Source organism: Ipomoea triloba, chromosome 6, assembly GCF_003576645.1.
Source record: "Ipomoea triloba cultivar NCNSP0323 chromosome 6, ASM357664v1".
NCBI classification, from domain to species: domain Eukaryota; kingdom Viridiplantae; phylum Streptophyta; class Magnoliopsida; order Solanales; family Convolvulaceae; genus Ipomoea; species Ipomoea triloba.
In genome coordinates this window covers 26,050,752-26,187,363 of record NC_044921.1, presented here as the reverse complement: position 1 = coordinate 26,187,363, position 136,612 = coordinate 26,050,752, and the positions used below count along the sequence as shown (strand labels likewise).

General features: G+C 36.1%; 18 protein-coding genes, 1 long non-coding RNA gene and 1 pseudogene across 34 annotated transcripts; 11 read left to right on the top strand and 9 right to left on the bottom strand.

Moving 5' to 3' along the window:
* Positions 1-3,200: 3,200 nt before the first annotated feature.
* LOC116022369 lies at positions 3,201-6,853 on the bottom strand. 3 transcript variants are annotated; one of them, XM_031263069.1, is made up of 4 exons: positions 6,628-6,853; positions 6,198-6,268; positions 5,217-5,358; positions 3,201-5,039 (listed from the first exon to the last, which is right to left on the bottom strand). In XM_031263069.1, the coding sequence occupies exons 3-4, from the start codon at positions 5,350-5,352 to the stop codon at positions 3,589-3,591; spliced, it is 1,587 nt and encodes a 528-aa protein (XP_031118929.1). In that variant the 5' UTR covers positions 5,353-5,358; positions 6,198-6,268; positions 6,628-6,853; the 3' UTR covers positions 3,201-3,588. The 3 variants fall into 3 exon arrangements, with proteins under 3 accessions (XP_031118929.1, XP_031118928.1, XP_031118931.1); XM_031263068.1 differs by having other exon boundaries at positions 6,198-6,853; XM_031263071.1 differs by lacking the exon at positions 6,198-6,268.
* Positions 6,854-8,556: 1,703 nt separating this feature from the next.
* LOC116022328 (diacylglycerol kinase 1) lies at positions 8,557-13,923 on the bottom strand. The gene is made up of 8 exons (XM_031262981.1): positions 13,734-13,923; positions 12,076-13,420; positions 11,332-11,698; positions 10,458-10,534; positions 9,753-9,872; positions 9,394-9,558; positions 9,125-9,262; positions 8,557-8,960 (listed from the first exon to the last, which is right to left on the bottom strand). The coding sequence occupies exons 2-8, from the start codon at positions 13,264-13,266 to the stop codon at positions 8,811-8,813; spliced, it is 2,208 nt and encodes a 735-aa protein (XP_031118841.1). The 5' UTR covers positions 13,267-13,420; positions 13,734-13,923; the 3' UTR covers positions 8,557-8,810.
* A 2,932-nt stretch (positions 13,924-16,855) lies between these two features.
* On the top strand, positions 16,856-19,278 carry LOC116022027 (biotin carboxyl carrier protein of acetyl-CoA carboxylase 2, chloroplastic-like). Its single transcript, XM_031262575.1, has 7 exons — positions 16,856-17,220; positions 17,323-17,355; positions 17,484-17,623; positions 17,719-18,031; positions 18,490-18,561; positions 18,797-18,862; positions 18,968-19,278. The coding sequence occupies exons 1-7, from the start codon at positions 17,092-17,094 to the stop codon at positions 18,989-18,991; spliced, it is 777 nt and encodes a 258-aa protein (XP_031118435.1). The 5' UTR covers positions 16,856-17,091; the 3' UTR covers positions 18,992-19,278.
* Positions 19,279-19,455: 177 nt separating this feature from the next.
* On the bottom strand, positions 19,456-21,262 carry LOC116022028. The gene is made up of 3 exons (XR_004099126.1): positions 21,148-21,262; positions 20,031-20,134; positions 19,456-19,949 (listed from the first exon to the last, which is right to left on the bottom strand). It is a non-coding gene; the product is annotated as an uncharacterized LOC116022028 (long non-coding RNA).
* LOC116022026 lies at positions 21,185-24,267 on the top strand. Its single transcript, XM_031262574.1, has 9 exons — positions 21,185-21,309; positions 21,485-21,756; positions 22,005-22,089; positions 22,211-22,252; positions 22,978-23,146; positions 23,225-23,277; positions 23,361-23,576; positions 23,866-23,912; positions 24,042-24,267. Exons 2-9 carry the CDS (start codon positions 21,506-21,508, stop codon positions 24,097-24,099), a joined length of 921 nt encoding a protein of 306 aa, XP_031118434.1. The 5' UTR covers positions 21,185-21,309; positions 21,485-21,505; the 3' UTR covers positions 24,100-24,267.
* Positions 24,268-24,474: 207 nt separating this feature from the next.
* LOC116022025 lies at positions 24,475-36,370 on the bottom strand. 5 transcript variants are annotated; one of them, XM_031262568.1, is made up of 10 exons: positions 36,228-36,370; positions 33,425-33,811; positions 32,139-33,074; positions 28,438-29,804; positions 28,213-28,358; positions 26,072-27,934; positions 25,884-25,938; positions 25,549-25,799; positions 25,351-25,458; positions 24,475-25,101 (listed from the first exon to the last, which is right to left on the bottom strand). In XM_031262568.1, the coding sequence occupies exons 2-10, from the start codon at positions 33,618-33,620 to the stop codon at positions 24,879-24,881; spliced, it is 5,145 nt and encodes a 1,714-aa protein (XP_031118428.1). In that variant the 5' UTR covers positions 33,621-33,811; positions 36,228-36,370; the 3' UTR covers positions 24,475-24,878. The 5 variants fall into 5 exon arrangements, with proteins under 5 accessions (XP_031118428.1, XP_031118432.1, XP_031118431.1 ...); XM_031262572.1 differs by having other exon boundaries at positions 32,139-33,071; XM_031262571.1 differs by lacking the exon at positions 36,228-36,370 and adding an exon at positions 35,289-35,617.
* Positions 36,371-39,734: 3,364 nt separating this feature from the next.
* Positions 39,735-41,617, top strand: LOC116023744 (annotated as a pseudogene).
* A 13,378-nt stretch (positions 41,618-54,995) lies between these two features.
* Positions 54,996-56,974, top strand: LOC116023096. Of its 2 annotated transcripts, none has more exons than XM_031264065.1 (4): positions 54,996-55,144; positions 55,945-56,300; positions 56,391-56,444; positions 56,622-56,974. In XM_031264065.1, exons 2-4 carry the CDS (start codon positions 55,964-55,966, stop codon positions 56,630-56,632), a joined length of 402 nt encoding a protein of 133 aa, XP_031119925.1. In that variant the 5' UTR covers positions 54,996-55,144; positions 55,945-55,963; the 3' UTR covers positions 56,633-56,974. The 2 variants fall into 2 exon arrangements, with proteins under 2 accessions (XP_031119925.1, XP_031119924.1); XM_031264064.1 differs by having other exon boundaries at positions 56,391-56,575; positions 56,724-56,974.
* Positions 56,975-67,266: 10,292 nt separating this feature from the next.
* LOC116023093 (DExH-box ATP-dependent RNA helicase DExH12-like) lies at positions 67,267-70,717 on the top strand. Of its 3 annotated transcripts, XM_031264062.1 has the most exons (3): positions 67,890-67,907; positions 67,994-68,090; positions 68,189-70,717. In XM_031264062.1, the coding sequence occupies exon 3, from the start codon at positions 68,269-68,271 to the stop codon at positions 70,453-70,455; it is 2,187 nt and encodes a 728-aa protein (XP_031119922.1). In that variant the 5' UTR covers positions 67,890-67,907; positions 67,994-68,090; positions 68,189-68,268; the 3' UTR covers positions 70,456-70,717. The 3 variants fall into 3 exon arrangements, with proteins under 3 accessions (XP_031119920.1, XP_031119921.1, XP_031119922.1); XM_031264060.1 differs by adding an exon at positions 67,267-67,355 and having other exon boundaries at positions 67,718-70,717; XM_031264061.1 differs by having other exon boundaries at positions 67,765-67,907; positions 67,994-70,717.
* A 656-nt stretch (positions 70,718-71,373) lies between these two features.
* On the top strand, positions 71,374-75,662 carry LOC116023094 (chaperone protein ClpB1). Its single transcript, XM_031264063.1, has 7 exons — positions 71,374-71,509; positions 71,899-73,074; positions 73,260-73,441; positions 73,534-74,165; positions 74,259-74,538; positions 74,656-74,853; positions 75,034-75,662. The coding sequence occupies exons 2-7, from the start codon at positions 71,922-71,924 to the stop codon at positions 75,322-75,324; spliced, it is 2,736 nt and encodes a 911-aa protein (XP_031119923.1). The 5' UTR covers positions 71,374-71,509; positions 71,899-71,921; the 3' UTR covers positions 75,325-75,662.
* A 602-nt stretch (positions 75,663-76,264) lies between these two features.
* On the top strand, positions 76,265-79,953 carry LOC116022635 (PLASMODESMATA CALLOSE-BINDING PROTEIN 2). Of its 2 annotated transcripts, none has more exons than XM_031263409.1 (5): positions 76,265-76,533; positions 76,811-77,047; positions 77,185-77,218; positions 79,297-79,589; positions 79,676-79,953. In XM_031263409.1, exons 1-4 carry the CDS (start codon positions 76,482-76,484, stop codon positions 79,571-79,573), a joined length of 600 nt encoding a protein of 199 aa, XP_031119269.1. In that variant the 5' UTR covers positions 76,265-76,481; the 3' UTR covers positions 79,574-79,589; positions 79,676-79,953. The 2 variants fall into 2 exon arrangements, with proteins under 2 accessions (XP_031119269.1, XP_031119268.1); XM_031263408.1 differs by having other exon boundaries at positions 76,266-76,533; positions 79,697-79,953.
* A 201-nt stretch (positions 79,954-80,154) lies between these two features.
* LOC116022634 (mitochondrial substrate carrier family protein E) lies at positions 80,155-83,374 on the bottom strand. Its single transcript, XM_031263407.1, has 9 exons — positions 83,191-83,374; positions 82,904-83,019; positions 82,734-82,791; positions 82,476-82,625; positions 82,127-82,337; positions 81,908-81,953; positions 81,150-81,270; positions 80,964-81,036; positions 80,155-80,583 (listed from the first exon to the last, which is right to left on the bottom strand). Exons 1-9 carry the CDS (start codon positions 83,273-83,275, stop codon positions 80,349-80,351), a joined length of 1,095 nt encoding a protein of 364 aa, XP_031119267.1. The 5' UTR covers positions 83,276-83,374; the 3' UTR covers positions 80,155-80,348.
* Positions 83,375-85,320: 1,946 nt separating this feature from the next.
* LOC116023164 (ATP synthase subunit gamma, mitochondrial-like) lies at positions 85,321-88,946 on the top strand. Its single transcript, XM_031264144.1, has 9 exons — positions 85,321-85,513; positions 85,925-85,968; positions 86,069-86,221; positions 86,569-86,682; positions 86,798-86,925; positions 87,332-87,454; positions 87,572-87,691; positions 87,863-87,984; positions 88,646-88,946. The coding sequence occupies exons 1-9, from the start codon at positions 85,410-85,412 to the stop codon at positions 88,713-88,715; spliced, it is 978 nt and encodes a 325-aa protein (XP_031120004.1). The 5' UTR covers positions 85,321-85,409; the 3' UTR covers positions 88,716-88,946.
* A 1,422-nt stretch (positions 88,947-90,368) lies between these two features.
* Positions 90,369-93,984, top strand: LOC116023775. 2 transcript variants are annotated; one of them, XM_031264784.1, is made up of 5 exons: positions 90,369-90,573; positions 90,666-90,798; positions 91,030-92,221; positions 92,557-92,981; positions 93,120-93,984. In XM_031264784.1, the coding sequence occupies exons 3-5, from the start codon at positions 91,348-91,350 to the stop codon at positions 93,780-93,782; spliced, it is 1,962 nt and encodes a 653-aa protein (XP_031120644.1). In that variant the 5' UTR covers positions 90,369-90,573; positions 90,666-90,798; positions 91,030-91,347; the 3' UTR covers positions 93,783-93,984. The 2 variants fall into 2 exon arrangements, with proteins under 2 accessions (XP_031120644.1, XP_031120645.1); XM_031264785.1 differs by having other exon boundaries at positions 90,369-90,798; positions 91,001-92,221.
* A 515-nt stretch (positions 93,985-94,499) lies between these two features.
* LOC116023812 lies at positions 94,500-96,524 on the top strand. 3 transcript variants are annotated; one of them, XM_031264829.1, is made up of 3 exons: positions 94,500-94,634; positions 95,130-95,878; positions 96,085-96,524. In XM_031264829.1, the coding sequence occupies exons 2-3, from the start codon at positions 95,487-95,489 to the stop codon at positions 96,095-96,097; spliced, it is 405 nt and encodes a 134-aa protein (XP_031120689.1). In that variant the 5' UTR covers positions 94,500-94,634; positions 95,130-95,486; the 3' UTR covers positions 96,098-96,524. The 3 variants fall into 3 exon arrangements, with proteins under 3 accessions (XP_031120689.1, XP_031120687.1, XP_031120688.1); XM_031264827.1 differs by having other exon boundaries at positions 96,077-96,524; XM_031264828.1 differs by having other exon boundaries at positions 96,018-96,524.
* A 496-nt stretch (positions 96,525-97,020) lies between these two features.
* On the top strand, positions 97,021-100,393 carry LOC116022945 (replication protein A 70 kDa DNA-binding subunit B). Its single transcript, XM_031263863.1, has 12 exons — positions 97,021-97,232; positions 97,553-97,699; positions 97,800-97,955; positions 98,103-98,280; positions 98,373-98,643; positions 98,735-98,837; positions 98,922-99,046; positions 99,132-99,210; positions 99,294-99,438; positions 99,612-99,772; positions 99,865-99,985; positions 100,064-100,393. Exons 1-12 carry the CDS (start codon positions 97,105-97,107, stop codon positions 100,262-100,264), a joined length of 1,815 nt encoding a protein of 604 aa, XP_031119723.1. The 5' UTR covers positions 97,021-97,104; the 3' UTR covers positions 100,265-100,393.
* A 51-nt stretch (positions 100,394-100,444) lies between these two features.
* On the bottom strand, positions 100,445-104,285 carry LOC116022061 (glycerophosphodiester phosphodiesterase GDPD6-like). The gene is made up of 8 exons (XM_031262613.1): positions 104,046-104,285; positions 102,163-102,341; positions 101,851-102,034; positions 101,687-101,761; positions 101,448-101,557; positions 101,130-101,348; positions 100,885-101,040; positions 100,445-100,806 (listed from the first exon to the last, which is right to left on the bottom strand). Exons 1-8 carry the CDS (start codon positions 104,059-104,061, stop codon positions 100,567-100,569), a joined length of 1,179 nt encoding a protein of 392 aa, XP_031118473.1. The 5' UTR covers positions 104,062-104,285; the 3' UTR covers positions 100,445-100,566.
* A 223-nt stretch (positions 104,286-104,508) lies between these two features.
* LOC116022919 (psbQ-like protein 3, chloroplastic) lies at positions 104,509-105,233 on the bottom strand. Its single transcript, XM_031263832.1, has one exon. The coding sequence runs from the start codon at positions 105,189-105,191 to the stop codon at positions 104,619-104,621; it is 573 nt and encodes a 190-aa protein (XP_031119692.1). The 5' UTR covers positions 105,192-105,233; the 3' UTR covers positions 104,509-104,618.
* A 392-nt stretch (positions 105,234-105,625) lies between these two features.
* LOC116022403 (protein LONGIFOLIA 1-like) lies at positions 105,626-110,252 on the bottom strand. 3 transcript variants are annotated; one of them, XM_031263132.1, is made up of 5 exons: positions 109,896-110,252; positions 109,079-109,728; positions 108,840-108,910; positions 106,776-108,738; positions 105,626-106,618 (listed from the first exon to the last, which is right to left on the bottom strand). In XM_031263132.1, exons 2-5 carry the CDS (start codon positions 109,218-109,220, stop codon positions 105,822-105,824), a joined length of 2,973 nt encoding a protein of 990 aa, XP_031118992.1. In that variant the 5' UTR covers positions 109,221-109,728; positions 109,896-110,252; the 3' UTR covers positions 105,626-105,821. The 3 variants fall into 3 exon arrangements, with proteins under 3 accessions (XP_031118992.1, XP_031118991.1, XP_031118993.1); XM_031263131.1 differs by having other exon boundaries at positions 109,079-109,690; XM_031263133.1 differs by having other exon boundaries at positions 109,079-109,353.
* A 1,452-nt stretch (positions 110,253-111,704) lies between these two features.
* On the bottom strand, positions 111,705-115,346 carry LOC116022796 (RHOMBOID-like protein 12, mitochondrial). Its single transcript, XM_031263676.1, has 8 exons — positions 114,912-115,346; positions 113,518-113,638; positions 113,305-113,424; positions 112,978-113,088; positions 112,754-112,804; positions 112,455-112,559; positions 112,319-112,360; positions 111,705-111,971 (listed from the first exon to the last, which is right to left on the bottom strand). Exons 1-8 carry the CDS (start codon positions 115,241-115,243, stop codon positions 111,876-111,878), a joined length of 978 nt encoding a protein of 325 aa, XP_031119536.1. The 5' UTR covers positions 115,244-115,346; the 3' UTR covers positions 111,705-111,875.
* Between the last annotated feature and the right edge of the window lie 21,266 nt (positions 115,347-136,612).

The following is a 136,612-nucleotide window of genomic DNA, read 5'->3' as shown; positions in this document are numbered from 1 at the left end:
AAAAAAAAAAAAAAAAAAAAAAAAAAAAAAAAAAAAAAAAAAAAGAACAAGCCTGGCCTATAACTAGGAACTTAGTCAATTTTACTGTCACTGAAAATGACTCTACCTTTGTGCATGATTTAGTTTAATTTAGTCATTAAGAAAGTGCTAATTGTTAACTAATAAATTAATTAATAAAGATTTCAAAAAGAAGATGTTTTTGATGAAACTGTGCGACAAGACACTAAACAGATGTTTATTTAAAGTTAATTATACTAACGTGATGTGTTAACAACGTTAATCCGTCGCACATTCAACGTACCCAAACTCCAATAATGATTAATGTGTATATCCAATGCATCAAAAAAGAAGCAGTAAATCATATGCATTATCAAGTCCAACTTTGTATGGTGCTATTATTCCACTAAGTGTTGTTGCATTGTATGGTTTTCTAGTCAATGTCACATTCACACTCTTGCATATATATGATTCGTGAAAAAATAATGTGGGTTAACTCGACTGAGAGTGAGACCAAAGTTCAAATAAAAATTTAGAATTTTAAACTTGACAATGATTTTGGCCAAAATGTCACAAGTTTAATTCTTACCAACATTCTCTCGATTAAGCCCGCTGCATAAAGTCTTAGCATTATTCTAGTACAGTTTACCTATTATGTGTGGTTTGCAAGCTATTATCCAGTACACACGATTGGGTAGTGGCTAATGGCTACGTACGCTTCTCTCGTCACCCAAAATGATACCAAAAATAAATTAATTCACACCATATTGATTAGTGTAGCTAAACTAGTTTAGCATTTAAATTAATTCCAAAAGCTAAAAGTTTGAGGATAAATTGTTGGTGTTTTGGTGAGAGAGTTGGTCAACCACTCTTTTAAGCTAAGGTGTCATACAAAACAATTGGTATCAAGTTCATATCCCATGATTGATCGTGCATTTAGAATAATTTGACCAAAAAGTTTAGCATTTTCTAATACACCCTAATTCTGAATTGAAGGGCACTCGCCTATCTTAAAGTTTTAGTGAAAAATATGTAAATTACAATATATGTCTCAATAATAATGTAAAATTTTAAAAGCGCTTGTACATTGGTAATACACAGCTATTAACTATTTTTATATTGATTAACTAGTTGATTGAGTTATAAACTGCAACAATCAAAATTCCAACTCATGGTGCATTCATTTTCAATGTTATTTATCTGTCCAAAATCTTGTGATTGAGTGATAAAAGAAAATTCCTACTCATGATGCATTCATTTTCAATGTTATTTATCTGTCCAAAATCTTGTGATTGAGTGATAAAAGAAATCCGCAGTCATTATCTAACGGTGTACATTAAGTAAATATCGCTCTTATATAATGATACTATACGGAGTAGTATTATTCTATCTTTATTTAAGTCCATTACCAGGTGAAGTATAGCATTTTTCTTGCTTCTTTATTTTGTCCTTTTTTTGTGTCACATAAAAGATGATTCTCTCTTTTGTTATCACAGTACAAACCCATTCTCTCTTTATTATAAATCTACATGACGAAAAAAAATATTATTGAATGAGTAAATTTGTATACTTTTTTTGCTCAACCACAGATTTTCTCAGCTAAAGTAGTACACTATAACCCAATCTTAGTGACAAAACATTCTCTCATGAGTTTTAAGATAGATGCATTTTTAGGGTTAAATTTAAATCCAAAATCTTGAATTAAGTTGAAAAAAAATCACGCTATCTCATCCACACTCCCATGATCTAAATTTGTATAGTTTGAGTGACTCATAATTAGACCACTTTGTGCTGCATCTATCTAACAGCAAACATATATGATTGCAGAATTAGAACATAAGTAAAGATTCATTTATTATTTATAATTAGAACCTCAAATTTGTAATCAATGTGATTACTATTTTGTCTGGGTGGTTAGGAGCTCCTTATTCATGCTGGAATCCATATTAATTTAGATTACATTAGAAGACTCCATCCTCACTCCTCTATAGCACCCCACAAACCACACCGAAAAAGTAAATAACATTAAACAGACATTGTGCAACGTGTTTCACCGAAAGGGTGCTGTCAAGAATCAAACTCGTGACCATCGAGATAGAAGAATCATGTTCTATTCACTTGGTCATCTTTTTTGGACAGATTAAATAATTTTTCGCATACACATCGTGTTTAGTCGCATTAAAAGGCATTGTGCAACGTGCTTCACTGAAAGGGTGCTGTCAAGAATCAAACTCGTGACCATCGAGATAGAAGAATCATGTTCCGCTCACTTGGTCATCCCTTTTAATTAAACAGATCAGATTGAGTAATTTTTCGCATACGACCCATCGTGTCTAGTTTCTAAAGTAGTAGAGTGTAGATGTTTTTGTGGGAGGAAAGACCAAATCTGAAGCAACCTCATATCCAAGTAGTAGATGTGCCCTTTTGATTAGCATAATATATGGGAAGAAAGTAGAAAAGATCCACCCTGTTTTTATGCAAAGACTGATCATGAAGTCTGCCTGCTGCAGTGTTACTTTATATACAGTTATAATGCTGCATGTGTTCACCGGCCATGCTTAGGGAATACTCAAAAAGAGTCAATGAAATCAAGGTCACCAAAAATACCTAAAGAAAATCATTATAAAAAAATTTTAAAAAGAAAATTCCAGATGGGTGTGGGACCTTCCTCACCATGTCTTTTGGGTATTGGATGGATCAGTTTATTAATTTAGTACCCTAAAAAAAATTCATGTTGAAAATAGATTGGATCTCACTCACAGAAGCAACTCTATTAAAAATGTATTTAGACCTCATTGAGAAACAGTTTTAAAAATGTATCCGTATCTTGAGGATGGGTTTATTCGAATCAAACCCTATTCAACCGGGGTATCATTTCCTTCATAGAGAGCTAAAAGATGTACTAGAGCTCTCCTATACATACACATGGAAACTCTTGCCTTTTAGTTAGCCAAAAAGATCCCCATGCTTAGTATGTGGCATGTGGATGGTGGTGGCTAGTAAATTGGTGCACAAGTTGGTTTGAATTGGTTAGAAAGAAATAATATATTAATATATGTTATGTGTTAGTTCATCAAAGATGATAGTGAGGGTATTCTTGTGATGGGGGGAAGATCATACATTTTTTTATTCAATTCTTATTGAAAATATCAATTGCATAGTTACATAAAGTTAAAGATTAGGCAAAAGAGACCAGAAATTGATGAGTATACAGAAGAAACAAAAAGAACATAGATTGAAAATTCTTTGAACTTTTCGTTTTCTTTTTTTCATGTTTTCTGGCGATAATGCTCAATTGAGTCACATTGCTTTTATGTATATACATACATATATAAAAACCTAGGAGGGGATCCTACCACCTTCAACTCCCTACAGCAAACAGACAACCTGGTGTTTAAGGAGGAGCAAAACAGATGGCTAGTATACAACTTGAAAAATGTCATTGCCCATCTTGGAGAACATCATATCTTACATCCAGGATAAACAAAATCCATATTTCACCACTTTGGATGTGGCAAAAATTGGAAACTAACCTAGACAAAAAACGTAATCTCCAGGTCGATTCGCTTTGCAGGAATCAAGATTGAAAAACTAGCTTGACCCATGGCCATCTCCTCTACTCGAGTAATTCCAGTCCTTGTCCCCGAATACTTCTTCAATCATAGTGCAAGTGGGCAACAAGTCAACTTTGCTTTTAGGGCAGCTAAAGAACCCGACATCCCATTCCTTGCCACTACAGGGCTCCAACACAAAATCATGACCACTGTCACTGCCCATACCCACAAAGCTTCGTGACCAATCTTTACCAATATCAGACTTCACATGTGGTGCTTTTGGAGTAACAGTAGTACAATTGCCATTTTCATCACCAAAACCATTTGGAAAATCTCTGTCCTCGTTCCTTGCTGTTGGTTCAGAACTGCACTTCTCAAATGCCTTATCAGCGCATCCTACTGATTCATAATTGACAACCTTATTTGTCTCATTGCTAATATCCTTGTATTCTTCCCAGACAGGGAGCCCGATGTCATCATACCTGTAGATCTCATTGCGGCCATAATCATCAAGATAAACAGGTGATTCAACAACCGAGTCTTCATCTTCGTCAGTCATTTTAGCTTCATCACCGGAAGACTCCTCGGGTGCTTGCCATTCATCATTGTCACTATCAACATTCAAGGGGTCAAACCTATTCTGCTCGGCTCGCCTTCTCAACATGAAGACATTGAAGTAGTAACTCACTATTTGCTTCATAGTCCGAGAAGGAAACTCAACGCTGAGATGGTTCCAGAAGTTCTTACCCACTGATGCGGGGTTTGAAAAGACAATGTCATGGAACAATTCCTGTTCTTCTTCACTCCACCTTAATGCCACTACCTCACCAATATCATAAAAACCCAGCTTGACAAAGGTCTCCTCCCCAAGTACTGTTTTAAGTTTTTCTCTTGCTTCAAAAACATGTTGCCGAGTGCATCTAATGGAACCTGCATCTTCACAAAGACAATCACCACTTCCACTCCCAGATCCAACACTCTCATCATTGTATCCAGCAGATTCCAGTTTGGGCATGGGAATGATAGAGGTCCCAGCAAGTCTATCATCATCATTAAGATGGCCATTGCTATCCGACTCCAAAGCTTGGGAAGTAATATCTGCTTTACATGTTTCCTCTGAATAACAGGTTTTCTTCTTCTCATGTCCAACAAAATCTGGTAAATCTGCCTGGTAATCAGGACCAATAGGAACCAACTTTCGAGGAGGACTTCTCATAAGAGAAGAATATATCAGTTTTGAGCGAGAAACATTCCTAAATGATGGAAGGTCAAGATTGTAATGCTCAGGCGACACTAAAATGTGATAAGGACCCTCTGACTTAACATCTTCTTCACTGGTGCTGCTAGTGGCCCAGGACGAATTCGAAGCAGAACCAGGAATGCCTGGCTCTATGTCTCTCTCAGAGCTACGAACATCAGCAGCACATGCACTATCAAATTTCTCCTCACGTGTGAATTGGCTTTTCAGTGGAGTGTCCTCACCTTCACCTACCAAATATTAGCACCCATATTTAGTATATATCATACAAGAATACAATAAGAAACTGTTCATGTTAACAACATTTCTAGCAAGTAAAGAACATTAGAGAATAGTAGCTTAGACCTATTCAATCAACAAAACATTAGATTGAATTTCTTATAGAAGTTAAAGAATCCTTCATTCACCTGATGAGTGAGACTTCAAAGCTATTGGTTCCTGAGAAACCCCCAAAGAATCTAGCTGATCACTAGGCTCTACATGCCTAGGTTGCTTGGATGAAAGCTCCTGCAACTCCTGGTCAAATGGCCGTTTTTGCACCATGATTATCTGCAAAGGGAAATTTAAACAGGGGTTTAAGCAACAGAACAAAGTGCAGGGAGCTTAAAGGGCACAAGTTTTTAATATTTACATATGTGCAAGAAATAAAAACCACATTCAAACTTGACATTGAAATAACAGGATCAGAAAGGCTAATTTAAATATTTACATATGTGCAAGAAAATAAAAAAACCTTGCAACATAACTCACTGTCTTTCAAATGCTAAAAGACTAAGAACAAAGTAGTTGTGTGGTTCATAGGATCAATATGCTAATGGTAGTACAATGCTGACATTCACCTCCCATCACATCTTTCATTGACTTTATGCTAAGAGCCTAAGACTACACAGTGCATGCTACCAACAGAGAATTCCATAACGAAGCTCAATTGTACATTAGTAGCTAGGCTTGTTCTTAGTTCTGATAGATTCCAACTAAGCTCAAAAGATAAGGGAAAAGAATATTTGAAGTTAGCATATGCTCCAAATTTATTAGAGTACATACTAGACTAGAGTTTTTAAGCATTGGGATAAATGTCTTGAGTACATTTACTTTTCATCTTCAGAAAAGACAAACTAATACTTGATTGAAGACAGGTGGGTCCAGAAAACTGAAACAGAGTGAAGTATTTCAATTAAAAATGGTCCATAAAACAGTTTTATTTTTTGACTGAAAGTTTACTTACAGATGAGCCACTGTAATTAGCTTTATCTCAGAAATATGTGAATAACGAACTATATGCTTCCCAAATTTACAAAAACAATAGGAAGAGAAGATGATTAAAGATTCAGTTTAATACGCCAAATGATCAGAAATCAAAAAATAAAAATAAAATAAAAATCGGATACCTCAAATTGGAGGCGTCTTCTTCAAATTGAAGAGCAGATCTTTCAATCAGAGCTAATCTCAATGGATTAACCTAAGAAAATTAATTAAAACTAAATTTTTTTTCTTGGAAAAATAGATTAACAAAAAAAACCTAACCCTAGATCCCCAAATTGAAAATCACAAATTAAAATCAAAAAACACAAACTTTAAAACGCAATCGAACTTAATTTTATAGATCTGACGAATTCCTGGTAAAATACAGCGATTGAAACGAAAATCCCCAAATTCCCAAAAGAAATTTTACCGGAAAAAAAAATCGAATCTTGTCTTCTTAAAAACAACAAAAAAGAAAGATCCCCAGCTTCCCAGGCAGTAAATTTATGGTATATACAAAAACGAGCACCGAATTAAACAGATCTGGTTGAAAAAGATGATATTTGAAACCCTAACCTCAAAATCGAAGATCTCAACGACCAGAGGCGAGAAAGATATAGATCGAAAGAGAATAAAGAGAATTGAAAAAATGGAATGGTAATTCGATGATGGATAGAAGAAATCAATCTCGAATCGAAAGAGAAAAAACGGGTTAAAAAAGGGGGGAAATTTGGGATGTTGACGAAGAAAAAGGGTAAAGCTAGGGTTAGCCGATATGTGAAATCGGCGCGTTCTAAAATATTAACGTGAAAGGGATTTTGGTCGAAAATGGATCCTTAGTTACAGGTAATTACACCAACTGCCCTTTTCAGCCTATTGTGATTTGTGAAAATCGGGTTGACCCACATATATCCAAAATTATAATACGGAGCAGTAAATTTGTGGGTCAAATCAGAATTTTTGGATTAGGAAATTTAGGATGGTCCATAATTGAGATTTGCGTTGATTTCCATTCGATTAAACTTTAAAATATATAGTAGGAAAGGATTTAGAGTTTTTGTTTTTAGAGGAAATCCACTCCTGATAATTAGAAGAGAACAGGATTTTCCGAGCAATTAAGTGGACCACCAAGTTCGCAGATCGTTTAACAAATATAAAATTAATACAGAAGTTCATAGCTAATTTCCTAGTGTCCTCAAGGACTAAATCAAAAGAGGAGTCACAATTAAATTTTTTGAGTTCTTGAATAACCAACCAAGCATTCGATTCGACTTGGATAGAGTCTATCCCCAATTTCTTCAGTCACTTCAGTGCTTCTCTAACAAAAACTGTTCCAGTCTGCTTTGGTTGGTATAAACCACTCCATCTCTCTCTTTAACTGTTACAAATCTCACTTATGAGTCTTTCACGATAAATCACATACTTGTAGTTCTGGAAACCTTGTCATTTAATGCTATTTATAGGAAGTGGGTTTGACATGCTAGACTTTTGCGGTAACTTTGCGTCAATGTTATGATCACTTGTAACAAAGTGAGCTTGACAAGTTGACATGGTACACTTTAGTGATGGAGATGAGTAGTCGGCAGATCAATAGCGCAATGACAGTCCTTATGGTGAGCTATCTCACCAACTAGTTAGGCATAGGTGAATCTGCTCAATCCAATTCAAGGTGAGTGGATGCAACCACAAGTCTATTATGAGTATTATCTCGACCACTGCTAGTAAATTCAACAACTAAGTACACCTAGTTTTATGAGTTTATTATTTGAGTTATTAATTGTGTTGTCTTATAATCCCATCATTCTTACTATTTCAAATAATGTAATGCCTTATAAGAATAAAATATAATTTTAAAGCCATTTATCAATGTTATGGTACATCTAAAAATCCTGAAACCAAATTAGTTAGTCCCACGTTGTAGCCATATTAGTTTATTCCCCCGTTAACGGCATTGGCAATGCGAATCAACTTTGGAAAAAACGTTACATCTCATCCTAAGCGCTCACTTCATATTCCTATTTTGTTCAAACAAACATTGGCAAGAATGGCGACTACTGCCACTGCTCCGGCGAGTATTCTCAGCCCGACCCTGAAACATAGCCCCCGGCATCGCAGCAGCCTCTACGACTCTTATGAACTCCAAGCCATAACCAAACAACTCAATCGCGCTATTAATGGCTCGCCATCTCCTACTGTCAGAAACCCTGCATATCAAGCTTTATTCTGTATCCATAAAGATTTCGCGAAAGCTCCGAAGGGAATCTCTAACACAAAATTTAGTATTGAAGCAAGTAATAAGAATGAGAAAGTGAGAGCATGCCTAATCAGGAGCTTGTGGAGCAGGTTCAGAAAGAGCATGGTGAAGAGCAAGTGAAGATTTCCAAGCTGTGGAAAGACCTGTCAGTTATATGAAGTAACAGAGAGCAATAAGAATAGCACCACAAAAATATATTTGTATTCTTGAAGGTCCAAATAGAGATGGACAAACTTCCTCAAATTGTACTGTGCAAGTTAATAGAACCTCAACTCAATTTCATAAGATTTTTGGGACAAAATTTACATTTTAGTAGTACCGCAACAAAATTTTCCTTTACACACCAACCTTGTCCAGTTCATGTACAGACAAGTTCTCCCACATATTTTTTGTGCACACAAATTATGACACAAAAGCACACAAGAAATTTCTGGGCAAGCTATAACTCAACAGTAACTAACACAAGATCTAAACCCAAAAGTATAAGTGTGGTATAAGAAAACATCTAGGACAGTCGAAGTGCCATTTCTTGAAGAAGTGCTCTCTTCTGTGATGCATTAATCACTTGACTAGATTCAGCACTCTCGAGTACATCAGCAATTATGGCAGCAGCGTGACCAAGTGGCTCCTCTGCTGCTCTCTTTAGCATGAAGGCCTGTAGAGCAATTGAGAAAATTAATATTATGCTTGGTTCAAATTAAGCATGATCTGAACAGCAGGGAAATAGAGGCAGCCTACACCATGCTTTATTAAGCAATAAATATCAAGTCATATTATAGAGTGGGCAGACGGAGAAGGGAATAGTGACTAGTGAGATACCTGTCCATGGTGTGTTATGGTCAATGTGCAGGGTGGTTGATACCAAGGCTCTCCATCTATTTGGACAGGAAAGGCAGCAAAAAGTTGGATTTTGATGGATTGACCCTGAGCAAGCCTCCTAGCTTTAGATAGCCCTACCTTTATAGTGAAACAAATATAAAAGGTCATCAACATTTCAGCTCAAAAAGCTATTGATAACCGATTTAATAATCACTACAGTAATATATTACTCCACACTTCATAAACATGGAACTAACACCAAAAAATACCTGAAGCTTCCCAAGATGCCATGTCCCTGAAATGCTGACAACTTCTAGTATCTTATCATGCATGGATTGAGGATCCAAATTATCGTAGCTTTCATCCTCATTCTGCCACAGGTCCACACCTCCCATATAACTGCCAATATTAGCTACAAGAACACCCTCTGCATCCTGATAACAATAGATATGTCACGACAGAATTCAAATTATTAAAGGGAAACATTAGATCAAGAATTATACACACTCTGGAAAAAGAATGTTGATAACTAATTAAGCCTATCATTAGTAGAGAAACACCAAATCAGGTAACTCTAGTCATAAGCAACTTTACATGCATGATGCATCTTCCATAGTTCTATACAAACCTCAGGAACCTCAATTTCAACACCATCCACTTCCACTCGGACTTGCCAAGGAAAATCTGCAAAAGTCCTATCCATGATACTTCTGGCACCTTCTCTAGCATAAAGAACTTTGTTCATGAACTGCAATAGTATTAATTAAAGTTTCAGACCATAAAGTGTGCCTAAGGAAATAAGTATTAACTATATATTTACATGATCCCAACAAATGTGCACATGAATTAATAACTACAACAACATGAAAGAGGAGACATGTTATAAGGATCCGATGTTGCTGACTTAAAGCAGTAGCCATTAGGCAGCCAACTTACCTATAAATGCCCAAAATTAATATTAACAACTTAGAAAGAATACATTAGAAACAATAATATAAATCTATTGTGTCAAATTACCTTTTTGGTAAGTATTGTATCACATTATTTTACGGAATACCCTCAGGATCTATAATGATTGATTATGGATACTCATTCAAACACATAAATTCTCTCTTCTCATGCATAGTTTTACACAAAAGGTTTATGCTTTTAGGCTATATCCTTTAAGCTTGAATTGAATCCTAAAAATTAGGCATTACATTCAGAATAATAATAATAATAATAATAATAATAATAATAATGTGATAATATGCTAAAAAGTTCCAAAAACCTCCCCTCCTGGTCCACACACACACCCCAAAGCACTCCAATGGAAAAGTAATGATTAAATTACCTGATTGTAGAACTTTTCTGGGTTCTCCTCCCTCAGATTATGTATTTCCAATGCAACTTTCGCATCACATCCAACCCCTGCATAGCAATAGCCCAGACTTCAGAGACAAAGATCTTAGCTGTATTATTATGCACATAGCACACAAGCTGCAAACATACAATTCAACAAAAAATTCCCAAATGCCAAAAATATTAAGTTATGAATTAGAATCAAATGAGAGAGCTCAAGAATATAGGGACAAAAATAGGTCACTTAAATAATACTGCAAATACATCTTTCAAATAATAATAATATTGCAAATACAGATGCTTCTTAAACATTGAAGTTAGTCATTACCTCCTATACCGCCTCTTTTTTCCTTTTTGGCATAGCTCACTTTCCCAAATTCAACAAAGGTCCTTTTAGGTCTATTATGAGACAATTTTGAATATTATATTCTGGTTGTCAAACAGAAGCACATTAAGATCGTGTCTTTCCATATATGACAATCTCAAATGTGTCCTAACTTTTGAGTTTGTGCACGTGAACGCTTGTCCTTTATATCATCACACATTATAACACATCTCCCAGTATTATTCTATTTCATAAAAATATTGAGTAGTGGCAATAAACATGGAATTTGTTCTGTCTCAAGTAGAGAACTGTTAAAGTAATTGAGAAGTCAAAGAGTAATGGGAACACAAGTAATAATCATTAATCACTAATTACTATATACAGAATCCAGTCACCTAAAATAATCTTTACCACAGATTAGTTATCTAGTCAAATAAAAGCGCTATATCATTTTATAACTGTAGCTATTGATGTACTTAAAGCATCTACTTATTTTATACTCCGTACATGTTTCCATGGTCAAGATAATCAGTCAACATACCAAGGTAATTGTTCATGAATTTAGGTGGTTCAAGCTGCTTTCCTTGTTGATATGAAACAGAGACTTTCCATCGATCAAGGACAGTGACTGCAGCTTGTTCTATGTCATTAAGAAGTGTGCAAAGGCCTCCTTCTCTCTCAACTGAGCCCAAACCACGACCCCAAGAAAGAACTCGAGCCAAATCATTTCCTGTCCCAGCAGGAAGTATGGCCACTGGTGGGGGTGAAACAAAGTTTTGCTTGTCTATGGCATTTAAAACCCAGCCCACTGTACCATCACCTCCACATACTAGTATTCTGAAGTGGGGTACCTTTCTGAACAAAAAGAGGCCAGCTTCGGGTCCCTGTGCTGAACTCAACTCAAATACCTAACAAGGAGCAGTTGTGCAATATGTTTGGCAATGTCAGATTAACTGGTAGATAAGTTCTTAAGCAGCTCAAAGATAGAAACTCAATCTACACATAAATTAATGTTTCATGATAATTAAAAATGGATGGTTCACATAGGACACCAAAATGATCATTCACAAAGAAGAAATTTTAAGACAAATTCATGTGCTGCAATGGAAAATCCAAAAGTGAGAAGGTATTTTTTATATCAACTAGAATAAAAGTGCAGTATAGACGTATAGTCACAGCAGTATATTATTGAATAAATTCTATTTGTATGTCATTGACACCTCTGTTGGTGAGCGTATCTATTGCATTATCTGCAGCATATATAAAGGAAATGATCTGATCTGACCTGCACGGGATTTAGAAGGATGTTTAATCGTCGCCTAAGTGAACTTCCTCGTTGAGCTCCACTTTTCTTGTTAATGAAAACTAGCAGAGGTCTAACATCAGAAGGCAATTCAGTCACCTCATATTTCTGTCTCATCCCTATAGATTGAGCCTCGTCCTTTTGATTAATAGAGGAACTTTTCTTTAAACTAGCCTTGGTTTCTAGCTTCTTAACATCACCATCCTGCTCCTTGTCAACGCTCTCTGAATGTATACCACCGTTACAGTTCTCATCCATTATATGGGAGCCATTTACTGCTTGACTACTATCAGCAGTGCTTTCAGTAGAAGGATCATCAACAGCATTCGCATTTCCTGTTTCTGCAGAAACCTCATTTCTGTGTTTCTCATGTCCATGTTTGTATTTTTTGCTTTGGCTTCTAATAGTAGCACGAACAGAGGATGCAAACTCATTGGCTCCATGAGTAATAGAGCTAAGTAATCCACCAGAAGAAGTTCGACGCAATTCTTTAACATAAAGTGGTGACAGAATAAGCCTTCTGAAAGGGCCCAAGTCACAAATATCGCCTATCTCATTACACATACTACTATGGCAATCAACATGAACCAAACGCTGACACCATAAGCAGCACCAAATAGGGGATCCACCAAGGAAAGATCCACTGCATGGCTCTTCACAGTAGCTGCAGAAAGAAGTCTCATCTGGTAGATCAGCTACCTCTGTCCACCGAACTGCCCACTGATGCACCACATGCTTAAATCCAACCATAGAAACACACTTGCAATCCTTGTGAGCAGCTGACGAGCAACTCAGGTGAGCTGCTGCACCACATACGCTGCATCTATTAAAAACACCCTCCAAAGGACCAAGCGTTTGTGAGGGAGAAATAGACTTTAAGCATACGAAACAGTTTAGACTTTTCCCTCGAGAAACATCATCCAGATCCCAATTGTGTGGAGCAGCAGGAACTTTGTGTCTTGCTTTCGGATGTTTCTTCGACCTAGCAATGGCTTTCATCCAACCCAAGTTTATATTCCTTCTCCATTGAAAAGCAGTGTAAAAAATAGTCAAAATCCCTATTAACCCCGCAACCACACAAGACAGAATGAAAACCCGAGATTCTGCCATTTCTGAGTGATTCTTAACAATCCAACTCGGAAACAGAAAATCAGGTTCCCGGAAATCTTCCATCTCTCTAGACTCCTATACTCTTCACATTCTGTAATCAAAAGCAACAGCAACTGAACTGAAAAATTCTTTGCAGCCTCATTACTACACACACCATCCTACTCCTAAACCTCCGAGCTGACGGAGAACTCGGGGGAGACAATTACCCCCAAATTACCTGCAAAACACACAATAATCATCTCACTAAGCCAATGACAGAATGGAGATCAGGTTCCACCAGAACTATAACCTCATCCCCCTAACAAAATTTTAATCCATTCTTATTAATCATGAAAACACAACGAACAAGGAAATTCCGCAGCAAAAGCATATCACTCCAAGGCAAGAAAAACACACAAAAAGCAAAAGCAAAAGCAAAAGCAAAAACAGAAATAAATAATGAGATTGAGATCATTAATTGATGTGATCATCCACGATCATGCTAAATGCAAACATGAATCAATGGAAAGAGTATCGAGAAAGCAGCTCACGAAGGATCTAGATAGTGTGTCGGTAGCGAACCCTAGCAGAGAGAGGGCGCGAAATCGGAATCGGAACAAAAGAAGAGCGAAAAGGGGAGAGGAATATATATACTCCGTATATATATATATATTATTTGATGAATATTGAGACACTAAAATGGGAATAGAAAATCTATGAAAATTGGTTGAAAGCTGAAATTCAATCAATTACAGAGATTCTTGAGATTCTATTTATTGAATGAGCTTCTACAGAGGGACACAGCGTCCGGAGATTCTCAGAACGGCACGTGGCAGGCAGATGGAGCGACAGGGTGTCATCGTGTGGGTCCCAACATAAGAAAAGAGTATTCTAGTATTCAATATTTCACTATTATGAGATTAATTATGATTTCATTGAAAATGATCTAACATATTACCAACTCAAATAAAAATTGATCTTAATTGTATTAAAAATCTACTTATCAACTACTCTAAATTGATAAGTTCATTATAAGATTCTCATGTTTTTCTTCAATCTTCAAGTTGTAAGTCTACATGTACTTTTCCATTTCTTTTTTTATTATTTGAAGCTTTGGATCTTTTTTTATGAATTGCTCTTTATTGGAGTAGGATTCATCAATTCTCACCACAGTAAAAAGTCTAGATATTATAGTTAAATGGTAGTTGAATGTCAAACGAGCTTATTGCTCTCCCTACCAACAAATCATGGTTCCACCCTTGTTCACAACCATATGTTAATACAATTATACTCCGTAATATGAAATTGAAGATGATGATTAGAGAACAATTGGCTTGATTTGATTTTATCAGTTTGAGTCGATTAATTATGAATAGCCTAAACTGATTTACTTCATCTTAAAAATACAATGTCAGCTTCACTCATAACACGCATTTAAATACTGAGTATGGTTAATTTTGTAAATCAAATAAAATGATTGGGTTTACGCAAGTGAGGTCCTATTTCGGGACCCATAGAGTACCGTTTCGTCGTCGGGAAGGAACTGGAAATGGGCATTTGGCGTTGATCGACATGACGGGAAATTATTTCGGGAGCCATATGGTGGGGTTCGGTTTTACTTTTGTCAACCATATTGAGTTATTGACGACGTGCGGGACATACGATGTTAACACGGTTTTGATCGACATGGTTTCCTCAGTACACTTCTTTTTTTTCTTTTTTTTGTTCTTTTATTCCCCCTGGTACAACACATCATATTTTTTTAGTTTAATAAAGTTTACGGTGTTGGAAATAAAACTTTACAAATAGACTTGTCGGTAATAAAAATGACTTTAGGTCTCTAAACTCAATCAAACCCACTGCACGTTAACATTATGTCACAAATGTCATTTTCAGTGTGTTTAGGAATCTCCGATTTTTTTAATTATATATATGGATTAAGAATCAAATTTCTAAAGAAGGTTAAGATGAGATTCAAAGATTTTAAACCCTAACTATTTTTAAATTCCTTTCAAATTTTAATTTGTTGGTGAAAAGTAGTTGTAACTAATGATTCAAATTAATTATAACGTTACCGATATATATGAGATGATTCAAGTGCGAAGGGTCTTCAAAGTGAAAAATGTGTGAGATATGAGTAGGGTTGTTAACGAACCGAACATAAACGAACGGAGGTTGTTCGTGTTCGTTTGTTAAGGATTTTGGAGTGTTCGCGTTCGTGTTCGTTTGTTAAGGTTTTTGAAAATCTTGTTCGTGTTCGTTTGTTAAACGTTTGTTAGTGTTCGTTAACGTTCGCGAACGTGTTCATTAATATTAACAAGCACGTTCACAAACATATTCATTTACGTTCATGAACACGTTAGTGAACACTTAATAACCAAACACCTGCACATGTTCATGAGCACAATTTGTTCGTGAACAATAAATAATCTACGTTCACGAACAATTATCAAAGAAACAACACAACTACAAAATATATATATATGTTTGTGATCATGTTCACGAACACTATTAAACAAACACTTAACGATCTTGTTCGCGAACATTACTAAACGAACACAAACGAGCTTGTTCACGAACACTACTAAACGAACACAAACGAGCTTGTTCGCGAACACTTAGCAAACGAGCTTATCATTGTTCAGACTCTGTTCGTTTATTAACCGAGCTCCAAATTTTGTTCGTTTACCTTAACAAATGAACATAAACGAACGCTTACCGAGCTCGAACACGAGTAGTTTGTCGAAAGCTCTGTTCGCTAACACCCCTAGATATGAGACATTGATCTAGATTATATTAACAATTCAAAATGAAAGAAATTAAAAAAAAAAAAAAAAAAAACTTCTTAGCAACATGGATGCGAATGATCTTGTTACAAACTAGTATTAATGTTAAGAAAGTCAATCGATTTAAAATGTTTAAAAAAGGCAATACAATTTAGTAAACGTTAATATGCTCTTACAATAGCATAAATACTTTAAAAAAAAAAAAAAAAAAAACTAGATTGAACTTCTAACAGGTCCTCTTCCATAGAAAAACATGGTGGAAACATATAGGGCCGTTCATTTAGTTAATAACGTAATCAAATAATGATTTAATTGTTAATTGAGTCGAATTTCATATTTTTGATTTAATCAAACACGATATTTTTAAATTTTGGTTGATTTACATTTTTTTGAATCAAATTAACCAATAATTAAAATTTTTAAAAATCAATAATGGTTAACTGAACTAAAATATTGCAATTAAAGAAATGATTAATTGAAATTTGCTAATTTTGTCAATTACCGACTTTCAGCGAATTATGCACACCCTTAACTATATAAACCCAATTGTTCATATTGAATCATTGGAAACCATCACAAGTATAACTTACCTATATTTGAACAAAAAATGTCATGTTGTCCAAACCAACCTAGCTAGTAGGTCATTTTTAAATATCTTATCGGCCAACAAATCAGAGACCACCAACTAAATGTATACTCATTAATGAAGCCTCCATTACTAATCACGTCGTCATACATTTGCAATTCGAACTAAATTCAAATTAGTCGTTGATGATAAGATTTTTGGTTCTATATTTGGAAAATAAAAAATATAGTAAATGAGTGTCCATCTTCAAACCGGAAGTACCTGTCAATCCGAGTTGTAGAGGCAAGCCCTACGCAGTACGAAGTGTCGCATCTACTTTTTCACACTAACGACGCAGCAATCTTAAAACACATCGTCCCCTTTCTTCGTAAGTATCGCCTCCTCAACCTCGGTTAGGTGCTTCGTTCTATATTACTCTGCCATTTTCTCATCAGTTTCACCGCCGCTTCTCCTCTACAAATCCCTCCGCTCCGCACCTCCACAATTCCTGCCTCACTTCTTGGATTTGGGTTTTTCGGTGTTTTTTTGCCTCTCTCAATGGCTTCTTTCACCGTCCCTTCTCCCAAAACCTCCGCTTTCTTGAGTGGCGCCCAGACCCGCCAGCTTCTTCCGCCCCAGAACTCCGTTTCTTTCCGATCTGGGCCGAGATCCGGGCCCGCATTGCAGGTTTGCTTCCATTTCTCTTCGGAATATTCGAGATATGAATATAAATGTGGTAAAGATTTGATTTTTTTTTTTAAATCTTCTTTCTTAATTCTTATCGCCCAGGGTGGTTTTAAGGTGCGTGCGCAGATCAGTGAGGTAAATTGAGCTTCTTTTTTTGTTCATTAAAAGCAATTGATCCAGAGTGTAGATGTTTGTGTGATTTATGGTTAAAAACATTTCTTTAGGGCTGGGATTTTTTAATGTCGATTGTTTCAAATATTAAGGTTGCTGCCATTGAGAAATCGGCGAATTCTAAGCCAGTTGTAGAGAAAAAGACTGATGAAGAAATTCCCAAAGCTGAGAAGACTATCCCAGATGCTTCCTCAATTTCAGCATTCATGTCTCAAGCAGCCCAGCTTGTTGAGTGAGCACAGTTTCATATTCAGATGAATACTTCTCAGCTTGTTTGGTGGTTTGTTTTATTTAATTTAATTTAATTTTTGTCAAATATATGATTAGGCTTGTGGATTCAAGAGACATTGTTGAGTTGCAGCTAAAGCAGAATGGCTGTGAAATCGTTATAAGGAAGAAGGAAGCGTTGCAGCAAAACGTTGCACCTGCTCCCATTATTATGCAACAGCCCGCCATCCCGCAGGCCTATGCTCAGCCCCAGCTGCCTCCTCCTGCTGCTGCTCCCGCTCCAGCTCCTGCTAAAGCAGTGCCTGCCCTTCCAGCCCCTTCGAAGCCAGCTTCATCTCATCCTCCATTTAAGTGTCCCATGGCGGGAACATTTTACCGCTCCCCTGCCCCAGGGGCACCGGCTTTTGTGAAGGTACATGATTAAGGTTGCTTTCATTTTATATTTGATTCGACCATGTTGTGTTCTGTTGCTCGTTTGCAACTGTGTATGCTTATTTACTCATCCATTCGGTAGCTTTTAATTAAGTATCCAAGTAAAGCAGAAGATGGAGAGCTAGATAAAGTTCTATGCATTAAATTAGACAGATTAAGTAATTACAACCTCTGCAGAGGGTTATAGATAAAGTTCTATGCATTAAATTAGACAGATAAAGTTCTATGTATTGTACTTTCAGTTATAATAACCGTAAGAGATTCCGTGCTAATATAGACAGATTAAGTAATTACAACCTCTGCAGAGGGTTACTTTGCGTCTTGGCTAGGTTCTATAGTCGGTCCCCCCCTCCCCCCTCCCCTCTTACCGGACTTTTCCTTATACTTTCTAGTTTCTATTTTCGTATTGTCATGTCAATTATATTTGTGTTTTCCCAGGTAGGAGACAAAGTCCAAAAAGGGCAAGTACTTTGCATCATTGAGGCAATGAAACTGATGAATGAAATTGAGGTGGGTTCCTTGCTCAATGATTCACTTATGTGGGGTTCAATCACATTTTATGTTTTCTTGACAAATGTGGAATGCCATAATCCAGAACATTAATATGTTGAAAAGTAACGTTAATACTTGTTAATTTGTATTGTTAAGATCTTATAATCTACATGACCATAGGTCAATTGTATTGTTTTGATAAATGCTTAGAGGTTGCAAATGATCGTATTTTTTTTAAAACACAATTTATCAGGCTGATCAATCTGGGACTATAGTCGAGATAGTAGCTGAAGATGGCAAGCCTGTCAGTGTGGACACAGTATGTCTCTATCTTTCTTTCAGACACGTTTTGCATGCCTTCTATCTCTATTTCAGTTCATTTGTGCCGCTGTGTATATATATAACTTCTAATTCCTCCTTGCAGCCCTTGTTTGTCATTGCGCCCTGAAGAACAGAGTGAATGCTTCTGATAGGATCATAGTTGGGAGGCGCACCACGAGTTGTTCCAAAGTAGTGCAGCTGTACTATCATCGTATTTATAAATTGTATTTGATTATTTTGGTATTACAAATTTTGGAACAGATCAAGTGATATAAAGATTGTGGATTATTCTCTTCTGTTTTTTACTTGTATGATTATCCCTCTGTTGAAGTTATATGTTTAATGAACAGTGAAGATTCATGTATGTGTGCTATTCCTTTGGGAAACCAATCACAAAATATGCTTATACTACTATCCATTTTGCTTCCTTGTCTTTCGAGTTTCGATATCTACACTCTGTGGCACTACCAAACTACACCATAAACGCTAGCTCATGAGTGTAGATTTGCTCATGTGGAACACATAAGGGTGAGTCTACACTTGTGAGCTAGCTTGTCTAAAGTGATACATTTCAGTTTGCTAGGAAATCAATAGTTAAGCAAGAAAACACATTAAAACTAATGTTGAAGACATCACTTTGTACCAACTCAATTGTTTGTTCAAGATTTCATTTTACAAAGTTAACTCAAGATGCTAAAAACATTTGAGCTGAAGTAAAAACAGTTCCCAAAGAAGAGATTTTACCTTTTATTAGCTTTAGTGGATATCCAATTTTTGGCCAAAAGAGTAAGGGCTCCAACTCCAGTAGCCATCCAGACTCCAAAGAAGAACGAGGGCATGTGGACGACTGATTTTCCTTTGTTCTGCATCATCTCCCACATCAAGTTGACGTCATCAGCGTGCCACAGACTCAAGTGTATAGCCAACGTCATTCTCAGATCAGAACTCAGCGGGGTGTGGAAAGCTTCCAAACAAACGGGACAACACGCCTTCATAATCCCAGCATCCTTGTCTTTTATTATCGAGACTCTTCTTGCCACTGCTATTGCTCTATCTCGCAAAGGCTTCCCAACAGGCCTAGAAATCTGTACACGTATTCTTTAGGCACCACTAGGATTATACATTTAATATAAACATCAGACTGTTGCTAAGGAAAAGTATAGTACCATTATTAGTTTACACAATCGCATCCACGTCAACCGCACCAACCTACTCATCTTCCCTCTTCTCGGCAGTGAAGGCTACTCAACAATAAGTTGCATGCAAGTAACTGTTTGGCAATACACAGAGCAAATGAGTGACAGAAACAATAGTTAACTTCAAATGCAGTTAAAGATGATGGTCACAGATAAAGCCTTTCATTCTATTGACCGTTAAGAAGAGATATCAACTTCAATGTTGCAAATGACACAGGAAACAGCTCAATCAAGATTACTCTATAACTACTTTCTGCAATTTTCTCCAAGAACTTGTATGACAATCTCCACAACACAAGCACAATATTAACAGGGAAAGAGAAACCTCAGTACCTCACCACAAGCTCATACTCCAAGCAGAATTATAATAGTAAATGGGTATTCTATTAACAAATTGTTGAATATTCCAGTAATACACACACTCATCAGAAAATCTAAGGACAATCCAGCCAAGTTAGTCAGACTATTGACTTGTAACCATAAGTTACAAGTTCAACTCCCAACAAGAGTGTTCTATTGGCTTTCTTGATTTCAGAATGTCAGTTATGAGCAAACTAGGCTAGTTTCCAGACTATGGTCAATGGCCACACCACGTGATTTACCCGTGCACACAGTCACATAGTGGCTGCGGGTTTCCTTTGTCACTCAAAAAACAGAAACACTATCTAATACTTAAGCTCCAAAATCTTCAATCCTCTAATACAACCATAAACAAACATTGCAGCACTAATTATATTCATCCAGCAGCATAAAACACACAACCATTCAGAATGAACATCCACTGGCCAAAGACAAAAACAAAGACAAATTTTGGGTCTTTGGGTCCTTCCCCAATTTCTTTACGGTTCTTCTGATAGCAAACCGTTTTAGTTGACACATAAAATTATTAAGGAACAACTGTTTTCAATGAAAAGGAGTTCTTTTTCAGACTTGAAGAAGCATAAAGAAACAAAGGGTTAATACATTGGGAGTGAAGACAAGGGGAAAACTGAAAGGGCATCTGTGAATAGTGAAAATTCTTCGTAAGCAGAAAGACAATAAACGCGACAATGTATCAAGACAGAAGATGAATTTGAAGTGTACGTACCGAGCATAAGGTGCGGACTTGTAGATATGAAGAATTGGGGTTCAGAGGAAACGAAGAGAGGAAAGTTGCGAGCTTGAGGGATTTAAAGGAAAGGAATCTGTTCAAAAGGAAAAAGCGAGAGAGGGAAGAAGAGAAAGTCGTGCTGCTGACTACTGTAGACAGGTATAATATTATTGAAAGAAATGAGTGTTATTAAATATCCTATTTACTTTTATAGTATTGATTACTTTTTTTTGAAAACTATAGTGTTGATTACTAATAATATTCATATAACAAAAAATTGTATTTGATACAATCCGCTCGATATCTATAAGCGTATGAAATTTGTAATTAATAGAGAAGAGAGAGGAGAGTGTTAATGGACTCAGAAACCTTGGCATCCATGGAGCCCAATCTCCAAAGCCCTGCCGCGAAATCTCCGGCGCCACAACTACCGCCGCCGTCGACGCCACAATCCTCTCAAGTTTTGCGGCAGTGGAGGCCGGCGGCGCAGCGGAATATCAAAAACCAGTGGTTGAAATTGGTTTCTCTCTGGAAGGATTGGCTCTCTTCCTCCTCCTCCGCTCGCTCGCACGCCACTTCTCTAGTGAACTCTTATCTCTCGCAGAGGTAAAACCGATTGAAAAAGGGATGAAAATTTCCCAAAATTCCCCCCTCCCTGTTCACTGCACATCAATTTCACCTCTTCATAATCAAGTTTAGAATGCAATTTTTGTCCTCCATCAAGCTAACCCTCGAGTCCCCATTGAGTCTGAAATTGAATGAATGAATGAATTTCGATATACATATGAACTGGATCTGGTTGGAGTGCTGAGTATAATCTGTTTCTCTGCTTGTTTCCTGCAATTTCTATACAGGTACATGGATGGAATGGAGTTGGGAGTTTTGAGTGATGTGCCAGATATAAGAAAGAAAGCATGCCATAAGTTATCCAGGCAGCAGGTGAATGAATGATTCTGGAATGGGAACAATGAAGCAGCATATCATTCCATTACCTTGGATGTTTGCAATGAGTTTAAAGCCACTAACTTCATCTTTATTTTGTCCCTTTCTTCCTCTTTAGGTGACCAATAGAAGTAACCTCTTGTCATCCTACAAAAATATGGTAAGTATGTGAAGATTGCAAACATGATAACATTCTGGACAAAATTTTGAAGTAGTTTTGGTCTTTCGTATAGTTAGAGCTGCTGCTATTGATCTTGGTTTTCTTTTCCTCTCTAATGCAATGAATGCCTATATATCAAAGTCTAGCTGATAGAAATTACTTTCGTCATCGGTAGTTTATGAGTTCTTGTGTGGATGTCCTGGAAAAACTTGTGTGTCTAATTTATGTGTGTATATACACCACTGTATAATTCTTGACTGATAACATCTGCAATGCTCTTTGTTCATGAGATTCCTAATTTTCTTGGCCTGGATGCGGTTGAAACTTTCACCTTATAACATGTGGAGGTGGAAGCATTTTGTTCTGAGGAAGAAGAAAGATATCAGATTTTCATTAATCTGAAAGTTTGGTTTAGTCTTTTTTTTTTTTTTTGAAAACAAACAGAGATACTTCATTAATTCAAATCCGAAACAAGTACAAAAGTTTGGTTTAGTCTAAACTCTAGAATTAATTTTACCTTGGAAACATTTTCAAAAACATTTTCAATTTGTCAATATCCAGATCAAATAGGAGGAGTGCTCTAAAAGTCGAATTAGTAGCTTTTACATAGTATCTGCATTCTCTGTATCAACTATTGCTATTATTTTGATTTCTTTTTCTGCAAAATTATGTAAAGTTGAACTGTGGGGATATTTGTGTTTTGATTTATATGCGACTTTATACAGGTTGGCATTGTAACTCAGATGGTCAACACTTCTAGATCCATGAGGTGTTATCTCAGAGGGACCAGCAGCAGCCCAATTATACAGTTTTCTAGCAACCAAGATAACCAGAATGACACTGGCGATGGTGGCGGAGTTCCTGTGTTCACATTTTTGGCAATCGCTTCTTTTGGTATGCCTTTCTTTGAAGCTCTAACAATAATGTTTGCACTGGATCAAAGCTTCCTGACAGTTGTTCAAATGATTTCAGAGAAAATGGCGGAAGAGTTGGTTCAAATGTTAAAATCTGAAATGAGTTTAAAGGTCAGTTGCCAATCTAGCCCTCAATAATGGGAGACTTCCCCTTTTTCAAAACAATTTGCATGAAAATTTGATATAACATGCAGCGGTTACTTGTAATGGAGTTGTGCTCCATTAGTGACAAAGATAACAACAGCATTGTTTGGTCAGAGGAGTTATATCCGGGGGAGTTTGATGATCTCATTATATGCGGTTTGTACTCCGATGAAGCTAGTGAGCTAATCTTTCCAAGTGACGCAAGTTACAAATCAGATATGCCTACAAATTTATCTGGCCATCAAGAAGAGCGGAATGTTCTCCAGGTATTGGATTAACTTTGCAATCTGCATATAGTTCTGTATTAATGACATATTATGGAACTTTTTCAAAGATGAGGATAACTTAGTATCCAATTGGGGCTTAGACCACGAACATTTATGATACATTCATAGTTCTTGAGTACAGTCTATCCTCGGGAGTAGATGAAATAGGATCCCTTTGGTTTTAATAAACACGAAATTGTCATATTACCATGGATACCTCAAGGCCATTGTGACATGCTGATGCTAGATATATGGAGGAACTTGGTAATTGAAACCGTTATATCTGCAGGTATACTTAACAACATGGCTTGCAGAAGTGAAGATTGACAGATTGAGGTAACATTGTTTTCATCAGAGTTTTGTGCTAACTTTTTGTATGCTCACTATAAAAAGAGAATGAAACATCTTCAATCAAATATGCTTTGCTGCCATACTCTATTGCCCTCATTCTATTGTTTCTTTCAGGATCGATGAAATATTCGCCATAGTAGGAGAGGAAGTTCACATTACTCTCTCTTCTTGACCATGGAAGCTGGAGGCTGGAGCTATGCCTATAACAAAGACTAATTTTGTACACTTCATCTTGTACTTGTACATTGATACCTATAACAAAGACTAATTTTGTACACTTCATCTTGCGATTATTTCATATCTTATCTTGTGACTGTAAATACATAATGTGTTAACTGAAGGTACAAGTTTTTATATCAGGGTTCACAATGCAATATGAATCCTGATCCATGATATAACAATTGGAGATCACCAATGCCTTTCTTCAATGTTATTAGTGATTGTATTTAGTTTTGAAATCAGTTTTACAAGTACAATAACAAAATCTGCCAAAATTCAAATGAAACCAAAGTAATAATCTAAATTAAACAAAATATTACAACAAAAAGATCTCTAAGAAACTTTTAACCAAATATCGATATATTATACAATACATGCTATGTAATTTATGTGTGATGCGCAATGTGCGTAGCCAATAACATGAATATTTTGCATTGTGGATTTCTGAGGCCTAATAACTCTTCTCCCCATTTTCTTGTAAAAATAAAAAATAAAATGATGGGGCAACATTCCTTCATTTCAAATAAGTATACACATGGACTGCATTTGTATTGTCTCAATAATATCATCAATGGCCTAAAAGGGAAAAGATCAAAGCCTATCTTAACCAAACTAATGGTCATCCACTCTGATTTCTGTGGTTTCCATGTGTTGTAGCGGGTGGCAGTGCATTGTGCATATACCCAGGACTAAAAGAATATTGCAACTAGAAATGGGGAAGAATAAATTTAATCATAGAGAAAGACATTGTACCCCAACAGGAAGATCTGTTTTAGTCATTGGAAGTGCAGTCACGTATCTCTGTGGCTGACCTTGAAGAATACGTGGATCTGAGGAAGATGAAGCATTAGCTTGCCCACGGTTATAGAACTTTGCAAATCGGTTGATAATTGAGAACTTCTCCACATCTTGGCTTTCCAGTGTCAAATCCAAAAATGATTCGCTGTAGTCCAGTCTGCATGCAGCAAAGATTGTATGAGGGAAAAAACAGGAGGAATAAGCAGAAAATCTGAAAATGGAAAAGAAAAGTTGGTGAAAATAAATAATCTGAGCTTGAGACAGATTGTTTATTTCACCGGGCAAGCTCAAACATCATAGATTAGGCGCAGCTCATTTGCACCTGTTACTACATCATTGCAGTATTGGTCTCATTTTCTTTTAGACTCAAAAACAATAAATGAGAAACAAAGATGTAGGGCATTACTCCCACAAATCATCTTCTAACTTCCTTTTTCTCTCTTCGAATTGTTCCACAATTTTTGAAAAATGCTTATCACCATTGCTCTCTGATGTTTTGTGCGTATCAAATGATCTACAGAACATATTAAGAAATATTATTAGAGGAAAAAAAACCCAAATAAGACGTTTAAACAAGCTCCACATAAATCCAAGGAAAACTTACAGCTCTTTGTCATCATCTGCCTTGGTCATACTGGTCTTCCCATTAAAGCTAGAAACCAGGCCACATGCACCACCCAAAGCCAATCTAGAAGCTGAGTAAACCACATTCTCAAACTTCAACTTGGAATCTGCTGAAAGAATTGATGCAGGTGGAGGGTGAAATAATTGCTGCATAAGCTGAGTTGTCAAGAGAAGCCTTCTTTTAGCTCTTAGCCTTGGTGGCACTTCAGTCAAACTGATGTCTTCTTCAACCTTTCATTACAAGAAGCTATTTAGAAACCAAAAACAAAGTATAATCCAAAGCACACAATAGTACAACCAACTTAAATATTGCACCTTTTCAGTAAGCCGATTGGTTCCTTTTGCCCAAGCTCTTTCTGCAGTACTACCACTGCAAGACAGTTCAAGCATATTAGCAGGTGCCAGGCACTAGTTATATTTAAGGACAATATACTAAAGATGCATAGAGGCAATGAAACCTCAAGTGACATTGGAATGATTATTGATGTTAGGAAAATAAAAACCTTATATTCTGAAGATCCTGCAAATCCTGTGAAACCTCTTTGTACCAAGGAATCAGATCTTCTGTAACACGCATGCGCTTCTTTGGTCTTGGTATTGAATGCTGACCAGTCATGTTTACTGACAAAGATCGTGAAGGAAAATGCTCAACATGTACTGGTGTTGGGAGCGAGCTTTGCCCAACATTACTATGTTGGCTTCTATCAGTATTAGCACCCATTAGTTGCTGCATGGAATTAATTGCATGCAAACTATTGGAGGACTTCTGAAAAGTGAAAGGTGGTTCAGCAATTTGCGCAGCAGCAGCTTTTTGTGCCTCATGCATTGGCAATGTCTGCCCATTTTTACTGGTTCCATACCGATTAAACCAAGATTGTGCCATCTGGGGAGTAATCTGATTGTGCTCCTGTTTAACAGAAATACTATTTGCAAGAGAACTGCTCTGAGAATCATACTGACAAAGTGCGGGAATATCCTGAGTAGGTACTGTTCCTTGTTGAGCAGTTCTGTTTCTTTCCAAATTATCTGACCCAGGCAAGCTTAACATTCCAGAATCTCCTGAAGGAGAGGATGCATGAGACATTTGTTGACCACCTGGACTGCCATCTGGTGCTCTAATTCTTTTCAGCATCATATTGCTTTGTTCAGTCTCCATGTTCTTCATGGCCCGCATTTGATTTATTGAGTAGTTAAGATGAGAAAAGTTATTTGGTTTCAAAGACTGGCCAAAGGCTTCGATATCTTTCTGCATTGATGTTGAATTCACAGGAGATACATCCGAAATGGTCTTGACAGTAGCTTCTCCTTGGGATTGATTCAGTTCCTGAGCAGAGTCAATGTTTCTAGAGGATTGTGGCTTTGCTTGTTTCATTTCTCCCTGAACATTACCCAATGAATTTACAGAAATTGCATCAATCTCAGATGAGAACTTCCTTCCATTTGTCGTATCTTGATCCCCTTGACTGCCTAAAGCAGAGGACGATGATTCAACAATATTCAATTGGTTTGACAACTCCTTACGAAACTGAACACCAAATAGATGTGCCTGAGAATTGGTTGAAATATTATTCAGTACTTCTGATAAGGACTTTTGTTGAGAGATGCCAGAAACAGTGGTAGGCTGAGAAACTGGAAGATGCTGAACTGATGTTTGAGGGGTTGAGACCCCTTCACAAGTATTGCTGTAACTAGTTGGCTTAGCAGTATCCAAGGATGTAGGTAGGTTGGCATGTGAACTATTGCCCATTGCCTCGCGTGAGAAAATTTCCATAGAAAGACCACCAGAAGCTTCCCCCTGAGAATCATCTTTCCCTGCAGAATTCGCAGCGCATTTGAAAGAATTATTGGACTGATTTATCAAAGCCTGTCCAGTAACCATCTGCTGATTTTCAAGCAGGCTTCTTGAAGACATATAGCCAGAACTAAATGCTGATGAAAATTTTCCATGCATCTTATAAAGAGTGGATTCATTCTTGCTGTTTCCTGGGACTCCAGATCTGTTATTACTCAACTCTCCATGGATTGTACCACGGGAAAAAGGTGAAGATTGAACCTGAGATGGAGGAGCAGCCTGTGCTTGACCATTTTCACCAATCTCAACAGCAGAATGAATCACAAATGAAGAATTAACAGTTTGCATAGAGCTTTGAGATGAAAGTAAGTTATTTTTAGTTGGCATGCATTGGGATGGAGGACCAAGCTGTAAGCCATATCCTTGAGAAGCTGATGAATGGCTTCGCTGCAGGTGTGCCATAGACCCATCTGAGTTTTCCGCTTCTGGCATTTCAGATGATGCATTCTGCTGCATTGAGGCACCAAATTCTCTGGATTGATCCACCTTCTGTAGAAGCTGTAGCATGTTTGGACTGCAATAATAGAACAGTTCACAATATTAAAGAAAACTATAAGGTGTAGATTAAATACATGGAGTTTTTATAACATTTGTGATGAGCTTCACAAGAGAATGAGGTTACTGATAATCTATCTAATACTATCAATTGTCATTGCATTCAAAAGCAAACTGCACATATGTTACAGCATTCAATTAAAACAGTCCAAATGAATAAACAACAAATTAATGGCAGATTCCATTAACATAAAGTGAACTGATTCACAAGAGATGAAGAATACAGTTATCAAATACCTAGATGGAGACTCAGCATTAGGTGAGTGAATATCAATAGATCTACTCAAACGGGCAGCCATATTTGATCCAGAGCTAGGGAAGCAGCTCTGAGAATGTGCCTCAGCTAGGCCTTTGCCATCTCTTAGGCCATCTAATGGTTGCCTCTGTAAATAAAATCCAATAATACTGTCAGACCAGAATTTGGAGTATACATTACATGTGTGACACTGGGAACACATTTACCTTTCCCACATCAATAGAACTCTTTGGAACCTGAGGGGAAAACATTGACTGGCCAAACTGGGCATTCTGCTGAACCACAGTCTGTTTGTGTATAGGCTTTTTCACTCCATGAGGATCTACATCTTCATCCAGGTTTCCCATAGGGTGATACTGAAATTTCCGTGTAGAAATTTTCTTGCCAACTTGGTTAGTAAACTTTTCCTTGCCAGGCCTTGAATCACTAACATCAGACAACGCATTTCCCCTCAAACTACCAACAGATGTGTGGTGTGATACGTTGGAGTGGTAGCTGTCATTGGAGTTCTCCTGTTTGTCTCTGTTATCCATCTCATGAGTTTTAACTTCTCTATCAGAGGTGGCTTGCAATGAGTTTGAAAATTGGTTATCCCTGATAACACGAAGCTGTGATTCCTCCAAGCCATCACTTCCTTGACCCTTAGCAAAGGGGTTTGCATTCTTCCAATAATTAATTTGAGAACTACTAGAAAGAAATTGACTGGATTCCTCAGCACTCCTCATAGAACTTGGCTTCAAAGTAAAGCCAGCAGTATTCAAGCCATTGATCTCAGAGTTCACATGGGCATTAGCAACAGATGATCTAGCAGGCTGCAAATCAACAGCTGGGCTAGGGCCAGGATCAGCTTTGTATGAAGCACCACCATGAACAGCTCTTGCCCTTTGTAATGAACCGGCATCCATCCACTTGCTTCCTTGCTCAGACGGTTGCACAAATCTCTGAGAAGAATGTGTTTGCAGACCATGGCCAAGTTCATAGGGAAGTTTATGACCAGACTGATGGGACCCTTGGAGATTGCAATAACTATCGTTCACATTAGTACAGTCAGAAGGCCGAATAGGCTCAGAACTCAACGATGAAGCAATAGGCACTTTGCCTTCAGCAAAAGAATTTGGCAGTTTACCACTGTTACATGTTGAAATGTTTTGATTCCCTGATGGACCATCAGAAATGTGAAAATTCAAACCACTCCACTCTTCCCGTGGTTGTACATCAGTGCTAGAAGTTTCTGCAACAGCAGACTGCATGAGAGCACTCCAAGTACCGCCATTGAGTAGACCTGTACCATCAACTGAATCACAGGCTTCCCCACTCAAATTGGTGCTCTTACCAAAGGCAGCCCATATATTATCATCTGAACCAAACAAAATTTTTTCTTCTGTAGGATCAAGACCTACATCATTGTGTGAGGAGGCAGCTTGCGTTTCTGTTTTTTCCAGTGAGTTTGTTGAAGGAAGAGCCAGTTCCTGTCGCAATTGGAATTCCTGCACAGATGTACTTCTTTGCATGGAATTCACTTGCTGAAAGTTCTCCGCATTAATTGTACTGTTTAAAGACTCGCCAGGAGCATGTCCAAAGAAATTTTCACTTTGGAATTTCTGTTTAGAAGCAAGTGCTCTGTCCTGACTGCCAAGCTGATCTGGCAATGCAAAATACTGATTACCTTGAAATGAATTATTGAAGGAATCTGTTGGCTGTATGTATGTCCTATCAGTCATCGTCTGGGTATATTGGGTTACACCTGCTCTTGAACTTGAAACAGGAACTCCATAAAGAGATTGGTCGGTCTGCTGAGGAATTAAACCCATTAAGTTTTGTCCTTGACCATGATTAGTAGAAATGAGACCATTAGAGGAACCCTGCAATCCTGGTGAATGTCGCTGCAACCAGTTTGTGTTACCAGTTTCAGTTGCCCATGGATAACTAACTCCACCTGAATTTATAGTGCCATTACCCAAAGAAGAGGGATGGCTGCTTGATGTCACCTTAGAAAAGGGTGAAATCTGGTTGAAGGTATTTTGTTGCCTTGCATCTAGTTGTTGAAGTTGCTGTTGTCGCTGAAGTTCCTGCATTCTCATCAGCATTATTTGCTGTTGCATGTCATTAAACCCAGACTGCTGGCGCTGAGGGGGTTGCAGCATATTTGATTGGTGAGAACTCAATTGGTGTTGACTCCCAAAAAGATTAAAACTACCAGGAGATTCAGAAGCTTCAGACCTAACTGGTGTGTGAGTCTGATGCTCAGGTCCCACACCTTGTTGTGAATCATAGAAAGATGAGCCTAATGATGCTACATTACATTGATCAGAACCTGTGTTCACAGCAAGAAACTTTCCTTCATCTTGACGCGCCTGGTAAAGATGTCCATACATGTAGTCGTTAAAATTTTGCTGTTGACTCTGCAATTGGCTTTTAGAAACCTCAGGCCTTGGACTGGATTGAGGGAAGTTCATGCCATGTGGACCATTCAACATATGACTGCCAGGTCCTCTCCCATTATCTACTACTGAAACAAAGGGGAAAGAGACAATTATATCCTCAAACAATACTATATAGCCATAAGGCATCTAAATTCCCTAAGTAAAAAAGATACTTGCACCCTAATCAGTTCAGCAACCAAGAAACTTTCTAAAGAGAGATTAACAGAAAGGTCAGACAATGCATAAGGGTAATGCATCTTACAGTGTTTACAGAAGGAAAAGGTGCACAGCCTTTAAGAATATTTTTAAAGAACTTTACATCCCAACCAGAATCCAAACAATCAACAAATGACTTGGCCATTACACCAAGCCCAACCTCCATTTCACAACACCAGAAGAGACATGTAATTCAATTGAAAAATCAATCCATAAATACCTGGAGGCTGCAAATTGTAACCTTTTGGGTTGGAACCCAGTAAACCAATTGGTCTCGGGTTTTCATTCAACAGATTATTATTATTATTCAGAGCTGGCCAATTCCCATCCAGCACCTGTGCTTGATGCTGTCCCTGTGAGAAGTTCTCTTGTGCAAAGAAATTGTGGAGCCTATCTCCAACTTCGTTGCCAGGCATTGATGGTGTTAAGTCCAAAATCTTTAATCCGTATATCAAACTCTAACCAATTATGTGAGATGCCAATGATGTGAAAGCTGACTATCAACAATTGAGGCCAAATTTAAAATCCAAATTCAAGCATAATCACATTTGAAATCCCACTTTTCTTGAAATATACAATCCACATCCAGCATCCTCACCACAACCTCCTGCAAAAGACACATCAAGTTCGGTGAAACACTTCTACTGACAACAGTTTAATAACAAGCACTCTTTTCATCGTTAGAGTTTGTCGCTTTACCTTATGGCACAAAGTTTTATGGAAATTCACTTTTATAATAATATACTACTACTACTACTAATAATAATAATAAGTGATATACATATAATTTGAACTACAAATAGAAAAACATGCACACAACAAAGCCCTCCCCCCATCCCCTGTAAAATACAGGTTATATGCAATGACAGTTGATCATGCAACAGATACTGCATTAGCATATTGAGCAGGGGAGGATAAACAAAACCCAAGTTGTCTCCCTCTAGGCACAAAGTTTAGTTGATCTCATAAAACTTATATCCCTTGCTCCATTGATTTTTTTACTATCATGAAAATAACTAATAAAATGTTAAACCTCTAAAACTACCAACAAAATATTGACATTTGACAAAGCAATAATAACCCTCTGAAATGAAAATATTCAATTGAATAGCCTCTACTCAACTTGTTTAATAGCTACTCCAGCCAATAAGGCCATGCTTTTCTCTACATATTTACTTGAAATATACAAATATTCTTTGATTCATAACCCAAAAAAAAAAAAAAAAAAAAAAAAAAAAAAAAAAAANTTAAAGACTCGCCAGGAGCATGTCCAAAGAAATTTTCACTTTGGAATTTCTGTTTAGAAGCAAGTGCTCTGTCCTGACTGCCAAGCTGATCTGGCAATGCAAAATACTGATTACCTTGAAATGAATTATTGAAGGAATCTGTTGGCTGTATGTATGTCCTATCAGTCATCGTCTGGGTATATTGGGTTACACCTGCTCTTGAACTTGAAACAGGAACTCCATAAAGAGATTGGTCGGTCTGCTGAGGAATTAAACCCATTAAGTTTTGTCCTTGACCATGATTAGTAGAAATGAGACCATTAGAGGAACCCTGCAATCCTGGTGAATGTCGCTGCAACCAGTTTGTGTTACCAGTTTCAGTTGCCCATGGATAACTAACTCCACCTGAATTTATAGTGCCATTACCCAAAGAAGAGGGATGGCTGCTTGATGTCACCTTAGAAAAGGGTGAAATCTGGTTGAAGGTATTTTGTTGCCTTGCATCTAGTTGTTGAAGTTGCTGTTGTCGCTGAAGTTCCTGCATTCTCATCAGCATTATTTGCTGTTGCATGTCATTAAACCCAGACTGCTGGCGCTGAGGGGGTTGCAGCATATTTGATTGGTGAGAACTCAATTGGTGTTGACTCCCAAAAAGATTAAAACTACCAGGAGATTCAGAAGCTTCAGACCTAACTGGTGTGTGAGTCTGATGCTCAGGTCCCACACCTTGTTGTGAATCATAGAAAGATGAGCCTAATGATGCTACATTACATTGATCAGAACCTGTGTTCACAGCAAGAAACTTTCCTTCATCTTGACGCGCCTGGTAAAGATGTCCATACATGTAGTCGTTAAAATTTTGCTGTTGACTCTGCAATTGGCTTTTAGAAACCTCAGGCCTTGGACTGGATTGAGGGAAGTTCATGCCATGTGGACCATTCAACATATGACTGCCAGGTCCTCTCCCATTATCTACTACTGAAACAAAGGGGAAAGAGACAATTATATCCTCAAACAATACTATATAGCCATAAGGCATCTAAATTCCCTAAGTAAAAAAGATACTTGCACCCTAATCAGTTCAGCAACCAAGAAACTTTCTAAAGAGAGATTAACAGAAAGGTCAGACAATGCATAAGGGTAATGCATCTTACAGTGTTTACAGAAGGAAAAGGTGCACAGCCTTTAAGAATATTTTTAAAGAACTTTACATCCCAACCAGAATCCAAACAATCAACAAATGACTTGGCCATTACACCAAGCCCAACCTCCATTTCACAACACCAGAAGAGACATGTAATTCAATTGAAAAATCAATCCATAAATACCTGGAGGCTGCAAATTGTAACCTTTTGGGTTGGAACCCAGTAAACCAATTGGTCTCGGGTTTTCATTCAACAGATTATTATTATTATTCAGAGCTGGCCAATTCCCATCCAGCACCTGTGCTTGATGCTGTCCCTGTGAGAAGTTCTCTTGTGCAAAGAAATTGTGGAGCCTATCTCCAACTTCGTTGCCAGGCATTGATGGTGTTAAGTCCAAAATCTTTAATCCGTATATCAAACTCTAACCAATTATGTGAGATGCCAATGATGTGAAAGCTGACTATCAACAATTGAGGCCAAATTTAAAATCCAAATTCAAGCATAATCACATTTGAAATCCCACTTTTCTTGAAATATACAATCCACATCCAGCATCCTCACCACAACCTCCTGCAAAAGACACATCAAGTTCGGTGAAACACTTCTACTGACAACAGTTTAATAACAAGCACTCTTTTCATCGTTAGAGTTTGTCGCTTTACCTTATGGCACAAAGTTTTATGGAAATTCACTTTTATAATAATATACTACTACTACTACTAATAATAATAATAAGTGATATACATATAATTTGAACTACAAATAGAAAAACATGCACACAACAAAGCCCTCCCCCCATCCCCTGTAAAATACAGGTTATATGCAATGACAGTTGATCATGCAACAGATACTGCATTAGCATATTGAGCAGGGGAGGATAAACAAAACCCAAGTTGTCTCCCTCTAGGCACAAAGTTTAGTTGATCTCATAAAACTTATATCCCTTGCTCCATTGATTTTTTTACTATCATGAAAATAACTAATAAAATGTTAAACCTCTAAAACTACCAACAAAATATTGACATTTGACAAAGCAATAATAACCCTCTGAAATGAAAATATTCAATTGAATAGCCTCTACTCAACTTGTTTAATAGCTACTCCAGCCAATAAGGCCATGCTTTTCTCTACATATTTACTTGAAATATACAAATATTCTTTGATTCATAACCCAAAAAAAAAAAAAAAAAAAAAAAAAAAACAAAGGTGTTCTAATAAAGTAAAGTGAAATCAAATATCTATATAAAGAATTTAAAAAAAATTACTCTGTAATTATAATGTTCCATAACAAAATCAAAACCTAAGGTTAAGGTTAGCGAAAATCAAAGATGCCCTCCCTTTACATGATTCCCCTCTATCTCTTTGTTCTTGTTTCATTATAGGCAAAGTGAAAGATTTAAAAATTGAGGGAACAGAAGAAATTGAGATTGAATCTCAGAATCCAACGCAAAAAGAGAGAGAAAGTACATGGAATGGAAAGAAAGAGGAGATACCTTAACAACAAGGGATGTGGAAACATACCGAGCGAGGATGAGGATGACAGAGATGAGTAGTAGAGTTTGAAGAAGGCTAAGCTTTCTATAATAATACACAAGGGATATGGAAGCATACGGAGCAAGGAGGACGATGGAGATGAGTAGGGTTTGAAGAGAGGCTAGACTTTCTATAATTATACACAAGGTATGGAAGCATACTAAGTGAGGAGGATGACGGAGATCGAAGATGAGTAGTAGGGTTTGAATTGAAGAGAGGCTAAGCTTTCTATAATTATACACAAGGGTTACCCCACCCCCACCTACCCCGAAAAAGATAGACCAGAGTAGCTGGGCATTGCTGTAATCATCATCGAAACCCCGTGTTGATGATTCATCTAGTTTCACTTTCTCGCATTCTAAATTCTTATATACATTACACATTTCCATAACCATGAATAGTAATTTTAGCAATTTTGTTTTAAAGTTGGCAATGCCAATATTAGCATAACATTTTGGGCTCATATTTAAAATCTTCCACACAGTGGTACAATTTATTACACCGAAATAATTACCTGAGGAATTCAGTAATTTGAGTCTTGCACAATGTCCAATCCGGTAAATCTTGCATCAATTAATTGAAACACCACACATTATGCTCATACTGAGTTCAACATACTTCATGAACTTTACTAAACTCAGCTAAGTCCTAATCACGATCTTGCTGGGGTAAGCTGCAAGAATTTTTCATCTCCATTCACTCCTACCAAACTCTAAATTCATCACAACTCCACAAGCCCTTGAACTATCCTGTCATTCTTAATAATTCAATGAAAATTCCCACTAGTTCTTAGGTTGTTAACAATGTTGAAATGATATTAAAAAGATTTTGAAATTATTATAACACAATAATATTCAAATGATAAATTGTAGCTGGATTATGATCTTAGCATTGTTGTACTACCATCAAAACATTATGTATTATCACATGAACATCATTGGCTAGGTGCGCCAAGCATGCCGTGGTGTACCTAGTAACTAGGTATACAACAAAGATAGATTCATTGAACCGGAAACAGACAAACACTGTTTAGAGAAGCTAACATGACCTGATGAATTGGACCACCTTTAAACATAAGCCCACATTTCGTACACAATAACACTACCCACTACTAATTCCACATAATAAAGTCCTAAAACACATAAGCCCCAACAAAGAACGTTTTCTCACACAAAAGCAACAACTTTCCAGCGAATTCTAAGCATACTAATAGAACTAATCAGTTGCATCGCAATTCACGAAGCAAAATCACAGATTGACTCCATAGTCAATCACTACACGGCTCGGCAAGCAGTTAAATGGTTGCAACACAAACCAAACGAGCGCAAAACCTAGCGGAAATTGGCCCGCCAAGTGCAGAACAGTGCATTGGTCGAGTAGAGATAGGAGTGTTAGGGTTAGAGAGCAGCCAGCAAACAAAATAAGCGAAAATAATTGAAACCGATGCACAAACCTAAGCAAAATGCCGAGGCGGACAGCAATGGAGCTCCGAATCGATCCTTCCGTTCTGCGAATTGTAGGGTTTGAAAGGGCGATAGAAATGGGAGCTTCAAAGGGTGAAAGGGGGTGTGACAGAGACAGAGAAGAGAGAGAGACTTTGCAGGAAGAAAGATAAAGAGATCGAAATTAAATTAATTAAATTAAAAAATAAAATAAACGTGTAAAAGTAAAACCAAATTATTGAGATTTTTCGTCGAACCGGATCAGCTTGGATGTCGGTTCGGCACCCGAGCCTGAGGTTCGGTCCTTGATTTGATTGGTACCTTTTGGTGTGGACTCGGTCACACGGGCAATGGGTTTTCGCCACGTAAGTTGTGGGTCCACCACTGTATTATTATTTTTCGCTTTTTCCTATTTTTGTTCAGGAAATAAATAATCCAACTGGAAAATGATTGTCAGTAGAAATATCCAAAGCTAAAGCCTTTTTTTTTTTTTTTTGAAATTTTCCCTCCAAAAAAGGTTAGAGTGCTTAGCAAAAGGGTGGGAAAAAAATGAATGACCTTTCTCATTATTTTCTTCAAGATGTAAATATCAGTCTTTTTATTACTTTTTTAAAAAAATATTTTTATAACTACACACAAACTTAACATACATTACAACTATGAAACAAGTGTGTATTATAGTTGACGAAATTTCACGTATCTTCAATATAAATAACATTCTTATTTTATAATACAATAAAACTTAATATTTATATGCTAGATAGAAACATTATATTTTCTTCCTATAACCAAAGGGAATGATAGAGGATAATCAATTTGACTAGTATAACCTTTGTGTATCTAATCACCCTTTAGGGAACTACATATGTGCATTTTATTGTTTATTTGGATGACACGTGTTCCTATAACTATCATGTATATTTATAAATTCGGTGATGGACAAAATACTATAGGTCTCACAAATATGTACAACTTACGAGGATCGGATTACGTCGCGATCCTTCTCTAATCTGCTTGTTGGTTTAAAGGGGCAAGCTTAGAGAACTGGCTATCACTCAGACAATCCCGAGCTCTTCTTAAGTGTAAGGGAAAGATCCAAAAGTCCCCTCTAAATCGCATTTAATGCGGTATTTATAGGTGATGAAAGGGAAACACATATTGGGTGACAAGTATTGGCGACGCGTGGAGCTCATGCACAAGGGGAACCTCGGATGCTCTATCGATTTGCGTGCACATGTAATTAGGTTCCTGACACCCTCGATATAGTCAAAACTGAGTCATTCCAATAAGAAAGAGCTTGGGATTCTAAGAATGGGAGGTCGGCTCAACCGTCCCGATCAATCATAGCCGGGAATAACCAAAGAGACTGGCGTACTGTTGCCAGCAAACTTCCTGCTCGGTTGACCATGCTATATCGGGTCAATGGGCCTTCTGGTTGGTAAATAGTCGAGACTCACTCTGCTTAGTGATCAACACGTGATATCGAGCATGTATGTATATTATATACTGAGTGATCATATAACGATCCTCACCATTAGGGTGATAGTCCATACGTCTATGCCTTAACTGACGTTGCCTGTTATATGCGTTAATAGCATTGAGTCGTGTATTTTATATGTGTTTATAACTACAATAATGCATAACATATAAGTAAATTATACATTAACAACGGTTTGAGTTACTTTATTGTCAAAATGAATCACTTCAAGTGATTAGGAACAACTAACCAAGCATTACATACACAACTATGCATAACTTGTTTGATTATGAACATTACAACAATTTTAGACATGTTTGCATTTATAGTTAACTCATCATTAAAACAGATTTAAAACAAAAAAAAAAAAAATCATTAAAACAGGTCACTTCAAATGGTTGCTTGACTAACAAAGCATTACAAACAACAATTCAACAAGCAAGATTCAATATTGTTACATTGTATATATAGTGTTATGCTGAAATTTTTATTTTATTTTTTTACAATGATCTATTCCTAATTAGAAAGGAATAACTAATACCAAAAGCATTAAGAATGAGCATTCCCATTACAATACAAACTGAATAGTGATTAGTGATTAGTGATTAGTGAATTTCATAAAATTAATTATATTAGGTAACCATAAACGAACTAAATACCGTAACATAATAGACTTATTTCCTACTAAACCCACACGACACCACCGGCGGCTCGCCTGAGCGCGAGTATTTCTCTGCCGTCAACTCCGTCGTCGTCACCGGAAACCAAACGTCTGCATTTCCGAGTCAAAATTCAGGCACGCCCTTCGCCGACTCTGCTGGCATTCCAGGTAAATTTGTTCATATGTTTGTCTCTGCGTTCTGCTTTTTGTTTTTGCTGTTGTTTTAAATATCCGAATGTATAACTAAGAATGTTATTGAAGATCTAGGCTTTGTTTTTATTTATTTTGGGTGTTCTTTTAGATATCCGAATATACAACTGAGTCTGAGTATTCCCTTGAACACAAAATCAGTGTTATGAATATGGCTTCAGTCTTTTCAATTCATATTTATGATTATATGATTATCATTGTTGTTATCGTTATTGTTCAGGGTGCTCAGTAAACTAAGCGTTTGATTTTTTGAATACAAAAATTACATGGCTGGGTAGATTATATTGCTGAAATAATTTTGTTTTCCATCCTGAATCCAGGTTCTCAGATGTCACATTCACATGATTTCAAACGGTTCAAGTACAATGGCAATTCAAGTTCTCAAGAACCACCAAACTCATTTTGGACCTTAATTGATATGGAAAACTTTGGTGGATTTAAGAAGCCCACTATGGATATACATTCTCTTTTTTCATCAGAGCCCATTCACTCTGGACAGGGCAAAAAGAGGTATAAGCATCAACTCTCTCAGTACTTCATTCAAGTGGTTAGTGATGTGTGGTTAGGATTTGAGATTGGTTTCCCAGGTTCCTTCCGGCATCTTGTTTTGCCAGAAAACATTCCTCCTCCTACTGTTCCAGTAGACGTGCAACCCCTTCCTGTGGCTGCTTTGAAAAATCCTGCGTATGAAGTCTTTTATCAAGAATTCAAACATTTCAACCCAGTCCAAACTAAAGTCTTTAATGTCTTATACAATTCTGATGACAATGTATTGGTTGCAGCCCCAACGGGTAGTGGGAAGACCATATGCTCGGAATTTTCAATTTTGAGGGATCATCAGAAAGGATTGTCAGACAGTGTCATGCGTGCAGTGTATATAGCTCCAAGAGAGGGTCTTGCTAAGGAGCGTTATAGTGATTGGAAGAAGAAGTTTGGTGAGGGCCTAGGGGTTAGAGTTGTTGAACTCACTGGGGAGACAGCTACTGACCTGAAACTTGTTGAGGAGGGACAAGTTGTTATTAGCACACCTGAGAAATGGGATGCTTTATCCCGTCGCTGGAAACAGTGGAAACATGTGCAGCAAGTCAGTCTTTTCATTGTTGATGAGCTCCACCTGATTGGTGATCAGGGTGGTCATGTCTTGGAAGTGATTATTGCCAGGAGCCCAGGATGAGATATATTGCAAGTCAACTCGAGAAGAAGATCCGTATTGTTGCTTTATCAACTTCTGTGGTGAATGCCAGGGATTTGGGAGAATGGATTGGGGGTACCTCTAATGGACTTTTCAGCTTTCCCATTGGTCCCAAGCTTGTGCCCCTTAGAAAACTCATCATCCGGGGTGCTGATTTTCCCATTTCAGAGAATTTGCAGAATATGCGAAAGCACTTTTATACTGCAATTGTACAGCATGTAAGCAGTGGGAAACCTGCTATTGTTTATGTTTCTTCAACAGAGCATGTAAAAGAAGCTGCTTTTTATTTGGAAACTTATTTGAGGAGGGACAAGTTGTTATTAGCACTAGTGGAGCTGCCTTTTGTTGAAAGCATTGAGGAATACGAGTTGAAAGAAGCATTGAAATATGGGGTATGTTACTTGCATGAGGGCTTGACTAAGACTGATCAAGACATAGTGAAGATGGTGTTCAAAAATGGATTGGCGCAAGTATGTGTCATTAGCAGTTCAATGTGTTGTGGATTTCCCTTTTCAGCAAACCTGGTGGTGGTTATGGGAACACAGCACTGTGATGGCAGGGAAAATGGGGCGACAGGGAAAGATTACTGCAAGAACTTATTTTTTAAAGCATTATTCCCTGTTGAAAGCCAGTTGCAACACTATTTCCATGATCATTTGAATGCTGAGGTGGTTTCTGAAGTTATCCGAAACAGACAGGATGCAGTTGATTTCCTGCGCGGGAGTTTCCTGTACAGAAGGCTCATTCAGAATCCAAATTACTACAATTTGCAGGGTGGTGTTGATTATACAAGCTTGTTGAACCACCTTCATGTGACTGTGAAGAAAACATCGAGTGATCTGGGAGCCAGCAGATGTGTTACTTTTGATTCTGACTTCTTACTTTCACCAAATAATCTTGGGGTAATAGCATCAAATTACTATATTAATTATACAACTGTAGATCGATTTAGTAGTTCTTTGACGCCCACGACAAAACTAAAGGGTTTACTGGAAATTCTGACAGCAGCTTCAGAGTACCAACAGCTTCCTATTCGGCCAGGCGAGAGGAGTTGATAAGAAGTCTGGTTAATGAGCATCGCTACTCTTTTGAGAATCCAAACTACTCAGATCCACGCGTGAAGGCTAATGCTCTATTGCAGGCCCACTTCTGTAGGCAGATGGTGGGTGAAGAAAATCTGGCTGCTGACCAACAACAGGTGATTCTTTATGCTAATAGGCTTCTTGGGGCCATGGTTGATGTTATTTCTAGTAACGGTTGGCTCAGCCTTGCACTCCTCGCTATGGAAGTGAGCCAAATGGTGACCCAAGCCATGTGGGGATTTGATTCAATGCTACTCCAGCTCCCACATCTCACTAAAGAGCTAGCCAAGAAGTGCCAGGAGAATCCTGGCAAGAGTATCGAGACAGTTTCTGATTTGTTGGAAATGGGAGATGGCGAGAGGCGTGAGCTGTTGCAAATGCCGGACACTCAGCTGATGGACATTGCACGATGTAGCGACCGCTTTCCCAACATAGACATGTCGTACGAAGTGGTAGACAGTGAGAATGTGAGGGCTAGCGGGGAAGACATCAGTTTGAAGGTAACGGTTGGGAGAACAACAGAGGTTGCACCAGTTTTGGCACCTAGGTATCCTGTTAAAAAATATGAAGGATGGTGGGTTGTGGTTGGTGATCCCAAAAGCAACAAGCTGCTTGCCATTAAGAGGGTGATGATGAGTGTCCAAAGGAAGTCCACAGTCATACTTAACTTTGCTGCTCCTGCAAAATCTGGGAAAAAGATGTATACACTTCATTTCAAGTGTGATTCTTATGTGGGCTTTGACAAGGACTATGTCTTTACTCTTGATGCTAATGACTAAAGAGGTGTGAGAAATGAGCAAGAGTTAGAACATTGTGTTTATATATATTTATTTATTGATATCACTATGTATACTGTTTCTTTTGTTGGGGAGATTTATTCAATGCAGCCTGTTTTAATATAAAAGCCACTTCAGCTTTTGGATTATATTTTTAGGAGTAATATAGCTCAAGAAATTTAATTACTCATCCTACTATTACTATTATTATTATTATTATTATTATTATTATTATTATTATTATTATTATTTGTTTTTGGTTAACCTGTTTGTTTCGTCTCTTCATCAATATTTAGTAGTCATTCTAGCCATCCTTATGCCGTGGACTAAGGTTCATAGTGCATTGTGGACACTAGTGTATGTCTTTGTGTTTGTGAGTTTTTATGTCTTACGTATGTTATTAAATTTTGTATTTTGATAATATGAATTTTGCACTTGAAACAAATTAGTAGTTGTGCATTATGTCACGAATTGTTGTGTCCTGTGTTGTAAAAGTCTGTGACTACAAACACAAATTATGTACCTAAATCATATTTGAAAAATAAATACTAGTTATATTTCTCAATTGCGCTACATGCCTTCATGCTAAAGAGAGCCGTAGACGAGCCACTTGGTGACGCTGCATATATGCTGCCATAATTGCTGATGTACTCGAGAATGCTGAACCTAGTCAAGTGATTAATGCATCACAAAAGTGAGCACTTCTTCAAAAAATGGTACTAAGAGTGTCCTAGATGTTTCCTTATACCACACTTATACATTACGGTTTAGATCTCATGTTAATTAGTTACGGTTAAATTATAGCTTGTTCAGAAATTTATTTTGTATGCTTTTGTGTGCACAAAAAATATGTGGGAGAACTTGTCAGTGCATAAACTCGACAAGTTTAACGTGTAGAGGCAAATTTTGTGGCGGTACTACTAAAATGTAAATTAAATTTGGTGTGGACACACTCACACGGGCAATGGGTTTTCGCCACGTAAGTTGTGGGTCCTTTTTTCGCTTTCTCCTATTTTTGTTTTTGGAAACTTTCCTATTTTTGTTCAGGAAGTAAAACAGATGGAAAACGATTCTCAGTAGAAATATCCAAAGCTATAAAGCCCTTTGTTTTTCCACCCACTGTTGCGCTCACGCCCTCCGGCCACTTTTCACCGTATTTCCAAGAGTCGACGCCTGTTCTCGTTCTCCTTTCTTGCCTTCTTGTTTCTCCGGTGGCCTTCACCGTATCTGAAATCCTTCATTACCGTTTTTCTGTTCTCGTTCTCCGTTGTTGCCTTCTTGTTTTCCCGGTGGCCTTCACCGTACCTGAAATCCCGTTTTTCTGTTCTCGTTCTCCGTTCTCCGTTCTCCGTTCTTGCCTTCTTGTTTCCCTCTCGTTCTCCGTTCTTGCATGCTTTCTTGTTTCGCTCTAGTTCTCCGTTCTTGCCTTCTTGTTTCGCTCTCGTTCTCCGTTCTTGCCTTCTTGTTTCGCTCTCGTTCTCCGTCCGTTCTTGCCCTCTTGTTTCGCTCTCGTTCTCCGTCCGTTCTTGCCCTCTTGTTTCGCTCTCGTTCTCCGTCCGTTCTTGCCTTCTTGTTTCGCTCTCGTTCTCCGTTCTTGCCTTCTTGTTTCGCTCTCGTTCTCCGTTCTTGCCTTCTTGTTTCGCTCTCGTTCTCCGTTCTTGCCTTCTTGTTTCGCTCTCGTTCTCCGTTCTTGCCTTCTTGTTTCGCTCTCGTTCTCCGTTCTTGCCTTCTTGTTTCGCTCTCGTTCTCCGTTCTTGCCTTCTTGTTTCGCTCTCGTTCTCCGTTCTTGCCTTCTTGTTTCGCTCTCGTTCTCCGTTCTTGCCTTCTTGTTTCGCTCTCGTTCTCCGTTCTTGCCTTCTTGTTTCGCTCTCGTTCTCCGTTCTTGCCTTCTTGTTTCGCTCTCGTTCTCCGTTCTTGCCTTCTTGTTTCGCTCTCGTTCTCCGTTCTTGCCTTCTTGTTTCGCTCTCGTTCTCCGTTCTTGCCTTCTTGTTTCGCTCTCGTTCTCCGTTCTTGCCTTCTTGTTTCGCTCTCGTTCTCCGTTCTTGCCTTCTTGTTTCGCTCTCGTTCTCCGTTCTTGCCTTCTTGTTTCGCTCTCGTTCTCCGTTCTTGCCTTCTTGTTTCGCTCTCGTTCTCCGTTCTTGCCTTCTTGTTTCGCTCTCGTTCTCCGTTCTTGCCTTCTTGTTTCGCTCTCGTTCTCCGTTCTTGCCTTCTTGTTTCGCTCTCGTTCTCCGTTCTTGCCTTCTTGTTTCGCTCTCGTTCTCCGTTCTTGCCTTCTTGTTTCGCTCTCGTTCTCCGTTCTTGCCTTCTTGTTTCGCTCTCGTTCTCCGTTCTTGCCTTCTTGTTTCGCTCTCGTTCTCCGTTCTTGCCTTCTTGTTTCGCTCTCGTTCTCCGTTCTTGCCTTCTTGTTTCGCTCTCGTTCTCCGTTCTTGCCTTCTTGTTTCGCTCTCGTTCTCCGTTCTTGCCTTCTTGTTTCGCTCTCGTTCTCCGTTCTTGCCTTCTTGTTTCGCTCTCGTTCTCCGTTCTTGCCTTCTTGTTTCGCTCTCGTTCTCCGTTCTTGCCTTCTTGTTTCGCTCTCGTTCTCCGTTCTTGCCTTCTTGTTTCGCTCTCGTTCTCCGTTCTTGCCTTCTTGTTTCGCTCTCGTTCTCCGTTCTTGCCTTCTTGTTTCGCTCTCGTTCTCCGTTCTTGCCTTCTTGTTTCGCTCTCGTTCTCCGTTCTTGCCTTCTTGTTTCGCTCTCGTTCTCCGTTCTTGCCTTCTTGTTTCGCTCTCGTTCTCCGTTCTTGCCTTCTTGTTTCGCTCTCGTTCTCCGTTCTTGCCTTCTTGTTTCGCTCTCGTTCTCCGTTCTTGCCTTCTTGTTTCGCTCTCGTTCTCCGTTCTTGCCTTCTTGTTTCGCTCTCGTTCTCCGTTCTTGCCTTCTTGTTTCGCTCTCGTTCTCCGTTCTTGCCTTCTTGTTTCGCTCTCGTTCTCCGTTCTTGCCTTCTTGTTTCGCTCTCGTTCTCCGTTCTTGCCTTCTTGTTTCGCTCTCGTTCTCCGTTCTTGCCTTCTTGTTTCGCTCTCGTTCTCCGTTCTTGCCTTCTTGTTTCGCTCTCGTTCTCCGTTCTTGCCTTCTTGTTTCGCTCTCGTTCTCCGTTCTTGCCTTCTTGTTTCGCTCTCGTTCTCCGTTCTTGCCTTCTTGTTTCGCTCTCGTTCTCCGTTCTTGCCTTCTTGTTTCGCTCTCGTTCTCCGTTCTTGCCTTCTTGTTTCGCTCTCGTTCTCCGTTCTTGCCTTCTTGTTTCGCTCTCGTTCTCCGTTCTTGCCTTCTTGTTTCGCTCTCGTTCTCCGTTCTTGCCTTCTTGTTTCGCTCTCGTTCTCCGTTCTTGCCTTCTTGTTTCGCTCTCGTTCTCCGTTCTTGCCTTCTTGTTTCGCTCTCGTTCTCCGTTCTTGCCTTCTTGTTTCGCTCTCGTTCTCCGTTCTTGCCTTCTTGTTTCGCTCTCGTTCTCCGTTCTTGCCTTCTTGTTTCGCTCTCGTTCTCCGTTCTTGCCTTCTTGTTTCGCTCTCGTTCTCCGTTCTTGCCTTCTTGTTTCGCTCTCGTTCTCCGTTCTTGCCTTCTTGTTTCGCTCTCGTTCTCCGTTCTTGCCTTCTTGTTTCGCTCTCGTTCTCCGTTCTTGCCTTCTTGTTTCGCTCTCGTTCTCCGTTCTTGCCTTCTTGTTTCGCTCTCGTTCTCCGTTCTTGCCTTCTTGTTTCGCTCTCGTTCTCCGTTCTTGCCTTCTTGTTTCGCTCTCGTTCTCCGTTCTTGCCTTCTTGTTTCGCTCTCGTTCTCCGTTCTTGCCTTCTTGTTTCGCTCTCGTTCTCCGTTCTTGCCTTCTTGTTTCGCTCTCGTTCTCCGTTCTTGCCTTCTTGTTTCGCTCTCGTTCTCCGTTCTTGCCTTCTTGTTTCGCTCTCGTTCTCCGTTCTTGCCTTCTTGTTTCGCTCTCGTTCTCCGTTCTTGCCTTCTTGTTTCGCTCTCGTTCTCCGTTCTTGCCTTCTTGTTTCGCTCTCGTTCTCCGTTCTTGCCTTCTTGTTTCGCTCTCGTTCTCCGTTCTTGCCTTCTTGTTTCGCTCTCGTTCTCCGTTCTTGCCTTCTTGTTTCGCTCTCGTTCTCCGTTCTTGCCTTCTTGTTTCGCTCTCGTTCTCCGTTCTTGCCTTCTTGTTTCGCTCTCGTTCTCCGTTCTTGCCTTCTTGTTTCGCTCTCGTTCTCCGTTCTTGCCTTCTTGTTTCGCTCTCGTTCTCCGTTCTTGCCTTCTTGTTTCGCTCTCGTTCTCCGTTCTTGCCTTCTTGTTTCGCTCTCGTTCTCCGTTCTTGCCTTCTTGTTTCGCTCTCGTTCTCCGTTCTTGCCTTCTTGTTTCGCTCTCGTTCTCCGTTCTTGCCTTCTTGTTTCGCTCTCGTTCTCCGTTCTTGCCTTCTTGTTTCGCTCTCGTTCTCCGTTCTTGCCTTCTTGTTTCGCTCTCGTTCTCCGTTCTTGCCTTCTTGTTTCGCTCTCGTTCTCCGTTCTTGCCTTCTTGTTTCGCTCTCGTTCTCCGTTCTTGCCTTCTTGTTTCGCTCTCGTTCTCCGTTCTTGCCTTCTTGTTTCGCTCTCGTTCTCCGTTCTTGCCTTCTTGTTTCGCTCTCGTTCTCCGTTCTTGCCTTCTTGTTTCGCTCTCGTTCTCCGTTCTTGCCTTCTTGTTTCGCTCTCGTTCTCCGTTCTTGCCTTCTTGTTTCGCTCTCGTTCTCCGTTCTTGCCTTCTTGTTTCGCTCTCGTTCTCCGTTCTTGCCTTCTTGTTTCGCTCTCGTTCTCCGTTCTTGCCTTCTTGTTTCGCTCTCGTTCTCCGTTCTTGCCTTCTTGTTTCGCTCTCGTTCTCCGTTCTTGCCTTCTTGTTTCGCTCTCGTTCTCCGTTCTTGCCTTCTTGTTTCGCTCTCGTTCTCCGTTCTTGCCTTCTTGTTTCGCTCTCGTTCTCCGTTCTTGCCTTCTTGTTTCGCTCTCGTTCTCCGTTCTTGCCTTCTTGTTTCGCTCTCGTTCTCCGTTCTTGCCTTCTTGTTTCGCTCTCGTTCTCCGTTCTTGCCTTCTTGTTTCGCTCTCGTTCTCCGTTCTTGCCTTCTTGTTTCGCTCTCGTTCTCCGTTCTTGCCTTCTTGTTTCGCTCTCGTTCTCCGTTCTTGCCTTCTTGTTTCGCTCTCGTTCTCCGTTCTTGCCTTCTTGTTTCGCTCTCGTTCTCCGTTCTTGCCTTCTTGTTTCGCTCTCGTTCTCCGTTCTTGCCTTCTTGTTTCGCTCTCGTTCTCCGTTCTTGCCTTCTTGTTTCGCTCTCGTTCTCCGTTCTTGCCTTCTTGTTTCGCTCTCGTTCTCCGTTCTTGCCTTCTTGTTTCGCTCTCGTTCTCCGTTCTTGCCTTCTTGTTTCGCTCTCGTTCTCCGTTCTTGCCTTCTTGTTTCGCTCTCGTTCTCCGTTCTTGCCTTCTTGTTTCGCTCTCGTTCTCCGTTCTTGCCTTCTTGTTTCGCTCTCGTTCTCCGTTCTTGCCTTCTTGTTTCGCTCTCGTTCTCCGTTCTTGCCTTCTTGTTTCGCTCTCGTTCTCCGTTCTTGCCTTCTTGTTTCGCTCTCGTTCTCCGTTCTTGCCTTCTTGTTTCGCTCTCGTTCTCCGTTCTTGCCTTCTTGTTTCGCTCTCGTTCTCCGTTCTTGCCTTCTTGTTTCGCTCTCGTTCTCCGTTCTTGCCTTCTTGTTTCGCTCTCGTTCTCCGTTCTTGCCTTCTTGTTTCGCTCTCGTTCTCCGTTCTTGCCTTCTTGTTTCGCTCTCGTTCTCCGTTCTTGCCTTCTTGTTTCGCTCTCGTTCTCCGTTCTTGCCTTCTTGTTTCGCTCTCGTTCTCCGTTCTTGCCTTCTTGTTTCGCTCTCGTTCTCCGTTCTTGCCTTCTTGTTTCGCTCTCGTTCTCCTTCCGTTCTTGCCCTCTTGGTTCGCTCTCGTTCTCCGTCCGTTCTTGCCCTCTTGTTTCGCTCTCGTTCTCCGTCCGTTCTTGCCCTCTTGTTTCGCTCTCGTTCTCCGTCCGTTCTTGCCTTCTTGTTTCTCCGGTGCGACGCCTGTTCTCGTTTTCCGTTCTTGCCTTCTTGTTCCCGACGGTTTTTCCACTCACGCCCTCCGGCCGACCTCCTCTGACCTAACCCCCCCAGCCGCAGTCCCACAGTAACTCTACTCGAAGGTAAATTTTTAATTAAAGCTGTGTTTGAAATCTGGATTATTTATTTCCTGTACAAAATTTTCTATCATTTTTTAAAAATGGGCATACTATTCTATCATTTTTCTCATTACCTCTAGTAGGAAAAAATCCCATAAAGAAAATAATTGTATAGTACAAAATAACATAAAACATATTTATGAAAAATATGAGCCTTCTATTCCATATTCCCACTGTTCTTTTTTGGCAGCAATTGAATATTTCAATGTGATAATGAATGGAGTAGTATAGAAACGATTCCTATAAATTACGGGTTAGAAGAACTGGAGAAATTTTTATTATATTCTTACACAAATTTAAAAAAAAATACTAATTGCCAATTTTGTATACATAACAGGTATACACTCTACAAAAGTAAAAATCTACAATCAAATATAAAAAATATTTTTTTTGGTGAATTTCTATTCAAATTGAGGAATAAGGGGTTTGTTGTTGAAAATTAAAAGGGGAATTAGAAGATTCTGGATTGAGTTTATTGTGCCCGTAGTATTTTTTTTTGTTTTTTTTTTTTGGAAGATTTTATTGTNCGTAGTATTTTTTTTTGTTTTTTTTTTTTGGAAGATTTTATTGTGTTTTTTTTTAGATATTGTTAATTTGTTATGATTTTTTTTGTTAGGAAAGTATAATTTGTTATAGATATTTTTGTTGTGATTATTTTGGTTTTATTTTTGGATTGTGATTTTTTTTAAAATCATTTTCTAGCTTATTTATTGGAGAATAAATCAAATACACAAACACAGTTTTCTATTTCATACAAAATCGTCTGTTTGAAAATTAATTTTTATTCTGTTTTCACTGGCTTTACTTTGTTTTGTCCTCATTTAGTTTTTTGTTTCTCTGAAATCCAGATGAATTCTCTCCACTTCACCGTCATCAATGGTAATGATATGGCGGAATGTTTTAAAGCTTTGCCCGAAGTAAAATTTGTGCAATTTATGTGGACGTCGGAATACATCAAGGTGGTTGCACTCCCATCCGGGCCTCAAGATTTTGCTGCCAACGCGATGTTCAATATTCCAAACAACGATATTCATGCTATTCTCTACCTTCCTAATAGATTGTTTGGATATTTAGAAGCCACATCATCATTTTCTGGGCGTGTTTTGCTGGATCAATTGAAGGAGGTTTTTAAATTCAAAGATGCCCACGAAATGAATTTTGTTCTACTAGTAGTAGTAGTAGTAGTAGTAGTAGGGCGTGTTTTGCTGGATCAATTGAAGGAGGTTTTTAAATTCAAAGATGCCCACGAAATGAATTTTGTTAGTAGTAGTATAATAATAATAGTAATAATAATAATAATAATAGTAATAATAGGAGTATTATTATTCCTATTCTCCAAAAGTATACATAAAGTGGAAAAATGGAGAGGAGTGAGTAATTGAGTGATAATTTTAGTAAACAAGATTTTCATTTTCCATTCTTTCACTTTTCTAGTTCTCTGATTTTTTAAAAAATCATTCAATTCTCTGTTCTTTCAAAAAGTCCTCAATTTTTTTCTAAAACTACCCCGTATATTTTCGTCATGACCTAGAGATTCTTATTGATATTCCTTTGGCTGCCGTTGTCAAAGTTTTAATTATCATGCGAACAATGAAGAAATTGACCTTGTCAATGGTCAATTTTGAGACAAAAAATCATTTAAATTTGTACCTTAAGTGTGTGTTATACTAAAAATTCCATTTTTTGTCATATATTTATAGGTGGCATTTCACTTTTAGTCCTTTTTTTTTTTTTCAAAACATCCACTTTTGGTCATAGTATTATTGTGGCATGACCACTTTTGGTCATCCGTCATGAAAACCATTGAAATGCCATTAAATACAATGACATTTTGATCTTTTTTATACAAAGTAGGTTGACCCGCTATATTTTTTATGTTTATTTTTTGAAAAAAAAAATCAAAATCGAATACTGAAATGCTTTTGTATTTGGCGAAATTTAAACTGTTTTGTTGATGGAGGACCAAAAATGGCCATGCCACAATAATACTAGGATCAAAAGTGGATGTTTTGCAAAAAAAAAAAAAAAAAAAAAAGACTAAGGTCCTGTTTGGTAAATGGCTGTTTGGGTTAGAAGGTATGATTTGTTGATAACATTGGCTGATTGTAGAAAGTTGTTTGATAAATTAGCTGTTAGCTGATGGCTGTTTGGTATAATTTCTTTTCTCAAAAAACTATTTGAAAAGGCTACTTTGAGTAGCCTTTTGAATTTTAGCATTTTGGAGTTACAAAAAGCTTATTATTTACCAACTAATAGTGGTCAAATAAGTCAAAATTGGCTGATATGCTGATTATTTACCAAACAGGGCCTAAAAGTGGAATGCCACCTATAAATCTATGACAAAAAATGGAATTAACTCCTAATAATATTGTAGAAAGAACAATAAAACGAACAACCATTTTCCACATGAATCAAATTATGGAATCAAATTAGAAATTGAAGAATCATTTGTGCTAAACGAGTATAACTATAATAATATTATAGAAAGTGTTATAAAGATTTTTAATATGAATATTAATATGGATATTATGACCATTTATGACAATGGTTTTGTAACAGTCATTCTTTATATATATATATATATATATATATATATATATATATATGTTCAAATGTGGCCGCGCCTTCCCGTGTGATCGATGCGGTTCACACCATTCAATGTTAGAAAACACACCACAATGAAAATACACAAAAACACCAAAAAATACACTACACGTTCAAAATAATGCACCATAACTCCCCTGTCCCTAATGATGCATTTGCTAACACTGTGTGATGTATATTTGCATACCTAGTGGTGCACTTTTTGGTGATGCGTACCTAATGATGCATATTTGTGTGGTGCATTTTCTAACATTGAGTTGTGTATATTTGTATACATAGTGGTGAGGCCACAATGACCGCACGTTAAGGCCTCCTAATAAGTGCCAACACTAATGGCCTCCTAATAAGTGCCAAGCTCCTTTCCAAGTGTCATAACTCATTAGTATTTAGTAATAGAGTTAATAGTACTTAAAAAAAAACTAAACTGTTATTTGATGAGGCGGTGTCCTACTAAGTGCATTGTACTTTAAGAACCATTCCACTGCACTTTTCCTGCTTCACTCTTGACCGTTACCAACTGATAGTGTTGATTGCTTTGACTGCTTCGGGTCAGTCCAAATGTGCTTCAGGTCGAGTCTAATGACTAATCCAATTATCCCACCACCAACCCCCTACTCCCAAGCTGAGAGCGTATTGGAGTCAGTTAGCGAGTAATGATAGCGTATACTCCTTAAATATTCTGTCATCGGCCCCCATACTTGCAGACTACAAGTGTAAAGAAGTAGGTTGGCTAGGATTTTTTTTTTTTAATTTTGTATAACAATAATAATTTTTAATTTTATTTTTAAAATTTTATTTTATTTATATATAAGTGTGTGCGCGCGCGCGATGCGCAAAAAATAAGTCCCCAATAGTAGTACTTTATATTAAAATTTTAAATTTATTTTTATTTTAGATATTTAATAATAATAATAATAATAATAATAATAATAAGCATTTTTATAAATTTGATATTTATGTTTTAGGTAATAATTAACATATATATAAATTTATTATATAATGTGTATATTATTATTATTATTATTATTACTGAAGAAGAGGGAGATGAAGATAAAAAAAAATATATGGTGGATGCATGTCCATGGTAAAAATAATGGAAAAGATAGCAGAAGTTATAATGGTATTGGTAGGGGTATGTTTGTCATTGTAAAGTACAACTTTTGTAGCATACTGTATAAAAAACTTAACAGAAAAACGGACATATATGAAGGATATAACCTTCAATCACACATGTTTTTAGATTTTAGATTTTAGATATTACATTCCTTCCATTGTTGTAAGATATATGTAAGGTTTGGATGAATAAAGATCTCCCTTCTCTGTCTCCATGGTCTGTACTTTGAACTTACATATTCCTGCTCATTCTACTTTTAACTATATCATGCAAGTTAACCGGTTAAGAGTTGATAGGTTAACAGGTACAATAATTTACAATACGTTATTAGCACACTACCAATACAATCGGTGAACGGTATGCTTCGTTTTCTTCGACTTAGATTTTTGAAAGTTTTTGATGTTCTGCAATTGGTCTGATTGTAAATATGTCCTGCATAATTTTTAAAAAGAAAAATAGTATGGTTTTTCAATTTTGTTCAAATTGGAAATGGATGGAAATGAAACACAGCAATTGGTTCAATAATCGACAAAGGGACTGTGAATTCAAGAACTATCAATTGATTCTTCTGTTTAAATGTATTCCAACAATCATATAAACAACTTGTTTTGGAATATGTCACTGTCTATCATTTTTAAGTTTGCCAGAGAGGTGGTTGCACAGTACAGTGATTGTATTTTTTTTTCTATCACTATTTGTGAATATGTTAACTGGTTATATACTTTTGAGATATGTTCGATTGATAGTTTTCACTATATATTTCTTCTCACAAAGTTACACGAAGAACATTAAACATTTATATATTATTTAGACAGATTTGAAACATTTTTTTTGTTTCACGGGTTTCATCATCATAATAATGTGATAATGTGATATAGGGGTTTCATATATATTCAGTATGAAACAATAACCTTTTGATATTCATAAATTGATTATGAACATATTTTTCTTTCGAAGAAAAATTTGTATATGAGAATATATAACCTTTTCCGTACGTATACATACATGATTTCTGAATTCTTTTCATATATATGTTTTATTGTATTACATACTTTTTGTTCTTGATTATTATATAACTTGAACAATTGAAAAATTGAAACCCATCTTGAACTACCCCTATCTACTGACCTTTTTGGATAATTCGTATCTTGTGACGGTTGATGATGCATCAGGGAATTGGATTGTTGGAGAACACATACTATATGGAATATGGATGGAGGAGTACTTCACCAATGTCTCAGCATGATAAAAACCATGGTAGTCCTTTTAGCAATTGTCATTACGAATAACAAGAGAGAAGTGTAATCTGCCAGGCTTGCAACTAAATTCATAGCTGAGTATTTTTTATTTTTTTTTTAAATAAAAATATTTATGCATTTGCAATCCATACTCATCTATATGTGATTGAAATAAACTTTCCTTACAAAATTTTGAAGTGACAAACACACACACACACATATATATATATATATACATTATGTGCACATTATATTGCATATATATACTCTTTGATATGTTACCTTAATCTTCTTGTTGAATATCTTCAAACCTCCGGCCTCCACTTCTTGGCCGGCCGTCGCCGCCCATGCCACCTCTGTTGCCCTAGCCCGACCCGCAACCGATAGAGATCCAGGTCACTTTGAAGACCTTGAGTGGGCGGCGGACCATCACTCCACCCTCTAGCTCGTTGATTACTCAGCCCAGTCGTGAAAACACAAGAAGCCGCCTGGAGACTGATTACCTACCCCAAACGGTGATTTTGTGGGCATCTACTACCAGTCGGTACGGTTTGGGTTACTCGTGCCGGTCTTTTCCCTTCTCTTCCAAATCTTCAATTACTATATGGGTTGGTGCCCAACTCTTATCTCCTTATCATTAGTTTCCTCACACTCCACCACAATATCCAAAGAGAGGCTTCTCTACTATTCTTCGACCAGCTCTTCAGCTGTCAGCACTCCGGAAGGTTGCTCCTGGGTGCAAATTCGTGCTCAAGACGGTCACCTAGACAAGTTGGAATCCTCACATAAGGGCGGGAAGGAAAAATACTTATTCGTCCCGCCACCCGGCCAATTGCAAAAATTCTTAAACTTTTGAGTTACAGTGTCCATAGTCGTTCAACTTTCAAGTTAACCACTCATGATTCTTCAACTTGCAAATTTTTAACCAGTCCTAATCCCGTTAAAGTTGAAGGACCAAAGTGATTAAATTAAAAATTTAAGACTAAATGTGGTGGTGTCGCTAGTGGCGGAGCCAAAATTTATTTATTTTTTCATGGCGGGCGAAAGTAGTTTAAAAATTGAAACACTTAAAAAAGGAATATAGTTATAAATATTCTTAAATATAGACGAAAAATAAAACACATCAAAATTTTATAAAAATATTCATAACAATATATGAAACATAATTAATTTGATAAAATAATTCAAATTGAAAACTCATTATAAATTACACATCTCATTATTAATTTTTTTTAAAAAAAGCTATATAATAAAATATTAGGGATAGTTCAAAAGTAAAATAAAATATTAGGGTGAGTGGGGACAAATGTCCCATTATAGCTCCGCCATTTGGTGTCGCAATACTTGGAGGACCTTATTAACTCACAAAAACCAGCGTTGTATCCAATGGAAATTGGACAATTGAGTATTGAGCTTCAAATCTGGGGTCCTTGATAATGGAATTTATTGGGCTTTGGTGGCGCAAGCGTGGACCGGAGGTTTCTCAGTAAAAATGGTAGGCCTGAATTATTAGGTGAAGATTGAATGGTGCATGTTGAGTTTAGGTTTTATGCGGTGGACTCGAGTTCACTTTGTAAGGTGGACCCAAGTTGAAAATGTGCATATGAAATAATGGTGTTGTTAGTGGTACTGTTTTCTTTGCTAATGATATATATATTTTTTTAATATAGAGTTCAAAAATTTTGTTATACGGTTGGATATAAAATTCTGTAATTGTGAGTATAGAGTTCTGCAATTATGAATATTGAGTTATGTAATTTTGTATATTAAGATTTAAAATTGTGAATATTCAATTCTAAAATTGTAAATATAGAATAACGAATTCTGATGACGAACGGTAATTAAGTTAACCGTAAGAAAAAGGAAGCAAATTTATTTTATTTTTTTAAAGAGATAATTCTATTTTTGGTCATAAATTTATAGGTGACAATCCAGTTTTACTATCTTTTTATTATAACATTATTTTTTGGTCATAGTATTATTGTGACATGGTCATTTTTTGTCCTACGTCAAAAAAATCATTGAAATTCATTTAAATATAAGGACATTTCGATATTTTTTCTACAAAATAGATTGACCGGCTATATTTTTTTTATGTTTATTGTTTTGAAAAGATTCGTAACAGAAGACCAAAATGCTTGTATTTTACAAAATTTAAACTATTTTGTTGTTGATAGAGGACGTAAAGTGATCATAAGACCAAAATGGCCACACCTGGCTTTGGGCTACCAAACCCTAACCCCCAATCACAGTTTCTCAAAATAAATCATTTCGACCGCGGCACAGCGACCACTGCGTTCGCGGATCTTTGACTCCAGAGTGGTACGGCGGTGCGGTGGTGGACTCCGGTGACCGGCAGTGGCAGGTATGTCTTACACTCGTTACCTATTTGGCTATCTCCTATTCGAGCAGTCGTTCATAGCAGACTAGCAGTGCGCCAATGCGTAGTATACTTGTGATTGCTGTGCATAGTTGACATGCAGAAGCAGCAGGCGCCAGGCAGCTACTCTCGACCTGATACCGGGTCGCTTCAGCGGTTCCACCTGCCGGTTAACTGTTTTGAAATTGATCAATTTGCTATTTTTAGGGTGCGTTTGGAAGCCCGGAAAACTGGAAATCATTTTCCGGGCTTGGGATGTTTGGTAACCACTGGAAAACCCAGTTAAATTTGGGCGGAAGATTTTCCACCGCAAACACAACACAACACACAGCACGCTTTCCAGTCCCTCTCTCAGTCCGGTGGACTGGTTTCCGGCTGAAACTAGAACAGATCTGGAAACCAGAGCAGCGACGAGAATGTTTTTTTTTTTTTTTTATATAATAAATATTATTAGTTTATATATTTTTATATTTTAAATAAAATAATAAAAATGTATAAATATACATTTCTATTTATTTTCGGGAAAATGAACCAAACACACAAAGTTTTCCAGCTTTCCAAACACACTCTTAATGAAATTTTATTGTTATATGTGCTATTGTTATTCTTAATTAAATATTATTAATATAATATTCTTTATTACTGTGTTTGTGTGTGTTATCGTCATGTGTTAAATTTTCATAAATTTATAGTATTAGATAATATTATTGGATTTTTGTATTAATGTATTATAAAGTGTTTGTTTATTGATTGTTATTGATTATTGTCTTTCATGCTTGTCACAGAGGGATCCTAGCTCTCAATATGGAATTTACTGTAACAAATCCTAGCTATCTTGTTAAACATTTGGATGTTTTTAGACCATTGGTGTCTAAAGTTCTTCTGTATTTAGCCCCAACAATGTTAAGAGTACAGACTTTGGCAGGGGAAGCTCCTAATGGCAGCCATGTGATTATTGAATTTCCAAACAAACCAAACAACCCAGAAGAAGTGGAGAGACAACTCTTTCATTATGAAATTAACTCCTCCTTTGGTGGTTTTATTGTTTCATTGGACAGATTTCAACATGCTCTCTCCCTCGGAGGAGAAATAACATTCATCTTCCAAGGGAATCTTCTACTAGCTAGAAATTTTTTTAATGGTAAAGATTGTAAGTTTATTGTATTTTTTATTAATTTTTTATGAATTTAATTATATTTTAATCTTTATTTATTTTTTAATTATTTTGAAGAAACTGTCGACGATCTGTTAATGGGAGTACAAAGGCCCTATGATCCTCGTATAGGTACGCTTTTGGTAAGCTTTACTGCAAATGTGCTGCCGGACACACTTGATGTTTTTGAAGAAACGAATGCACTGAAGATAACCATTCAGCAGGAAACCATTGGTTTTAAAACCAATGAAATTGAAATTCAGGTAATACTTTTGTTTGAAATTAAATTGTATGGTATTTATTGTGTAGGTTTCTGCTAATGAAAGAAATAAATTGAAAGTCAATGGAGCATTTGACTTCCTTCCAGTGGAGTTAGTTGTTGATCTTCAAATGATGAAACTTTGCATCCAGGGCATTCAACTATGTGACCATGTGCAATTCACAGTTACAAGAGACAGGTTGCTAGTGATTGGTGTTGGTGAATTTGACCAATTGTTTTTGTATGAATTTCCCTTGATAAACACCTTACCCATTTGAATGATGTATCCCTATTTGTATGCTTAATTACGGTATTTGTAGGATTGAGGTAATTGGGATTTACTTATGCTTATGTTAAGGCTATCATTGTTTCAAATTATGTGTTGTTTGAATTTGCTGCAAAATTTTTGGTTTCTTTGTGTTTAAATAGATTTGAAGTGTTCAATTGGAACATTTAGTTGTTAAATTGGTAGTATATGGGCTACCTTTGCTTGATCATTTGCCTGTACCTTGCATGTCTGTCATGGTTTTTCACTTTATTGGGTGGCTCTTGTTTTTCGAACAAAGTCGTTTGTGGGAAGAAAACCAACCCTTTTACATTCTCGTGTGTATGGCTCTGAGCAATCCCCATGGTTTGGGAATGTGTTACACTCGAATAGTCAATTGTCGATTATCGTGGAAAAAAAGAAGACAGCCATGAGATCAAATCAAAGGGAGTTGTGTAGTGGTTCATGTGGTGCATTGGTGTATTGATGAATATTTATTTGGTCAAAATTATTTCACCGATAATAGGATAAACCGACAAAAAACCAAAATTTCCTATTCAGTTTATCTCATAATTTATGACTCGGATAACACTTATGAAAATAATTACAATGAATACGAAACAAACATTTTTTACAACAACTTTAAGAAAGAAACTTATTTAAAGAGAACAGCTCTCAAATTTTATATTTACCCACCAAACCCCAAAGAAAGAACGTAATATGACTCAACTCAATTCTATGATATAATGAGGCAATAATAAGTGGATCGAAGTTCGTGAGGCGGGTTAGGACTACAAAAGTCGGTCAAAAATTAGGTCCACGGTGGAGCGAGCCTAATGAAGCGGTCCGATCGGCTTTGACAATACTAGATATATATGGCGCAAGTTATGCTATGGACCCAGGTCCATGTTCCACAAATTGTTAATATATAGTTCTAAAATTGTGAACATATAATTTTATAATTGTGGATATAGAGTTCAAAAATTGTGAACATAGAATTCTGAATTTTGAAAATGAACATGGATTGACAAGGTAGACTTGGGTCTAGGACATAACAACCGTATAAATATAGGATTATTATTATTATTATTATTATTACTAGTTGTCACACGCGCGTTGCGCGATTAAACCAATGCCCAATGTATATTTTTAAATTAGTGTCCTTTTTTTTTTTTGAAAATAAACATTTTAATAAAAATAAAAGAAATAGTCTTGATTCTTATATATTTTAATAAAACATAACGAAATTGTAAATATCTAAATTGCAACTAAAATAAGTAGAAACAAATAAACCACTTACATGGGAGCAAATAACGTGTCATCATTGTCACTTATTTGGACACCGGTCTGACCATTTAAAATCAATGTATAATTGTATTTGCGATCAAGTACTTTATAGTTCGTCCGAACAGGTTTGACAATGACATTTGAGATGATGTACCATTTGTTGGTTTGTAAAGTAATATCATACATTCCAATGTCATTATCAAACACTGTTGATTGAACCCGAGTCTTTGCAATGATGTTGGTGGTGAATGAGAGCATCTTTAGAATAATAATAATACTAATAATGATAAAAATAAAATAATAATAATAATAAATGAGAAAAATTTTACTATTTACTTACTGTTTCATCCTCAAGTACGATGAACATATACTTTTTCTCAGGCATTCCAATAGTGTCTTTTGGTTCATTTTTCTTAAAGACATGAACTGTACAACTCCAGTCCAGAGTTTGTATGTCAATATCAATTAACTTTATGGGATTTGTCATTACTAATATCATTGTGTCATGGAAAATATGTTCATAAAGGATGTTATTAAATAATATAATGTAACCACAACATAAATTCAAAAACCATATATTAGGGAGTTAGGGGTAACTAAAATGTGTAGATTATAGAGAAATATAATGAGAACAACAACATTACATACAAGGATACAAATATAGATAAACAGATAGACAATAAATATATTTACATAACGATATTGAAGTTATAGTGAGTATACCATCATTGATTTTTTTTTTTAAAGAACTCTAATAATTATGAGTACAAATACAAATAATAGAATTAGCATGATAATATTTTGACAATCATACATATAGAATGTCAAGTAGATGTTGTGTTGCAGAATATGTTAGACTTAGTTTTGGGTGAATATCAGTGAGAAAGTGAAGGGTTTATATTGGGTAGAATAATGGTTTAGTAAGGAATCTATACAAAATTGTATTATAGAATATTATTAAGACTTCAATATTCTAATTTTAAGTTAGGAATCTATACAGAATTGTATTATAGAATATTGCCAATTTGTTTAAAAACTGCAATAAAGAAACAAATTGCCTAAAAAATTTAATGTTAAACTTCCGTTATATTCAACGGAAAATTTTGGTAAAATTATAAAAAATTAAGATATATTAGGAATTTAATTGGATGTTGCACAATAATAAAAACACAAAGTACAATATGCTATAACAGACTATTACACTAACATTTTTTTAGTTTCAGTTAAGGGTCTAACATTAAGTGTATATAAGTGTAAGGGTGTATTTGGTTGGGGGGTTTAGGCATAAGGAATGTGTATGAAAGTGATTGTTTGTGTTTGGTTGATAGGTTTTGTGAATGCTACTATGGGTTTGAAATACCCCATTAATGACAAAACCCATACCCTTATTAAATAAGAGTTTCATCTCCCTTCCTCCTTTCTTTCTCAACTATTAATAATCATTCCCATTCCACCCAATTACCAAACATGTTAAATACTTTCACCAAAACCCATTACCATTACCAAGTATTTGATACTCATTCAAATTCCGATTTCTATGTGCGAACCAAACGCACCCTAAGTGTATGTAGATTAATAATAATAATAATAATCTATATCTATACTATATATAAAAACATTATCCTCCTCCCAAATTTTCCCCCCAAAACTTAGGGGTATGTTGGTAAAATCATTTCTTTTATTTATTTATTATTTTATTATTTTATTAATTATCCATCCTATAATATTATTATGGTAATATGATAATGATAATATGGTAATATTGTTAATATTAATGGGTGATGGGTGATTGGTGATATATAATTGATAATTGATAATAGGGTATATGGTATTATTCTTAATATTAATATATTAATATATTAATATATAATATATTAATACATACTAATATAATTGGTGATTATTTTAAAAAAGAATAATTAATTGGTGATTGGTGATTAGTGATATGGTAATATTGTTATATATTAATATTTATATTGATTGATATTGATATTAATTAATTAATTGGTGATTGGTGATTAGTGATATGATAATCTATATCTATATCTATATATCTATATAATTGACATGTAATTAACTATATTAGAATGAAAAAATTATATAATATTGTAGTAAAATTTTTACATGTCAATCATCTATATTTACATAAAATTAAAATTAATTATACTTTCCTTTTGAAAAATCTTCCATATTATGTTTATCCTCCACTATATAATGATGAGAAATGACTCTTTTCTCACAACGTACCAATATATGTGCTCTCACTATTAGTTAGAGTTCTATAATCTGTAATTCTACGAAGTCGAAGATCGAACTTTAACACGCGTAGAATTTTTATGGTATGCGGTATGATTTAATTTTTAGTTGATTCATTCTGCATGTTGGAGATCCTTATGGTGTAGTCTGCATTCCATAGAGTATTTTGTAGTACTGTGATTTAGTTTGATTTTAACAGCTCAATATGCTTTAATTTTTGCTGATAAGGTTTCAAGTAGCTAGGCCAATTTTGCCATGGGCGTATCACGTATGTAAAATTACAATTTTCAGAGTGATTGTAGTGAACAATCAAATGTTTTCTATAATTATATATTTTAATCACATTACTTTGATTGGTAATTTCTAATGCAAAAACATTGTATTGTAACTTTGTATTACAAGATTTTGAATGATAATACCTTATTTAACTATCCATATTTTTAGTTGTACTGTGCAAAATAACTAGCAATCTACGGATGCTCATCTATATATTGTAGAATTTGCAATCTTGATCTTCTACATTTACGGATGCTCATGTAATTCGGTAAAAATGGTGGTTACTATACTTGAATAAATCCTCAATTATTCATTATAATTGTTCGTTTTATCATTCCAATTCTTCATTTTATAAAAAATGGTGCATTGGAAGCTAAACATGGGTCATTGTATCATTGATTGTTGATTCCAATTATTACTAATCTTTATCATTAATTGCACAACACTAATTCACACTTATTAGTTAAAAAATGGTGATTACTATACTTGAATAAATGAAATAATAATATTAAATTTTGTAGCCTCGATTTAAAATCTATTATGTTAATATAATAATAATAATAATAATAATAATAATAATAATAATATAATATTTCGTAGTAATAATAATCTAAAATTCTTAATATAATTTTCCTAATAATAATAATAATAATAATAATATAATAATCCATAACTCTTAATATAAGTTTGTAACTAAATTTTCCTATTAAATCTGTTTATAAAGGNTAATGGTTTAGTAAGGAATCTATACAAAATTGTATTATAGAATATTATTAAGACTTCAATATTCTAATTTTAAGTTAGGAATCTATACAGAATTGTATTATAGAATATTGCCAATTTGTTTAAAAACTGCAATAAAGAAACAAATTGCCTAAAAAATTTAATGTTAAACTTCCGTTATATTCAACGGAAAATTTTGGTAAAATTATAAAAAATTAAGATATATTAGGAATTTAATTGGATGTTGCACAATAATAAAAACACAAAGTACAATATGCTATAACAGACTATTACACTAACATTTTTTTAGTTTCAGTTAAGGGTCTAACATTAAGTGTATATAAGTGTAAGGGTGTATTTGGTTGGGGGGTTTAGGCATAAGGAATGTGTATGAAAGTGATTGTTTGTGTTTGGTTGATAGGTTTTGTGAATGCTACTATGGGTTTGAAATACCCCATTAATGACAAAACCCATACCCTTATTAAATAAGAGTTTCATCTCCCTTCCTCCTTTCTTTCTCAACTATTAATAATCATTCCCATTCCACCCAATTACCAAACATGTTAAATACTTTCACCAAAACCCATTACCATTACCAAGTATTTGATACTCATTCAAATTCCGATTTCTATGTGCGAACCAAACGCACCCTAAGTGTATGTAGATTAATAATAATAATAATAATCTATATCTATACTATATATAAAAACATTATCCTCCTCCCAAATTTTCCCCCCAAAACTTAGGGGTATGTTGGTAAAATCATTTCTTTTATTTATTTATTATTTTATTATTTTATTAATTATCCATCCTATAATATTATTATGGTAATATGATAATGATAATATGGTAATATTGTTAATATTAATGGGTGATGGGTGATTGGTGATATATAATTGATAATTGATAATAGGGTATATGGTATTATTCTTAATATTAATATATTAATATATTAATATATAATATATTAATACATACTAATATAATTGGTGATTATTTTAAAAAAGAATAATTAATTGGTGATTGGTGATTAGTGATATGGTAATATTGTTATATATTAATATTTATATTGATTGATATTGATATTAATTAATTAATTGGTGATTGGTGATTAGTGATATGATAATCTATATCTATATCTATATATCTATATAATTGACATGTAATTAACTATATTAGAATGAAAAAATTATATAATATTGTAGTAAAATTTTTACATGTCAATCATCTATATTTACATAAAATTAAAATTAATTATACTTTCCTTTTGAAAAATCTTCCATATTATGTTTATCCTCCACTATATAATGATGAGAAATGACTCTTTTCTCACAACGTACCAATATATGTGCTCTCACTATTAGTTAGAGTTCTATAATCTGTAATTCTACGAAGTCGAAGATCGAACTTTAACACGCGTAGAATTTTTATGGTATGCGGTATGATTTAATTTTTAGTTGATTCATTCTGCATGTTGGAGATCCTTATGGTGTAGTCTGCATTCCATAGAGTATTTTGTAGTACTGTGATTTAGTTTGATTTTAACAGCTCAATATGCTTTAATTTTTGCTGATAAGGTTTCAAGTAGCTAGGCCAATTTTGCCATGGGCGTATCACGTATGTAAAATTACAATTTTCAGAGTGATTGTAGTGAACAATCAAATGTTTTCTATAATTATATATTTTAATCACATTACTTTGATTGGTAATTTCTAATGCAAAAACATTGTATTGTAACTTTGTATTACAAGATTTTGAATGATAATACCTTATTTAACTATCCATATTTTTAGTTGTACTGTGCAAAATAACTAGCAATCTACGGATGCTCATCTATATATTGTAGAATTTGCAATCTTGATCTTCTACATTTACGGATGCTCATGTAATTCGGTAAAAATGGTGGTTACTATACTTGAATAAATCCTCAATTATTCATTATAATTGTTCGTTTTATCATTCCAATTCTTCATTTTATAAAAAATGGTGCATTGGAAGCTAAACATGGGTCATTGTATCATTGATTGTTGATTCCAATTATTACTAATCTTTATCATTAATTGCACAACACTAATTCACACTTATTAGTTAAAAAATGGTGATTACTATACTTGAATAAATGAAATAATAATATTAAATTTTGTAGCCTCGATTTAAAATCTATTATGTTAATATAATAATAATAATAATAATAATAATAATAATAATAATATAATATTTCGTAGTAATAATAATCTAAAATTCTTAATATAATTTTCCTAATAATAATAATAATAATAATAATATAATAATCCATAACTCTTAATATAAGTTTGTAACTAAATTTTCCTATTAAATCTGTTTATAAAGGTAATTATAAATATAGAATTGAGAAATTCCTATGATATTTTATTTAATTGATATTATTCCTAATATATTTTATCTAAAAGGCTTCTTTCCTTTTTTATTACATTGTTCCATATGTTAATCCGTTTAATATGCTAATCTATATAGGTAATTACCATATACTATTTACCATCTAAATAACCCGTGGTAATTACCAACTATATTTAACATCTAAATTTATTATGGTCATTAAACATAGAGATTTCATTCTTATGATAATTTTATATATTTTTACTTCAGATAATGTCAATTACCCGTGCATTTCATTTGATTACTTTTGAATAAAATCTTAAAAATTATGGCAACTAATGAATTAATATTGTTGTTCGTAATATAAATTTTATCAAATCAGTTAACGAAATTGATAATACACATAATACATCCATAATTAGAGGAGATTAACAAAATTATGATAATTATTTCAATTCACGTATTATTATGCTAATTCACATATTATTACGTCCATACAATTATGTAAATTATTTCAATTCACAGATTATTACACATATAAAATTATGCTAATGGTTACTTTGGAATAACATCTTAATAATTATGGTCATTGAGAAATTAGTTCAAACNACATTGTTCCATATGTTAATCCGTTTAATATGCTAATCTATATAGGTAATTACCATATACTATTTACCATCTAAATAACCCGTGGTAATTACCAACTATATTTAACATCTAAATTTATTATGGTCATTAAACATAGAGATTTCATTCTTATGATAATTTTATATATTTTTACTTCAGATAATGTCAATTACCCGTGCATTTCATTTGATTACTTTTGAATAAAATCTTAAAAATTATGGCAACTAATGAATTAATATTGTTGTTCGTAATATAAATTTTATCAAATCAGTTAACGAAATTGATAATACACATAATACATCCATAATTAGAGGAGATTAACAAAATTATGATAATTATTTCAATTCACGTATTATTATGCTAATTCACATATTATTACGTCCATACAATTATGTAAATTATTTCAATTCACAGATTATCTTAATAATTATGGTCATTGAGAAATTAGTTCAAACATTATACTTTTATTAAACGGTTTTTTATTCTTGCCGTAATTTTATCTAATCAATTAAAGAAATTAATGGTACTTGCCGTAATTTTATCTAATCAATTAAAGAAATTAATGGTACACACCGTAATTTTATCTAATCAATTAAAGAAATTAATGGTACACATATTACGGACATAAAATCAATTAAAGAAATTAATGGTACACATATTACGGACATAATATCAATTAAAGAAATTAATGGTACACATATTACGGACATAATTAAAGAAAATTAAATATACACATATATATTACGGATAAAATTAAAGAAAATTAAATATACACATATTACGTCCATAATTAAACGAAATTAAAATATACATTATTTTTTAATAATAATAAATACTCCTTAATTACCATACTTATTCATAATACATGGACGTCATAATTAGCATAATATTAATCTATACTATATATAAAAACATAAGAATAGTAAAGGCATATTTTAAATTTTAAACAATAGTAAAGGTAAATTAAAAATAGAATGAAAATATTTCAATAATAATATTCTACATCATTAATTAAAAATAGAACATAAATTAGGTTAAAATACCAGTGGATCCATTATTCTAATTGACTAATTAACTGAAAATAAAAAAAAAATCGACTAAAAATGAATCTGATGTTACTAATTGATTGAATATATAAAAGAAAATGAATATTAATAATTGACTGTAAAAAAATATATTCATAATTAACTAAAATGAAAAAGGAAATGGTCATATCATTGCAATTTAATTAATAAAGGAAAACATTCTACATCATAAATAATAAAGGCATATTATACACAATATTAAAGATAAATTAAAAAAGGAACGGAAATTAAAAATGAAACGGAAATATTTCAATAATAATATTCTACATCATCAATTAAAAATGGAACGAAAATTAGATAAATATTACTACGTAATTCTTTTTATTTTTCCTAGATAAGGTTGCCTAATATTAATTTACACATAACAATCGGCACTAATAATTAAAAAAAAAAAACAGAAGAACTACCAGAGACGTCTGTTTTTTTTTAATTTTATTATTATTATTATTTAATTATTTTAATTAATATTATTTAAAAAGTTTATTTTAAAATTAGTAACCACCATGTCATCACAATTGTAGGTAAACAAGTCAATTTGGACTTTTTTTTTTTTTTGAAAACATGTCAATTTATACTTAATTGCATGAGTTTATATAGTTCAGGAATCCAATTGCATTCTTTTTGAGTTCGATGGCCTAATTGCAGTTTTGTGTGTAGTTCAGTGGTTTATTTGACCATTATTCCGAGAAAAATGATATTACTAATTGATTTAAAATATGAAAAGATCGTAATCTATATTCTATACTATATATAAAAAAGTAAAATCCTCCTATTTCATTTCCCGCCTAAACTTTTGTAGTCAATTAATGAAATATTTTATTGGTCAAATAATTAATAAAGCTTATTTGTTAAGAAAATGTAAAATAGAAATTAACTAATATCTATAAATTGATAATATGTATACTCACGTATCAACACTATTAATAAAAGTAAAATCATTTATCGGGAAAATAAAAGGATATTACTAATTGACTGAAAGTTATTTAAAAACTTTAATAATTAATTATACTTTCCTTTTGAAAACTCTAAGTTATTTAAACTTTAAAAAAATTAATTGAACATGGGTTGTTAGATTTTTATAATAATTAAAATTAATTCATTCAAATATGGTGGAGGAAGATAAAACTAAATGCAATATGGGGAATGAATATACTTAAAGTATAAAAGTACAATTACACATATATTAGTGTAATTGACTAATAATAATTGCCTAAAAATTATTATGACAATTAAGTTAAGCATTAGTCGTTGAATTTATTTTTATAATAATTACAATTAATTTATTTCTCATTTTCTCATATTTATTTTAGTAATAATATAATTATATAAGTCATATTACTTATAGATCTTTTTAAGATAATTTTAGACAAACAAGTCATATATTATTCAATTAATTGAGTAATATTTTTGTACTAATCTTATAATCAAATAAATGTATACGTTCAATATTAGAATTTTTTATAATTTCATCTTTATTTTTATTATCTCAATATATAATAAAAAAAAATGTATCCACGCCCGGGTAATTGGACAATTATTTGTTCTAATTCAAAGGAAAACATCAGAAACATAATCGATCCAATCAATTTCATCAATTGCGCTATATAATATTCGATGTTATAATATATATAATTGTATATTGATCCAAATATTCTTTAAATATTATAACAAATCCATTCCGTGCAACGCACGGGCAAAAATACTAGTAATAATAATAATAATATTATTATTATTATTAGGAAACAAAAGCTAATGCCTAAATATTAAAATACGGACTATAAAACAATCCCTAACTTCTTATTATTAGGAAACAAAAGCTAATGCCTAAATATTAAAATAGGGACTATAAAACAATCCCTAACTTCTTCTCATCTATATGAACCGCACAAGCCTCCCTCTGAGTCATTCAGGTACGCTCTTCGCCGACTGTACTGATGTTCTAGGTTAATTTGCAGAATTTTATTCATGTGTTTTGTTGGCTGTTGTATTTAATATCCGAATAGATAACTAAGAATTCCTTTGAACACCAAATCTTGAATGTTATTGACGATTTAGAGTGTTCCCTTGAACACAAAATCTAGAGTGTTATTGAAGATAGAATTTTTGGATTCTTTTCAATGCATATTTATTATTATATGGTTATCATTGTTGTCATAATTATTGTTCAAGGTGCCCAGTAAACTAAACGTTTTATTTGAACACAACAAGAAGAAGAGATTTCATGGCTTAGGTAAATTACTGAAATAATTTTGTTTTGCCCCTAAAATTACAGGTTTTCAGATGTCTCATTCACAGGATTTCAAAAGGTTCAAGTACAATGGCAATTCAAGTTCTCAAGAACCACCAAAGTCCCTTTGGTCCTTACTTGATATCAGAAACTTTGGTAGAGTTATGGAGATGACTATGGATATACATTCTCTTTTTTCATCACAGCCAATTCCCTCTGGACATGGCAAAAAGAGGTGCTCTCGTTATACGTGTCTACAACCTCAATTCTTCATTCAAGTGGTTTGTGATGTGTGGTTAGGATTTGATTTTGGTATTCCAGGTTCCTTCCAGCATCTCGTTTTGCCAGAAAACATTCCTCTTCCTACTGTGCTAGTAGACGTGCAACCCCTGCCTGTGGATGCCCTGAGAAATCCTGCGTATGAAGCCTTTTATCAAGAATTCAAACATTTCAACCCAGTCCAAACTAAAGTCTTTAATGTCTTATACAATTCTGATGACAATGTATTGGTTGCAGCCCCAACAGGTAGTGGGAAGACCATATGCTCAGAATTTTCAATTTTGAGGGATCATCAGAAAGGATTGTCGGACAGTGTCATGCGTGTAGTGTATATAGCTCCAAGAGAGGGTCTTGCTAAGGAGCGTTATAGTGATTGGAAGAAGAAGTTTGGTGATGGCCTAGGGGTCAGAGTTGTTGAACTCACTGGGGAGACAACTACTGACCTGAAACTTCTCGAGGAGGGACAAGTTGTTATTAGCACACCTGAGAAATGGGATGCTTTATCCCGTTGCTGGAAACAGTGGAAACATGTGCAGCAAGTCAGTCTTTTCATTGTTGATGAGCTCCACCGGATTGGTGATCAGGGTGGTCATGTCTTGGAAGTGATTGTTGCCAGGATGAGATATATTGCAAGTCAACTCGAGAAGAAGATCCGCATTGTTGCTTTATCAACTTCTGTGGTGAATGCCAGGGATTTGGGAGAATGGATTGGGGCTACCTCTAATGGACTTTTCAGCTTTCCCATTGGTCCCAAGCCTGTGCCCCTTGGAACACAGATCCAGGATGCTGATTTTGCCAATTCAGAGGCTCTGCTAGATAAGGAAAACCACATTTATACTTCAATTTATACTGCAATTGTACAGCATGTAAGCAGTGGGAAACCTGCTATTGTTTATGTTCCTTCAAGAAAGCGTGTAAATCTGGCTGTTTTTCGTTTGAAAACTTATTTGAGATCGCAATGTGCAAATCGGGTGGAGCTGCCTTTTGTTGAAAGCATTGAGGAACACGAGTTGAAAGAAGCATTGAAATATGGGGTATGTTACTTGCATGAGGGCTTGGCTAAGACTGATCAAGACATAGTGAAGACGGTGTTCAAAAATGGATTGGCGCAAGTATGTGTCATTAGCAGTTCAATGTGTTGTGGACTACCCTTTTCAGCAAACCTGGTGATGGTTATGGGAACACAGCACTGTGATGGCAGGGAAAATGGGGCGACAGGGAAAGATTACTGCAGGAACTTTTTGTTTGAAGCATTATTCCCTGTTGAAAGCCAGTTGCAACACTATCTCCATGATCATTTGAATGCTGAGGTGGTTTCTGAAGTTATCCAAAACAGACTGGACGCAGTTGGTTACCTAGGCAGGAGTTTCATGTACAGAAGGCTCACTCAGAATCCAAATTACTACAATTTGCAGGGTGTTGTTGATGATAGAAGCTGGTTGGACCACTTTTCAGTGATTGTGAGGAAAACATCGAGTGATCTGGTAGCCAGCAGATGTGTTACTTGTTTTGCTGACTACTTACTTTCACCAAATAATCTTGGGGTGATAGCATCAAATTACTACATTAATTATACAACTGTAGACCAATTTAGTAGTTCTTTGACACCCACAACAAAGCTCAAGGGTTTACTGGAAATTCTGACAGCAGCTTCAGAGTACCAACAGCTTCCTATTCGGCCAGGCGAAGAGGAGTTGATAAGAAGTCTGGTTAATGAGCATCGCTACTCTTTTGGGAATCCAAAGTACTCAGATCCATGCGTGAAAGCTAATGCTCTACTGCAGGCCCACTTCTGTAGGCAGATGGTGGGTGAAGAAAATCTGGCTGCTGACCAACAACAGGTGATTCTTTATGCTAGTAGGCTTCTTGGGGCCATGGTTGATGTTATTTCTACTAACGGTTGGCTCAGCCTTGCACTCCTCGCTATGGAAGTGAGCCAAATGGTGACCCAAGCCATGTGGGAATGTGATTCAATGCTACTCCAGCTCCCACATCTCACTAAAGAGCTAGCCAAGAAGTGCCAGGAGAATCCTGGCAAGAGTATCGAGACAGTTTCTGATTTGTTGGAAATGGAAGATGGCGAGAGGCGTGAGCTGTTGCAAATGCCGGACACTCAGCTGATGGACATTGCACGATGTAGCCACTGCTTTCCCAACATAGACATGTCGTACGAAGTGGTAGGCAGCGAGAATGTGAGGGCTAGCGGGGAAGACATCAGTTTGAAGGTAACGGTTGGGAGAACAACAGAGGTGGCACCAGTTTTGGCACCTAGGTATCCTGTGAAAAAATATGAAGGATGGTGGGTTGTGGTTGGTGATCCCAAAAGCAATAAGCTGCTTGCCATTAAGAGGGTGATGATGAGTGTCCAAAGGAAGTCCACAGTCATACTTAACTTTGCTGCGCCTGCAAAAGCTGGGAAGAAGACGTATACACTCCATTTCAAGTGTGATTCTTATGTGGGTTTTGACAAGGAATATGTCTTTACTGTTGATGCTAAAGAGTAATTAGGTGTGAGAAATAAGCAAGACTTAGAACATTGTGGTTATATATATTTATTTATTGATATCTCTATGTATACTGTTTCTTTTGGGCATTTATAGGTAAGTTGGCTGCCTAATGGCTACTGCTTTCAGTCAGCAACATCGGATCCTTATAACATGCCTCCTCTTTCATGTTGTTGTAGTTGTTAATTCATGTGCACATTTGTTGGCATCATGTAAATATATAGTCAATACTTATTTCGTTAGGCACACTTTATGGCACTAAGACTGTGTGAGATGTTTTCTTATACCACGCTTATACTTTATTGTTTAAATCTCATGTTAATTAGTTACGGTTGAGTTATAGTTTGTCCAGAAATTTCTTCTGTGTGCACAAAAATATGTGGGAGAATTTGTCTGTACATGAACTCAACAAGTTTGATGTGTAGAGACAAATTTTGTGGCGGTAAGGTAAATTTTATGTCCCAAAAATCTCATGAAATTGAGTTGAGGTTCTATTATATAGACACATTTTATCCACACCTCATCAATTTTTACCAAAATAACTGTAATAAATTATTAGGCCTTCCATAATAGTGTGTTTAGGTTGGATTTTAGAATAGTAAAACTCAATGCTTTGAACTTTTAACAAATGGGAAGGGGTGTTTTTTGGATTCTTTCTCGTGTAAATTAAAATTTTTTGGTTTCTTTCTCCTGTAGATTAAAATTTTTGCAGGTTGGGGTGGGCCCCACTAGAAAATAGTGATGCACCTGAGGTGCAGATTTCGCGCTCAGACGGACCCGTAATTATTATTATTTTTTTTCAATTAACTATTGGCTTTAAACGATGGCGGCGAGCTTTAAATAATCCAGAAGAATCGAGCGTATGCGTAATACAGTAGTAAAGAAAAATCTAGTGGTTTCTACTTCGTTTCTAGACTTCTCTTCTCAGCTTAACAAAAATGAGACATCTCTCTTCTGTTCTCTCCCATCTGAAAACGCACTTCCAAATTCTCTGCACAAAACAATTCAAGCACTTACACAAAAAAGCAATCTATAATTCTTCGTTGTTCACAAGGTACGTGATCTATCCATATTTAGTATCGGATCATCGACAATCACATTTCAGTTCTTTTTTTCGCTTAGTCTTATTACGATGGGTGTCTGCTTTTTTTTTTTTTTTTTTGCAATGAAATCATGCATAGTGCTCTGGATTGCGCATTTGTATATTGACTAGATTAAATTGTCATGAACTTTGCGATTTTTAAAGCTTATATTTGTTTCTGTTAGTGAATAATGTTATTTGTATTATGAATGCTTCTGTGGTTATCTGTTTAGCAGCTCCTTTAATTGTGTAGTTTAGTTCCAATCTTTGTGCTGTTGTTCTCAAAGAAATCACTGGATATGATGCGAGCGTGCGAGAAGTTCAGTAGCATTCTGATCATTTTGTGTATTCTGTTGTTGCAGTAATATTTTATAAAATTAGTGTGATGAATCCGGAGAAGTTCACTCACAAGACTAATGAAGCCCTTGTTGGGGCTCATGAGCTGGCCATGAACGCAGGGCATGCTCAAATCATACCCTTGCATGTGGCTGTGTTCTTGCTTTCTGATCATAATGGTGTTTTTTGGCAAGCGATTGTCAATGCCAGTGGTGGTGAGGAAGGGGCCAAATCGGTTGAGAGGGTATTCAATCAGGCGTTGAAGAAGTTGCCCTCTCAGAATCCGCCTCCTGATGAAGTCCCGGCTGGTACTTCATTGATCAAGGCAATTCGTCGGGCTCAGGGATTGCAGAAGTCCCGGAAGGACACGCATTTGGCTGTTGATCAGTTGATTTTGGGGCTGTTGGAGGATTCCCAAATTGGGGACCTTTTGAAAGAAGCAGGGGTTAGTGCAACAAGAGTGAAATCTGAGGTTGAGAAGCTTCGAGGAAAGGAGGGGAGAAAGGTTGAGAGTGCTTCAGGGGATACTACATTCCAAGCACTCAAGACTTATGGCCCTGATCTTGTGGAGCAGGCGGGAAAGCTTGATCCTGTGATTGGTAGGGATGAGGAGATCCGAAGGGTTGTTCGGATTCTCTCAAGAAGGACAAAGAACAATCCAGTTCTTATTGGAGAGCCCGGGGTTGGGAAAACAGCAGTTGTTGAAGGCTTAGCGCAACGGATTGTTAGAGGCGATGTTCCAAGTAATCTTGCCGATGTTAGACTTATAGCGTTGGATATGGGAGCATTGGTGGCTGGAGCAAAGTATAGAGGCGAGTTTGAAGAGAGGCTGAAGGCTGTTCTAAAAGAAGTTGAGGAAGCAGAAGGGAAAGTGATTCTCTTCATCGATGAAATACATTTGGTTTTGGGCGCTGGACGGACCGAGGGGTCTATGGATGCTGCCAACCTCTTCAAGCCAATGCTAGCTAGGGGCCAATTGAGGTGCATTGGAGCCACGACACTAGAGGAGTACAGAAAATACGTGGAGAAGGATGCTGCATTCGAAAGGCGTTTCCAACAGGTTTATGTTGCTGAGCCTAGTGTAGCTGACACAATCAGTATCCTACGAGGGTTGAAGGAGAGGTATGAAGGACATCACGGTGTAAAGATTCAGGACAGAGCCCTTGTGGTTGCCGCCCAACTCTCTGCTCGATACATCACAGGTACAGATTCTTGCATCTCTAACTTAGATAAAATCTCTGTGGTCACCACAATACAAAAATTGAAGTTTTCAGATGCATTATGTTTTTGGTTTTGATGTACTTGTTCCTCTACTTCTGTGTTTTTCTAGTATGATATGTTTTGCTCACTTCGTTACTGACTAGATGCCCTTAAATTTTGAAATCAGGACGACATTTACCAGATAATGCTATTGACTTAGTAGATGAGGCTTGTGCCAATGTGAGAGTCCAGCTTGATAGTCAACCCGAAGAGATTGATAATCTGGAGAGGAAAAGGATTCAGTTGGAAGTAGAACTTCATGCACTCGAAAAGGAGAAAGACAAGGCTAGTAAAGCTCGACTTGTTGAAGTAAGGATAATCTTCAAACATTGTTCTTGCCTATGATGAGTTTTATATTTTGTATGCATATGCTAATGCTGTAATTAATTACTAACTTTTAGGTGAGGAAAGAACTTGATGACTTGAGGGACAAGCTCCAACCTCTATTGATGAAATACACCAAGGAAAAGGAGCGAATTGATGAGCTCCGTCGGCTCAAGCAGAAGAGGGATGAGCTTATGATTGCTTTACAAGAAGCTGAGAGGAGATATGATCTTGCTAGAGCTGCAGATTTGAGATACGGGGCAATTGAAGAGGTGGAAGCCGCTATAGCAAAGCTCGAGAATAGATCAGAGGAGGATAAAGATGGCACGATGTTAACCGAGGCTGTTGGACCAGATCAAATTGCAGAAGTAGTGAGCCGCTGGACAGGTATACCTGTCACAAGGCTTGGTCAGAACGATAAAGAGAGATTGATCGGCCTCGCTGAGCGGTTGCACCAACGAGTGGTGGGACAAGATCATGCGGTTAGTGCTGTTGCGGAGGCGGTGTTGAGGTCTAGAGCGGGATTAGGAAGGCCACAACAACCCACTGGTTCATTCCTCTTCTTGGGGCCCACTGGTGTTGGTAAAACCGAGCTTGCAAAAGCTCTCGCAGAGCAGTTGTTTGACGATGACAAATTGATGATTAGGATCGACATGTCTGAGTACATGGAGCAACATTCAATCGCCCGACTAATTGGAGCTCCACCAGGGTAAGTCGAGCCAGATCTTTGACATTTATTACAGTTGATATATTGCAGGTAGTTATTTTAGTTATGATGCTTACACTGATATACCATTTTCAGTTATGTTGGACACGAGGAAGGTGGTCAGCTTACAGAAGCTGTAAGGAGGCGACCTTACAGTGTTGTACTTTTTGACGAAGTAGAGAAAGCTCATCCAACCGTGTTCAATACCTTACTTCAAGTTCTGGATGACGGAAGGTTAACTGATGGACAGGGTCGTACAGTCGATTTTACTAATACTGTTATCATAATGACTTCGAATCTTGGAGCTGAGTACCTCTTACGAGGACTTGTGGGCAAATGCAGCATGGAGAGTGCTCGTGAAAAAGTGATGCAGGAGGTAAGTTGTAATAGCCTTTGAGGTGGAAATTGCGTTTGCACGAACAAATATTGTTAATTAGATTGAAGCAACAACGTACAAGTCACCAATTATGATCACATATTACAATTTTGACAGGTGAGGAAACACTTCAAGCCCGAGTTGTTGAATCGCCTCGATGAGATTGTAGTCTTTGATCCTTTATCTCATGAGCAATTGAGGAAAGTGTGCCGCCTTCAACTAAAAGACGTGGCAGCTCGTCTAGCCGAGAGAGGCATTGCATTGGGCGTAAGCGAGGCAGCTTTGGATGTTATACTGGCACAGAGCTATGACCCAGTAAGTGAATGCACTTTTTTTTTAGTACTACTGATTCTGTTACAATGCAATATCTGTTCTTAACTACTTTCTCAACTTACTGAAACACAAAGAGGCTCGAACCCATCTACTATGTATATGGTTATATATATCATCCATTGCTTAACAAACCCACCCTGTTTTCCTTACTCTTCATTCAAGGTTTATGGTGCGAGACCGATTAGGAGATGGTTGGAGAAGAAGGTAGTGACAGAGCTGTCAAAGATGCTTGTGAAGGAGGAGATAGACGAAAACTCGACAGTCTATATTGATGCCGGGGCTGATGGGGAGCTTAGGTACGAGGTGGAATATGGAGGGCTTGTGAATGCTGCCACGGGACAGAAAGCCGATATCCTTATTGACATCCCCAGTGGCCCTAGGAGTGATGCATCCCAAGCTGTGAAAAAGTTGAAAATCGAAGAAATTGACGATGATATTGATATGGAGGATTGAAGAAACACAATGCCAGATAGTAACATGTTAATGTGTATGGAAAAGAATGTTTCTTTAAGGTTGTTTGTCTTCCTTGATGAGAGTGTTTTGCTTTCTGTATAAATAATCTTTCTTAATTGTATTGTTTGTTTTAAGAGAAAGCTCTCAAAGCGGCTGTGTTTTTAAATGTTTAAACTTAGATTGTAGTTAGACTTCTCCAATACATTTATGTATGTATCTTATTCTCTAGCCTCGAGACATTAGCAGCCGAAAGCAGACAGCGACAAAAGTAGGTCCCACTACTATATCCTCTCAGTTGTTCAAATTAAAGATGCAAATAGTTAATTTTTCTTCCAAAACCAACTGAGCTGCTCTGCACTACTACGAGTCTATGATCAACTGAACTCTTCTGGGTGAGTCTGAGACCAATTGACCGACTCAACTGAGCTGTTCTGCACCGCTGTCAGTCCGTGATCGACTGAGCTGCTTTGGGTGAGTCTGTGACTAATTGAGTTGCTCTGTACTGCTGTCAATCTGTAACTAACTGAATTGAGTTGCTCTGTACTGCTGTCAATCTGTGATTAACTGAATTGTTCATGGGACTAATTTTTTAATCCTATTCAGATGCAAATGGCTAATTTTTGTACTTTAATGTAGAACATTAAAGGATAGAAACATGCAAATGAAGTCATTTGAGCATCAAACACCTAAAAACTTGACTGGTTGAGCCAAGTTTTATGGCTCTATACTTCCATAGTCCTATTATCTACTGTTGATGTAGTGGCATCTCACATTTGAACCAAAGCCCCCTACTCCATCTCTCTTGTGGATAGCAAAAAAGTGAGAAAGAAAATTACTAAAAGTAAAAGTGATAAATCACAAACCGACACCAGAGACCAGGCTGGTCCACTTCCAACTCACCACCTATATCATCATGTACTAGCAGCCTGCCTGTTACCATCCTCCACCATTACATTACACAACACATACACACCTTTGCCATTTGTATTTTCTGCCTGAAAGATCCATCACTTCCCAAACACACCCCCCTCTCTCTTTCTCACTCCCACTACATCTTCTTCTGCTCAGCAGCCTTTTTATCACCATTCTGAGCACCCATTCCATATACTTCCTCAACACCCCATAGAGCCACCTTGTGTTGTCCTCTCACTACTGTCATGGCTTCCTTGCTGTTTGCACTGCTCCTTATGGCCATGGCTGGTCACTCAAGTAAGATCTCTGCTTCTTTTTTGGCCTTATTTTTGTGTATCAGTTTAAAGCTAAGATCTTTCTTGAAAACCCATGCTATGTATGTGTTCTTTCTTGAATCTCTCCCTGTATCCTTTCTGCATTTGCCTCAGTTACCATTCCTCTATGTGACAAACTATATACTGATGTTCCCACTTGAAAAAGTTCCAATCTTGATATTTATTTTTTTATTGCTTTTGAGAAACTGAAAATGTGCATATTTCTTGAACCCTTTTTGTTTCATGGGGAATCTTGGCAGGTGCAACATGGTGTGTTTGCAAGGAAATGGGGGATTCCGCATTGCAGAAGACACTGGACTATGCCTGTGGAGCAGGGGCAGACTGCAACCCCATTAAACCAAATGGCCAATGCTACAATCCCAACTCAGTGAGAGCTCACTGCAACTATGCAGTCAACAGCTATTTCCAGAAAAGGGGCCAAGCTGCTGGGGCATGTGACTTTGCCAGCACTGCCTCTGTCACCACCTCTGACCCTAGTGAGCTCCCAACACAAAACCCTAACTTTTTTTCTTTTTTTTTTTTTTTTAACAAAAACCCTAACTTTCTTGGTCTCAATATTTCCATGGATGTTAACTCTTGGTATTAATTTGCTGTTTTTTGGTGTCATTTATAGGTGTGACTGGCTGTGTTTATCCTGCTAGTGCAAGGTATGACACTATGACTGCTTAACTGAGTGATATATTCTGCAGTATATACACCAATATAATTGCTTATTCTTAAGTTGGGTATATGGTGATTTTGTAATATTACAGTAAAGTTTAGGTAAACTCCGAGGTAAATTAGTCTAGGTTGTTCATAGCTGATCAGTTGAAACCAATAAGGCCAATAGACCGCTTTCACGGTAAGTAAAACTAATAGACCGCTTTCACGGTAAGTAAAACTTGTAACGTTGTGTTTAACTTGACGGCTGCCCTACAGTAAAGTTTTTTGTGGTGTCTTATCTGGGGTCCTTCTGGCAGTAGTTTATTGGCCATTTTATGACAGTCAAATTATGGCCAAGTTGAATATAACAAAAAAATGGTGTTGAATGTTTGTGCAAATAAGTCTTTTTGGTGGGGACCATTCTTCTGCCTTTGTTAGGAATCTGATTTTCTTTCAAAATCATGTCTACTTCTCTTATTAATTTTTTTTATATGGATTGAAGAGAGTCAAATATATGATATTACCTAATTCATTGGCATTCAAACTTGACTATCAACTACTCAAGCACCTCTTATTAGGATTTAAGAGGTCAGATATTTGGTATTACTTGATCTGTTATCATCCATATTTTGATAAATCAGTTTTCAATTTTCAAATGAAAGTGGGATTCTTTCACACATCCCAAGGAGAAATTGTAGGCCCTTCAAGTAATCAATTAGCCACTCCTACTAGTTAAAAATACACTTATTTGAACAACATTAGTATATTTACTACTATTTAGGCTAGGTTTCCTATGATGTCTAAAGCTGTGTTTGCTTTAGTAGGAGCCTTCTAGTAATGGGTGGGGCCCCCTTCTTTCCCTTTCTACTTTAGTGGGACAAACATCTCCCAAATCAGAATAAAGTTTAATTAGCAGATTAAACAATGAAGCTTTTACCTTTGGCATAACACCATGCAAGTAAAATCTATCTATTCACTCTTCCCCAATCTTCTCTGCTTTTGATCTAATCTAAATGTGGCTCCTTTTTGTCTCTCATTTCATAGATCATAATTGCATGATGATGATGGTGTCTTTGACTATAAAAGGTTTAAATTGTTATCATCAATTCTCCATATATAATTTAGAGTTGAGCTTCCTAGATTGGAGTTAGACTTCTCAAGTTGAACTGGGATTGGTGTTAGAGTTACGTTCTTTTTGCGCAGAAGTGTACAGTCAGGTGTGGGTTTTAATGTTGGTCATATACGCTTTACCTCCTTATGAACCTAGCGAATAGGGTTATGCGGTTCAAGATATACTTCGGTGAAACTCACAAATTTACACCAAATTTTGTTTTTGGTGCAATTATTGGCCTGAGAGCATCCAAAGCTCCTTTTGCTCAAAGGGCAAGATAAGGATTAAGGAAAGTGAAAGCAACTGTATTGAAAAGACAATAGTGCCCCTCATTTACCCTAGAGACTTGGACAATTCTTGGCCTTTGTAAAGGTTGGTGGGGGTATAAAGGCAAGTGGACAGTGTGAAGTAGGACTGTCCTTTCCACACTGAAGCTGCAAAAGCAGTATTTGGTGGTGCAAATATTTATGCATATAGTATGAGTGGTGGCTGTTGTAAATATGATTTCTTGAAGGCTGTGCACACATGTTGTATCCAATAGCTGTTAGGTTTCAGTCCAAACCATATCCCAAGGCCTTGTTGGAAATCAACTGTAGTTTTAGGTTGTCAGTTCTATAGTAAAGTTTGTCAACTGTTTGTGTCACCTAGGGTTCACCTCACATCCTCATAATGTCCCTCCCACACCCACCTTATAAGAATTCTGGAGAAATTAAATCACAGTGAATCAACGACTACTTAGGTGAAAGAACCATTACCTGGTACCCACAAGAAATCACCACTACAACAAGATGGCAAAACTCCCACACGTATTATAGTTATCAAGATTCAATCTTTACGTCTTTGGGTGAAATCAGTCACTCATGAATAAATGAAGGGCATTTAGTTCACGGAATATAAGATTACTATGTCATTATTTACTGCTATGATATATGAGGCTAATTTGTGATAATCTTGGGTGGTTCATTTGCACAGTGGTGGTGGTGGTAGCGGCAGCACAACAACAACCAGTCCCACTACTAACACCCCTTCCACCGGACTGCCATCCACATCCACGTCTTCCACCGGCTCCCCGATCGTGACAACTCCCACCGGCGGTTCTCTTGGCGGCGGCATCAACAACGGCTTAGGTCCATCGGGTACGGGCATGAACACAGACGTGAGCCACGGTGGGATTTCTCAACAAGGGACCATCATCCTCCCCCTCATCACCCTCATATTCTATGTTGTAGCATCATGGTGGCTCGAATAATAACTTCTATATTATGGTAATAATTTTAATTTGTCACGTTTAATTTTGACATTACGTATCTTAAAAACGTATACACACCGTAGAATTTCCTTATTATTTCAGAATTATATTGCTGATGTGCAGTGATGGGAATGAATGAATGATGAATGGATGTGAGCGGCTACTACTATCCTATCAGGTGTGCAAGGAGTATCATATCTTTGGACAGCCCCCTGCTTTTTTATTTTTATTTTTATTTTAATTTGTATATTAGTACTTTGGAGAACGTTAATCATATATTAGTAATGTTGTCGGATGGATCTTTTGTGTTCTGTCTGTAGTTGTGTAACTCTTTAAATACTAGGAGGATAAAAATGCATGCTGTCCTACTAAGTGTCAAATTTTAAAATTAAACTTTCTACATACTCCTAAGTCCTAAGAATGGATTTATAGAGTTCAATATATAGTTTGATAAAATTGAGAAACCTAACTGATAAAAAAACTATCCGACAACATTCCCAACATGGAATATTCCCATTCCAAGAATGTTGAATATTCTTCCAGAGGGCCCACGTGCCATATGAGGATGCATAATCCACGAATAAACAAACAAACAAACAATATATTCCATGTTCAAACATTGGGGAGTACGCAAGATTATTTGTAATATTTACATCAAAACCATACAATCTTGGGGCATTCCTCAGCATAACATGGCAGTCTCAACGTCGAATTAACGAGAATCTCAGGGGAAGTAACATATGGTGGTGAAATCATCAGTGTAGAATGCGATGTTCTATGATACCTCTTGAAATGTTGAATCTTTTTTGTCTATTGATACACTTGTGATTTCTGGGAGTTTATTGTTGTCCAGTCTTTCGTTGAACTGTTCTCTCAGAAACTCTACGGCCATGAAGGTGAGAGCAGATGCTGGGATGTACCATGTGATTCTGGGAATACTGCCTCTGAACATCCCTCTTAAACCTTCAGTTGCCCATATCTTATGAACTGCGTCTGACCAGCCACTATACCTGGAAATGCACAGAATTTGAAGAGAAGAGAAGACATTAAACGATGATCATCACAGTTGTTGGTGTTATATAAGACAAACAAGAGGATTTTTGAGACAATTTCATATTTGCCAAACACTGCATAGTTGATAGTTCCCAACTCAAGATGTTGATGTCAGATTGTCATGCCAACGAGCTGTCTACTTGGTCTTTCCAGATACAGAAAGGGTAATGCTAATGATCGTGAAACTATGCCAAAAATCAAGGGTCTTTTGATCTCTAAAATTAGACAAAGCAGCTATTATGTCATTACATACCAGTGATGACCTTTTGTGAAAGTGGATGTGTGGTGATAGAAGGAATAAAAATAAAGATCAAGAGCATGATGATTGAAGGAATACCTTACTATTTTCCCCTGCACTTGTAATCTTGTTTTAATAACATCCAAGGGTGTGGTGAGATATGCACTCAAACCTGTAATGTGCAATTGAAATCAGAATAAACATCAGTTGCATGGTTCTACATAATTCAAATGCAATACACTTATACACGAGTAGCATTTGGTCACAACACCATGAAATGCTTACCCCCAGCCAGTCCTCCCAACAAGAGCCCTTCAAGAGAGCTATTTAATTGCAAATTTGAGTTGGGAAACCATTTCTGTCTTCCATATTCTGTCATATTTTTGAAGGCCTCATAGAAAGTAACCTGTAAGATGAAAATTAGAAGCTCTGAGTAAAATCATTCGCTAAACCCAAGAACTTTAATACGTAGTATAAGTGTGATTGTCAATGTCTGCTTCTTGGATAAATCATCTGGCCTATCAACAAACTGAGGTTTGACCCAGGCCAGGTTTGGGCTGAAATGCCAAACTGGCATGACAGACACATCTACTTAGAGCCCTAAGGGACTCAGAAGTCAGAAGCCACAAGAGACCTCTGCAACTTGTCTAGTACAAAAGCAGATCAATATTCCCTTCACTAAGGGGTTGTTAAATCCAAATCCTCCCCCAAGAACCAAACCACCCCTTCAGGTTCCAAGCAATGTTTACCAGTTTATCTCATTGTCTAAACCACCCTAAGAATCCTCTTTATGTTGCTTCTCTCATGATCTAAATGCATCATTATATCCTTACTCTTCACCAAACTCATTAGCCATAACTTCTTTCCTCCCTATGAACCACAAAACTACATTGGATGGGGCATTAAATGCAGTCTCCACTCTTCAGGTATGTCTTACATCAGGCCTCACATAAGATTCACACAAAGTTTGCTACATGACTAAAATTGTTCAAGCAAAAAAAAAAAAGGATTATCCTTGAACATTCAGAGCAATGACATTGTACCATTAAACCAGCAAATGGCACATCCCTAGCAAGTGTAGACCAGTATCTGCAAAAATAATCACAAATAACTTTACAATAAGGGCTAGAGATCGTATCAATTAGACTTAACTAGTTCTTTTTTCTTTTCTTTTCTTTTCTTTTTTTTTTTTTAAATTAACATGTTGAATTATGCATCCAGATAAATTTTAAATTTAAAAAAAAAAAAAAATCAAAATGTACCCTGTATATAAACCCTTTGGCCCCTGCTCCTTCCAAATAGAGCAGCCAGCTTGAAACATTCCTGAATAGTAACCATATGTGTTCATGCCCTGTGTCATGTGGGAGCCTTCTTTTGATACAACAGAAGTCCAATACTTCCTAGTGCCTTGGACCTGCATGCGTTGTTTTATCACTTCACATGGGACATATACAAATGAACCTAATGTATCACCTAAACAAGAAAAAAGAGAGAATAATTTATTTTTGAGTCCGAAGGTGTGGCAAGTGGCAACACTCCAATAAACACAGATGACTAATGACAATCCAACTCAAAGTGAAAGGAAAAAGGCAAAGGTAGAAGCAAGGTTACCTATAGCTCCAGCAATGAAATGTGCCCAGTGGCCACTAAGACTTGGATGGGAATGTTCAATCCACTTTTTTGTGGACTCTATGACCCCAAAATATGTAGCTCCAGTAGCAAGAGATCCCGTGATTCCTGGTGCTACTCCTCTATAAAATCCTGCCATAGAAATCAATTATGTCAGAACCAACTTCTGATGATGAATACAGAACTCCAGATTAATATTAACCCAATGGAAAAAAAAAAATTCAAGAGGAAATGATGTACCAGCTAAACTATCTTTAGCCCAAACAGTTTGGATCATCTGTAATGCACTTTTCTGGTTCTGGAAACAATCAAATTACAGTTGCAGTCATCTATATATTTTGTAATTTGTAACAACTCAATCACAGAGAATCAATGGGGAATGATTATTTATCATTGTTTGATATTGCTACCTGAGACCCACTGAGAATGGCTTGGCTTTGAATGCGAGTTTTAATGGTATCAATCGGGTGCATCATTCCTTCCCCAAAAGCTCCGGCAATTCCACCCCATACGAACTCCCTCCAAACTGCAGATGAAAATGAAAATGCACAGAACAAACAACGATATTTCAGACACTTCCACCACAAAATAGCTCATCCGCCAGGAGCAAACATCTAATCATTGTCAGTGGAGTCGTATTAAGAATTTATTAGAGATTATATGTATAAACTCACTAATATATTATCATAGTGCTTACCGAAAAACTGGTTGTGGGTTGAGTTGTTAGGACGAGCTGTTAGAGCTTTTGATGAATGTTCAGAAGTTGGACTTGGGGGCGCCATTGATGAACTGTGCTGCTGGATGAAAGCGTTAGGGTTTTCGAGAGGTTTTTGGTGACTTTGAAGAAGACGAGCTTGCTTGCAGAAAGGGGTAAATCTCAATGCCAGTATTGCCCAAATTGGTTCCCTCCAAACGAATTACCGAGCAGTTAAACAAAAATTCAACCGCGTCTTTGCAAATATCCACGTAAATATGTAACTTTTTCTACATCAACTAGTATTTTCACCCGTGCGTTGCACGGAATGAATTTGTTATAATATTTTAAGAAATATTTAAATCGATATACAATTATATAAATTATAACATCGAATATGAGTATGAATAAGTGTATAAATGCAATTATAGTATGAGTCTTCCTTGCATGTAACAAATATCACAAAAATTCAGTGTTCTAAAATAAGTGTATAAATGCAATAGGTAGATAATTTACATTATTGCATCATATTCATTAATTTAATTACTTGTCGGTTAGTTATTGCAAGATCTTGAGGTACACTTATATTTTGATATTCAGTAAGTATAACTATATTAGATAAAACTTTACATGAGAGTAATGGGATAATCAGTTGAGTAATTGTTGGTTAACCGTAGAGCGTTGTGTTGGTGGAAGAATATGATATATAGTAAAGATGATATTGCCCTTCACTATATATCATATTCTTCCTTCAACACATTGATATTCTCTGGACAAATAACTGTTGGAAAAAAATTAGCATAAAATGGTATTTTACTGACAATATTGTGGTACAAATATATGTGGGGTCCACTTTCGATTTGGGTCGGATCAAAGTGGATTCGTGTTCTTCGTAGTTAGACTATATTGTACGCTCAAAACTGATAATGGGTGAATGAGAAATTGGTTCTCAAAGTTTACCCATTTGAGTTAGAAAAATATAGAGAAAAACCTTTCAAGTAACTTTTGTCCCACATTGGTTTGAGAAGTGGTTTGCACCACTACTTATACAAGATTTTTCTAAGGTTTATTGAATTGTATAATATAGAGGCTCTCTCTCGCGCGCAGGGGGGTGCAAATGAAATCCCAAAATGAACTTAAAAAGGCTTAACTCGTGCGTCGACACCTGCATGCACGAATGTCGTTCAGAAAATTGGTTGGCCTTGCGGGTTGAATTATGCCAAATTTTAATATTTTTTACAATATTACGCAAACCATACCATAATACTATCGGTCTATTTTGGGCGGAAAGTTAAAACTGAGGATATTGTTTTTATTAATAGTATAGATTGCATTGCAGAGAAATATATATACTGAATTATTACCATTAGTAATTCTAGTATAGAATTGTATTACGAATAGGAACGTAGGGAATAATATATTTTATTAGGAATTCTATTTTAATTTACAATTGTATTAGAGATAGGAATTGTATTACCATATTTTTTACAATATTACGCAAACCATAATATTATAAGTCTGTTTTGGGCGGGAAGTTAAAACTGATGATATTGTTTTTATTAATAGTATAGATATAGATTACATTGCAGAGAAATATATATACTGAATTATTACCATTAGTAATTCTAGTCTATAATTGTATTACGAATAGGAACGTAGGGAAGAATATATTTTATTAGGAATTATATTTTAATTTACAATTGTATTAGAGATAGGAATTGTATTAACATATTTTACAATATTACGCAAATCATAATATTATAGGTCTGTTTTGGCGGGAAGTTAAGACTGAGGATATTGTTTTTATTAATAGTATAGATAAGCCTTTACAAATAATAAAAAATTAAATTTGGTATTAAAAATAAATATTATAAGTTAATCAAATAATCATATTATTAAACAAAGTAATGTAAATTTGTTATTAGATAATGAAAGAAATTCGCAATTAGTATCAGAGAGCGTGACTATTTATATATAATAGTTCATAAATTAATTCAATTAAAAGGTACAAAAATTTGTGTTTTATTTCCTCGACCACTATATTTAAAAAATGAATGTTGGCACCGAAATATTGAAAAATTACTCCGTTGATATATTATCGGAGAATGCATAATAAAACGCATTGAGTTGAACTGGGCAGTTAATCACATACTGAAACCCATCTCACAAATCCTGCCCTGAGCGAACCGTACAGAGATTCGAAACTATCAAATCCAATCACAATGGCCATGGCTGCTCTGAGACGTCAAGGAATGCGTTTGGTCGCCACTCCCGTAATGCATCCAAATAATCTCAATGCTCTACGTCCATCATTTTCTCCTTCCGAGTACGATTTCTTCCCTGAGTTCTATTTTTATTTTTATTTGTTCTGTTTGATGTGATGAGGTCTTTAGTATTTCGTGGTTTTTGATTTAGATGGCCGTTTTTCTATGTTGAAACGCTGTTTAATTTGAGTGGATGGAGTACGTGGGAGTGTTGAAAGTTTTGGGAGCTAGTTTTGTGCTTGATAATAAATTATAATCACACATGTGATCTGGATTAGTGTATATATACATTGTGGACATGGATCTGTGTCTAAGGTGATGGTATTCTGAGTGCATATATATGAACGAACACATTATGTGCATGAAACTGGTGCTGTTTAAGTTATGTTTGAATTCCTAGTAGATTGAGGTGAGAGCTGAATTACCTGGCAATGACTGGTTTTCGTCCACCATATCTGGTTTTCTATGTGCAGGGAGATAGGATCATCAGGAGTTCGCTATATTTCAACTCAAGTTGGTCAGTTTGATCTTTAATTTTCTTTTGCTTAATTATTTGACAGTATTTCTGTATGCATTTTATGGAAGAACTATTTATATTGGTGAATGGATTGGTGCAGTGAGAAACCGCATGAAGAGTGTTAGAAACATTCAAAAAATTACCAAGGCCATGAAGATGGTTGCAGCTTCCAAGCTTCGAGCAATTCAAACTAGAGCTGAAAATTCTCGTGGTCTCTGGCAGCCATTCACTGCTCTCCTTGGTGACACTCCAAGTAAGTCTAAATTAAATCTTCAGTATCTATGTAATTTGAACCCTTATTTAAGGCTGAATTTATAAATTGGTTTTATCTGCACTCTCTAGTCACATTGCTATAGATTTTTACGTCCTTTCATTCTATCCCAGTCTTACAAATATTGTCCGTTGCATTCTTTTACCTTTACTGTAAAGCTGCTGCAGTGACAAGGCATGATGATCTTGTTGGGTTATACTGATTCTCATTTTGCCTTTTATTTTTGGAACACCTTCCTGTCATCTTTGGATATGTGCATATTTGTTAAATGTTTGGCCAACTTCTGTTTTCCTCTGTTGTTGCCTTGATTTTTTCTGGTATCCTATTAGGTGTCGATGTGAAGAAGAATGTCATTGTGACTATTTCTTCAGACAAAGGTCTTTGTGGTGGAATTAATTCTACATCTGTCAAGACAAGCAGGAATATTCACAAGTTGAATTCTGGTAACTGTAAAATTACTCTTATGATAAGTGTATTTGTTATGGTGGAAATTATGCTTTTCATTGTTTAATATTCAAATTATGTTTATGTTTATCCAAAATATTATACAACTTCAAGGTCCTGAAAAGGAGAACAAGTATGTTATTCTTGGAGAAAAGGCAAAGGCTCAGCTGGTTCGAGATTCAAAGAACGACATTGAATTGATCATGACTGAGTTGCAGAAGAATCCACTCAACTATACACAGGTTTTCCTTTTTACAAAACGGTCACATGTGAAATTCATCAAAGAAGTCTGCTATCCACAGTTCATTTTCCTATTTATTGCTACACAACCACACCTCCCTGCTTACCGTTTGACTTGCTCTTAGATCTAATTTTGATAATGTATTGATAAAACAGCTTCAAAACCTAGGCATGGTCTTTGTTTCGCCAGAAGAAAGGAGTAGCCTGAAATTTGTCATTTGAACCTTCACCAGTTGATACATAGTGAAAACTTATTGGAAATAATATAGTACGGAGTTCTTGTTAACTAAAGAAAGAGAATATTGAAAGCCTTCAACGCCAGTAAAACATTTTGGAAGCAACTTCAGACTGTGTGAGATTTATTTTGTCTTCCCCTACACCTATTATATTTCTTTTATGCCTTTACAGGTGTCTGTGCTCGCCGATGACATCTTGAAAAATGTTGAATTTGATGCTCTGAGAATTGTTTTCAACAAGTTTCAATCTGTTGTCTCATTTGTGCCAACAATGGCTACTGTGTTATCCCCAGAGGTGAATGCATTAGACCAACTCTTCAATAACAAAAATTCTATGCTTCCCAGCACCCTAAATTAGTCTGCATCACGAATTCTTCTGTCCTAGATGTTAATCACTTCTGGTGTAATGTAGGTTGTGGAGAGAGAATCTGAATCTGGTGGGAAGCTTGCGGATTTGGATTCTTATGAAATTGAAGGTGCTGAGGCAAAGTCGGAAATCCTTCAGAATCTCTCTGAATTCCAATTTTCATGTGTACGTTCTCCTACTCTTATAATTGGACTGGTTGTGACTTGTGAGTGAATGGAAAATGTTGCTACCAAGATATTCCAAGTTGAATATAGAATACATTATACACAGTACTAGTTCAAACTTTAGAGTATGAAGTTGTTAGCCAATGACATGGTAGATTTTTTTCTTTTCCAGATTTTGTTCAATTCTGTACTAGAGAATGCTTGCAGTGAACAAGGAGCAAGAATGTCTGCCATGGACAGTTCCAGCAGAAATGCTGGTGACATGCTTGATCGGCTCACACTTACCTACAACAGGTTCTCTCTCTCTCTCTCTGGCAAATAGAATTTACCCATTTATGAATTATGAGTAGTCCTATAGTAGGGAGTATCCTAACCCTGGTAGCTGGGACTTGAAGATGGAATATAAACCTTATCCTTAAACCTAGTAGATGCATGTGGATACATAGGTTTCTTGCTCTTCTACTAGCCCACATGATAGATGAAACTATGATATCCATTTCACAACCACTTGGACTAGGGGTGTAATCAAGCCAAGTCCGTGTAGTCAAACTCGAGCACGACTCAAGACCAATAGCTTTGGCAAACTTCTGTATTGATATAGTATCTGAGTGTTTGAGCATGCTTTCTTGCTCTTGCTAGAGAAATTGATCCTAACCCTGGTAGCTGGGACTTGAAGATGGAATATAAACCTTATCCCGGCTTAAACCTAGTAGATGCATGTTGATACATAGGTTTCTTGCTTTACTAGCCCACATGATGAAACTATGATATCCATTTCGTAACCACTTAGACTAGGGGTGTAATCGAGCCAAGCCCGTGTAGTCAAACTCGCTCGAGCACGACTCAAGGCCAATAACTTTAGCCAACTTCTGTATTGACATAGTATCTTTCTTGCTCTTGCTAGGGAAATTGATCAACATTTACTCTTTTTTTCTTTTCCCCTCTTTTTGCGCAGAACCCGTCAAGCATCCATCACTACTGAACTGATAGAGATCATCTCTGGGGCATCAGCACTGGAGGGCTGATTGCACTTTCTACTGCTCTGAACCTTTGGCTGCTACACTACTAGTGGTTGTTCAACAGTTTTGCTGGTTAATAATTTCCTGACTTTCAACGGTTCAGATCCTTTTCTAGGTGATACGATTTTTTTCAAGACATCTTTTGGTTTCTGATATTTATTATTGAACTTTATATCAAATAGTGCTTCCACTACTTTTATATTATTAATAAAATTTGAAGTTGATAGGTGCTAAAAACATTGGTTGGCTTGTCAAAAGAGCAACCAAATTATAGTTGTTTATTATAGTATACCACATTTTTTATGATGATGTTCAACAAACCATAAAGTAAAGATCACGTGCAAGCAAACTAAATTTATTTAGCACTAGTTTAATGTTACTTTCAATCATTAACTAGTATATTGACTTTAATATTCGTTCTTGTGTAAAAAATCTCATACCTTATTTTTATATATAATAAAACTGCCACGTACTTTTTTGTTCTACAAACATTACGGGTGAATCTATGTTATATTCTTGATTTATATATGTATTTTTTGTGTTAATAGATTTGTATATCTAGTATCAAATGTTGTACATTACATTTTAACTTATGATTAAACATTAAGAAAACAAAAACTTTGATTTACGGAAAGTCGTAGCCACAACCAGAATGTTTATTATGAGTGAAGTCCACTTTATGAACCTAGCCTGCAAAGTACTATATGGAGATAAACAATGCTAGGTTCCCTTAGATGAATAATTCAAATTGAAAAATGTCAATAAACACTTCATACAATGAGTCGACTCGGAAGTTGGAATCATGTGAAACGACTCGGAAGTTGGAATCATGTGAAAGCAAATATGATGACAAATCAACGAGGGATTAATGACTGTGTTTGGACACCGTGAAAACCTCGAGTATACCAAAAAAAATGATGACAAATTACAAATCTAATAAATCAACCATATTTATTAGTGATTATATTAAATGCACTTCTAAATTATTGGCTGACATATTTGGATTACTTATTATTTTTCTCATTATAAATATAGATAATATGGAAATTACAAAATATTTATTATTCCATGTTTTTATTACTTGGCACCTTATAAATTTTTAAAAATATTTTTATTTGTATAAAATTAGCAATTATGATATACTTTTAATCGTCGAGAAAAGATAAAAAACATGAATAGATTTTTTTTTAAATTTTTTGTTGGTGCGATCAACAGAGGGGTAAACTCAAGCGACAATGCACTATTACCTCTCAATAATACTCATCAACCATACGATACCCAATAAGCCATTTTCAATCTCTCTTAAGATATTCATTAAAATTTGCGTAACCAATTTAAAAATATATGTGTTATCTCATTCACTCTAATATAGGAGTATTTAGACTATGAAAATATTATATGTACTCTTTTTTTTATTCTCACACACAAAATCTTGATGTAAACATTTGATTTGGGATTCACATTAAAAAAGTAATTTATCAGTATTTACTATATCATGGAATAAAATTTAGAGAATAAAATTTGAAAGTTAATCTAGTAAAAATCTTTAAACTAGGCCAAAACATCATATATGTCAAACATTTTCTTTACTCCATATATACTCAAGGCGAGTCAAGGCTGACACAAAGAAAGAAGAGAAAACGTTTTTCTTTGTCTGTATTCCCCTAAAATTATCCGCCGCTCCATATAGATAACAAGAGTGCTAAACAGCCTCGAAAGATTAGATTTTTTTGCAAAGCTGGGTGCAAATTTTCAACAGATGCACCTGCAACTCCACTACCATCATGGAATCTTTAGGCCTTTGAATTCGCACTTGAACCATGACATTTCCTCTCTTTCTTCACCTACTCGTGATTAAGAAAGGGTGAGCGTTTTTCTCCGCTTTTCACTAGCCCCAAATCCATATATCACGTTTGTTTTTATTTTTGTTTTTTTCTTTGTTACTGTTGGTTATAGCCATCCAGTCTTTGTTCATGGTGGCATTCGTACATCAAATCTGCGGCTTGGTTGGCAAAGGTTTCTGGTGAGAACTGTACATTTCAGTTGGTGGGTGTTGCCGTATTGCAGCTCATTTGTGGCTCTGAATTGGGTAATTTCAAGAACATTCTTTTATTAATTTGCTGTAATGCATTCTGTGCTGTTTCCTATTGATGGAGAATTTTGTCGGAAATGGGTTTGTATTGTTATAGTTTTTGGAGTGTAGTAAAATAGTACAGTAATTGATACTATATGGTTACTGGGTTATTTTCACCGATTAATTTTGCTGTTATCTACTTGTCTGGAGTTCCTAGGGTTGACAGGCATTCCATTTTGTGTTCAGGAAAAAAAGAGAGAAAAAATTGGCTATGACTGATTGGAGATTGGAGACATTTTACTGCATTAATCTATTGTTGATATTGATAATTTGAGGACTCAGATTCTCGGTTTGCTCTTGGCAATTGAATAAAACAGTTGTCGTCCTTTGGAATCTATTCTGTATTTGGCTATAGCTCTTGAGGTGGTTTGTGGTTCTTTTATCAGTTTGCATTCCAGCTCGAGTATTAAGGAAGATTTAATTTCTTTAGCATATAGATATTCTGATTGTTCAAAAGAGGAATGCGTGTAGTTTGGAACCTAAGTTATTAGTGGTTGGATTGCGATGGATGCTTGGATTGCAGCCGTTGCTGCTGGTGCTGTCTATTTTGCTCAGCACTGGAAAGATCTGTTGAAGGGTAAAACGAATTCTGGGGATTCGCCTCATGGGAGTCCTAGAATTTTGAAACACAATTCATTGCCGAATATTCATCAAGCCCTGGATAAGGATTGTCCTTCCTCAGGAATGATGTTGAGAAAGGGTTCAGCTGAAGATGTTTCTAGGGCAAGGGAACTGGGCCGCGAAGATTCTATGGCTGAAGTGGCTTCTACAAATGGTTTATTCATCGGGAATCTGGGGATATTGGATTATTCTCATGTTCGCGATGCGTCTTCTTGTTCAAATTCCTTAGTTGGGTCCAAGTGTGACAAAAATTTTCAAGAGTGTCAGGAAGGAAACCTCAATGAGGTTGTAGATGATTTATCTGTTCACCCTAATACAATACAAATGGGATTTTCTCATCGTCTTGCCAGCAGGAGATACCGTCTTAGAACTAGAAAAACTACTAGACATATCATGAATCCTTCAATTTTTCTTGAAAGTCCAGTGGCTCAGTTTTCCTCGGAACAAATAGAAGGGGAGTATATTTTTGGTTCTGTTCCTTTACAACCAACACCAAGGACATTTCTGGTTACTGATGGAAGTGTAATTATTAGCAGAAATAGCGGTGATTCTTTTGGTATGCCAGTTAGAACCGAGCTGGATAAACTGCAAAAGCGTGTTATTCCACAAGGGGAGACAACTATATCCCGAGTTCCTAAACTACCAAATGTTGAGCCCTCAGAATTCCAGAGAAAAGACAGTGCTAGTAAAAAGGATCAAGGCAGGATATTTTGCAATTCCAGCAGAAGCACAAACAGTAAACACCATCGGTCCAAAGGTATTAACTTCATAAAATGATTAATTTTTGTGTGCACATGCAATTTCAATAAACCACAACATAACTGATTTTTAAAAAAAAATGTTTTCTGCCTTGTTATGGTCACTCTTATGTGATTGTGTTGAAGAATCTCTGTCCAGTATGACCTTAATGTTCCAATATCCAAATTTTTTTGTGGGTGTATGGGGGTGGGGATGCTGGTATATCTTAAACAAGAATTTGCTTGCATAGTATTATGTTCTTATTTCCTTTATAGCATTAGCTTATTCACACAATGTGAATTTGTTGTGCTTCATGTGGTTTTAGCTCGTGGATTAACTTTCTGTGTGATTCAGGGTCATCTGATGAAGCCTTTCTTCTCTCTCTTGGGGCATCGATTGGCTTTTTCATTTCTTTCTTGTTATATAAAAAGGAAAGAGACGAATTGAATCACATATTGAAGCAGAAAGATAATTTGGTTCAAGATCTACAAGACGAACTTGAAATGAAGGATTCATTAACCGTGAGAGAACTTGCCACAGAGGACTACGAGTCAGAATATAAACGAATTGATGCTTCTATCAATGAGGCCTTGTATTCACTTGCTCCTCAACAGAATTTGAACGACAGTTCAGAATATTGTGTTGAAGAATATCACAGTCCACACACAGAGGAGGAATGTAGGAGTAAAATTGAAGCGGAGCTCGAGGCAGAACTGGAGAGACTAGAACTAAGTATGACTTCGACTAAATTGGCGGGGAAATTAACAGAACTAGTTGAGGTAAGAACATTTGATACTAAAAGTAGAGGCCACATTCTCTAGTGTGTTTCTTGAAAAGGGCGTGATATTATCTTTATTTTCCTTATTTTGTTTTTCTATTTGGGAATTGACTCACTGAGTTTATCAAAAACTTCGCAGCTTGACCCGGACTTCATTCCAGATTTAGCAGAGGGTGAGTTACGGGATGATGTCTTTGATAGAGCGGAACCCCTACATTATGCAGATCGGGATGAAAGTACCGACCCCACTCCTCAGTCTGTTAACTACTGTGTCTCACCTAGAGAACTAAGTTTGCGGCTATACGAGGTCGTTAATTCACAGCTGGAAGAACGCAACAGGGAGCTCGAGACAGAAGTCGAAAATCTCCAGAGGAAGGCTCGCTACATGGAAGTAGTGCTCAATACTTCTTGCAGAGAATTCTCTAACAGCGAGGCAGGGTCGTCTTCTGCCCAAGGGAGTCCCGTCACTAAAGATGAAAGACTGACAGCCGACTGTGTGGTCATGAATTTAGCTGGAGAGGCTCTTGATGCATACAACGACGGTTATGATGAACTCTCAAAAATAATTGAGTCAGAAGAAGACGATATTATGGCATCAGGGGTCGGGAAGATCCAACATCAGGAACTTGTGCAGCCTCGTGATCATGATCTATATCATAATGGTACGCTGATTGGTGATGAGAACGAGGATCGTGATGAAGTGGAAAAGCTTTTGATAGAGCAGATTGTTAAGAAAGTTAGGAAAGGCAATCCTGCAGTTTTTAGTGCTCAGAAAGCATTGTTTTACCTTGATGAAAAATGAACATTGACATTAGCTAAACCAGAAAATGAACACAGAAAAGAAAAAGGTATAGAAGTTTAACTTTTGCAACAGATATAGGAATCCATTTTCTTTTGTTCCTCGAGAGTTATTCTCAGTTGGAAGAAGCCCAAATCCCTGACACAATTCACATGATATTTTTTGCCATTTTCTTTTTGTACTGTGCACTCTTATTTCTTGCGCAGTTTTCTGTTCCATGCACAATTTCGAGTAGTGGTTGTGAGTTTTTCTCGTCATATTAAAAAATGAGAAATCCTAGTTTTGGTCCTTCGGCCCGTGGTACAAACTTAGTTACTGAATTATATGCGTGATCATCTTTAACCCTCAATTTAATGCACAAAATGATAATTTTAGTCTTTCGAGACTATTTATGTCACTAATATGCCACTTAATAAAATGGTTTATTTGATTGCTCATAAACAAAATTCTCACTTTACGCCTAATTTATGTGTTAAAGATGATCACACATATAATTCATAAATTAAGTTTATACCGTCGATATAAGTATATTGTATAACTGAGTTCCAAAAGTGCAAAAATTTATTCAAAAATGTTTAATTGATTAGTGTTGGGTACAAATAGATTTTGATTTAAAGGAGGAAAAAAAATGTCAATATTTGAAAGAGGAGAGAGAAAGAGAAGCGCGCCTATTTCGGGCTTTTTCCGGGATCGTTTTTGGTAAAAAAAATCCATTTTTATCGATTTTGTTGTTCGCACGGTGTCCGTGATTGGATTTCATCCAAATCACTCTCATCGGACAATCGCCGGTGAGCAATGCGCGGCCGGCGAAGAGGAGGGTTTGCCCGGTGAATTTTCACGCCATTGCATTGCCCGGTATGGAACTCTTTCATTTTCCTTTTCTTCTAGGTCCGATGCTTTTTCTCCTTTATAATTGAAGATTTGCTATTTCTCTATCAAAATTTAGGTTGAGCTTTGTGCGCAATTGATTATGGAATCCATTTCTGTGAAGCAATAATTTCCTGTGTGATATATCAACAGAACTATGGTGATTAAGTAGAAGCATAAAATTTATAAGCTATTTAAACTAAATGACATTTCTGTGCTATCAAAGCTGAGTTTAAGCTCGTTTGTGTTTGCTTAATTAAATAATCAAACGATCCTATGATAGTTCTCGTTGTAATGTGAATGTAAATTATGCTAAGATGTCTAGATTATGATTGGTAATACTGCTCATTCTGGCAATGATAGAAGCTAAATATGGCTTTTTCTTGAGGCTGAGATAATGCATATCTGAAATTCTGAATAAGACAGCATAATGGAATTATACTTTAGCATACTAATGTTGTATATTTCTTCATTTTATCAAAGGTGCCAGTTAATGTGAAGTGTACAAGGTTTTACCAAGTGAAAATGAATCGATTGGCTACAGCTAAGTAACCACACCAACCTCGGCATGAGATCTGAACAGTTGAAATTTGCAGACTCCTTCTCACTGTCCCTTGAATGAGTACTTGAGTAGTTGAATTCTTCAATTCTCTTATAGTTCTTCTCCCGACACTAATGGATAATCTCTTAGCCGAGGACTCTTATAAATGCGTGAAGTCCAACTCAGTCACAGGGTTCTGCTTTGTGATTTTAATCATCTAATGATGTAGTGGTTCATTCCCGGTCACAGTCAAGAGTTTCGTTGATTCTCCTAGCTCAAGCTCCAGAAATTTATTCATTATGGGATCAACAACGGAGAGTTGTGAAGATGCATTGTATAGGATTCCATCCTCTGTGTTTGCTCCAGATACGCCTACAAATCGTGCAGAATGGAGCATAGCCTCCAATGAGTCATTGTTCAGTATCCAAATAGGGAGCTTTACCAGGGATGAATTCCTTTGGACAGAACTAGGCTCACCTGGTGCAGATTCTGTGTCCAGTCCTGCAAACAATCCCATCTCTAGTGAAGTGATAACTGATGGAAAAGGTGATGAGATAGGAAAGCATGAAGCCTGGGAAGGGGTCGTAAGGGAAAACGAAGATCAAATTAACCAAAAATCTAATGCTGGGGTGCACATTTCTCATAACTCTGCAGACAGTATGGCCAGTGAAATATCCTTTGCATTCCCAATGTGAGTAGCTGTGTTTAGAATTCCACCTCATATCATTTAAACAGATTCACCTGCCTTCTTTCAATGATGCACACCACTCTAACTTCATTCTCTGTCTGTAGAATGTGCATATAATATGAACTTCTCTGCATCATTGTAGAATCTTTTCACCTTTTTCCCCCTCATAGCCTCTGAATGATCAGTTTGAATGAAATGAAGATTGACAGGGCACGGAAATAAAGACGGTCCAGATTGCATCGGGTGTGGATTAAGCCAAGAGCAGCGGGCAATGTCAGAAACACAACCAATCCAGGAGAAGGAACCATTAAAATCATCAGGGTCAGAGAACCAACAAGCGGAGGCACAGCCAGCGCAAACAACTTGGTTTTCTTGGTTCTTCTCCTGTTGCGCTTCTGTTCTTAGGAAGTAGAGAGAGTTCACCTAAGCAGGTTTTGTCATTGTGTCAAGTGCTAAAGACAAAACTCTGTAATTGGTGAATGCTTTACATTACACTACAAGCTTCAGAAGTGCTCCTTATTATTATTAGAAGACAAACATAAACATCCTGTCCTGTACATTGGTTATCTGGAATAGCAGGAATGTAAGACAACTATTAATGTATTGCATGTACATAATTCATACTCTTTAAGGTACAAAATTTTTATAACACAAGACACAAAAACTCACAACATAAAACACATATACATGCACGGTGAACCCTGGTTCATGGTATAAGGATTGATCTCAGCAAATGATACCATGAACCATGGTTTATATTGCATTGTGGACTCTGGTTCAAAATAATATTCAGATTATGTGTATATAGTAAATATATTATATATTTATGTGTTTTCAATTTCAATTGCAGACACACAATTTTTAGACTAGTATCAGTTTGATCCTTCATAACATTTATCCACTGGGCCTATTGTTTAAATTATTAGACTAATTGGGCTTACCAATTTTAACTATGGATAGTATAGGTAAGAAAAGAAAAAAAGAAAGTCTCAAAACATGGTGCGAAGCCCACAGCAGCAAAAATTCCCAATTGGCGCCGAATCTCACCTGCAAATAGTTTCCCTCAAAAACTGACGAAATTTCCCGCCGTAACAGTATAATTTCAAACTCCAAAACTTTAAAATAAAAGAGCAATCTTGAGATAATCTCTCTGGTTCTTCCCCTCAGAGTCTTTACACTTTACATTGCTCGAGTTTTCGGCATTGAGGGTTCTAAAAAATCAAGAAGAGATGGAAAGATCGGTGACTCCAGATGCGATATTGGCCATACTAGCAAACCCATCGCCGGGATCTGGGTCGGACCTCCCGGAGTTAATTGTTCAAGTAGTAGATCTCAAACCAGCTGGGAATCGCTACATGTGAGTTTCTTTATTATGTGATTTTCCTTTTTGGACTTCACGCTGTTAAGTTTATTTATCTAAAAATGTGATTTTTGCTTATTTCAACCTGTTCAATCAGATCCATAGGTTTGTTTTATTTTATTTTATTCTTGGTTTTGTTTTTCTGAGTAGGCACAAATGTAGAAACGAAATCTTTGTTTAGCTTTTTGAGCACATTCTTCAACATGCTATGTGAATCTGTGCTTTGAAGATTATACAAAGAATGAGTTCAAAGTTGTTATATTTGCAAAATGTAGTGGCTATGGTTAAATTATAAGAAAATATTTGATTACTTGTAGGTTCACAGCTAATGATGGGAAGATGAAGCTTAAGGCAATTCTACAATCCAGCTTGTCATCTGAAGTAATCTCTGGTGCTATTCAGAATCTGGGTCTAGTTCGGATTCTTGATTATACTCTTAATGACATCCCATTGAAGAATGAAAAGTTAGAATCTTTGAAACTCCTGTTATGAAAAGTTAATTTTGTGTTTATTTTTGAAGGCTTAGAAGTTAGAATTTGCTTATTGAGTTAATTTCATGTTTAGGTACCTGATTGTGACAAAATGTGATGCTGTATCTTCTCCTCTTGAGGCTGAGTACAAGACAGGTGTGAAAACTGAAGAGAATGGGATAGTATTGAAGCCAAAGCAAGAATTTGTAGCCAAATCAGCTGCCCAAATTGTACATGAACAGAATGCAAAGTAGGTTCTCTTATCTTTGTTTTCCTTGTGATTGTGACTTTTAGAAAAGATTCTAATTTTTAAAAGTTTTTCATTAGGTGGGTCATGATTTTGGTACTTTGCTTATAACATGTATGTTCTAATGTTGTTTATGTTGATTGATACCAGCATTGCGCCACCTGCCAGATTGGCAATGACCCGGAGAATTCATCCACTTGTTTCCTTGAATCCTTATCAAGGAATCTGGACCATAAAGGTTCGTGTAACGAGCAAAGGAAACATGCGGTCTTACAAGAATGCTAGGGGAGAAGGCTGTGTCTTCAATGTTGAATTAGCAGATCAGGATGTAAGTGACATTCTAGTAATCTTAAAGGTCTTCATGAATTTAGTATTTTATTAGTAGCTGTGTACTAAACTAATTAGCCTGGTTACATACAGGGCACAGAAATACAGGCAACAATGTTCAACCAGGCTGCGAGGAAGTTCTATGACAAGTTTGAATTGGGGAAGGTTTATTACATTTCAAAGGGAACTTTGAGAGTTGCTAACAAGCAGTTCAAGACAGTGCAAAATGATTATGAAATGACCCTGAATGAGAACTCTGAAGTTGAAGAGGCTATAAATGAAGCTGCTTTTGTTCCTGAAACAAAATTCAAATTCGTCGCAATTGATGAACTGGGTTCTTATGTAAATGGCCGGGAGCTAGTTGGTGAGAAAATTTTGCCTTTTCCATCAATTTTGTTTCCACTTATTCCTCTCGGTCCTTTTTGATGAACATGCTTTACTGTGGTGACTTGTAGATGTTATTGGTGTGGTTCAAAATGTGTCTTCTACAATGAGTATCAGGAGGAAGAGTAACAACGAGATGATTCCAAAGCGTGACATAACCATTGCAGATGAAACGTATGATTCCATTTTAACACTTTTGGTTTTAATTCTTGCTTCCTTTGCAATATTGACCCGGGAACATTTGACATAACCTTTCAGGAAGAAGACTGTTGTGGTGTCTCTTTGGAGTGATCTAGCCACCAATGTAGGACAAGAGCTGCTAGATATGGCTGATAAATCCCCAGTAGTTGCAATCAAATCCCTTAAAGTTGGAGATTTCCAAGGTAATTTATTTCTCGCGATTCACAGCTTGCCAAGTTGCAAAAACCAAACCTTTGTTTGATAATGCTCTAAAACTTCTTGTTACAGGTTTATCTTTATCTGCAATTACTAGAAGTACTGTGCTGGTGAATCCGGATATGCCTGAAGCCAAAAAATTGAGATCCTGGTATAGATATTCTCCATAAGATGTCTTAATTTCTACTTCTTTTTGCAAGTCATTCACTTGCTGTTCATCTTTATTTTTTGCAGGTATGATTGCGAAGGGAAAGAAACCTCATTGACTTCGGTTGGCTCTGGTTTGAGCTCCTTCGCCAAAGGTGTATCGTGGTCCATGTACTCTGACAGAGTATCCCTACTTCATATAACAAGTAACCCAAACCTGGGTGAGGACAAGGTATCCTATCCTCCAAATCTTTGGGACATAAGTCATTCTGTAGTTTAGTTCAATGATGGAAAATTTTCAATACAGCAGTACAACCTAACCTAGTATGATTTCCTGAGACAGTTCTTGTTTATTAAGTATTAGTTTGTTATTATTCCTCTAAATTGGAACCACTTTGCTTGCAGCCTGTGTTTTTCAGTATAAAGGCAAATATTAGCTTCATTAAACCTGATCAAGCGATGTGGTATAGAGCTTGTAAAACATGTAACAAGAAAGTTACCGAGGCCATTGGATCTGGGTACTGGTGTGAAGGTTGCCAGAAGAACGACACAGATTGTAGCTTGAGGTTTTAACTTCTAAATTGATAAATCAATCTCTTGCCATACATGTTTTCAAACTCTAACTTTAGTACTTTACCCTCTGTGTTCCAAACACCAGATATATAGTTGCCATGAGGGTTTCTGATGCGAGTGGTGAGGCTTGGCTCTCTGTCTTCAATGAACAAGCAGAAAAAATAATTGGATGCTCTGCAGATGAGCTTGACAGGCTGAAATCTCAGGTAAACAAAGTGCATTCTTGACCAAAACACCCTAAGGCTAGTATATTCTGCATTGTAACACTGTCATTTTTTTGCTAGGATGGAGATAGTAGTGCTTACCAAATGAAATTGAAGGAAGCAACATGGGTTCCTTATCTTTTCCGGGTCAGCGTTACACCCCAAGAGTACAATAACGAAAAGAGGCAAAGGATAACAGTCAGAGCGGCGGCTCCAGTTGATTTTGCAGCTGAATCCAGATACTTGCTGGAAGAATTGGCTAAGATGAACATCTGTGTATAACTGGCTTTTGTAAATTAAAACAATCAATCAGAGAATATTTTCTTTCACTAAATCTAGTTTATTGGTTCCTCTGCTAATCAGATCTGTTGGATTCTTGTGAAGATAATCTATTTGCATTTTGCAGTCCAATCCTTTTGCCTTCCTATCCCCATTAAACAATGCTAGACAAAACTGGAAAAATTGAAAAAAGGCAGATTCTTTAAAACTGTAATTGTTCAAAAACTGCAAGATATACATCTGTGAAATGAGTTATTACACATGAATATTGGGAAAACTTATTAATACACCTCCTCTAAGTCTTATTATGTGTGTTTGGACTTTAAGATCATTGAGGCAATTCTATCTAGTAGTCCAGATGCTCCCTTTTCTCCTACTGACAGCGGGTTAGTCCACTCCTGAAACTGGCGAACACTGCTTGGAAAGTCCGTGAACAGTCCATCCACGCCCATCTGGTTTATCCAGAAATCGAACTCTTTGTATGGATCTTGGCTGAAGTTGAAGTGCAAGAATTTGTGCTCATTCCGAAACGTGTATGGGTGAACCTGGGTTGCAATGTAAATTAGGGTTCATACCTCAAAAACGATATTTTAGCACTTTTAACATAAAGAAAGTTTGCATACCTGCAGGTTAAGGGCATGTGCTCGGGCAACAAGATCAGTAGGCGGCTGCAGGTAGTTGTTTGACACAGAAACTATGGTATCCTTCCACGGCCCAATCCCGACCACATAGTCCTTGATGAAGTTGAGGTATTTGTCTGAAGTGATTTCCGAATATGTCTGGCATTATACATATTTATCAAAAGGGTTAAACTTTAAGCTCTACACGAGTTCTAAAGACAACGAGTGAATAAAGTGTCTGTATCTACCTGATTTGTGTCTTCTGTTAATATTGTGAGATCATCAATCAGAAAGACCTTAGGTAGGTCAGTTATATTAGATATATAAATAAGAGATGTCGAGGCAAAAGACTGAATGAATGCAGGCTGTTTCAGCCATTTCTTCGACATATAAGAACCTTCATATCCATACTTTCTTAGTGTCTCAACAAACTTGTCCTCAAACTTCTTACCACCCGGCCATTTAACCTGTCCGAGATAGCAGCGCAGCTCTAAGGTTAGTTTGTCTGCAATATATGCATTTTCTTCCAAAACCTATTTTCTTATAAGGAGGAATGAAGAACTCACATGTTGATTAACAAACACCGGGTTTTTAATTTCTGGATATATTCCAACAACTCTAGGGGCATCAAGTGCAATCGAGATGTACTCCTCGAAAGTAATGATAGGAAACTGTCCTGCGTGGTATTCGAGGATATAGGGAAAGAATTATAGCAGCATACAACATTAAGCATCTTTCTGAACTATGCATGCTCGAGCTAACATACTCATCGGGGAAGGGAATGGTGGAAGCGTATAGTACTAACCATTATATTGTTGATCTCGAAACGAATATCTTTGTATTGCCCCAAGGGTCTGCAATTCCTTCAGTGTGAAATCAACTGCATATGATGAAAATAAACTATAGGCGATATCCTATAAAGGTTGCAGCTTCCAAGATTACACTAGGTTAAAAGTGTAGATTCAATACCAGTGAAATAGCCTGTCATGTTCACCCCCTGAACCTCGTAGGTCCTCTTTCGATCTGCAAACTCCTTATGCTTCGCAATATCAGTCGTGTCATCGAGATTTACATCATGATGGCATATTAGAACACCGTCTTTCGTTGCTAAAATATCTGTTTCAATGAAGTCAGCACCTTCTTCGATAGCCCTCTGCAAGAGACTTAAGTTTCAGGGACACACAAAATAGATGAACAACTAACAGTTCCTTTGAAATCGATGCTTCCAATGCATGAGAGTAATGTTAAAACAGCTTAGCTAAAATTCTATTGCTTTTTTACCATGTATGCAGCAGCGGTTTCTTCAGGAATTTCTCCATTTGAACCCCGATGAGCAATGTTATATGGGCGAAAGGTTTGTAAAGGCTGTTTATTTCGGTCGTTTCTCCTGCTAGGAAGTGGGTAGAGAGGCCTGGCAGAGCACCCAACAAATAGTAACAGAAGAACAAAGGGGGCAAGACCTGCCAATGCAATGAGAACAAGAAACTATATGTTATTCTAATATAAAAATTACATATAATACATTATTTTCAGTATTTCTTGTAAATCTAAGCACAAGTATATACAAAATATAAGCATTTATGTAGACACAAGATACTAAAACACTTTGGCTTCATCAAAACACCAGAAGAGCTGTTTACACATGCTTAATGTGCATATGATGTTTTTATAGTTTGATCACATCAAAGATAGCATTGGAAACTATGTTGTTTCATGTGAATATGATGTTTTTGTGGGAGCAACCCCAGCCAAGTTGGTTAAACAGTTAACTTGGTAACCGTAAGATTTGACGTAGCCTATTAGCTTTAGCCTTTTTGGTACGAGCTGGTCAATTATGATCAACCTAAGCTGGTTTAACTCCTTAGGATTCTTTGCCACTAAGGTCACAAAGCGGGCCAATGCACACCCTTGGCCCACTCTCGGTAGTGACTACAGATCTCCACATCATTAAAAAAAAAAAATGATGTTTTTGGCACTATGATCACATGAAAAAAAAAAAAAAAGAAGACCTTGCAGAAATTCCATTTGGAGATCACAGTTAACAACATCCTTGTACTTTTACCAACAGAGTTAATACCCAATATAGTCCTCAACTATAGTGGTTTTACTCAGTTTAGTCCTAAGTGACTTTTTGTACTCTATTTAGTCATCGACTTTAATGGTTTTACTCACTTTAGTCCTCTGTTAAGAATTCTGTTTGTTGGGTGTTATTAAGAATTCTGTTTGTTAGGTGTTAATAACAAGGTTAACATGGTAATTTCATTTCTATTTTGTTTTTTATCAAATTAATTATTAATTATATGTCCTAATTTATCTCTATCTTAGTATCTCTAATGTATTGATACTACAGGAACATAATGCTAATTGATTGAGTTTGAATTCATTACTGTTAATGCTATTTGCTAATTGCTTTGTGTTTGGATTCATTTGAAAATAACTAAAAATGCTTCTATTTGAATTCATTTGAAAAGTGATCAGAATTTCAATATGCCAAAGTTAACTAATTGCTCATTATTTGCTAACTGTTTTTTCTTTTTTTCCCTAAAGTATTATAATTTACTTTGTCTTTAGTATGCAATTGTGTAAATATATATAGAACATATAATTAATAATTAATTTGATAAAAAAAATAAAATAGAAATGAAATTACCATGTTAACCTTGTTATTAACACCCAACAAACAGAATTCTTAACTGAGGACTAAAATGGGTAAAATCATTAAAGTCGAGGACTAAATAGAGTACAAAAAGTCACTCTTAGGACTAAATTGAGTAAAACCACTATAGTCGAAGACTATATTTGGTATTAACTCTTTACCAACAACATAAAACAAATTCTTATATCAGAACCAGGACAGAAATCCACAATGCAGTCTTTTATCCAAAATAGATGCATTCTTTAATCTTTATGCTCAAGAAAATTCATTCCCATTCCAGAAAACAAGCAAAACCGTTCTGCTATCAACTGAAAAGAGCAATCCAATTGCGTATGCATAGAGGGATCAATACACAGTAAAACTCAGCTGAAAACAAACATCTAATTATCAAACACTATCACCAAAATCTCAAGAATTTCACAGAAATGCAAGTGATTCAAGCACAAAATTAATACAATGAAAAGAAAAGAAAAAAATTTAGAATTGTGATGTAGGTATGAAAGCTCACTCTGAAACGCAGCCATAAAGATTGAACCTTTTCTGTTGTAGTGAAAGCCTTTTCCTCTCCTTTTAATAAATGAAGGAGAAGAGAATCACAGTGAAATATGCAGTTGTGTTCCCGCTTTAGTAGCCGCGGATCCCATGTATTTCCAGGAATATTCTTTATTTCAAATTTGTTTAGTACTATAAATCTGCAGGTCAGTAAATAACAAACTCCTGATCTTGGGAGACTCAAAGATAAGATTTTTTCGGATATTTTAAGATTTAAGTATATCAATACATAAACCATAAAAAATGCATTATCTTTTCTTTTTAGTTTATTTTTTTATTTTTTCAAGTTGGGATTGAATTATTGATATCAATATATCATCTATGTTTGAAGCTTTCAGTAGAAGTCAACTTATATATGGCTAAATTCAACATTTTCGGCTCGTGGGCTTGAACCCGAGACCTCTAGTTAAGTCGGTAAGTCAAAAGAAATCCCATCATCTCATATTAGGGTTAGTATTCTATTACAATAATTATAATTAATGAAAAGAAAAGGGAAATGAATTGAAGACTAGCTGCAAAAATGTCTGATTTATGATTTTGAAGGTAATAATTTGGGTAAAATATCATCAAGGGCCATGACAATGTTATCATAAGATTCCCAGACACGTGTCACATCCTTATCCCTAGCTGCATAATCCAACCTGCTGACACTATTGAACAATGTGGAGTACATCTTCCTCAGCAGAGGCCTCTCAGTCCCTGGCTTACCCTGAATGATTGTGTAAATGTCTTGTTTCAGCAGAGCTGATCTGTTTCTCAAGGCTCTCTGAGCTTCTCTCCATGAGGACTCATCTTCCTCCAGCAATTCCTTCACTTGTAACAAGCTTTTTGCATGGTCTTCAATGGTGGACAGGGCTTCTTCAAGGGTCTGTTCTGGCTCTGTCAGTCTAAGGTCAAAGCCTGCAATGGCTTCTCTTCTTGACAGAAGGAAGAGAAGTGGGGTGGATGCTGCTATGGTTAGGGCTATGGCTCTTCTAGTTTTGATATGGAGGGAGGAGACTATAGGGTTTTTTCTTCTTGCTTGAATGGTGGAGGGTTTTGTGAAGGTTGGGGAAATGTGGAGTGGTTGAAGGAGCTTGTGTGCTAAAGATTGTAATGCCATATTCCTTCTGGATGGATAAGATAAAAGAGAGCTGTTGGGGTGTGGGGTTTCTTGTATAAATCCTTGAAAGAATTTACTTTGAGTTAATATAAATAGTTATCCAGTCTAAAGTTTCAATCAACATCATGTGGTCTTTCGCTGGTTGGTTTATCTCTTTGTGAATTTTTGCTGATTAGGGTTACATGACAGGTTTACCCGATTCTTTGTGATTTTTTGCTGACTAAGATTACATGACAGGTTTATCCTCATGTAGTGGCAACTGATTTCTCTCATTATCCAAAAAGAGTCTAAATGTTTGTTAGCACATATTAGTTGTGGGCATAATGTATCTATTCTACTTCAATTACAACCTATCATGAGTATCATCCACTTGGCTACTAGCTAGAATGCTAAGATGGAAAAAGAAAAAACATGGTTTTTACTTTTTAGATAAATTGGCATCATTATCATCAGACATCAGTATATAATTGTAATATAATACAATCAAGGTGGTTTCCCCTTTACATTCCATCCAAGAACTACAATATCAATTCATGAATGTTGTATAGTACTCTTAGCAAAAACCAGAAAGGTAATGAAAAGAAAGATACAAGAAAATGGAATGATAAGCAGGGAAGTAGAAACAAGCTATTATTTTTTGAAGAGTTGCTTCTGTCTGGTTGGCTTGGTTCTCAAACTGTTACCATCACCCCTTACTATCTCATCAACTAAATCTTTAAAGACTAAGCGCTCTAAAGAAAGAACAATGTTTGAAGTTTCACCCGCGAAATCTGTCCAACTTTCTGGCTGATCCTCCCATGATATGTTTCTTGGCTCATCGTCTTGGTCCAAGGAGAATCTGGATGGTTTAACGTGGAGCTGTTCTATCTCTGCACATAACTCTCTCAGAAGCTTTTGTGAATTCGGGGCTTTCGTGGCTGCCACCCGTGGCCTTAGCCATGGCTCAGAAAAGGGTCCTACTAAAGCCAATTTCGCAGCAAGGAGTTCATTGACAAAATCAAAGATGAGCTTCCGATGGATCTTCTCCTTGGGCTTCAACGCGTTGCTGTTTTCTTTGGTGCATTCTTCCTTGCCTAAAGTGCTTTCCTTGGTTTGTTCCAGAACGGAAAACAGCTCGGGATTGATCGGGTAGCCAGATGAATGGAACTCGTACGTTGTTGTGCTTGAACCAAGGTCTCCAAGGAGAAGGCCGGAAGCTAATAAAATTTCAGCAACATATCTATGATCGGGGTTCGTGCTCTCACAGATCGAAGCAATATAATCCGTGTGGACTTCATCATGACTAGAGTTCAACCTTCTGAGTTTCTGAACAAGATTTTCAATCTTCTTTAGTTTCTTTCTATTAATCCCCAGAGTGACGGGATAACCAAAGGTGCTTGATGTAGCATTATCATCTGGATTACAATCTCGATACTCTGATCTGTCATCTGTTACGTAAATGATGGACTATCAGACGAGAGGGTCATTTTGAAACCCAAAGCAAATAGTTACTACATACTACATCTACTATAGTCCAGTTTAAGTAAAAAATTTAAGAAAAATACAGACACAAACATTCACAAAAACGTAAGAGAAAAGCAGTACCTTCCAGAGCTTCTGAAATATGTTTGACGGGGGAGGGTGATTCATCTGTATACCCAACATTGTCAAGAACTGAAACGGGACTGGGATATTCAGGGGCAAGGATAGCTCGTTCGGCCAATAATTCATTTTCCAATAGACCGAAAGTCTTTGCCAAGGGACTCTGGTTGCTGCTTTTCTCGAAAGACTGTAAAGTACTAGTGACTTCTTCTGTAACTTCTTTTAAGTCAGCAATTATACTCCCGTTTGACTGATTAGATATTTCACCCCGTATCAGTTGGACATCATTTTGCGGGATATTGGAACTCTTTTGCCCATGCTTTCCACCAGGGGGACTAGACTTCATTTGTTGCTTGGTTGCTTGTCTTCTTGATATTGATGAAGGTGTGGGTGGCCGAGACCGTTTCTCCAACTCAAGTTTCTTCTGTTGCAATCCGGGGGTGATGAATCCCGAGGTCTTTACTGAGCCCGAAGTGTTCTCCTTGGACCTAACTGAAACTTGAGGAGATATTGGAGTTCTATTATTGGTTTTAGCGGAACTAATTGGTGTATTGACTCTTTTACTAGTTTTAAGATTTTGATCCTTGACTGTTACACGAGTAGCTGCCCCATTTCTACCACGGAAGCCTTCATTACCCTGAAGTTTAGGGATATTGGATAAGTCGTCCAGAGGAATCACAGAAGAAGATGGTGTACCGGATTTCCCCAATAGCTTTGCGGGCTTCATGATAACAATTGAGGACTCAAAGTGCCTTAATGAATTGGATCCCCTCGTGGCAGTACCAATTTGATGGCTCTGCCTCGTTCGCTGGTTTGCACTTTGAAAGGAACTAGTACAGTTTTGCTCGTTATTCTCCCTCTGAGACGCAAAATTAGAGTCCTGACAATCTTTTTGGGCAGCAAGGAGCCCCTTTCTCTGCATTGTTTCCAGTATCTGCTTTAGAGCTCTGAGATCATTGCCTGATTCAGTGAATTCAAGATCCATAAATCTCTTCTCTATCTCGCTATAAGCAGAAGGAAACGAGCTTAGAGGCGTTTTTAAACTCTTGGAGTTCCTAGCTGCTGGTTTCTTGGAAACTTGAGTCCCGTCGAACTTCCTCCAGGGAGCTGGTTCAATCGGAAATCTGGAGATAGGCTTCATAACTAAGTTGGGGTTCCAATGAGTCGAATTTGGTTCCTTCGAAGGGCTCCTCGTGGGATTAGATATTTGAACAGCATTGCAGCACCTACCACTTACTTCTGAAGACCTTGCTAGAGGAATTAGATCTTCGTTTTGACAAGTTTTGTTTGAACCCATTTTAGTCTCACTCGGTGACATGGAATCTGGCAGTGTTTCCAGGCCCATTAGCTTCGCCACGACACTTGGAGGCCGTGCCTGAGCTCCCGATGTTTGCTGCCTAGCAGACCTAGCATTGGTACCGCCATTATCTTGGCGGGAAGGTTTTGAAGCAAAGTTGGATTTGGGAATGTTCAGTGATTCAAAGGATAAAGCAGACAGAGAAGCATCTTTTGAATGATATGGTGATGATCTTGAAGGCTCTCTAGGTTCACTGCTATACCACGAGGCTTCTCGAAGCTTAGCAAGAACTCGAAGAGAATCCTTAACATCCTCGGGCAAATTTTGTTTCACATCAAGAGTTGTCTCATAATCCCCATCAAAAACTGTGTGTTTCAGCATAGATTCTGCTACTTCCTCTCTAACTTTGGATTTGGTCGATAATCCTTGACCCTCTCGGTTCATAGAGTCCTTAACCACATCCCTAATGTCAAGTACCTGTCGACCATATTGCTGGGATGCTTTTACTTCGTTCATAGCTGGATCCCTTGAAGGAGTTTCAGGAAAAGTTGCTCTATCGAAAGCCAAATGCTCTCGTTGAGCTGGTTTTCTACAATCAACAGAGACAGAAGACGACTGCAATGAAGAGAATGAGTACGTCGAAGATTCTCTAGAGAATTTTTGTTTTTCCTGCAACCAAATGAACACACACTAACTAAAAGATTCGATGAATCGAGAAAGTTGTTACTGAAAACAGCGATATGTACAGATAAATGACTGAAACTCCTTACTGCTGCAGCTGATCTCTGGTACGTGCTGCATAAATTTTGTTCAGAAGTGTCATCGCTGAAGTGCAAACTACCTACAAAGATTCAAAACGATATTATCCAATTTTCATTTGGTATCTATAGACTCTGCAAATAATGTTACCAAATACTCTTAATCGCAATGCAAGACCTCTAGAAAAGAACGTTTGGTCATTTGGATTCACAAAACAAGAACTCGAGTAAAAAGTACTAGGAATCCTTGCCTGCAGTGAGCGCTTCGGGGCTGTGGCCAGCTATACGTATATGTTGACGATCAAAGAGTTGAAGGATTCCCTTCATACAGCCAATCTGCTTGTGCAAATCTGGATTGTCATCAGCCAAAGAATGCAAAAGCCTCGCTGCCATTTTTCTTCAGCAACAAGATCAAAACTTCCCGAGCTCCACCTCACAGCGTCTTTTCTCTCGAATGCCCTTCGTTAACAGAATTCATCTCCACAAGATCATGTCCAATGTCTTTGAACACTTGAAGATGCAATCTCTAGATACAGGAATATGCTTTATGTTCAAAATGGGAATCTAAAGGGCATTACTGGTACCAAGTACTTTCCAATCAAAAAGCTAATTTGAAGACTTTTCCAGTCCCCACAAAGCCAGATGATCAGAACCCTTTAAAAATTGATGTAACAAATGAACCAACCATCTTCAACAACATAAACCCAGACAATCTTGGCCTCAGGTTTCAATCAAAGATTCAAAATTTCCCCAAAATACCAGCACTTCCAGCTAACCAGACTCCAAATCTAATTAGGCTATAACTCATAAGCATCTAAGACACTTCCTTCAGACAGAATTCAAGTCTTGGATACCTGCCTCCCCTACAATACAAGTTCCCTTCTTCAATATTCTTCAAAAACTTCCCAAAATTGACACCCAGTCAACAAAAATCAAATCTTTTTTCCAAACAACAAGAAAACTTCACAAAACTTGCATTTTTACATGTATATGTGATACCAGTTAGCAAAAATCAAATCTTTTTCCAGAAACACCAAAAAAAAAATCTAAACAGTAAAAAACCAGTACCTTAAGGCTTCAGCTTCCAATGTGTTGAATGCCAATACATGAAAATACCAGAGAAATAGTAAACTTAACAAAGGGGAGCAGCAATGAAATGTGGTTGAAATTACACTACAATAGAAGCATTGCATTATAATCCTCCATAATTGTGAAGAGGGAAATGCAGGAGAGGGATGTGAGGGGGCAGAAATTCCAGCAGACTTCCATGTGTAATGATGAGAGGGGTGGGTCTAAATATGTCTGCATGCCCTCACCATGTGGAGTTGTCAGGAGACTGTGGCTAAGGTATTCACAGAATTTGGGGCTTCTGGGTCCGAGGGCTAACCTTTGACTCCACTTTGAAGCAGAATAAGAGGATGATAGAGTTTGGCATGGATGATGTTTTGGTCCAATTCTAAACCCCCAATCATGTCACCCCGTTATTCTCAAGTACACCGGTACTCCATTACCTTTTTATCCAACTCTAACGTTTTGCCATTTATTGGCCCCAACGGTGCCTGGGTAATTGAAAGTTTGGTAAACGAATTGTTAATGTAACGATGAGATAATTAATTTTATGAGAGGAGACCAGACTAAATTTAACATTAGAACAATCCGCAAACAAGTTAGCTAGATAAATGTCTTGGTAATCACAATATCTCAAGTTTAACTTTTATGGGAGTTATCTAGTGATATTATTGGTTTCAGGTGGTAGTTATGGACAACTTATGTTGATTTATCTTATTTGTAGCTTTTTACTGGATAAAGTCACAAGACAGACTTTACTCAAAATATACATTTGGATAGTTACAGCTTATTTATTAAACAAGCCAAGCCAAGGGATGTGGGGTTAAGAAGTGCATGACAGCATGTGGCTGGCTAAGCAAAGAGGATTTGTTCAATATAATGTCATTGTCGATCTAGACATTGAAAAGATGGTTAAGTGAGAAAACTAATATAAGTAGGAGGATGTTGAGAGGGATGAATTTTAAGAATTAGATAACTCTTCACAAAAAAAAACATACAAATTGTAAGACAACTTAAGTTACTCGTACAAATTGTAAAACAACTTAACACCTTGTGGTTTAGTGACACTCGGTTGCACTCCACATGGGAGGGAATGAGTATTTGAAATCTCGTGAATTATCATTATCATCAACAGTTCAATTAACTTAGTTGAGATTACCCTTTGAATTACGATATTTTTAAAAGTTTCACCAATCATCACATAAATTCTAGGTATGGGGTAGCTAGCAATGCAAACATCATGTGATGGTGAATGCAAGGTTCACCTATCCTAGCTTAGAAAGATGATGTTGAAATGGGGAAAAGGCACATGCATAAAGTGGAAGAGACACCATGTGGGGGGTACATAAATGAGCTTTAATGTGAAAAACAACAATATATTATTACCTATGCATATCCTTTGCTATCTTATCTCTATGTTCTAAGAAACATTGCTCTCTATCTACTATGCTTGATTGGTACATTATGCCTAACTTTTTCCCCCTTCTCAAAATATATCATTATTGTTGTTTATGATCATAGGTTATAATTCATGTATAATATACTTTAAATTAATTATACGTAGTTAACTAATTTTAAATATAATATCAAAAATTATATTTCTATTGCATCTTTATGTGTATATTATATATGTTTACTATTTAAAAATTCAACTAATCTTTAGTTTAGTTTCTTTTACTTTAACCTTTCTTTTTCTTTGAAAGCCAACAACTCAAAGGCAAATATTGGCATCTTTTGTATGATGAATTCATTGGATTGTTAATTGTAACAGTGTTATACTGTTATGCTGATTTAAAAAAAAAGAAAAAATAATTCTTGAAAAAAGGCTAATTTAACTAATCCATGAAGAATATCCAACATTTCTGAATGTCAAATAATCTGTGAAGATGAGTGAAAAATAGAACCAGAAATCTACATTACATTCAAATGTCCTGTCTAAAACACTGAAATTTCTGCAGGATCTGTATACTTCCCATGGAACTAAAATCTGAATCGACCCCGTCTCATTCGTGCCCACGCTATAGCAGCTGCAAAAGCCCCTCCCAGGTGAGCAGATCCAGAGACACGGTGATCGCCCTGCAGCAACAGGAGAAAGTAAATACGATGTTAACATCATAGTTTATCTCTGACAGAAGGCTGATCTTATAACACACAAATAAGCAAGAAAAGGGTTCTCTAGAGGAGAAAGCGTTGGTAAGGGATCTTTATAGAAGTTGGAGCACAAGAGGGGAACAGTTTATCGTGTAGTCTAGAGATAAGTGTTGGAGCACAAGGGAAAAGCAGTTTATCGAATAGTCTAGTGATAAACAGTTGATCATATCGGCTTTTCTCTTGAATAACCGACAAAATTGTGTGATTACTTGTTAATAATAATCACTCCATTAGTACAGCATGAAGAGAAATCGAGTGCAAGAAGATCGTACCTCCAATATTCTTAGCACATCCTTTCCAATAAGAAAAATTCCCTGGACAATAACAAACAGAATCAATGATTATGTGCTATTGAATCACTGGCAAATCATTGTTCCTTTAGAAATTAGTGGAACGATAAATACGCACCAATAAGATTGCGGGAACTGGTATTATGAAGTCAAAATATAAGGTTTTTTTGGGGAAGAGGAATATATCAAGCAGCATAATTGCATTCACCGCCCCACTTGCTCCCTGAAAGGGTTAGCAGAATTGAGTTAAGCGAGAAAAATAATAAACTTTTCACATATGCTTTGTTATGGCACGGGGAGGATCCCGAAAACCTGAAAGTATCTGTATTTTGAAAAATAGAAGATTTTTAACAAAGATGTTAAAAAGGAAGGGCAAATGCAGCAAAGCAGACATCAAGAAAAAGAACGTGAATATACCATTCCGGGTACTCTTGAAGAATCCAGTGTTGGTATTCGGCTCCTTTGTGCCTATGAAACACAAGAAACTGTAAACAGTTAACTTTGAAAGGTTTAGTGGTAAGGGAACTTCTTTTCCTACTTAATTCATGCGGGAAATTCTGGTCTCACTGGGTTTCTGCCTTGCCAGTAAACGGGGACTCTTTATCACTGCCTCAAGAATTCTAACAAAATAAAAGCACTACCTGCATTGATGGAGCTATAAAGGCGTGATAGACTAAGAAAAAGACTGAGCCAAGAACTGCCCCAGATAGATACAACTTCAAAACATATTCAGAGCCAAAGGTTCTTCCTATCTGCGGTGAAGTGGAATGACAAATAATTAGTTTACCGAAGGAGATAACCATTAATCCAGTAAGTAGTGACTCAAAGACAAATAATGCTCTCAACCCATATAACCATTTACTAAAAGAAATACTCTGAAATAAAAGGAGTTAATTTTAAATATGTAAGTTGACAACAAGATAGGAACTGAATGCCAAAGCCATAATACTTTCAAGATTTGCACTTACGCTTGACCCAAAAAAGTAGAGTCCAACCATGTTAGAGATAAGGTGCCACTGATCAGCTTGGCTGAATGCAGAGGTTACCAATGTGTGCAGCCGTCCACTTGTAAAATTGTCGACTGAAATCTGAGAAACAAAGAATAAATTCAAAGTGTATTGCATATAACTAGCTTTGCCTTAGTTCCCACCCACTCAAGTAGGCAAAGTATAACAACTCACAGTGAAGTTCCTCAACATGAATCCAGTATCAGCAACCCTCCATAATAGAAAAACAGCCACATTAGACAGAATCAAACCTATCACAACTCCATCAGGTGTTAGACCTTGAAACCATGATCCCCTACACGTGGAAAAAGAATGTTGTTTAGTGGTATTTATTTATTTATTTTTATGTTGTGCGGGGCAAAAGGTGGGGGAGACTACTCAGAAACCCCTACAAGATAAACACATCATAGGATAAACAAGGATGAATAGCTAAGAGGCAAATATAACAGCATTGAAAGAAGAAAGCTGGAAAGAAAGAAAAAAAAAAAAATCATTTTGGACAATGACTATAGTGCTATTCAGACTTTTGGTATCTAAGGGAAAAAAGTGGAATTAATTCTAAATAAAATTGAATAGTGTACTCCTTAGTCCTTTGTGTGTAGAGATGGTAACTGGAAAATAAGGCAGATTGTTCTAACTCTCAGCCAATGATTACTCCTAAGTCCTAACTCCTAAATAAGATTCTTTGATGGCTAAAAGAATAAAACATCCTCCAAATTAAAATATTTTATCCATGAACCTAATTTCTAAAGTGAAACTTCTATTCCTTTGTTACTTTTAATTCTCATGATGCATATAACTCACTTAAGGACAGATGTCAGGTGCCATTTATTCATTTCTGACACAGGAAGGAAATGTTTAAGAGCAAAGCTCCTACACAAAGTTAAACAGTACCAACATCTAAAAACAAAGATGAAAATCTAAGATTATGGCTTTTACCATTAGCCCAACAATCAAAGCTGTCAATGAGAATCATAAAAAGATTGAGGCTTGATTTGAATTGATTAATGAATTCTCTTATATTTTATTTAAAAAAAAAAGAAGAAGACAAACATAAAAAAGATTAATGAACTCCAAACTTGAGAAATGTATAGAATAAGATTAGTTTACTATAGTCCAACATGGTAGCAGCCTGTGCTTCTTTTCTTGTCAAAGTCTCAAAGATGCCTTGTCTGGCCTTAACAGAAAAGTATCACTTCTTTTGGTTAAGAATGCAGAACCTTTAGTGCAATAAATGAGAAAGGCATGTCTCATATCACCAAATGGAACCAAAGGTACAGTCTATTGAACCAAAGCACAACAGCTGTAAGCCTGCCCATCCTTTTTATGCACTGGCTTTCTTTTGAAACACTCATCAAATAAACTAAAAACACCCAATTTTAAAAGAAATCATAATGCAATACAATTCTCCATCACTCCATCCAGTTCAATTTAAAAATTGCAGCAAAATAAAGAAAACAAAATCAAATGATCACATTCAAATTAAAAATTCAATCTTTACCTTCCCCAGAAACCAAACAGACTTGAATATAAATTCAACCAAATAGAAAGGGGGAAAAGTAAAATACCGGGTATATCGATTGGAAAACGACGAGAAATCGGAACGGAAATTTCGTCGAGGAAGTCGAAAGCGGAGGAGCCAATTTTGCGTTTCAGCAACAGCGTTGGATTGGCCACTCTTCAAAAGGGCATTTCTCAAGACTGGGTTTTTGGGGAGTGAGCTTGAAAACAGCCCATGATAGCTCTTCAAATTCGGGGCCGTCCATGAATGTGGGCGCGAGCAAGAGGTGTTGAAGTGAGAAAACAGATGGTGGTGGGGCGGCAGGGTGAAGGTTTCAGAGGGATTTGGGAGATTTCTGGTGATCTTGGAGAGGCCCTTGAGGGAGAAGAGTCTCTGCATTGCGAGAAATAGTGTTTTAGCCTTGATTTTAAAGGTTTTGGGTCTCTATTCTCAAGTTGTAGCGCAGAGATGAAATGAGGTAGGAACAGAAAAAGGAAGGAAAATGCTAAGTGCCAAGTATAATGGGGCATTGATAAACTGTGTAGGCTTGCAAAACTATCCAAACTTTAATTTCCTTTTCTTAAAAGCAATTGATTTTGTAACTATAAGTTCATAAATTCAACTCTACGTGATACTTGCATATTAGTTCTCTTGATTTGAGTATGTCAAATATGACAATCTAGTATAATTTATCTCATTTTTATATCTTTCCTGCTAAAATCACAAACTCACATAGACTAATTTATCTTAATATAATCATTTATCAGTTTAGATCATAATATACTTTATTCAAAACTCATTTTCGAATAATAACTATAGAGTTTCCAATAAATCAAAAGTTTCTTTCACTACACAACCCATATTATATACCTATAAGCAAAATTTTCATTTTTCAAGCATGTTCACCTTTAGTTACAAGTTTATGTGAATCTAGTTGAGTAAGATGGAAGCCCATTTAGTCCATTATAAAGTCCAGAGCTAAAAGAGGCCCAAATATAAAATCCAATTGGATAGATCCGGTGGGCTTAAACCCAAATTAAGCCCCAACTTTTGAAGACAGAATTGGTTCGATCTAAAATTGGGCCCAAATCATTTTACAGTTTTCATATTGCTAAAATAATTTTATCTGTACCGATTACTATGTAGTGTGATGACACATCTGTTATCATTTTAAATGAGTGGCTCAGAACTACCTTGTAAAGAAATAATTTAATCAGTATCAAACTTCACCCACAAACTTCCTCATAAGCCAAAAGTTTCACTTTTTTTTTTTTTCTCATGTTTCCCTCATTATTCAAAAAAATAAATTAAACAAGATAAATAATAGCAAAGATGGACATACTATAGGCGAGTTGTTAAAGTTTGTTGAGAGATTCCATGATCACATCTGAGCCACACACCTCAAGTCCTCCATCTGTTATACTAAGGGCATCCCACATTAATGATTTTTTTTTAACCGTTTGTTGACAAATAAGACTTATGTGGAGGAGAGAAAGAGATAGAGAATTTTTAGGGTCTCCCTGGCTTGCAACAGGTATTTTTTGTAAGACTCGCAAGAGAGAGAAAAAGGAAGCGAAAGGCAATTGGGGCGATCATGCCCAGTTGGGCGCATCAGTTGCTCTGTTTTTTTTTTTTTTTTTTTTTTTTTTTGGTTGCGTTAGTGCTCTAACTTTTTTAAAAAGAAATTCTCTTTTTTCCTTCTTCTCTTTCCTTCACCTCTTTCTTAGTTGGCACTTCAAAAATCACCCCAAAAATGTCACTATTGAGGATGCCCTAACATGCAAAGCACATGGTTAGGTCACACAAAATTATAATAAATCAAATTGGGCATCTTAAGATAACAATATGGGTATCAAACATGCATGCCAAATGCATAGTTTGTTTACATCAAGGTTGTTACATATCTAACAACTTGGTTAAATGTTGGAGGAATATAATATTTGATTAGTCATGATCCAAGAGTGCTTAGCAGCTGTACTGATGTACTGTTGTTGTGTACTTAGAGGATAATTGGTGTGCACCAATTGCTGCATAAATTCCTTGTTTGAAAGTGAGTTAAGAGAACCCATTCTTTTAATTATTTTGTTGGCCCTACCATATGTTTCTCCCCCACTCAACTACGCGATACATCAACACTAATTATGTTCATACTGAGTAGGACTTTAGAGTGACAAAAACGTTCCCTCATGAATTATAAAATAGTTATATTATCACAATTTAAATCCGAAACATCTAGTTAAAATGAAAATGACTCGCAGTATTACTGGTCTGATATGTTTTTTCTCCGTTAGTAAACTAGGACAACATGTTGAGAGTACAATCTTAAAGAGTGACAAAACGCTTCCTAATAAATTACGGAGTATAAATTAATTGTATTCTCAAAATTTAAATTTGAGACTTCTAGTTAAGATGGGAATATGAATCCCATTCTTTTAATTATTGTTAACTCTTCCCTCTCTTTGCATTTCTTTAGACTTAGGGTGCGTTTGGTTCGCACATGGGAATCGGAATCGGAATGGGTATCAAATACTTGGTAATGGTAATGGGTTTTGGTGAAAGTATTTAACATGTTTGGTAATTTGGTGGAATGAGAATGATTATTAATAGTGAGGAAGAAAGGAGGAAGGGAGATGAAACCCTTATGTAATAAGGGTATGGGTTTTGTCATTAATGGGGTATTACAAACCCATAGTAGCATTCACAAAACCTATCAACCAAACACAAACAATCACTTTCATACCCATTCCTTATGCCTAAACCCACCAACCAAACACACCCTTAGTTGGGACAAAATCTTTTATTTTAGTCAAAAAGCATAGAAGTTAGTGTGCATGGCTGCCATGAGAGAATAATATATATAAGCCTTAATTAATCTCTTTCTTTATAATTAACAACACTTTCTGGATATTATGAATCTTTTTTATACTATATATAGCACTTGGTAACTACTTTCATGATACCCATATATGTTCACAACATCGCAGGACTGATTTGGATTCTTATAGTGTATGAAACGATTATACAATTCAAAATTAAAATAATAAGGTATTGATCTAATCTAGTTAACGAACAGATATCCTTATTATTTGACTTTAAATAAGAGGTCGGAGATTTAATTCGAAAATTCCAGCCTCAAGTGGATATCTACTTTGAATATATATATTATGTAATTATTAATTGTGTTGCAAATACGCTAGGTATGAAACTGACATTGTGATCTTGGTCGACACTAGCTTCACTACCTAAAGATGTTCTGTAGATGAAGCTCATCTTGTGACCTTAGCTGACATCTGCTCCGCTACCCAAAGGTGCACTTTGGGTGAAGTAAGTCTAGTTAGCTTTATTACTCTAGTTGGCATAGGCTTCTCACTACTTTTTTTTTTTTTTTTTTTTTAGAACATGCTTCTCACTAGTTGAATGTGTGCTCTTGGTGAAACTCACATTGGGACCCTAGCTGAGTTTCAAATGTGTGTTTTGGATACGGTGAAGCTCGCTGGTAACTCTAGCTAGTATTGCCTTCTTTACCTGCATATGCACTGTTAGTGAAGCTTGCCTTTGATCCTAGCCAATACTGAATCTGTAATTAGAAGATGCGCTCAGGGTGAAACTCGTCTTTGTGATCCTAGTCTACACCAACTCTGTTACCTGAAGGTGCACTTTGAGTGAAACTCATGTTGTGATTCTACTTGACACTCAAATGTGCACTTTAGATGGAGCTCACTCTATGACTTTCGGCACCGACTCAAACCAAGAAAGTCAATAGACTACAGCTCCTACTATACAAAAATTTGAATTGAAAACATTATAATTATCAAACAAATTGTTTAACCAATTAGGTTGGAATTGTCCAATTTTAAGTAAAACTATACCTTGTATTATATTTTGTGTGTGTGTGTGTGTTTTTTTTGGAAGGTTACTTTGTGTTAATTATAAATCATTCTTGAGAAAGATATTGTTAATTGAAAGGATTGAATTTAAGTTGAATACGTACTTAATATAGTCAATAGCATTAAAAAGAAAAAAGTTATTTTGGAAGCCCCAAAAGTTAATTCACCTTGACGGTAAGTCCAATACGTACTCGTACTTGACAGCAAATTGAATTTGTATGCACGTATAACTATGATCTCTTAAACACAATGTCACCATATAAATGGTTAGAAAATTTGGATTTCTCTTAATAGAACAGACAAAAAGTGATGAAATTTAAAATGTATGGTCAAATTTTGGATTCCCAATTAACTTTATTAATCATTTTAAAGAAAAAATTTGACCGTTAGTATTACCTATCACTAATATAAATGGCAAGAAAATTTTAACAAAATATTCAGCATCCAAATTCTCTTCGTCTTCTTTGTCTTCTTCTGATCTCATATTCTCAAAACAAATTGTGTGCAAAATTTTTAAGAAATTAAATATCAAATTGGCCATAATACAAAATTGTCAAAAATATATACAAAGCACTTTTTAACCACCAAGTTAAAAATTTAGAAAATTTTGTTGATGATAAGAATTAGGTAGTTTTAAAAGACTTTTTCATTGAAAGATAAAAGTTGGAGAAAAAAAAAAGAGAAATAATTTTATAGTACTATGAGTTTGAGTAATTAACCAGCTTAATTTAACACACTTTAATTTTCTTGATGCTTATTTTCTCGTCACCTCTAATCCATTCTAATCAATATTATACTCATTGCACGAAAAAGGGGTTTAATGACGTGAATGACACTAACCTATAACAATCCAAAAAAAAAAAAAAAACAATTGAACCCCATAAGAAGTGTCCAATACTTATTGTATATCCTTAAATAATGATTGTGAATTATTTTTTTTTTTTGTAAAAAAAAAAATTGAGAAGCATGCTTTAATTAATACCGAGTATATATGTACATGTGATAGTGACCTAAAAATCTTATTCCTGCTAAAGGAGCAGATAAAGGAGTCAACTCATACTATAATTTGTCTAACCAGAGGTTGTCTCCAGCAACTTTATATTATATTTTATTATGTGATATTTGTGATGTATTGATGGTAAATTTCATAATTAAGTGGAGAACAAATCTAGTGCAAGATATGGTGAGGATTTATATATCTTCTCGGATAATAAAGGGGAATTGGATACACATCTTGGATGGTATATATAATTTCTAACTAATAAACGTGGGAATATAAAAGTGTGTTTGTCTATATAATATATTGTCGACAACGCTCACTCTAACTCTAAATTTAAAAGTACTTGAAATTTTTAAAAATTTAAGGTTACTGCATACCCAAAATCAAGGATCGAACCCTTAGCCTGGTTAAGGATGAATGAGTCCCTTCCATTCAACCACACCCTCCAGGTTTCGTTACATTTCTTAAATCATTCAAAAATGTCGATAGAAACCCAAAAAAGAAAAGGAAAAGAAAAAAGCACACACATATAGATGTAGTTACAGAACATGAAATTCATTGGACATGCAATGAAGGAGTGATTGTGCAGAAATTCACGTGAAAGATGTCTAAGTATGGGCAGCATGCATGTCAGCTGATAGGAGGAATGCAATTAGTATTCATCACACATACTACAAGAGTGAAAAAACAAATATCTCCCATTACCTTGATTTTAACAAAAAAATTAATAATAATTTATGAAAATAAAGTCTCAATCCACTACAATACACTCAATTCAACTAGTATGTATATTTATACATAATGTTATGTGGATTAAAGTTGATAATAATCGTTATAATTTTAAGAAGTATATATGGTTAAATTTTAATAAGTAAAAGTAAAGTATGTATCATGCAGACCATCACGCGGTAATGGCATGTGAGAGGTGGCGTGGTGGCGTGACCAATAGAAGTAGCTTGCAAAAGTTCGTATCACGAGCTGGGATCATGCGGTAACTTGTGGCGTGATTCTGACCTTGAATATGTCTGATTTAGACTTTGTGGTATGTAGAAAAGTAGTAACCATTTGAGTTATCGTTTCAGTGTCACTTGAATCACCCCATTTGGACACTCCTAGTTCAAGATATGATCAAAATACCAAATTGTTACGAAATACTATTGAAATGACATTGTTTTCTTATATTGCACAATGTACAAGTTGATTCATAATATTAAAAAAAAAAAAAAAAAAACTTGAATTATAAACACAATCATGTAGAGTATTAATAATTGCTGCAAAAAGCATGCAATTGGGCAGCTACAGGTTGATAGACTTCATGCAACAGCAAGGCTATATATCTATAAGTTTTAATTAGCATATATATATTCCATTTTTTACTCCTTTACTTTTACTTTATAACGTGACAATAAATGATTAGTTATCTTCATCCTATGTGTTCCAAGAAAAATGTCAACATTAACATTTCGTGAGAATTAATAAAAATTAGAAATAAAATTTAGAAGTACAAATAGTATTTTCCTATATCTGTATACACCGTATTTGTGAACAAAAGCACAAGAGTTTTACTATGCATACTTTCAAATTCTACTCCCACAAACAGAGATTGATTATTTTCATCATGTGAGCTCACAGAAAAATATCTACATCAAAACATGTGAGAAAATATAAATTAAAAGTATAAAATAGGAGTCCACCAAGTATTTTTCAAATCGCAATTGAAAGTAGATTGGCAGATAGGTACAAGTAGGTGTAAGATTGAACTGAGCAAAAGATTTCAAAATCACAAGAAAGTAGAAACCCTGCTCCGATCCTGTTGTGCCAAACGTACACGTACTTGATCTTTGTATGTATACTACCCAACAGTATAGCCTCATCTCTTCACTCAATAGTTTTACTCTGTGGTTGACTTCTTGTACACAAAATATAATTCTTGTACACAAAATATAATAACATAATTTTTGGTTGTTTAAAAAAAAAAATGGTTGGGCACCATGAGGCGGGTTGAAGATATTGGAGGTTGCCCCATTACTCTCCAGGATATTAGCCTATCCTTATTTCTGCAAACATATCTTACTTTTAGAACTGAATCATACATCAACATCATCAAATTTTAAATTATTTCAATATTTTCTTATCATTATTTCTGCAAACATATCTTACTTTTAGAACTGAATCATACATCAACATCATCAAATTTTAAATTATTTCAATATTTTCTTATCCTGATTTCTGCAAACATATCTTATTTTTAGAACTGAATCATACATCAACATCATCAAATTTTAAATTATTTTAATTGAATCATACATCAACATCATCAAATTTTAAATTATTTTAATATTTTCTTATCCTTATTTCTGCAAACATATCTTATTTTTAGAACTGAATCATATATCAACATCATCAAATTTTAAATTATTTCAATATTTTCTTATATCAACATCATCAAATTTTAAATTATTTCAATATTTTCTTATCCTTATTTCTGCAAACATATCTTACTTTTAATATTTTCTTATCCTTATTTCTGCAAACATATCTTACTTTTAGAACTGAATCATACATCTACATCATCAAATTTTAAATTATTTCAATATTTTCTTATCCTTATTTCTGCAAACATATCTTATTTTTAGAATTGAATCATACATCAACATCATCAAATTTTAAATTATTTTAATTGAATCATACATCAACATCATCAAATTTTAAATTATTTTAATATTTTCTTATCCTTATTTCTGCAAACATATCTTATTTTTAGAACTGAATCATATATCAACATCATCAAATTTTAAATTATTTCAATATTTTCTTATCCTTATTTCTGCAAACATATCTTACTTTTAGAACTGAATCATACATCTACATCATCAAATTTTAAATTATTTCAATATTTTCTTTGCATTCTATAATATTTTTTTACTTTAAAATGATCCCACTGTCACAATCATAATAATAAATTCATATATTTTTTAATAAATAAATACATATAATAACAAAAAAAAAAAACAACTTTTGCTTTCAATTTGGCTAAAATCAAGTCTTCAATACAAAGAGGTTAAACTCATCATTTGAAAAACTAGTTTGAGAGCTTGTGGCTTTAGCAAGAGCATGAGCTAACGAGTTTGTTGATCGTCTAGCCTATTTAACCACTAGGCACTAGCTAAAGAGAATTGATTAAAATCACACACTGTTTAATAATACTATCCGTTTAAGAAGCATCCACCACCTTACCATTAATGACTAAACCGACATTATTTAAGACAATATGTTTTCAAAATAACATTGTGACTGCTATGATCTTAAGTCAAGAGAGTATAGTGCCTCCTTAATATATTGCTAAAGCTTCCACAAGATAGGCTTCCTAGGGACATGGCAACTCATCACTATATATTGGCTACAACAAATTCCTCATTTGTGTTCATTAAAATCAGTGGATGTCCACATTATTACACTTAATACCCTGGGAGTGAGGGCGCTCTAAACTGTACTATCATCATCATCAGGCAATTCATGGCGGTTATTTGTGTCAATTTAATTATATAACATTTGTGGAAATATAATATTTCAAATATAATCTAATATCTTTTGAATCAGAGTAATTTAAGATTTCATAAACTAAGCATCTTCAAAAGTGATGCGAATAGGATGAGCAGAATATCGAAAGCAAAACAGAGAGAAAATGGAAGAAAGTAATCTGAATTGTGTATTGAGCAAAGTTGATACAGTGCGTATATAACCGATACGAGAAGCGGTTGTAACTAACTCAGCTAGTGTATTTACAAGAATGACCTTGGTCCGTTTCAGCCTATACTATCCTTCAATACCCCCCCGTAAGCTGGAGCATGCAAATCTTGTATGCCCAGCTTAGATACAAAGTGATGAAACAGAGTTACCGGCAAAGGTTTCGTGAAACCATCAGCAATCTGATTGGAGGATGAAACGGACAGTAGCTTGATTAACCCTTGGTTGAGTCTTTCTCGGACAATATGACAATCAATATCGATATGTTTGGTCCGTTCATCCACGTGGTTCTCAGCAATGGCCACTGCTGATTTACTATCACAGAATAAGGTTGCAGGTTTGGATGGCGTAGCATGTTGATCTTTCAAGAGATATGATAGCTACTGCACCTCACAGACGGTAGAAGCAAGAGCACGGTATTCGGCCTCCGAAGATGATTTCGAAACCGTAGCTTGCTTCTTGGATCTCCATGAAATTAAAGCATCTCCCAAGAATACACAATAACCAGTGACAGACCTCCTGGTTTCGCTGCAAGTTGCCCAGTCTGAGTCTGAAAACACTTTCAAATGCATGGCAGTGCCGGTAGGATAAAAAGGCCTTGGCTAGGTGATTTTTTGATATAACGTAATACCCTGTGTATTGCTGAGAGATGTTGATCAGTCGGGGCATCAACGTATTAACTCAGCTGTTGAATAGCATATGAAATGTCTGGTCTTGTGGCCGTTAAGTATAATAACTTTCCCACCAATCTTCTGTATTCAGTTGCATCGGCCAAAGGTGTTCCATCATGTGTTAGTTTTAAGTTGTGAACCATGGGTGTGCTTGCGGGCTTGCAACCAAGGAAGCCAGCTTCATCCAAGATTTCTAACGCATATTTGCGCTGACACAGATTCAATCCTTCTGCAGATTTTTTAGCTTCAATTCCAAGAAAGTATCCTAGATTACCCAAGTCCTTGATCTTGAAAGTATTATCTAGGAATAGTTTCAATTCTGAAATCAACTTCAAGTTGGCACTTGCTACTAAGATGTCATCCACATATATTAGGAGAGCTATGAAATCAGTATTTTCTCCCTTGGTGAACAGAGATGTATCAGCCTTTGATTGAATAAAACCATTGTTGATCAATGCCGAGCTTAGCTTCGCGTTCCACTGCCTGCTCGCCTGCTTAAGGCCATACAAGGACCTTAATAATCTGCACACTTGTTTTGGTCTTGGACTCTGAAATCCAGGGGGTAGCATCATATAAACTTCCTCATTAAGGTCCCCATGTAAGAATGCGTTGTTGATGTCCATTTGATGGATATGCCAATCCATAGAAACTGCTACACCCAAGAATGTGCGAATGGTAGTCATTCTTGCTACCGGGGAGAAGGTTTCCAGATAATCAATGCCAAGTTGTTGAGTATATCCTTTCGCGACAAGCCTCGCTTTATGTCTTTCCACACTACCATCTGCTTTCAATTTTGTTTTGTAGACCCATTTGCATCCAATCGGGACCTTTCCAGGAGGTAGATCAGTCAGCTCCCATGTGTTATTCATATTTTCCACATTCAGCTGCCTTTCATATTTCTCAGTCATAACGTATACTCTATGCATATCCGGTAATGGATCCAAAACCAGTATGTTTGATCTTAATGAATTATATTCATCATTCAGCCCAATGAGAAACTGAATGACCTGATCTACCTCTCGTTCACTTCTGATTTCCTCCAACAGTTCACATGAGCATTGAGGATCACATCTACAATGAGGAAGAGGCCTCAGTTCATGCATCTGCTCCCAAAGAATGCGACTCTTAGTGTAGTATTCATTTATTGATAGACTTCCTTGCTTCAAGGCATAGATTCCGGTTTGCAGAGAGTAGATCCGGTGAGGATCGCACTGCGAGAACCTCTTCTTCAAGTCATTCCACACTTCTCTGGCTTTAGATTTGTCCATATACATCACACTCTGTGCGATGGATAGAGTGACAGATTTGAAAATCCAGGAACATATCATGAGATTACAGCGTCTCCAAGCTGCATATTGCGGATCTGATCTATCCGGAGCTGTAATGGAACCATCGATGATACTCCATTTGTTCTTCACCTCCAAGGCTACTTGCATGGAGATACTCTAAGTCCCGTAATTAGAGCTGCCGGAAAGCGGAGGAGTAACCAGAATAGCATTAGCGTTCTCATTGCTGCTCAGAAAAAGAGGATTCTCTATGTCCTCTGTGACAGTAGCGGTTCTCCTCTGCGGAGTTGATTGTCTCTGACGGTCGTTCGTCAGAGCTGTGCGAATAGGGGAATGAATGGTCGGCGGCGTCGTCGATTGCGAACGTTGACTAGATTCGCCGGTGCCGGTGCCGGAGACCGCGGCGGCATAGCTGCCCCGCCGTGGCTCTGATACCATGATGCGAATAGGATGAGCAGAATATCGAAAGCAAAACAGAGAGAAAATGGAAGAAAGTAATCTGAATTGTGTATTGAGCAAAGTTGATACAGTGCGTATATAACCGATACGAGAAGCGGTTGTAACTAACTCAGCTAGTGTATTTACAAGAATGACCTTGGTCCGTTTCAGCCTATACTATCCTTCAATAAAAAGTTTAGAAAATATTTAATTTATATCTATTTGTTTGGAAATTTCTCTATCCTTATTCAATCCATCATGCAAATGTGAGTTGTTTTCATGATTTTTAAAATAAAGATATCCATAGTCGCTTAAAAATATTTTTTTAAAATTACTTTCCCCCTCTCTCTTGCATACATCTTCGTTTATATATATATAATTATATAATTATATATATATATATATATATATATATNATATATATATATATATATATATATATATATATATATATATATATATATATATATATATATATATATATATATATATATATATATATATATATAAATCAGGGACCGGGTACCCGAGGGAGAACATTAGACTTAGCTACTTGAATCCATTCAACAATCTTTTCTGCATCAGACTGAATCTGGATATCCAGAATTCCCTTCTCCCAAGCCCATTGCATGCTCTTGACAATGGCAGTAGCTTCCATTGCATGCTCTTGCATACATCTTAACCCACCATTGGATATCCTCAACTATAATTCTGATGAGCCCCAAAGTACAGTGCTGACTTGAATCTACTCAACAATCTTCTCTGCTCAGACTGAATCTGGATATCCAGAATTCCCTTCTCCCAAGCCCATTGCATGCTCTTGACAATGAAAGTAGCTTCCATTGCATGCTCTTGACAATGACAGTAGCTTCCATTGCATGCTCTTGCATACATCTTAACCCACCATTGGATATCCTCAACTATAATTCTGATGGGCCCCAAAGCACTGACTTGAATTCACTCAATAAATTTCTCTACATCAAACTGAATCTTGATATCCAGAATTCCCTTCTCCCAAGCCCATTGCATGCTCTTAACAATGACAGTAGCTTCCATTGCATGCTCTTGCATACATCTTAACCCACCATTGGATATCCTCAACTATAATTCTGATGGCACCAAAGCACTGACTTGAATTCACTCAATAAATTTCTCTGCATCAGACTGAATCTTGATATCCAGAATTCCCTTCTCCCAAGCCATTGCATGCTCTTGACAATGGCAGTAACTTCCATTGCATGCTCTTACATACATCTCAACCTGATACAAAATTCATATTTGAGTTTTATGAAAAACAAAAAAACAATGAAATTTTTGAGTTCTTGGGCAGAATTCACGTGAAAGATGTCTAAGTATGGGCAACATGCATGTCAGCTGGGAGGAATGCAATCACTATTCATCGCACATACTACGAGAGTGAAAAACAAATACCTCCCACTACCCTTGACTTTTAACAAAGATTAAAAAAAAAAAAACTTTTGCATATATCTAAATTCGTATTATTGTGGAAATTCTATGTCTTGTTGTATTAAAGATGTGTAGTGCACAAAATTCTTAACACTAATATTTGTTTGAAATTCAATCAAATTGTATTGACATTTTCGTAGCTCTTTCTTGGAACCCCTTTATCAACCAAATCCTTCTTTATTTAATTTGAATATCTTATTGTGATTATTTCCTATCCTCGTCTTTTATCATTGCTTAGTTTCAATTACGTCTAGTCTTGTTCTCTCAATCTCATGCCATAGAGTCCATTCCTAGAGGATGACAAATCTACACCCCCCTATGCTTACAAAGCAAACGATAAGTTTGAATCATAGGACTAGCACCACTTGAGAGCTAGGAATGGCGCCAAATATTAGTTCCTTTCCTATTGCCAATCCTACGATGACATCCTTCCACCTACAAACTTTGTGTTGCCAATATGTTGCACTAGCAATAACTCGTATTAGGTCTCGACCCCGCCTCTAAGAACCATTTGGGAAAGTACCTTGTTTTGAAGATTTTTGTGACTAGAGTTGGGGGTTAGTTAAGAATCGCCAACCTTGCTTACCAAACAATGCTAAGTTAAAGGCTTGTAGTTGTTTTGAAGTTTAAACCCATTTGTCCGGCCCCCTTGGGGTCACAACGTCTATTCCAAGCTAGCCCGTGTATGCCATTTCCCCACCAATACTTTTTCATAAGACGTTCGAGAACTCTTAGAAGGTTTTGGTAAAAGAAGAATACTCATGGCATAAGTGGGCATAATTTGAGCCATTCTTTTGAGTCTTTTCAGAAGAATCTCCTTGCCAGCATGGTACAAGAATTTCCTATTTTAGGCATCTCTTCACTCAATAGTTTTACTCTGTGGTTGACTTCTTGTACACAAAATATAATTCTTGTACACAAAATTTAATAACATATTTTTTTGGTCGTTTTCAAAAAAAAAAAATGGTTGGGCACCATGAGGCGGGTTGAAGATATTGGAGGTTGCCCCATTACTCTCCAGGATATTAGCATATCCTTATTTCTGCAAACATATCTTACTTTTAGAACTGAATCATACATCAACATCATCAAATTTTAAATTATTTCAATATTTTCTTATCATTATTTCTGCAAACATATCTTACTTTTAAGACTGAATCATACATCAACATCATCAAATTTTAAATTATTTCAATATTTTCTTATCCTTATTTCTGCAAACATATCTTACTTTTAGAACTGAATCATACATCAACATCATCAAATTTTAAATTATTTCAATATTTTCTTATCCTTATTTCTGCAAACATATCTTACTTTTAGAACTGAATCATACATCAACGTCATCAAATTTTAAATTATTTCAATATTTTCTTATCCTTATTTCTGCAAACATATCTTACTTTTAGAACTGAATCATACATCTACATCATCAAATTTTAAATTATTTCAATATTTTCTTTGCATTCTATAATATTTTCTTTACTTTAAAATGATCCCACTGTCACAATCATAATAATAAATTCATATATTTTTTAATAAATAAATACATATAATAACAATAAAAAAAAAACTTTTGCTGTCAATTTGGCTAAAATCAAGTCTTCAATACGAAGAGGTTAAACTCATCATTTGAAAAACTAGTTTGAGAGCTCGTGGCTTTAGCAAGAGCATGAGCTAACGAATTTGCTGATCGTCTAGCCTATCTAACCACTAGGCATTAACTGAAGAGAATTGATTAAAATCACACACTGTTTAATAATACTATGCGTTTAGGAAGCACCCACCACCGTACCAATAATGACTAAATCGACATTAAGGCAAATATGTTTTCAAAATAACATTGTGATTGCTACGATGCTTTAAGTCAAGAGAGTACAATAACTCTTTAATATATTGCTAAAGCTTCCACAATATAGGCTTCCGAAGGACATGGCAACTCATCACTATATATCGGCTACAACAAATTTTTCATTTGTGTTCATTAAAATCAGTGGATGTCCACATTATTACACTTAATACCCTAGGAGTGGGGGCGCTCTGAACTGTATTATCACCACCATTAGGCAATTCATGGTGGTTATTTGTGTCAATTTAATTATATATACATTTGTGGAAATATAATATTTCAAATAATCTAATATCTTTTGAATTAGAGTAATTTGAGATTTCATAAACTAAACATCTTCAAAAGTTTAGAAAATATTTTTATCTATTTGTTTGGGAATTTCTCTATCCTTTATGCAAACAAACTTAGATGGGTGCAAGAGATAATGAGAAAATTAAAAATTCAATCCATCATGCAAATGTGAGTTGTTTTCATGATTCTCAAAATAAAGATATCAACAGTCGCTTATTATTTTTTTTTTAATTACTTTCCCCCTCTCTCTTGCATACATCTTTCTTTTTTTTCTTTTTTTTTTCTTTTTTAAATCAGGGGGACGGGTACCCGAGAGAGAATATTCGATTCAACTAGTCTTCAGAATTCTACGAGTGCAGGTGACTCGGGCTAAATCATGGAGATAGTCCCTCTCACTAACCATTGGGCTATAGCAAAACGTTTCCCAACTCCCTTGTTGGAAGAGAGTCCACGACCATATTTTGTTCTCTGTAAACTATCCGGATGGGGATATTCTAGTCCCTCCGAAACCACCATTTGAAAATACTCAACTATAATTCTGATCAGTGGCGGAGCCATAAATTTTGCTCAGTGGGGGCAAAATATAGTCATCAATATTGTTTGATATAGGCAAAAAATAAAATATATCAAAATTTTATAAAAATATTCATACCAAAATATGAAACATGATAAAATAATTCAAATAAAGAAAACACATTATAAATTACATGTCTCAAATATAATCATAAATATTATTGGATATAGATAGAAAAAAATAAAACACATTAAAACTTTATAAAAATATTCATAACAAAATATAAAACATAATTAATTTGATAAAACAATTCAAATAGAAAACATATTATAAAATACACATCTCATTATTATTTTTTAAAAAGTCATGTATATATATATTTCCAAAAAAAAAAAATGTATACTTTTTAAAAAGTTGTATATATATAAAAATGCTGTTGAAAACGCGCCATAGGGGTTAGGGGATTCGATCCCTGGCTTTCCACAAATAGAAAGCGCGCCTCTACCAAGTCGGCTAAGTAACCAACTGATTACATGTATTTGTTGTCTTATACTAATATCTAAAACATGTACAATATATACACATATACATACAAAATCTATATATGGGGTGGGGGTGGGGGTGGGGTGAGTGGGGGCAGCTGCCCCCACTGTAGCTCCTCCAGTGATTCTGATGGCCCCAAAGCACAGTGCTGACTTGAATCCACTCAACAATCTTCTCTGCATTAGACTGAATCTGGATATCCAAAATTCCCTTCTCCCAAGCCCATTGCATGCTCTTGACAATGGCAGTAGCTTCCATTGCATTCTCTTGCATACATCTTAACCCACCATTGGATATCTTCAACTATAATTCTGATGGGTCCAAAAGCACAGTACTGACTTGAATTCACTCAACAATCTTCTCTGCAACAGACTGAATCTTGATATCCAAAATTCCCTTCTCCCAAGCCCATTGCATGCTCTTGACAATGACAGTAGCTTCCATTGCATGCTCCTGCATACATCTTAACCCACCGTTGGATATCCTCAACTACAATTCTGATTGGCCCCAAAGCACTGACTTGAATTCATTCAATAATTTTCTCTGCATCAGACTGAATCTTGATATCCAGAATTTCCTTCTCCCAAGTCCATTGCATGCTCTTGACAATGTCAGTAGCTTCCATTGCATGCTCTTACATACATCTGATACAAAATTCATATTTGAGTTTTATGAACAAAAAAAAAACATGAAATTTTTGAGTGATTGGGTAGAATTCACGTGAAAGATGTCTAAGTATGGGCAACAATCAACATGCATGTCAGCTGGGAGGAATGCAATCACTATTCATCGCACATACTACAAGAGTGAAAAACAAATACCTCCCACTACCCTTGACTTTTAACAAAAGATTAAAACAAAACAAAAAAAAAAAAAAAAAACTTTTGCATATATCTAGGTTAGTATTATTGTGGAAATTCTATGTCTTCTTGTGTTAAAGATGTGTAGTGCAAAACATTCTTAACACTAATCTTTGTTTGAAATTCAATCAAATTGTATTGACATTTTTCGTAGCTTTTTCTTGCAACCTCTTTCACAACCAAATCCTTCTTTATTTAATTTGAATATCTTATTGTGATTATTTCCTATCCTCGTCTTTTATAATTGCTTAGCTTTCAATTGCGTCTAGTCTTGTTCTCTCAATCTCATGCCATAGAGTCCATTCCCAAAGGATGACAAATCTACACCTCCCTATGCTTACAAAGCAAACGATAAGTTTGAATCATAGGACTAGCACCACTTGAGAGCCAGGAATGGCGACAAATATTAGTTTCTTTCCTATTGCCAATCCTACGATGACATCCTTCCACCTACAAACTTTGTGTTGCCAATATGTTGCGCTAACAATAACTCGTATTAGGTCTCGACCTCGCCTCTAAGAACCTACATTTGGGAAAGTGTCTTGCTTTGAAGATTTTGGTGACTAGAGCTGAAGGATTAATTAAGAATCGCCAACCTTGCTTACCAAACAATGCTAATAAGTTAAAGGCTTGTAGTTGTTTTAAAGTTTAAACCCATTTGTCCGGTCCCCTTGGGGTCACAACGTCTATTCCAAGCTAGCCACTGTATGCCACTTCCCCACCAATACTTTTTCTTAAGACGTTCCGAGGACTCTTAGAAGGTTTTGGTAAAAGAAGAACACTCATGACATAAGTGGGCATAATTTGAGCCATTCTTTTGAGTCGGAAGAATCTCCTTGCCAGCATGATACAAGAATTTTCTATTTTAGGCATGACACATTTTCTGTTCAATAAAGGCAAAGGCTGCCTTCTTATTTCATTCTTGATGATCGTCTCTGGATGATTCAAACATAAATAATTTTTTTATACCGTCTTAATCACACCTGTAAAAACTACTATTATTAGGATGCTCTATAGAGAATCATGTAGACTGAAGAGTATTATTGATGAGGAAAATAATTGGTGCAAAAAGCATGGATGATGGGCAATTGGGCAGCTATAGACTTCGTGCAGGAGCAAGGCTATATATCTATCTTTCTTTTTGAGTACCGCTATATATCTATCTATTTCCGAACAAAAGCCCAAAGGAAAGTAGATTGGCAGATGGGTACAAGTAGGCGTACATTTGAACAGAGCAAAAGATTTCAAATCGAATAAAAGCTTATCACACCCACAAGCAAGAAAGTAAAAACCCTGCTCGATCTTCTGTTGTGCCACAGGTACACGTACTTGATCTTTGTAATCTTATATACCACCCAGCACTCCAACAGTTTTTTTTTTTTTTTTTTAAAGTAATACTAAAATTAACTTAAGTCCGAAGACAATACATTATAAAGATAGGGAGGAGGATTCAAGAACAACTCCAAACAATTAGACGTAGAAACGGACTGCTTAGCAACCATATGAGCAACCCAATACTCCAACATATTGCTTCATCTGCCCATTCAAGAATGCATGATCAATCCTAATAGTAAGTATAAGAGTTTTATGCTCTTGTTGATAATTTTTTATAGGCATCATTGCATCAATTGTTTTGAAAGCTTATTGTGGTTCTAGCAAAGTATGAGCTAACAAGTTCGATGATCATCTAGCCTATTTAACCAATACCTTGCCATAAGAATTGATAAAAATCACACACTGTCTAATAATACTACCGGTTTAGGAAGCGTCCACCACCTTACTATTAATGGCTAAATTGACATTAAAATAATCTATTTCCGAGATAACATTGTGACTGTTATCATCCTTAAATTAACCAAGAGATCATATGGCCTCTTTAATAGCTAAAGTTTCCACAAGAGACGCTTTCTAGGAACATCGCAACTCACCTCTATGGCCTGCAACGAATTCCTCATTTGCGCTCAATAAAATTGCGTCATTGTCGCCATTGTCGTGTTCCCGAAAGAGTGTGGTGTCCACATTACACTTAAGATACCCCGGGGTGTGGGCTCCCAACTGTACCATCACCACCATCAGAATATTTACATGCGTCAATTTAATTAAACACATTTGTAGAAATCTAACATTTCAAATAATCTAATATCTTCTAAACGAGAGTAATTTGAGATTTTTTAAACTAAACATCTCTAAAATTTTAGAAAGTACTTTTGCAAAAAATCTATTTAATTTGTCATTTAGAGCATCCTAAACAAGGGATTTGTCTCTATTTTTTAGGGAAACAAACTTAGGTGGAGGCAAGAGATGTAAATTGTTTTTAGATTTTTGAAGTAAAGATACTCACGGTCACCAACGGGTGACGGCTCTAACATTTCATTTAATTGTTTGTTCTTGCTTTCCCTCCTTGCTTGACATCTTAACCTGATAGAAAAATTCATATTTGAGTTTTACGCAGAAAAAAAAAAAGAATGAAGAAGAAAAAGATAAAACTCCTTAAATAATTAATTCCAACTTCCAGGCATTAATATTTAGGTTTAGTCAAAACTCATGACTCAAGAAGGGTGGAAAGCCATTAGTTTAAATAAAAATTCATATTTGAGTTTTACGGAAAAAAAACACAAGGAGAAGAAGAAGAAAAACTTCATTAAATAATTAATTCCAACTATTTAGGTTTAGCCCAGACTTAAGACTCAGAAACTCCTTAAATAAATATTTAGGTTTAGTCCAAACTCATGACTGAGGAAGGGTGGGAAGCCATTGATTTTAAAAAAAAATAATAAAAAGGAAAAAAGAGGAAGGGTGGGAGGCCATTGATTTAAAAATTTCATATTTGAGTTTTAAGCGAAAAAAAAAAAAAAAAAAAGAGGATGGGTGGAAAGCCATTGGTTTTAAAAAATTAATATTTAAATTTTACACAAAAAAAAAAAGAAAAAAGAAGAAGGAGATGATGATAAAACTCCTTAAATAATTAATTCCAACTTCCAGGCATTAATATTTAGGTTTAGTCAGGATTGAGGACTCAANAAGAAGGAGATGATGATAAAACTCCTTAAATAATTAATTCCAACTTCCAGGCATTAATATTTAGGTTTAGTCAGGATTGAGGACTCAAAGAAACTCCTTAAATAATTAATTTCAACTTCGAGGCATTAATATCTAGGTTTAGTCAAGAGTCAAGACTCAGGAAGGGTGAGAAGCCATTGGTTTAAAAAATTCATATTTGAGTTTTACCCAAAAAAAAAAAAAAAAGGAAGGGTGGGAAGCCATTGGTTTAAAAAAACAAAAGAAGAAGAAGAAGAAGAATATAAAACTCCTTAACTAATTAATTTTGAGATACGACGACGTTTACTCGGAGAATGGGCTTTGTGATCCAAGCAGCCAATCGGTTTGTGTTAGTAAACTTTCCATAATTACTGCCCTATTCATTTTGCAATTTCTTTTACGTATTTTTTTCTTATTCAATTATTACAACTGTTTTATGATTGCTGCCTCGATTATAGTAAGCCAATAATATTTGTAAATCAGCCATAAACCATCTTATTTAGGTTTAGTCAAGACTCATGACTCACGAAAGGTGGGAAGCCATTGCTTTAAAAAAATTCATATTTGAATTTTAAGCAAAAAAATTAAAAAAAAAAAGAAAAGAAGAAGAAGAAGAAGAAGATAAAACTTCTTAAATAATTAATTTCAACTTCCAGGCATTAATATTTAGGTTTAGTCAAGAGTCATGACTCATGAAGGGTGGGAATCCATTGGTTTAAAAAATTCATATTTGAGTTTTAAGCAAANAAAAAAAAAAAAAAAAAAAAAAAAAAAGAAGAAGAAGAAGAAGAAGAAGTTAAAAACTCCTTAAATAATTAATTCTAACTTCCAAACATTAATATTTAGGTTTAGTCAAGACTCATGATTAGGAAGGGTGGGAAGCCATTTGTTTTTGTTTAAAAAAAAAATTATATTTGTGTTTTAAGCAAAAAAAAAAAAAAAGAAGAAAGAGAAGAAGAAGATAAAACTCCTTAAATAATTAATTCCAACTTTCATTATTACATCTGTTGCCTAGATTATAGTAAACCAATAATATTTGTAAATTTGAACCACTTTATTGGGCAACCAATCAGATTGCATGCAACAAATTTATTAAGAGAATGTAAGCCGTGCAGTGGGTATGTACAATTCAATCAATGCAACGGTTAGCCCCCTTTTAAACATGTCTAATCTAATCCTTTTGGGAAGTAATCTAATCCTATTTAATAAGATTATATTGTCTCTTTTCGTTGGGCAGCCTTCCATGAGAGCATTCTCTAATTGATGATATCTCTGAATGGAGTCCTCCCCCTAGCTCTTATCTAAAAGTTAATATTAATGTCACACTAGATTTTGAGAAGAGATGTATGGGTTTTGAGTGGGTAGTCTGGGGTCATGAGCGGATAGTTTAGGGGTGGTGGGGGTGGTGATGAAACAGATTGTGAGGATATTTTTGGTTCACGAGGCAGAGGCAATGAGAGCCCGAGAAGCTTTAAGCTGGATAAAGAGAAAAGGTTGGATGTCGGTAAATGTTGAGTCTGATACAAAGGTAGTAACTATGGCGGTGAAAAAGGGTGACAATAATACTCCGTTTGGTGCTATATTGTTCGAAAATCTGTGTACTCCTTATAGAACTACTTAATCACTCATTTCAGAACTCACCTTGAATACTATATTTATTTTCTTCTCCTAAATAGTATATTTATTTTCATTTATGGGGAGGAAATTACTTGAACTCGCACTGCTCCAACCCTCATTCACCATTTATTTATTTATCATTATTTTATTGTTTTATTTTTGCGTAGAACAATAGGACAGAGCTCTATTCTCTGATTCTCATGTTTAAACCTTATACTCCCTTTGTGTGCCACTTTGCCAAACAACATCGTATCTACTTTGATGGAAAATCAAACAACGGACATTATTAGAGTCTAGAGGAATGCATGCTGTTTTGTTTTGTTTTTTTTTTTTGTTTTTTTTTTCTTGGGTTAATAATATAAAGTCATTACTTAAAAATGAATATATGCCCCAATAATTTAAGAAAGATCGAATACAAGCCAATATTTGTAACCCCGAGATAACGACACACCATTCATCATGCATCAATGACTATATATTTTTGGAATTCCCACAAGAGAGGTTCAACCTCTACTCTGTTTTTTTTTTTTTTTTTTTTTTTTTTTTTTTAAGGTTTTTG

What these genes read in the sequence shown, in the direction of transcription:
- LOC116022328 (XM_031262981.1), bottom strand. Translation starts at nt 13,266, where the DNA reads ATGGAAGATTTCCGGGAACCTGATTTTCTGTTTCCGAGTTGGATTGTT. An exon ending in ATTCATGAACAATTACCTTG is followed by an intron (nt 10,535 to 11,331) that starts GTATGTTGACTG and finishes ATTGCTATGCAG; the next exon opens with GGGTTGGATGTGATGCGAAA. An exon ending in GGCATCTTGGGAAGCTTCAG is followed by an intron (nt 9,263 to 9,393) that starts GTATTTTTTGGT and finishes TTCACTATAAAG; the next exon opens with GTAGGGCTATCTAAAGCTAG.
- LOC116022403 (XM_031263132.1), bottom strand. Translation starts at nt 109,220, where the DNA reads ATGGCAGCGAGGCTTTTGCATTCTTTGGCTGATGACAATCCAGATTTG. An exon ending in CCCCGAAGCGCTCACTGCAG is followed by an intron (nt 108,911 to 109,078) that starts GCAAGGATTCCT and finishes GAATCTTTGTAG; the next exon opens with GTAGTTTGCACTTCAGCGAT. An exon ending in TATTTCAGAAGCTCTGGAAG is followed by an intron (nt 106,619 to 106,775) that starts GTACTGCTTTTC and finishes TTTACGTAACAG; the next exon opens with ATGACAGATCAGAGTATCGA.
- LOC116023094 (XM_031264063.1), top strand. Translation starts at nt 71,922, where the DNA reads ATGAATCCGGAGAAGTTCACTCACAAGACTAATGAAGCCCTTGTTGGG. An exon ending in GTAAAGCTCGACTTGTTGAA is followed by an intron (nt 73,442 to 73,533) that starts GTAAGGATAATC and finishes ACTAACTTTTAG; the next exon opens with GTGAGGAAAGAACTTGATGA. An exon ending in GTGAAAAAGTGATGCAGGAG is followed by an intron (nt 74,539 to 74,655) that starts GTAAGTTGTAAT and finishes CAATTTTGACAG; the next exon opens with GTGAGGAAACACTTCAAGCC.
- LOC116023093 (XM_031264060.1), top strand. Translation starts at nt 67,322, where the DNA reads ATGAACCGCACAAGCCTCCCTCTGAGTCATTCAG. An exon ending in CCTCCCTCTGAGTCATTCAG is followed by an intron (nt 67,356 to 67,717) that starts GTACGCTCTTCG and finishes CTAAAATTACAG; the next exon opens with GTTTTCAGATGTCTCATTCA.
- LOC116023775 (XM_031264784.1), top strand. Translation starts at nt 91,348, where the DNA reads ATGGATGCTTGGATTGCAGCCGTTGCTGCTGGTGCTGTCTATTTTGCT. An exon ending in TAAACACCATCGGTCCAAAG is followed by an intron (nt 92,222 to 92,556) that starts GTATTAACTTCA and finishes TGTGTGATTCAG; the next exon opens with GGTCATCTGATGAAGCCTTT. An exon ending in AATTAACAGAACTAGTTGAG is followed by an intron (nt 92,982 to 93,119) that starts GTAAGAACATTT and finishes AAAACTTCGCAG; the next exon opens with CTTGACCCGGACTTCATTCC.
- LOC116022945 (XM_031263863.1), top strand. Translation starts at nt 97,105, where the DNA reads ATGGAAAGATCGGTGACTCCAGATGCGATATTGGCCATACTAGCAAAC. An exon ending in ATCCCATTGAAGAATGAAAA is followed by an intron (nt 97,700 to 97,799) that starts GTTAGAATCTTT and finishes TTTCATGTTTAG; the next exon opens with GTACCTGATTGTGACAAAAT. An exon ending in TTGACAGGCTGAAATCTCAG is followed by an intron (nt 99,986 to 100,063) that starts GTAAACAAAGTG and finishes TTTTTTTGCTAG; the next exon opens with GATGGAGATAGTAGTGCTTA.
- LOC116022061 (XM_031262613.1), bottom strand. An exon ending in CGGTGTTTGTTAATCAACAT is followed by an intron (nt 101,349 to 101,447) that starts GTGAGTTCTTCA and finishes TATCTCGGACAG; the next exon opens with GTTAAATGGCCGGGTGGTAA. An exon ending in TAACAGAAGACACAAATCAG is followed by an intron (nt 101,041 to 101,129) that starts GTAGATACAGAC and finishes GTATAATGCCAG; the next exon opens with ACATATTCGGAAATCACTTC.
- LOC116023812 (XM_031264827.1), top strand. Translation starts at nt 95,487, where the DNA reads ATGGGATCAACAACGGAGAGTTGTGAAGATGCATTGTATAGGATTCCA. An exon ending in ATATCCTTTGCATTCCCAAT is followed by an intron (nt 95,879 to 96,076) that starts GTGAGTAGCTGT and finishes AATGAAATGAAG; the next exon opens with ATTGACAGGGCACGGAAATA.
- LOC116022634 (XM_031263407.1), bottom strand. Translation starts at nt 83,275, where the DNA reads ATGGCGCCCCCAAGTCCAACTTCTGAACATTCATCAAAAGCTCTAACA. An exon ending in GGCTAAAGATAGTTTAGCTG is followed by an intron (nt 82,626 to 82,733) that starts GTACATCATTTC and finishes TTTCTATGGCAG; the next exon opens with GATTTTATAGAGGAGTAGCA. An exon ending in CCAAAGGGTTTATATACAGG is followed by an intron (nt 81,954 to 82,126) that starts GTACATTTTGAT and finishes TTATTTTTGCAG; the next exon opens with ATACTGGTCTACACTTGCTA.
- LOC116022919 (XM_031263832.1), bottom strand. Translation starts at nt 105,191, where the DNA reads ATGGCATTACAATCTTTAGCACACAAGCTCCTTCAACCACTCCACATT.
- LOC116022635 (XM_031263409.1), top strand. Translation starts at nt 76,482, where the DNA reads ATGGCTTCCTTGCTGTTTGCACTGCTCCTTATGGCCATGGCTGGTCAC. An exon ending in GGCCATGGCTGGTCACTCAA is followed by an intron (nt 76,534 to 76,810) that starts GTAAGATCTCTG and finishes GAATCTTGGCAG; the next exon opens with GTGCAACATGGTGTGTTTGC. An exon ending in GTTTATCCTGCTAGTGCAAG is followed by an intron (nt 77,219 to 79,296) that starts GTATGACACTAT and finishes TCATTTGCACAG; the next exon opens with TGGTGGTGGTGGTAGCGGCA.
- LOC116022026 (XM_031262574.1), top strand. Translation starts at nt 21,506, where the DNA reads ATGGACTCAGAAACCTTGGCATCCATGGAGCCCAATCTCCAAAGCCCT. An exon ending in TGTCATCCTACAAAAATATG is followed by an intron (nt 22,253 to 22,977) that starts GTAAGTATGTGA and finishes GACTTTATACAG; the next exon opens with GTTGGCATTGTAACTCAGAT. An exon ending in AATCTGAAATGAGTTTAAAG is followed by an intron (nt 23,278 to 23,360) that starts GTCAGTTGCCAA and finishes TATAACATGCAG; the next exon opens with CGGTTACTTGTAATGGAGTT.
- LOC116022369 (XM_031263068.1), bottom strand. Translation starts at nt 5,352, where the DNA reads ATGGTGCAAAAACGGCCATTTGACCAGGAGTTGCAGGAGCTTTCATCC. An exon ending in TTTGAAGTCTCACTCATCAG is followed by an intron (nt 5,040 to 5,216) that starts GTGAATGAAGGA and finishes AATATTTGGTAG; the next exon opens with GTGAAGGTGAGGACACTCCA.
- LOC116023096 (XM_031264064.1), top strand. Translation starts at nt 55,964, where the DNA reads ATGGAATTTACTGTAACAAATCCTAGCTATCTTGTTAAACATTTGGAT. An exon ending in AGCTAGAAATTTTTTTAATG is followed by an intron (nt 56,301 to 56,390) that starts GTAAAGATTGTA and finishes ATTATTTTGAAG; the next exon opens with AAACTGTCGACGATCTGTTA. An exon ending in CCAATGAAATTGAAATTCAG is followed by an intron (nt 56,576 to 56,723) that starts GTAATACTTTTG and finishes CTTTGCATCCAG; the next exon opens with GGCATTCAACTATGTGACCA.
- LOC116023164 (XM_031264144.1), top strand. Translation starts at nt 85,410, where the DNA reads ATGGCCATGGCTGCTCTGAGACGTCAAGGAATGCGTTTGGTCGCCACT. An exon ending in ATCCACTCAACTATACACAG is followed by an intron (nt 86,926 to 87,331) that starts GTTTTCCTTTTT and finishes ATGCCTTTACAG; the next exon opens with GTGTCTGTGCTCGCCGATGA. An exon ending in CTGAATTCCAATTTTCATGT is followed by an intron (nt 87,692 to 87,862) that starts GTACGTTCTCCT and finishes TTTCTTTTCCAG; the next exon opens with ATTTTGTTCAATTCTGTACT.
- LOC116022027 (XM_031262575.1), top strand. Translation starts at nt 17,092, where the DNA reads ATGGCTTCTTTCACCGTCCCTTCTCCCAAAACCTCCGCTTTCTTGAGT. An exon ending in GATCCGGGCCCGCATTGCAG is followed by an intron (nt 17,221 to 17,322) that starts GTTTGCTTCCAT and finishes CTTATCGCCCAG; the next exon opens with GGTGGTTTTAAGGTGCGTGC. An exon ending in CAAGCAGCCCAGCTTGTTGA is followed by an intron (nt 17,624 to 17,718) that starts GTGAGCACAGTT and finishes ATATATGATTAG; the next exon opens with GCTTGTGGATTCAAGAGACA.
- LOC116022025 (XM_031262568.1), bottom strand. Translation starts at nt 33,620, where the DNA reads ATGCCTGGCAACGAAGTTGGAGATAGGCTCCACAATTTCTTTGCACAA. An exon ending in TTACAATTTGCAGCCTCCAG is followed by an intron (nt 33,075 to 33,424) that starts GTATTTATGGAT and finishes CCTTTGTTTCAG; the next exon opens with TAGTAGATAATGGGAGAGGA. An exon ending in GTTCTATTGATGTGGGAAAG is followed by an intron (nt 28,359 to 28,437) that starts GTAAATGTGTTC and finishes TTTTATTTACAG; the next exon opens with AGGCAACCATTAGATGGCCT.
- LOC116022796 (XM_031263676.1), bottom strand. Translation starts at nt 115,243, where the DNA reads ATGCAGAGACTCTTCTCCCTCAAGGGCCTCTCCAAGATCACCAGAAAT. An exon ending in TTATAGCTCCATCAATGCAG is followed by an intron (nt 112,805 to 112,977) that starts GTAGTGCTTTTA and finishes TGTGTTTCATAG; the next exon opens with GCACAAAGGAGCCGAATACC. An exon ending in ATGTGCTAAGAATATTGGAG is followed by an intron (nt 111,972 to 112,318) that starts GTACGATCTTCT and finishes CTGTTGCTGCAG; the next exon opens with GGCGATCACCGTGTCTCTGG.